This window comes from Schistocerca cancellata, chromosome 2 (genome assembly GCF_023864275.1).
Source record: "Schistocerca cancellata isolate TAMUIC-IGC-003103 chromosome 2, iqSchCanc2.1, whole genome shotgun sequence".
NCBI classification, from domain to species: domain Eukaryota; kingdom Metazoa; phylum Arthropoda; class Insecta; order Orthoptera; family Acrididae; genus Schistocerca; species Schistocerca cancellata.
This window is the reverse complement of record NC_064627.1, coordinates 500500092-500644270: the sequence shown is the minus strand read 5'-3', so window position 1 is coordinate 500644270 and position 144179 is coordinate 500500092. Positions and strand designations below refer to the sequence as shown.

Sequence of the window (144179 nt, the reverse complement as noted above, 5' to 3'; positions counted from 1 at the left end):
CCGATTTACACGCCCATTTTAAGCGAATTCAGTTCCCAATAAAGGTTTTGTTAGCAATAATAATAAACTTGGCCCAATGTCAGAGAGGGAGATGGAAGAGGAGATGGATAGAGAGAGAAGGGTGAATGGAGGTAGAGAGAGGGTAGCAGGATGTACAGAGAGGGGGAGGAGAAGATAGAGAGAGAAGAGGAGGGGGAGAGAGAGAGAGGGGGAGGAGGTGATGGGCTGAGAGGGACAGTGGGGGAGAGGAGGAGAGGGAGATGTGCAAAGAGAGGGGACAGGAGGAGACAGAGAGAAGGGGAAGAAGGAGATGAGGAGAGGAGGAGAGGGAGATGTGCAAAGAGAGGGGACAGGAGGAGACAGAGAGAGAGAAGGGGGAGAAGGAGATTAGAGGAGAGGAGGAGAGGGAGATGTGCAAAGAGAGGGGACAGGAGGAGACAGAGAGAGAGAAGGGGACGAAGGAGATTAGAGGAGAGGAGGAGGGGAGATGTGCAAAGAGAGGGGACAGAAGGACAGAGAGAGAGAGAAGGGGAAGAAGGAGATTAGGACACATATCTAGTTCCAACACCTATTTAGCAACTGTGAAGCCTATGGTGGCTTGCCATGAAGGGCAAAAAAACGGGGCGTAGAATATCGTAGCGGTAACGCTGTGCTGTAAGGTTGTCACGGATGGCAACCACAGGAGTCCTCCTATGAAAAGAGATGGCGACGGACGAGCTGGCATCCCACCGGTGTCTGGGGCGTCTGCAAGCACAACTTTGCTGATTATCGAGGCTCTCATTGTCCTGAAATTGTAATCATTTGTCTGCCAGTACATGTACATGAATCACATCTAAGGATGTCCGTTCCATTCAGATAGTTCCCTCGTGGCGCGGCGGAGAATCGCGAATCAAGTGTCCGAGTCGAGTTCAGAGATGACGTCACAGGACCCGCTGGAGAGTTTGATGCGGATACATGGACGTCAGGAGCAGTATGCACGCAATGTAACCAGAGTGGTAAGAATGGTTCGGCATTTTGATTTCCATTCATAAAAATATTATGCTGACTCCATTGCAACGTATCGCAGTCATTACTGAGGCTGACGAAGGTGTTACATACTATTAGAATGACGCAGTCGTCTCCAGTAACATCGATGGTGTCAGTTTTCATGATGACTGGAGTTATAATTTCATTATTTTTTCCTCCTCTTCATTTCTATATAACTTAGTAATAATAATAAAAAAAGCACTTCTTCTTCAGGCCACGAGCGCATACCGGAACCATTCGATCGCCGTGTCATCCTCCATGGAGGATGCGGATAGGAGGGGCGTGGGGTCAGCACACCGCTCTCCCGGTCGTTATGATGGTATTCTTGACTGAAGCCGCTACTATTGGGTCGAGTAGCTCCTCTATTGGCATAACGAGGCTGAGTGCACCCCGAAAAATGGCAACAGTGCATGGCGGCCTGGATGGTCACCCATCCAAGTGCCGACCAACTTCGGTGATCTCACGGGAACCGGTGTAACCACTGCGACAAGGCCGTTGCCAACTTAGTAATAATAACAGATCTTTTTGTGATGTCTTTTAGAATGTGAGTCGCACTATCTTTCGAGCTATAGCCCACTTATTGGCATTTTCCACCTTACCATGTGAGGAGGCGCAGTTGTTAGAACACTGTACTCGAAATCAGGACGACGGCGGTTCGAATTTCAGTACAGCCATCCAGAATAAGTTTTCCGAAGCTTTCCGCATGACTTACCGCAGATGCTGAGGTAGTTCCACGGAATAGCACATCGGCGGTTTTCTTTCAGATCCTTTCCCAACGCTAGCTTATGCTTCGTCTCTAACGATCTCGTCACCGGTGGAGCCTTAAACCCCAATCTTATTTCCTTCCAATTAAGAATACACTGCCACGCAGGGTAGTGGCGTGGTCTAGGGCGCATTGTCACGGTCCGTGTGGCTTCCGCCGTCGGAGGTTCGAGTCCTCCCTTGGGCATGGGTGTGTGTGCTGTCAATAGTGTAAGTTAGTTTAAGTTAGATTACGTAGTGTGTAGACTTAGGGACCGATGACCTCTGCAGTTTGGTCCCATAAGACCTTACCACGAATTCCGAAATGTTTCCTAAGGGTACACCTGTAGGTCTTTTGCAGTGTATTTCGTAACATGCTGAAGTCGTCAAAAAATAACACACGCATTAGCAGGAAATGAAACTTGGAACTTTTGAGGCGCCAGTTGTAAGCAATTCCAAAGAAACAGAAACTACCAGCAGAAACGAAAATGGCGAAGTGGAGGATACATTGTCGCACATAGATAGGGCTTTATATTGCTGGTCGTAAAAGTCGGCTCAGCGCAAGAAACCATTATTTACGAGCATTATACGCGAGTGCTGCGCTGAGCAGGCTGACTGCAGCGAATGGTGCGTCACGTTGGCGCCCCTCCTATCAGCGGCCGCTCTTCAGATAGTTGGAACAGTTTTGAACATGCGTGTTCACGTCGGCACATATCTGTGCTTATGCAGCATTCTGCTTCGCATAAGATTACGTTCACACTGAAAGAAAAAGGCTTATATTATTTTCCTTTGTCCATATTAGACGTCAAAACTCGAATCCCTACCCATCTATGCACGAAACGTCCAAACGCAGCTGGTTTACAATACCCGACTTGCAACAATTGCATGATGTCTAATATATTATGTCTGTAAATGGCAGAGATACACGTTGATCCACGTTTATCGCGTTATGAACAGCTATAGACTGAAACAAAGAGAAAGGTCTAAATTCGATCCTGCCACATAAGGCATACGGTTGGCCATCAAAATAATAAGACGTCGAAGGATAGCAAATAAGGGCTGTGAGCATCGAGTCTACTGAGTTTTGATGGTTCATCTTACCATACTGCTTCCTCCGGTAGCTGAGTGGACGCATTCTGCTTTCCGCAGCGCTACGGCAAGCGTGTCTTGTTTATGAACCGTCCGCGCGGTCGCGATTGCCCTTAGTTGTTTACTACTTCGTTGTTGCTAGTTTAGAGTCCATCACTACCGACGCAAACGGCACATTCATACAGACAAACCACCATCAAGATCAGTTTTCAACCCGATCATGCACGCCCGCGAGCTTTTGAAGTGGAACGTTTTATACGTGACGGCGTTAAAATTGAACCGCAGGACATAATTGGTATCCATCTCTCTATTACAAGCAGTGTTGTCTACGTCAAGTTAGTAAGTGACGAGGTGTGCAACAGAATCGTGCCCGCACATGCAAACGATGTTAAATTCAAACATTCTGATGGCCATATTGGGGCGGTCCCTATCGATCACGCGGGGCTTGGCCTCCGTACGATACGCGTCTTCGAACTCCGTTTCAAAGTACCACCGGACGTAGTCACCGCGGCTTTCCAGCCTTACGGCAGAATGGTCAGCCACATGGCCGAAAAATGGACCACCTTTACAACGTACCCAGTTCTTAACGGGGTACGACAGATCCAAATTTAACTGACCAAACATGTACCATCCTGAATGAGATTTTCACTCTGCAGCGGAGTCTGCGCTGATATGAAACTAAACTTCCTGGCAGATTAAAACTGTGTGCCCGACCGAGACTCGAACTCGGGACCTTTGCCTTGCAGAACTAGCACTCCTGAAAGAAAGGATACTGCGGAGACATGGCTTTGCCACAGCCTTGGGGATGTTTCCAGAATGAGATTTTCACTCTGCAGCGGAGTGTGCGCTGATATGAAGGAGGAGAGCTTCTGTAAAGTTTGGAAGGTAGGAGACGAGATACTGGCAGAAGTAAAGCTGTGAGTACCGGGCGTGAGTCGTGCTTCGGGAGCTCAGATGGTAGAGCACTTGCCCGCGAAAGGCAAAGGTCCCGAGTTCGAGTCTCGGTCGGGCACACAGTTTTAATCTGCCAGGAAGTTTCATGTACCATCCTATCTTGTCATCGGCGGATGTAGGGCAATCATTATGTATGACGGTCAGCCACGCACTTGCTTCGGCTGTGGCCAAGAAGGGCACGACAGGTCGGATTGTCTCCGACGACGGCTTACTCAAATCCCGATAGGTGAATCTGTGCCTTCTTCTACGGTGACGACCCTTCCTCTCAATTATGCCGAGGTTGCACGGGCGACAACCCTTTCCGATGCTGACCGCATTCGTCCGGTAACCGCCACCGATAGCGAGACCATGATGGATTCTGCAGTACCGGATCCGGCCTCTACAACGGCGCCCCCTCCTGAGTTATAATCACCGATCGACCTTGCAAGAAAGCACGGATGCCAGGATGGACATTGACCCACAGGTTGTGCCGATAGCTGCTTTTCTTCCTGACAACGGAGCAGCTGAAGAAATCGACCCACATTCGGATACTGAAACGCACGTCCGTAAACAGTGTTCCCCGCGGAAACACAAGAGACGGCGGCGTGCTTCATCGGACGAGTGTTTGCAGCGATTGTCTGACATGGACTGTGGACAAGCCGACAACGGTACCGGCGGTACAGAGGCCGCACTAACATCCCATCCAATAGCTCGCCACCTGACAGTTTCAGTCCCTCCGACCCCACAGAACAGCAGGATCACATGGAGACAGCCGCTGCCGATACCCTGCCAGTAGCGCCGAAGGAATCTGCGCCGCGTGCCGCAGCAGCCACAAACAGCCACCAACAGCCGATGGTATTTCATGGCGACTGAGTGGACGACGGCGAGGAAAGCTCCATGCCAATCGTGTCGGACGACACGTGGGAGAATTGACTCCACCATCGGATACAGAAACGGGACAGCCTTACAAGGGTGTTGATGGCCAACACGGGTGCTACGGATAGACCTCAAACTTATACTATAAACATCAACACTATACGGACGTGCGCTAAGTCATCCTTGCTTCAGGATGTGATGAACTCTGCTTCCATCGATATAGCCCTTCTCCAGGAAGTGTAAGTCGACGACTTCCAAGGCAAGTACGGTTACGATGCATGCGTCTCTCCCGCTTCCCCCACAGACAGCGGTGTCGCTGTACTTCTTCGGGAAGGGATAGTAGGGCACGATATCCTCTTTCTGTCTGGGACAAGAGGAATGGCACTCACAGTACTAGGTGTCCGCCTTATCAATATCTACGCATCTTCCGGGACGAACAAACGTCGCGAACGTTCACGATTCTTTGCGGAAGACGTCGCCCCGCTCTTCCTAGGCCGCCACGACCATCTGGTGTTTGGATATGACTACAAGTGCTTACTGGCGCCCAGGGACCAACTCCCACGACGTAATCCGTGCCCGGAACTCGAGACGCTAATCCGAGACCTGCAGATGCTGGACACTTGGGAACATCTTCAAGGTCACCGACCGGGATTCATACACTTCACGAGTCACTCTTCCAGTCGCATCGACCGAATTTGTATCTCACGCTCTCTTGCCGCTGGGACACAGGATGCGGAACTGTGCCCTGCAGCTTTCTCGGGCCACTCAGCTTACATTTGTGCCGTTACCATGCGGTGACAACAAGTGTGGAGAAGCCGCAGCCCGTGGAAATTCAACATAGCTCACTTGTCGTACCCGGATTGCCGCCAAGCCGTTGAGGATACGTGGCAATCGTGTGAAAATCGCCTGTGTGCATATCCCACAACGATGCGTCGATTTTTACTTCAGGGTACTGCGTGTCTGCGATGCTATGGCGCCGCCTTCGGAACGATAAACAGCGGTCCACCGTTCTAAGGCTCAGATCATTGCTAATATGCGACGCCCCCTAGACGGGGTGGTCATTCACTCCACAACGCAGGATCGGATACCGAGCGAACGCACGTCCATGTTCCACGTACTTCGTGAACGTAAACGACTCCAAAGAGCGCTGATACGCTTCATCGACACGGATGACGGTCGTCGCCTCATCACGCAACAAGAAGTAAACACAGCGTTCTACGATCATTATTCTAGCTCAATTCAGCTCAGACTCCTGATCCGACAGCACTGGAAGGCGTCTCTCAGACGATTTACGGCACCGTCACCCCGGCAATGGAAGCGGCCTTGATGGAAGAAATTACGGAAGAAGAAGTGATCGACGCCATTAGAAAAGGAGCTGTCAACATGTCCTGATGGCCTCCCCTTAATTTTAACATACTTTTCAATAATTATTAGCCATCTGATGGACGGACATCTGTCGCGGACCACTATCCCCAGAAGTGCCGCTCCCTGCGACTCTTGTGAAAGGGAAGATTATTCCTATTCATAAACCGTCCGGTGGCTCACGGCTGCAGAACTACCGCCCGTTGACCCTATTGAACTGCGACTTTAAGATCTTTTCTCAACTGCTGGCCACCCGGATACACCAGACCTTACGAAACCTCGTCTCGCCCGTTCAAACGTCATTAGGAGGCGACAATAATATTCAAACAGCACTCAGTGAATATCGTGACTTGATCTCACTGGCGAGGGCACGTCGTCTGAAGGGTACGCTGGCGGCAATCGATTTCAGGCAAGCTTTCGATCGCGTGAACCACGACTATTTGGAAGTGGTCCTCCAATACATGCGGTACCCACAGCCGTTCGTCACTGTCGTCATGCGACTACTCCGTGACGCAACGTCCAAGGCGATCGTCAACGGCCGACCTACCCAGCCCCCACACCATTTCTCGATCGATACGCCAAGGCTGCCCTCTGTCCACTTGACTTCACACTGTGGCCACGGAACCACTTCTATGCGGCCTGCGCCAACGACTAACTGGTATGACGCTACGAGGCCACACTTTCCGATGTAAAGCATACGCTGATAACCTGGTGATTGTCATCCGCAACGACGACGACACCGCCAGCGCACTGAATTGGATAGCAACGTATATCATGACCACTGGTAGTCGTATCAAAGTAGCAAAATCGGTGGCGATGAACATCGGAGTCGGACTGTCTGAGGGCAGCGTCACCCCCTTATAGCTCAGAGATACTTTGAAATTCCTCGGCATTGATTTCACAGACGATATACGACGAACCGCTGCTCACAACTTTCGACGGCTTTTACGAAATGTTCGAACTGGGCTAGCCAACAACCGCCTACGAGCCCTGGAGATCGTCCAACGGACGCAGTATGTCAACACCCATTTAGAGTCACGCATTCCGCACATCGCCCAGATATTACCTATACCGGTGATGTTAGCTCGCCGTATACTGGCGTCTTTTGGGTCCTTCGTGAGTTCAGGAATACTTTTCAAGATCAAGTATGAGACTCTCACCCTTCCCCCGGATCGGGGAGGGCTTGGCCTTTATCACGTTCATGACAGAGAGGTCGCCCTATTTGTAAGCACGTTAGTCAAACTATGGCACCGCCGTCAGGATTGTCTGACGAGTTTGTCAATAGAAGAACTAGCACCGCCCTCCCTGTTGCCGCCTGTGCCGATACACCACGTCCCCTCCTCGCTCTTCTACATCGGTGTCTTTTACCTCGAACTCAATTACGTTCGACTTGCCTTACCAGCGATTCACCTGGCGCGGCAAAGACGGTTTATCGGGTCCTGCAACGTGGACGACCCGATAACGTCGTGGAGAGGATGCACCAGAACGTCAACTGGCGAATAGTGTGGAGGACAATTCACCACGTAACACTGGAGACTTCCATCACGTCGATGTCGTATATCACTGTCTACGGTAAGCAGGTGACCACATCAAGGCTATATGCAATCCATATTGTAGACTCACCCACGTGCACGAGCTGTGGTGTACAAGACAACGAAGAGCACCGTCTTAGCTGTGGCGAGTCCACGGCAGTGTGGCACTTAGTGAAGCAAATGTCAGCATACTTCCTTCGAGTGACGCCAAATCATATGGACCCCAAGACTATCTTATTCCCGGGTGATACGTATTACCCACGCACGAAAACCAATGCCATGACGTGGCTTCGTGGACATGCAGTGCATTATTTGTTTCAAGACGACACTAAGGACACTTTAGACTTTTGGAACTATTTGCAGGAACGACATGTATCGACAACATTTTTCCACTTATTTGTGGAGTGCGTTCCACGACCCTCGACGTAGCTGGAACGTGACGGGTAAGAGAAGCTAAAATTACAAGACGATGATAGAACACTACACGGTACAAAGTGGGATCTACCTTGGTCACTGCGAGAAGTTTACCTGCATGATACAGCAGATGGAGAGTTTCGTCGTGACCCACCCCCCGCACTCTGTAGCAGTATTTGCCCCATTTCCTCCTTTCGTCCCTGGTGCGAAAAGCTCTTCGAAGTTTTTGTTTCCCATCCGATACAAGATGTAGTACCGGTTAATGATGGTACATATTCCACCCTTAGGTTTTGTTTCATGACTTCCTGAGCGTCACACTTTTCTCTCTTTCTTTATGCCCTTTGCTGCAACTATAAGCATGTTTTCAGTTACGTGCATTCCAAACTCGACGCAGTGAGTGTACTTACTCGTTTCAGTTACTTACTGTTAAAAAAGAAAAAAATACATAAATAAATAAAATAACAAAAAACATTCAAAACAATACACCCATTGCATCCTTTGTACCGCATCCTCAGGACGGGAGGGAGGAGGCATCGTGGCCAGGCCTCGTGTTGCGACCCCTGCCCACCTTGCCTCCGCCACCCCACGACCTGATCCATTCCCACAAAAAAAGTGGTTAAGGAGTTGAAAGAAAATGTGGTCAGCGCGACATACTGTCAATCCTAAGGGCCCAGATTCGATTCCCGGCTGGGTCGGAGATTTTCTCCGCTCAGCTACTGGGTGTTGTGTTGTCCTAATCATCATAATTTCATCCACATCGACGCGCAAATAGCCGAAGTGGCGTCAAAGCGAAAGACTTGCACCCGGCGAACGGTCTACTCGACGGGAGGACCTAGTCACGCGACATTTATTTATTTATCTTTCCATATTGCCTCATCTTTATGTCTGAGACTGTCAGTCATAGCAGCTGTGGAGTGGTGGCGTCCCACTCTATTGGCGAACTATAACCAGATATTTTCCAAGCTGAGACACAGTCACAAATAAAAACAGTGATTCAGAAAATATAGAACATGTTTCTTTAATTCTAGTCTGTAGTCAGAAAAATTGTGGTCAGGCTATCGACTGAGGTCTTTAGTCACCATCTTCTGGTCTATCTGAAACGTATCCTTAAAGTAATAAAGCCAGAAAACGAAAGCTTCACGACAATATTATGAACATAGAGTGGAATTAAAGAACAGGGACGCCGTCACCTGCTTGCGCCATCTGCAGATAACAACAGTTTAACCCTCGAGAGTAGAACGTCAGATGGTGCTGTAACCATCTTTGCCGAATAGCGTTGAACTGCCAGTCGCGGGCAAAATGAATGCGGCAACAATTTACAGTCGCTGGTATGAAATCGAGCGAGTGCAGCGAAGAACAGGTAATATGTACGACAAACTCCGACGATCGGTATTTGCTGTTATTCGCTCGTAAGAATATTACTATGACCTTGACCCAAATACGGTCTGTAAGTACTGTGGTAAGGGTGATATGTTGGTTACTGAGCGTTGCAGTTGTCATATGTATGCCACGATCAAAATTAGACTGGCGCAAGCGGAGAAAGCTGTCTTCTATGAAATAGCTATACTGACGATAGGTAAAGAGCTAGAAGAGAAGAAGGATGTCCAGTCAGCTCCCGTGTGGAGCACAGTATTTGTACGATAGTAAAACGTGGATCATCGGAATGAAGAAAAGCAGAAAAAAGGAAGCAACAATAACGTATTGCCATCAAATAAAATTAAAAATTAAATGAAGAAATTAATACAAAATTAGGAAATACTGACAAGAACAGATGAGGAAAGAATTCCCTGGAAACAATTAACCAGAGGAAATTACAGGTTAGTGGCACACATCCTGCGGCAACGAGGGATGGTAGCAGTAGAGGGCAAGATAGTAGAAGTCGAGCAACACTAGATTAGCTTACAGAGGATCTTGGTTGTAGAAGTGAATTATAGATGAAACCTTTATCAGAAGGCAGGGAAGATATGGCGCCACATTAAACCAGTCAAAAGGCTGATGACTTTAAAAAGTGAAGTTACCAGCAGTATGTCAATGCGTCATAATCCGTTACAGAAGGACATGTTTGCAGCCAATACGTCATCGTAAAAGCAGACTGTAGATGGAGTGTGTCTTCTCGGAAGAGTTCTGGTTCAGCTGCAGATTGTCAGTCGTGGTGTTTTGATTTGGCGAGTAGCCGGAACCTGTTATCGTCCTACAAACATCCGTGAAAGATATACCTTCCGGTAAAACTAACTCTCTCTCTCTCTCTCTCTCTTTCTCTCTCTCTCTCTCTCTCTCTCTCTCTCTCTCTCTCTCTCTCTCTCTCTCTCTGTGCGTGTGTGTGTGTGTGTGTGTGTGTGTGTGTGTGTGTGTGTGTGTGCGTGTGTGTGTGTGAATGGGTGGGTGAGTAGTGGGCACGGGACGACGGGGATGTGATGTCTTCAGATTGGCTCAGGGACTTCTTTGTGACTGAGCAGGTCTACAGAAATCACTCCATTATGCGTACGTACACTGACCAAAATGGGAAGCATTCCATCATTAACACCTTGACTGAACGCTATCAAACTGATATTCCAGTATTCGCATGCCTGTGGGGTACGCTGACTGAAACTTCAACCTTATGCAAGTTTGTTTTCAGTACAGTAAAGGATCATTCCTACAGCAGAGAAATGGTGTACTTAATGACTATGGAGCGTATCTAAAGTTACTGGAATTTTTAAGTGGAACCACAACGCAAAATACGCGAAAGACCTGCACTTGCAACTTATTACTAACGTCCGGAATTTGAGAAAAGCCGTTTGATTGGCATGAGAGACATAGGAGCTTCGTGCAGACAGATCTCACAGACAGCGACTGCAGAACGAATAATGATGAGATGGAGATAGAAAAACAGTGTGTCAAGAGGGGTACGTACGGGCTCATGGTGAGAGACTACACCACGAAACAATAGTAGGATTGTCCAAGATTCTATGAGGAATAGAGGAATGACAAAATCTGAAAACCAAGCACAAGTTACGGGAAGAGCGCCTCCACAAACAGCCGAGAATTACTGGAAGCTGGGTCAAGATCTCGGGAGGAGCACGAGGAGGAGAACAGGAGGAGGAGGAGGAAGGAGAGGAGGAGGAGATTAGTGTTTAACGTCCCGTCCACAAAGAGGTCATTAGAGGAGCACAAGCTCGGATTCGGGAAGGATGGGGAAGGAAATCGGCAGTGCCCTTTGAAATGAATCATCCCTGCATTTACCTGAAGCGATTTAGTGAAATCATGGGAAAGGTAAATCAGGATGGTCAGACGCGGGTTTAAACTCACGGCATCCAGAATGCGAGCCCAGGGTGCTAGCCACATGGTCACCTCACTCGGTGGTTAGGATCTCCAGCTGACACTCGTCGTTTATTGCTGAAACCACACCACAGAGGAAAGAGATTTGCATAGTGTAGGACCAGAGTCAAACTGAGACATTGAGTGGTATCTTGAAATGCTCAGCAATGGGTCTCTCCTCTGTTTCTGGCGGTTAGGTCGACGCCAAGGTCTCCGTAGACGAGCCAGTGAAAAGACACAAAAAGCAAAGAGTTTCAAGACTCGTACATCTCCAACTTCTGGGTACTGGTTATAACAGCGGGACTTGTTTGGTAACTGTTGAAAGGAAGCTGAATGCTCGGCAGTACGCGACAAGAATGTTGTCATATCGTTAACGTCGAGCGTATTTGTGAGATTTTCCAGGAGGATAACGCAAGACTCCACACTGTAGATGATACGACAAACACCTTGCGGAATGCACGGACCCTTCATTGGCCTGCGCATTCCCATTATCTGTCAATCAGAGAGAACGTCTTGGTAGCGATGGGAAGAAGTATACTTTTATACTAGGTGCCAGCTAGCAGTTTTCAGGAACTGACACAGAATTTGCTTCACTCCTTTTATTCCGTTTTACAAGCCTGCGAGTGAACAATCTGGTCATGGGCACCCCCTAAAACGATCGTCCCTTTCTACCATTGTCTATGATAATGCGCTGATCCCATACAATCGACTGGCACCTAAACACCGCTTAACCGTATATACGATGCCAGGATGGTTCCTCTGAAAGGGCGCGACAGACTTCCTTCCCCATCCTTCCCTAGTCCGATGGGACTGATGACCTCGATGGCCTCGCCGTTTGGTCCCCTCCCCTAAATCAACCAACCGTATTCATGTTACCTTTCCTTCTCTTTTTTGAGTTTATCACTTAGCCTAAGTTCAACCATATTCCAATTATGGCTATTTCCGCAAATTTTAGTTGATCCGTGTATTGTTTGTCGTGAGTATACAGCGTGAAAAGGAACACTCTGTAAAGTTTGTGATCGTTTTCCAGGGGAGATTGTGCTGAGAAATAATTGTTGAGTGAAAACTTAAATACGTTGCTGTTGATATACTTTCCGGGATGTGAGGTCGTGGTCCAAGAACTTTTCTGCTCCTTACGTTTCGTCCAGGACTGCGTTGGACTTCCTCAGAGGCGCTGCTACGCTGAGTCTTGCCGACTGACTGGTCGGGTGTCTGAGAGCGACTTATATACTGTGAGAAAGGGGGGTGTGGTTCAGGTGACACGTGATGAGCAGTGATAATCCATAGCAAAGATAAGGTTGACTATCGATTACCACCTTGTCAAAGATAAAAATTGTTAGCAATTTTGTAGAGCCACTCTCCATATATCGCTAAGTTTCATAGCCTCCTCTTTCCTATTAAAATTATCGTGATGTTTATAAATTTCGATAGCTTCTCTATAAAGCCGTGGATAGTAATTTAACGTTGTAGATAAAACCTCGGTATCCGAAAACTTCACTTGGTGGTTGCCTGGTTGAAGAGCATGTTCCGCTACAGCTGACTTTTCTATTTTTCCAAGTCGGCAAAGACTTTTATGCTCTTTCAGTCGCGTGTTTACGCTTCTTTTGATAGTACCAATGTAAACTTTACCACAGGTACATGGAATTTTATACACACCACATGTCGACAGGGGAGGGCGTTTATCCTTCACAGATCGTAATACTTGACTTACTTTCTTTGTTGGTTTAAAGATCGGTTTTATATCATGTTTTCGTAAAATCTTACCGATCCGATCTGTTACAGATCGGATCGGTAAGATTTTACGAAAACATGACATAAAACCGATCTTTGACATAAAACCCATCTGTTACAGATCGGATCGGTAAGATTTTACGAAAACATGACATGAAACCGATCTTTGACATAAAACCGATCTGTTACAGATCGGATCGGTAAGATTTTACGAAAACATGACATAAAATCGATCTTTAAACCAACAAAGAAAGTAAGTCAAGTATTACGATCTGTGAAGGATAAACGCCCTCCCCTGTCGACATGTGGTGTGTATAAAATTCCATGTACCTGTAGTAAAGTTTACATTGGTACTACCAAAAGAAGCGTAAACACGCGACTGAAAGAGCATAAAAGTCTTTGCCGACTTGGAAAAATAGAAAAGTCAGCTGTAGCGGAACATGCTCTTCAACCAGGCGACCACCAAGTGAAGTTTTCGGATACCGAGGTTTTATCTACAACGTTAAATTACTATCCACGGCTTTATAGAGAAGCTATCGAAATTCATAAACATCACGATAATTTTAATAGGAAAGAGGAGGCTATGAAACTTAGCGATATATGGAGAGTGGCTCTACAAAATTGCTAACAATTTTTATCTTTGACAAGGTGGTAATCGATAGTCAACCTTATCTTTGCTATGGATTATCACTGCTCATCACGTGTCACCTGAACCACACCCCCCTTTCTCACAGTATATAAGTCGCTCTCAGACACCCGACCAGTCAGTCGGCAAGACCCAGCGTAGCAGCGCCTCTGAGGAAGTCCAGCGCAGTCCTGGACGAAACGTAAGGAGTAGAAAAGTTCTTGGACCACGACCTCACATCCCGGAAAGTATATCAACAGCCATGTCACCCGGTCGTGAAAGCCGTCATTCTACAATTAAACACGTTGCGCCGTATCCGAGCTATTTAGCATTAAAGTTATCCAACTACCTCAAGGCGCGCAAATTCAGACATCCTGCCAGAGACGGTGTCGCGAAATGCGCTCTTCGTTTGGTTTCCTCAAACCGAAAAATGTAGCTTTTGTTCACCTAGCTTAAATTTATCGCTTCCGAAAACGGCGCATTTTAATTGGTAATAGCATTTCAATAAGTGATAAGTTATTCAGTATTGAAATCAGCCAATCAGATCGTTGTCCACGTAAATTCAAACACTTCCACCTACTAAAAATGGGCTAATGTACAGACATCTGTGGGTCCCACAGATGTCTGTACATTAGCCCATTTTAGTAGGTGGAAGTGTTTGAATTTACGTGGACAACGATCTGATTGGCTGATTTCAATACTGAATAACGCGGAAACGGCTCAATGTATCGAATTTTTTTAACAATTATTTCCCAGCCCAACATCTCGTGCAAAGCCGTTACAATCTTTTCGTACTGTTTCTGACTTACCTGTATATACTTTGAATTAAAAATGAAAGAAGCATTGCCTTTAAAAGTCCGCTCGAATTATATCGACTAAGAGGAGAGAACATAAGGACAATGCAGACACTGCGGATACAGCGACGGACCAGTTGTGCGCCGCCACCCTGCGACACTTGAGCCGGCGTGACTCACTTGACCAGTGTGGGGGGGGGGGGGGGGGGAGGCGGGGAGGGGTTTCACAGAGACTGCGTGCGGAAACGGGGACAAACCCTTCACAGATGAATAGGCTTGCATCAGAGAGGCTAGCATCGAGTGCTGCATCAAATCAGTCTACGGGCTGAATGCAACAACAACAACTGCAACAATAATAATCAACACAACGGAGAAACAGTCAAAGTCGCAAATTTCACTTTTATTTACTTGATGACTAGTTTCCGGTTTGCACCAATTTTCAAATCATCCAGAGAGTCGAAACAGTATTTTCCAAAATATAATAACCATGTCAAGACAACAAACATATACATATAACAAAGTGCAAATAATCAGTTACAGAGCTTATATGCTGGAAGTTCGTAAACAATAATAATAGTTCCTTCTTCGAGGTACATGTTGAATACAACACTTCTTTCTTGGTCTTGGCATTTCATCTTGTTTCTTGTACATATGTCTTACCAGCTTTATGAGAATTTCAAACATCTCACACGGTTTTCAAATGATAGCGCACAGCAATCAGTCGTCCTTTTCTTGCAGGTTTTATTCGGCAAATCTAGATGTCGAGTAGCGCCTAGCCACTATCAATGCACTATTTCAATGCATGTTCTAGTACGCCCGTCCCCTTTTGTTCAGGCTTCTGTCACAGTTCGTTCGTTGTTCGTTCCAAAAAGTGTGTAGTTAATTGAATAACACGTTAGATGATGAAGTATTCCATAATAACCAATAGCAAAATACTACCCTCTTTGTGTGCTATTACTTGCCAAAATCTCTTTTCGATATACCAAACTGTTTATGAAATATGAGGAATGTTGTGGATATTTCACTCTGGCTTTAACGCTGGCATGGCGCAACAACAAGTGAGTGTGCTATGTCACGTCAATTTACTCGAGATCGGTGAGAGACAGAGACCGCCACCCAATACTAAAGAAAAATTCAATATGTTGGCTAAATTTCATATGCAGCAACATATTACCTAATATGGACCAAACGGGAAATCATAGCGGCCGCTATTTTTCAGTGAAAATTTTTTCGAATTTCGAGCAGTGTCTTACTTCCACGTAACTACCACAATAATTATGACCGTCTAAGGAAATGATAGGCACACCATCACAAGCTTGACACATAAAGCTACAAGAAAAGCACAAATGAAACATTTTTACATAATAATTTCTGTAAAATCGTTTGAGAGGTTTGCAGGGCATGCATCTCGATTCTGCCATCGCCGACCAGACGAATGGTGGCAGACACTGTCAGCCTACCGCTCCAAACAAACGAATGAATTCGCCTGGCGCTTTGGGAGAAAACTGGTTACTGCGCATCAACCACCGTACCCTGCGCAGATTCAACTGACGAACTGGAACCGAGCGTTGCAGTGGATGGTTATGATCGCATGAAATCAGCGGAAGGAATCGTTCGTAAGTTCCATAGAGGTACCATCAGACCAGCTCTCACAATGTCTGCGAGCAAGGAGTTAAAAAGAATGGGGTGCTACGGCTGAGTAGCTCCTCATAAGCCACACATTTCTGTAGTCAGTCCTAAGCGATGCTTGAGGTGGCGTAAAGAAAGACGTGGGTGACTGGAAACGAGTGATTTCGAGTGATGAATCATGTTATAACCTCTATCAATCCTACGGAAAGATGTAGGTTTGGCGAATTCCCGAGAAACGTTATCTGACACTATTTGTAAAAAAAAAAAATTGTGCAATGAACTGTCAGTCGTACAGCACCTTTCGTCAGTAACCAGTTTCCATTGCCACTGGCTGCTGGTAGGTCGGCTGGAGTAGCGAGATGACTGCCGCATCTGGTCAATCGACGACCAATTAGTTTCCAAGTGGGCGCCGCGACACTGCTCTACATGATGTTGCAGCTCCGGTGTCTGCGTCCGATGATGACCTGCATTTTGGTGGCGTCTTCTGCACGTAGGGTGACTTAAACCGATCGAAGGACACTACTGTATCTATCCCTTTAATGTGGAGAATGAGCGCCCTATCGTTTGGTGTGTGTGTGGGGGAGGGAGGGGGGGGGGGGGCTCTTGGTAGTACGGCTCCAGTTATCTGTGCAGTGGGTCACTTAGGAGCGAAACGTGCTTTGTCCTTGCAACCTCTTTGAAAACATAAGTAGTCTCTCTTTAAAGTCCGTACCGCCATTAGACTGTTTTTTTTTATTTGCAGTGCTACATTTACACGATCACGATTTCGGCTTAAAATGCCATTATCAAGTGTTTTAATGTTATACAGTGCCTAAGATGACATACTGTCGTATTTAAAATACACTATTAGACACGTTGTCTAATACGATAGTATGCCATCTTAGACACTGTATAACACTAAAACACTTGATAATGGCATTTTAAGCCGAAATAGTGATCGTGTAAATGTAACACTGCAAATAAAAAAAAACAGTCTAATGGTGGTACTGAATTTAAATAAATATATTATGATTGTGGCCGGCCGGTGTGGCCGTGCGGTTCTAAGCGCTTCAGTCTGGAACCGCGTGACCGCTACGGTCGCAGGTTCGAATCCTGCCTCGGGCATGGATGTGTGTGATGTCCTTAGGTTAGTTAGGTTTAAGTAGTTCTAAGTTCTAGGGGATTGATGACCTCAGTAGTTAAGTCCCATAGTGCTCAGAGCCATTTGAATCATTTATTATGATTGTGGCCCCATATTATGAAAAAATTATTAAAAGTAGTCTGTTTTCGTGCTTTGTAGCTCCAGTCGGTCCCATATCCTCTACTTTTCCGCAGGCTTCGCAGTGTAAATCTAGAGTAGAGCGTAGGAGGAAGGAATGTCGCTTGAAAACCTCTCCCAATAGGCACAAGGATTCGCAGTACATGAGTTCCGCTGCTGGCCCTTTTTTAATGCACTGCACCATCCCAGCAACAGTACTGGGTGGGAGTCAACCAACAAATCCGTCATATGCCACATTATAATGGCCTTCAAATAACGACGTAGGCCCTGCAATACGCCTTTTGTAACTGCTTGATAAAGCGAAGTTGTTGTCATGCGTTTTCCATACTGCTGGGACATTACACGAAATATTTCTGCTTCCCACTGCTCACTGTGATTAGAAGCCACTTACTAGGCATAGTCAAAATGAGAATCCATCCGCAGTTGAACAGATAGAATCGCCCTTTCGGGCTGTCAAAATATCCGATTTTATTTTATTTAGCGTATGGCTCATAACATCACAGTAAAAATTACAGAAACAACACGATTAAAAAAAAATCACATATGTATAAACAGAGCAATAAATAACAGTTTGTATATAAGGACACCGCCAATTGTAAAGTTACACTCACAGAAGACCAGTCACAAGCAGACGTCCAGCTTAGATAGTAAATAGTCGATTGCCTCTTGGGTCGCCATTAGGAAATCTTGTGGGTCACCCTCGTATGCCCTTAGTGGGCATTCCTGCACGATGTGTTTGACCGTCTGTCTCTCAGCGCCACAGTCGCAAGCGGCCGAAGGAAGTTTACCCCATCTGTGTAAGGAGTCGGCACATCTCCCACAGTTGGTTCTGATGCGATTAAGAGTTGACCAAACTTTGCGAGGGCAATCAAATCCTTTTGGTTTACTAAAGATGCATGGCATACTGTGGCAGTTTACTACTGTTCTGCTCTCCCATTCCTCTTTCCATCGGTCATTTATTTTGAAGTTGGTTTGGTGCAGAGCCTGTGCGGTCTTTAGTGGAGGATGCCTAGACCGGAGTCGGTTTCCTTGGATGTCGTGAGTATCTTCATGGATTTGTAATTGAGGGTTGGTCATGATTTTTTGAAATTCTCTAACCAGAGCGTGTTCACGGCGCAGGTTAGGAGGGGCTATGTTACTGAGAACGGGCAGCCACACTGTAGGAGTTGGCCTGATTGTGCCTGATATAATACGCATTGTTGCATTAAGTTGGCTATCTACCATGTGTGTGTGTTTGCTGTTGAGCCACACTGGGGCACAGTATTCTGCCACTGGATACACCAAGCCAAGTGCGGATGTTCTTAAGGTAGATTCTGTGGAGCCCCAAGTGGTGCCACAGAGCTTCTGCAATATGTTGTTGCGTGTTTTAAGTTTCGCTGCAGTTTTCGTCAGGTGTTCTTTGAATGTTAGTGTCCTATCTAGGGTAACCCCAAGGTACTTTGGGTGTTTGTTGTGATTTAGTAATTTCCCGTCTAGATAGACTTGTAGTTCTCTGTTGGCCATTTTGTTGTTCAAATGGAAGGCAGATACTTCCGTCTTTGTAGCACTAGGTTGTAGCCTCCATTTTTTAAAGTACTCGCTGAGAATCCCTAGGTCACTCGTAAGGATATCTTCGGCAGTTTCTATATTTCTGTGGGCTGTTGCTAGAGCCCAGTCATCAGCATAACCAAATTTGCGCGATCTGGTTGCAGGCATGTCAGCGATGTAAAGGCTGGTACTCGCGTGCTAGATTGCACCGGCAGAGAATATGGATCTGAGTTTATGTGCAGCAGTCGATCTGCATACCAAACCAAGGCAAACGCTGCATTATTATGCTTTTATAGCACCCTCGTAGTGGAGATTTTCAAACGTCTGAGTCTGCGCAGAGTCAAAAACCAATTGTCATAGAAGGGCAGGTACATACGGCGACTGCCGGCCTGCTGACTCGTCGCAAAATACCAGCGCCTCAGTAGCTGCGTTGCCAGCGACACAAGCGGAGAGCCGTCTTGCCTAGCAGCTGGTGCTTAAAGTCTTCATCATCATTTTGCGCTGCCGCCAGATCGGTGAAATCCACATATGTGGAAGTGCTTTACGCTCTAGACAAAGGATCGGGGTTGACGTATTTCCAACCGCTTTGATGCCAAATGTCTGCCTTCAGCCAGATTTGTGAGAGTTTCATAGTGATCACACCTTCAAGAAACTATACGTAGCTGTCTTTCATGTTCTACAGAGGATGACTATGCCAGTGTATACAAAGCGATACCCAGTCCCCACAAACTTATACCAGTAAAGGGCTGAAAATCCTTTATTGCCTTGCACAGGCCATATGACATGTATAGGATTTCAAATAGTCCAAACGGCGTAGTTATTGCAGTTGTATAGGTGCCATCTGTTACCACAAGGTCCAACTTCGAGAAAATAATGAACCCCACCGACTGGTATACAGAATCTCCAGTGCTGCACTGAGGGTCACTGGGTGGCAATTATCGGAGTGTTGAGTCCTTTATAGTCACCGAAGGGGCGCTAGCTGTCCGATTTCATTAGTATTTCGTTGGTACCAGATGAAAGGGAGAAACCCAGTTGCTTTCTGCTTCCATCACTGTGTTGTATTCTGATTTTGCGATGCGGAGCTTGTTTCGTGCCAAGCCATTTGGGTCACAGAAAACTGGAGGACCTGGCAGTAAAAGGGCACCGTCTGTTCTGGACAGAAAATTGCTGACATCAACATCAGCGTTTTCTTGTTTGTGGTGTTGTATTGCAGCTGAGACAATTGAGCATGTCATACTTCGCAAACAGCAGCATCAGCACTGCCTTATCTCCAAGACCGTACTGGGAACCGCACGTGCCAAAGTAAAGTAAAAGAGGGAGGGGAGGAGGGGAGAGGAGAGGGGACGACCGCCCACGCCACAGCGAATTCTGAATGAAGCACCCTCTGTCCCAAGTGCACCTGCTCTGTTGCCAAATATGACAAAGTATCTGAACTGCCGAACAATTAATCAACTATATTTGCATTACTGACATCCAAAACTTCGTTTAAGGACTGGCTCAACAGTCATGTTGTTAAATTTCATTTGAAACTGTAAATAACTCATCATGGAATAATGGAGCACTAGATAGCATATTTTTCTACAAAAAATTAAAAACCAACATTTGCTTCTAAAATATAAATAGTTTACTATTGATATTTCGGTACAGCACTTTTCAGGAGAAGTCAGACAACATATTACTTGCCCCCACATACATCTCGTATACTGACCACAAGGAGAAAATACGAGAAATTATAGCCAGTTCAAAGGGTTACCGATAATCATTCTTCCAACGCACTATTTGCGAGTGGATCAGGGTTGGAGCGATCAGATACTGGTATCGAAAGTACCCTCCACTACACACCATTAGATGGCTTGCGGTGTATTATGTAGATGAATTAGGAATTCGTAAGAGTTTTATCATAAATATTATCATACTAACCCTGAAAACGAAACAAAAGCAAGTCCACTTTCACTCTTGCTCGCTCCTGTCACTATCGGATGGCTGCACTGTATAAAACGATTGCTTAATTACACTGGCAGACTGCTGCAATGTAAAATCAAAGAAGTTGGATACCACAGTTTCGTACTGCCACGAATAGATTGCTAAACAGTTAAAAAACGACCGAAAATTGATTATTTTGAATGTCTATCATGTTGAAAAAAGTCTAAAATATCTGAAAATTACATCAGCAGTGCAAAATTTGCTCCGGCCGGAGTGGCCGAGCGGTTCTAGGCGCTACAATCTGAAACCGCGAGACCGCTACGTCGCAGGTTCGAATCCTGCCTCGGGCATGGATGTGTGTGATGTCCTTAGGTTAGTTAGGTTTAAGTAGTTCTAAGTTCTAGGGGACTGATGACCTCAGAAGTTAAGTCCCATAGTGTTCAGAGCCATTTGAACCAGTTTTTGCAAAATGCGCGATGTTGATCTATTTGAGATTAATACATTAAAAACCTGAGATGTTAAGTCCCATAGTGCTCAGAGCCATTTGAACCATTTTTTTTTTATAATCCCTTGTCTTGACTATCCTTACGACAAACAATTCCCTTTCTCAGAACATAATCGTCAACCTGCTCTCTTTCTTCTAGGTGACATTCAATAAGTCGAATAACTGGGTCTTGGTCTTGCTTAAGTTTAAGATCAGTAAATAACTGCGGAACTACCGTGAGTACGGCTCCCGTACCCCCGACTTTATGAACAACATACCCTGGCTCATTATGGTCATGTTCTTCGAACATTCTGCCAAGGGCACGTCCCTAATAGTGAATTTAAATGCTTATATCCAGACAGTTCAACGGACGATTCTTTCCGTTTTTCTGGGTCGCCCCGGAAACCAGTTTAATGCCTGATTATCGGTTTCTAGCTCAATCTCCCTATACAAAATTTGAATTTCTCTAGAGCGAAGAGAACAGCGAGAGCTTCCGTTTCGTATAACGAATATTTGAATTCTGCAGGTAATAATCCTCTCGAGGTATAAGCTATAGGACATCTTTTCCACTCAAACTCCTGTAAAAGTACAGCGGCCGCACCGGAGTTCGAAGCGTCGGTTTGAACGATAAAGGGAAGTTCAAAATTAGGAATTCCTAAAAAGGGAGATTTAGCCAGAGCTTCCATAATGGCTTCAAAGGAGGCTTGTTGGCTTTGACCCCAAACAAAGACTTCTTCTTTCTTACGTAACTTACTGAGGGGAGCGGCTAGCTGAGCAAAATTTGGGACAAATTTCCGAAAAAGATTGGCCACACCAATAAAGCTGGCTACGCCCTATTTCTCATTAGGTGGTGGAAAGCTACGCAAACCACGCGTACGCCCTTGATCTATCCTGATTCCCTCAGCCGAAACTAAATCACTCAAAAAGGAAACCTGCGATCTAGATAAGTTGATCTTAGATGGTTTAACCGTAAGACCTGCCTCTCTAGAACGATGTAACACCAGCTGGAGATGTCCCAAAAGTTCATCTAAGCTCACACTCTAGACAACATCGTTCAGGTGGTTGTAAACGTACTTAAATTTAATATCTCCGAGCACATTATTTAACAAACGAGACAATATCGCGGCCCAGGTGGAAAGCCCGAATGGAAAACGATTAATCTTGTAAAGATTCTAATCGGGACAGACGGCGGTTACATGTTTGCAGTCGTTTGTTAAGGGTGCCTGATAATAAGCTTGGTTCAAATCTAAAAGAGTACAATAATGCGTCCTCGAAACCAAGTAAAGCAAGTGTGTACATCCGTAAAGGAACAGACTCTAAGATGAACTTTTCATCGAAAAGCCTATAACCGACAACACTATAATCGCCACCAGACTGTTAGAAACCAAAAAGACAGGCAAGACATAAGGGGAGGTGGACGCCCTAGTAACCTCTTAAGGAAACATACCATTAATTATTCCCCTAAGGGCTTTCACTTTGGGAGGAGATAGTCTATAAGGAGCTTGCCTAACAGGTACATCGTATTTCAAACGGATCTTACACTCAGTTCTACTAGTAATGCCAAGCCCGTCAGTTAGAATGTCGGGGAACCCTGAAGGACCTGCAACAACTTCCTACATCGATCGACGTCTAAATGAACAAGATCGAAACAATGACCTTTCTCGTTCCCCATATAACAAGGAAACGCTTCTGAATAGAGCAAAGAGCAATACGTACACTAGGACAATACTCGAAATAAAACATGTTTCCCCCGTAACCAAGAGCAAGTCCAGTACGACGTATAAAATCACACCCCAAAAGTAAATTAACAGTGAGACCATCATTTTATCCCCATGATCAAGAAGAAGTCCAGTACGGCGTATAAAATCACAACCCAAAAGTAAATTGTTGATGGTTTCACTAAACCATCAATTACTAACAGATTAAAGGGCCATGAAAGCTTCAGGATACCTAGTTTTCCCCGCACTTCACCTATCAGAGACAACATTTGCCCACTGACGCACTACATCCCTGATCGGAAGCACGCAAGAAGGGCAGCTTGCAAACGGCATGAAACTGGAGAAAGCATTGATAATCGAGCACGGAAAATGTACTACTAGAGTCAAGAGGAGCACAAACAGGCTCCTGATTGAACTGCAAACAAACATAAGGAAGTCTTCCACCCACTGCCGGTCTAATTTGGGCGTATTGTTCAGGTGTTTTAGGGGCGTTACCTACGCCCGTTTTCTTCTGGCGTCACTTGCTTGGACGTGGACCCTGCTTGGCCGTGCAGTCTCGCACCAAATGCCCTGAACTACCACATCGATAACAGTTCCTCACTTTAGGTTGGCCATACGGAACTCTTTTCGAACTCTCAAGATTCTTCCGGCTAACACTAGCACAGGCATTTCCGGTTTTGTCGCGGCATTCATCGTCCAACCGCGTTTCTTCAATAGAGAAAAGCAAATGATCAAGTTCACACAGGGAAGTGGGTTTAATGGAAAAGGTAACCCGCGAACGGTCCTCCGGTTTCATCCCCCAAGAACATTACGAAAAATGTCTAACTCTGTAACCAGAAGCTCTAAATCACGGCGGTGCGAACCCTTTCAATGTAATCAGCTAAGTTCTCGTCAACAGATTGCACACGGCAAAAATATTTATTCTCAAATTTTCTTTTAATTCGAGGGGATAATTCAAGCTGTATGATTCTTTTCCTGAGTGCACTTAGTGAAGCTTGATTTGCAACTACCTCGGAAAAATTCCTAGTGAACAACCCCCGAGTTAATGGATATAATTCCATAATATTTTCTTGTGAAACGCCTAATGCTTTCGCATGATGTTCAAATCGGACTGTTAACCACAAAAAACTCTCAATGTGAATAAGTTGCTCTACCGAAAGATCAATGACCCCTCTCAATAGCTGAGTCAGAGGATTCGGTAATTTAGTATACTCTTTACCAACAGACCCACTTGTTGGTAATTCCGCGACATGAAAGGTATTCCGCGAAACCTGTCTAGTAATTCCACCCTGTTCCTCAATAGTTCTTCCTTCCTCCTCTAATCCAAGAAGACTAACCTTATCTTGCAAATCTCTAATTTGGCTAAGCATTTGTTCCACCGAACTACAGTGTCCGCTGTTAGCTTTAATTGCTCCAAGTCAAGACACTCGGTTTCTCCAATGTGCCAGTTGTGTTTGCAGTCAACACCACTCTCTACAGGTAGGTTAACTGTCATTAAGAAAAGCAAAATTTTGAGACAATTCTAAAAGGGCTGAAGAGTAAAAAATAATAGCCTACCCATCTCACCGATTATGTACGGAGCGATGTTCACCGGGTGTTCAATAGCTAGGCGTAAGCGTGCTGCTAATTCATTTAAATACATTCCCATCGTTTACTGAGACACACATTTTTAAATCATATTTGAGTTGCTCGCTTAGATAACACTATCAAGAAACACGGTCAACTAGGTTTCGACAGGTAGAGCGATGTCACACGATGTTACTACTGTAGCTGTTACTTTCTTATACAGAGTGATTCGAAGGTTGCGAACAGATTGAAGAAGCCGATTTGAAATAGAAACTTAGGGTCTTGGAAGTAGCTGTTAGACAGTGAAAGCTTTAAAATTTAGTAACAAGAAGAACAATCAATGCACACGTGCCCAAAGACAGTGTACTGTTTACTTTGTTGTACGGTACAGTAAGTATTAAATACGGCGACCACCACACTGAGTACAGGCATTATATCTTCGCAGAAAATTCTGGTGCACTAGAAATTGCACGGACCTCATCAGACGCTGCGGGTATCACAGCGAGATATAAGTACTAGTCAGACGTTGTGTCACGTACACGAGGCTTTTGATACGACCCCACAAAGAAAAAGAAAACCAAGACGCATCAGATCAGGGGAGCGAGGTGGCTGTTCTATTGCACCTAACCTTCCGATACCACGTCTGTGATATGTGGTACTGAATAAGACACGAGCCGGCCGGAGTGGCCGAGCGGTTCTAGGCGCTTCAGTCTGGAACCGCGCGACCGCTACGGTCGCAGGTTCGAATCCTGCCTCGGGCATGGATGTGTGTGATGTCCTTAGCTTAGTTAGGTTTAAGTAGTTCTAAGTTCTAGCGGACTGATGACCTCAGATGTTAAGTCCCATAGTGCTCAGAGCCATTTGAACCATTTGAATAAGACACGAACATCTACAGCAAGATGTGTAGGTGCTCCGCCCAGATGCATTCACATCTGACAACGCATGTTAAGTGGTACACCCGCTAACAGTTCTGGAAGAACTTGTTCGATGAAGGCCATGTATCTCAGTTTCGCTAGCTCGATTTCTATGGCTCAGGATTACTGTTTCAAAACTGTGGTATTTCGACTCTTTTACCACCTCTTTCAGTTTGTCCGCAACCTTTTGAATCAACCTGGTATTTAGGATTCTGAAGCCTATTACAGTGCAAGTAGCAGGTGGGTTTGCTAAGCAGCGAATAACTGGGGTCCCAATGTTCTAGAGGTTGAGACTTCGATTTTTCTCATTTTTTGTGAATAGAGTTTTCGGATGAAACACATAAATGACAGTAGCAGTTGCTGGTTCATATGTCGGTTTTGGAAGTTTAGAAGCATTAGAAGACAGGAATGTTACACAGCATGGAAAATATTTGAAGAATACTGCTGTGATCTGTAAGTTACTCAGACTTAAACGCAGCTGAGCCTGTGTGGAACACCACAATCGACGTATTCACTGTATGAAGTTTCTGCTGCGCAGTCTTCAACATCTGTTAGAAGTACTCCAGATACAATGGCCCCAGCGAGTCGTGGAGGCCTCTTGATGCCTGACACAATCAGTTAGAGTCATACGTCATTCGTGTAGATCTTGTTTGCATTGTAATTGTGGCCACTGTGAGAAGAAAGAAATGACTACAGTATGTTTTCACTAAGCTGTTTACGTCTCCCTACGCTGTCCCTATCTGTTCCGGTGTTTATTCCCTGTCTCTCTGTAACTCTCCTTCTTTGCACGTCATCCGCCATTCTGTCTCTTCCTCTCATTCTCGCGTTTCCCTCTTACTCTATTTGCCACCTCTACCCCTAGCCTCTCTCTCTCTCTCTCCCTCTCCCTCCCTCCCTCCTCGCCCTCTCTCTCTCTCTCTCTCTCTCTCTCTCTCTCTCTCTCTCTCTGGACGAGCGAGTTAAGCCATCCTCACGCGTTACGAGGCAGCTGACGTAGATGTGGACAGAACGGGACATTCGACGTCACGAGAGACAGCGCCGTCAGCACACGGAACATGCCGGTTAACGTGATTTGCGCTCTCAGTGCCCTCCAGCGGCCGTTGTCGGCTTCATTTCGCTCGCAAAATGGACTGGCGTTAAACAACTGCGTTAACTGTGCTAGCGAATGTTGAAGAAGAGCAGAGAAAATCTCGGAGAAGATTCTGAACTCGTCGACTGCTTGAGCAGCGAACTGCTGATACAGGAGCACTGCGTAATGCTGTTTAACGATCTGAGATACACACTAATAAAAGTCATTCGCCAACTCAGATGAATTTTCATCCTATGTTCGGCTTTAAAATGAATATAGTTAAGGTATAGTGTCTAAAGTCAGTCTGCGCGTGCATAATATCTATATTCCCGAAGCTGGATTGAGTATCAAGACTCTGAAATAATGTACTTCATCACATAGGTTTCAAGATCAAGACTCTTTTCGTAATTTCATTCGCATGTAAGAGGAGAGTTTTTCGAACCTGCTCACCATCATTAAAAAACCGGCAAGATACAAATATGAGCCAGTCGCACCAGAGGTAGGTATATACGAGGTCTGTTCGGAAAGTAAGATCCGATCGGTAGCTAAATGAAAACCACAGTGAAATTCAAAAATTTTTTACTCACACTTCCAGCTACCTCTCTAAATAGTCGCCTCCCCGACTTAAGACACCTGTCGTGGCGTTGTACAAACTTTCCAGTACAGTACCCTCGTCACAGAAAGCAGTCGCCTGTGTTTTCCGCCTATTGTCTACGTTGGTCTGCCTTTCGTTGCCGCGCGGGGTTAGCCGATTGGTCTAGGAGCTGCAATCATGGACTCCGCCTGGTCCCGGCGGAGGTTCGAGTCCTCCCTCGGGCATGGGTGTGTGTGTTTGTCCTTAGGATAATTTAGGTTAAGTAGTGTGTAAGCTTAGGGACTGATGAACTTAGCAGTTAAGTCCCACAAGATTTCACACACATTTGAACATTTTCTGCCTTTCGTTGTTTGTGCTAAAATTTTGTCTTCATAGCCAGCGATTCATGTGAGCAGAGATAAACAGCGGAGGGAGCCAGTTAAGGTCTGGATCGTGAGTGATGAAACACCTCCCATCGAAAACACTGTGGGAGCGTCCTCATTGCCCCTGCAGAACGCGGCTGAAAATTGTCTTGAAGAAAGAAAAGCATCACATTCATGTTATGTGGGCTGAATAGCTTCAGGCGAAATCTCTCACCAGATCCACTCACGTGGCGGAAGACATTGTTGTTTTAGGCACTTCTACGTGATCACTTTCCGCTCTGAACTGAAAAGAGCGATAGGCACACTAAAGACACAGCGCTAAGTTCCATCGGATTTTGACAGTGGTTTCCATTCCGCGCCTAATCCGACCTTACTATCCGAATACGCCTCGTATATACTTTACAGAAAGGCTCATAACAGCAAAAACTTCCAGTGCGTAGCATGTGTTTACTTTCGGAAATGAGTGCCAGTCAAACTAAGATTTCTGTCTACTGGGAAAACATTTCAGTCGTTGGTCTTTGCACCAAGAAGTTCAGTGGATACATTGTTTATAACAAATAATATCGACTTTCGACATATCGTAAAACTTTTATTAAATGAATAAGAAAGACAGAATCTTTCAGAAATCAAAAGGTGAAAATGAAAAAGTAGTTGGAAGAAGGTTGACGCGAACGTACTACCACTCACCTTATAGCCCCTGAACTCACCACGCTACCAACTGCGCTACGGCTTCGACACTGTAACTACGACTCGGCAAATGGCGTACATACTACGTAAAGACTGTATCTGCAATTGTCATTAATTGATATTTAATATGTAGACTGTACCTAAGAAGACTCCTTTTTGATAGATCATCATTTTGCCACAGAATTGAACTGCTATCCTTTCGTAGCACACGAGGTATAACACTAAAAACAGCCGGCCGGAGTGGCCGAGTGGTTAAAGGCGCTACAGTCTGGAACCGCACGACCGCTACGGTCGCAGGTTCGAATCCTGCCTCGGGCATGGATGTGTGTGATGTCCTTAGGTTAGTTAGGTTTAAGTTGTTCTAAGTTCTAGGGGACTTATGACCACAGCAGTTGAGTCCCATAGTGCTCAGAGCCATTTGAACCAACCACTAAAAACACCAACTACAGGAAGCCTTTACCTTTCCAGTCGTGCTGATGCTTTGAAACAACTTATGTTCATACCACTCACTCTATGAGACAGAAAACACGCCGAATACTATGTTTAACGGCATACAATAAGGCGGCTCCCATGTCCTGCTTGTAACGTAAAACGATGACGCCTCTCACGGCCGCGTTCCTCCCCAATAGGCGGAAACCTAACATGCCAGATTCTTTATTTCAGTCTCCGCGATGAAGTAGAACGTGCAGTTCCACCGAGGCCCACGAGAAAGATTCGACGTGGCGCGAACGTCACAGCACGTGACACTGCAGGTGTTACGAGTGCCAGCAACCGTCTCAGGCGGGGAACGAGGAACCGTTTCAGACGAGTTTTATAACTGCTGACTGCTCGTTTAAAAGCGTGCAGGTTCTCGACAGCGCACGGTCAATTTAAGATTTTTAGTGGGTATCTTTTCAAACCTTCCAGGGTAGCCGAGAGCGCTAATGCGCTGCTTCCTGGACTCCGCTAGGCGCGCCGGCCCCGGATCGAATCCGCTCAGCGGATTAACGACGATGGCCGGTCTGCCGGCTAGCCTGCATGTGATTTTTAGGCTGTTTTACACATCCCGCTAGGTTAATACTGGGCTGTTCCCCACGTTCCACCTCAGTTACACGACTCACAGACCTTTGCAGAAGTTCGCACTATCTCATGGCTTCCACTGGACGCAAACAGCTGGGCTACACTACTTACATCCTGGGGGGTTCGGGGTGGCGGTAGGAAGGGCTTCCAGCCACCCTCTGTATCTAATACTGCCAAATCCGTAATAACAAGGCCGACCCCACGTGGCGCGGGTCAAGGCCCAAGGAAAGGGAGGGAAAGAAAGTGGGTACCTTTTAAGTTACATAGTGATTTCCCGTGGGCCCTGCATGGAGCCGAGCGTTCAGAAGAGTGGCGGACAAGCCCACTAGTACGACGTCGCAAGTTCGTTGCACGGCCCGTATATCTCGCTGCCCCCAGTTGCACGCTTTGACGTCACCAGCTCCTCGTCCAAGTGCAGTTTCACGTCCCGTGCGAGGACGACTTTAGATTTGTGATTAAGTCATAGAACACATACCAGGGGGAGTGGAGTTTATTTCCCCCTCACGATCTTTTTGTGTAGGTCTCTCCCGATCCCCGTAAACAGTATAGAGATTACTGGCAGGGTATCTTCTTCAAGGTACTCGTCACAATCCAATTGACAGGGCGTTTTATCTCTAAAGCCCCCTAAGCATCTTCCGTCTTCTTCCAGCTGACATCCAGCGGTATGACTCTACTTTAATTTGGAATATACAATGTCGAGACACTGCAGAAGAAGATAGGAAGCCTGATTTAACGTCCCGTCGACATCAATGTCACTAGAGACGGAGCACAAGCTCGGATTGTGTCAAGGATGGGGAAGGAAATAGGCGTGCATTTTCTGAGAAGCCACCCCGGCATTTGCCTTGAGCGATCCAGGGAAATAGCGGAAAATCTAAATCCGGATGGCCGGACGCGAGTTAGAACCGCCGCCCTTCCGACTGCGAGTCCAGATTGCTAACCACTGTGACATCTCGCTCGATGAGATACTGCAGACTAACCTTATTTTGCTTTCATCGTAGAGCTTCACTTTCTTTCGCAATAATAATAATTATCGTTATTGTTTAGGGCAAACTGATTTGAGATAAAGGTGACAAGTCCTGTTGGACAGGACAACGGAAACGTAATGCAGCGACAATGGCGGCGGAAGGCGAGCAGGGAGCGGGGGCGGGATGCGGGGGCGGGGAGTCCGGCGTCGGTGGCGCCGCTCGCGGTAATAACGTGAATGATGGCCGCGTGCGGGCAAGATAATGCGCTAATTGTATAAAACACGCTGCCGGCTGCGGCGACATTCATTTGTTGGCGCCCCTGGGCGCGCCGCGCCGGGCGGGCAGATAACAATTCCATAAGCCCGCCGCCACGGGCGCTCCAAAGCGGATTAGCCCTGCCCCCAGCAGGAGGGAAAAGGGCGGGGGCAGCCGCGCAGATTTAAACGCTCATGCTAATTGGATAGCGCGCCTGGCGCCGGGCCGCCCGCGCTCGCCCGGGCCTCCTCCGGAGACGGCGCTGCGTGCGGCCTTTCTTTGTACGCCTCTGGAACTACGTGGCGCAGATAGCGGGATTACAGCGCCGGTGGCCACCCGTAAACCTGGCCGCCTCCTCGTGAGGCGGGCGGCAGGAGTTGGCGCCTACTTCGACTGCAGGCTGTTAGTCGCCCAGGAGGTCCGCCGCGTCTTCACTCACAGTTAACGCTTCTGTAATCGCGCCGTCTCAACCTCACACAACTCTCGCTGCTTTCCTTTCCCTTAGCCGACTTCGAGAAAACGATGGTGAAACCTTACTTAAGCCTGAGCTGTGCATCAAGATAATAAGTTTCCACAACATCGAGCACGAGCTTCTCGTTGGCTTAGCAAAATCAACGGCCAACATAAACAAGCGCAAGTTGTGGTGGAGATGAAGCAGCTGGCTCGAATCCCAGTGGTCGAAGAGTTGTTATTACCGAAATGGCACGACATTTTAGCGAAGATTTTCCTTGGTAATATGTTCTCTGTTCTCTTCACGGATTACATTAAGATAAAATTGTTTCGCTCTACAGATATGTAGGCCTAGCTGCAACCGAATATAAATTTATAAATTTATTTACGGAGCTTCATTTTATTCAAGTAATAAGTAAAAGCTTGTGACTACTGCTCATGATGCTAGTAAAAAAATCCATATGTTCTCTTTTTGGCCAGCACATTACTGACAGCAATGCGATGTCTTGACGTCACATGAATAGCAGAAATTTGTATAAAATGGTTCAAATGGCTCTGAGCAGCGTGGAACATCTGAGGTCATCAGTCCCCTAGAACTTAGAACTACTTATGGTAAACGTAACTAACCCGAGGACATCACACACATCCATGCCCGAGGCAGGATTCGAACGCCGGCCGGTGTGGCAGTGCGGTTCTAGGCGCTTCAGTCTAGAACCGCGTGACCGCTACGGTCGCAGGTTCGAATCATGCCTCGGGCATGGATGTGTGTGTTGTCCTTAGGTTAGTTAGGTTTACCACAAGTAGTTCTAAGTTCTAGAGGACTGATGACAACAGATTCCATAGTGCTCAGAGCCATTTGAACCATTTAGCCAGGATTCGAACCTGCGACCGTAACGGTCGCGCGGTTCCAGACTGAAGCGCCTACAACCGCTCGGCCACACCAAATTTGTATATGATATGGTGATGAATCAGATCGCCTCGAAAAATCATAGTCCGAAGCCGGGGACTCTGGTACAGATAGCGGTGCCCATCACAGTTTCAGTTAGTGAGTTAAGTAAAGTGTACTTCGACGATTTGGCGAAGCGTTATTTTACGATTACCTTGTTAGTAATAAATCCTTGTATAGTTACTATCCGTTCTTCCGAGGAGTAGCAGTTCTTAACAAATACGAATGTGTCCTAAGCACCATGTCAGTTGAGATGAAAGCTGGAATGCTCCCGTTAACAACGCAGCAGCTGCTTGTTCTACAGTGTTTCTAGTGGTCTGCTCCACTGACCCCGACGTCGACGGGGCAGGGACGTTAAACTCTTATCGTCCTTCCCTCTCTTAGTGAGAGCATTTCTATACAGTCGATAGCGATCAGTAAGTAGGATGGATACTCCCTGGCTCTCTTCGGCACTGTGTTTAAACCTCGCTGTTCTCTCATGTGTTATTGATATTTGTTTTTAAGTTTTTAGGACACCCACAAGCGGCAGTCAATATTTTTTATTGTACGGTTTCGCTAAATCTAACAAGAATATTGTCAGAAACTGTGGAATGTACAGCTCAAAGTAGTTAGCTCATTATACTACCGACGTCAGAGAATAATCTCTGATGCCGGCAATATAGTCAGAATACTTTCAACTGTAATTTACATTTTATGATCATGCTCTTGTTAAATTGAACGAAACTGTTCAATAAAAAATATTTATTGCAACGTTTGGCCGTACTAAAAACTGAAATTCAATAGCCGTTGTTCCTACTGCAGGTAATGCCTGCTCTAACTAGATATTTATTATACTGGGTAGTTATAATTAAAACGCAACTACTCACAGAGTTCCAGTATAGGATTTAACTGCCATATGGCTGCGAAACTTGGTAGATATTATAAAGCGTTAATATGAAAGCAAATCGTGCTGGGAAAAAATAGTTCCAATTGTGGCCACCAGGTGGAAATCGGGAGCTGTGAATGTAAGAAAGACGTATAGAAATGTTTCCATGTAATGGATTAGGTACGGGACGAGGGCAGAAAAGACCAAAGAAGTGCGGAAGGCATAATATTGATTTTATTATTAACCGTCCCTTACACTTGTTCAGTACGAGGCCCGGAGATGTCGACCGGATGCTGCGCCTGTGAAACGAAGTGATAGACAGTTTTACGCAGCAGTTCCAGTGTAATCTGAGTAATCTCTGTACCGGCTTTCAGATCAGGTGGACACCGAACGTGTCTCTGGTAAAAGCGATCTTTTAGATATCCCCAGAGCCAAAAAGTCACATGGATTCAGATCAGGTGATCTCGCAGACCATATATTCTGAGAACCTCTGGATATAAAACGTTCGTGGAATATTGAATTAAGCAGGTCTTCCACTAAGACAATAACATGAGGTGTTGCCCCATCTTGCAGGGAAACAGCGGTTTCCACACAGTTGCAGTCTTCCAAAGCAGCAATCACATACTGCACAAGGGCATCTCGATAACATGCAGACATCACGGTACACCTGACAGGCCTCTGGGTGTATTCTATTTAAAGAAAAATCGAGCGTAAAGGTGTTCGTGAATCCACACCATACAGTCACATACAGTAAATGCAATGGCTCTTCGTGTACACGATGAGGTTTAACAGTACCCCAGATCCGGAAATTTTGTTTATTTACTGCACCATATGATGTAAAATATGCCTCGTCACTCCATCACGTAACCAACTTTTATCCGTGCCAGAAACCGAAGAGCGATTCAGAACTTTGTGGGGATTATGTGGTTTCAGTTGCTGCACTGCCTGGATCTTGTACGGGTGTCAGCGTCGCAAAATTTTCCGTACTGTTGACCATGAGATGGACAGTTCTCGTAACACTGAACGAACACTAGCACTACCTGGGGCACGTGCTGCATGGTCAGTTACAACAGCAGCAACCTCGTCAATAACTTCCACCGGGATAGGATGCCTTCCTCTTCCATGTGCCACACCAAGCTCAACCGTGTCTTGAATTCGTTGTTATCTTCTTTAAACCATTTAATAACTTCAGGCGTCTCCTCAGATCTTTCAGTCGCCTTTACTCTCTCAATGCAGCGCTGTAATTACTGCCTCTCACAAGAAAGAGTTTCAGTAACAGCACACGGCCTCTTTTCCCGATAGCCATACTGTTCACTCACATTTGGCTTGTCAAATGACAGTGTGGACGTCATAGCGTCATACAGACAGTGTACAACGTCAGATTTGCATCTAATGGTCAAAACCGGAACTATTTTTTTTTCAGCGTAAATCGATTCCGTATTAACGATTTAGCATATCTACAAAGTTTCTTTTCCACGATAATTACAGCTCACAGTGGACTTAAAGTGCGTAGCTGCACTTCAGTTACAAGCACCCAGTATTATTTATGTAACATTACATTTTCGAAGTAATAATTGGAGCTTTGTGACTATCGTCGTAATGTTGGTAAGAAAATCCAGATGTTCTCTTTTCGGTCGGCACACGAATGGCAACAATGCGACATCTTGACGTAACATCAATAGCGGAAATTTACATACGATGTGGGAATCAAGAGAATCCGACCCTGAACAATGTGCCATCTCTCATGCCAATTTCCTGATGCGTTCCTCCGCCATTTCTTTGAAACAAGAGTTTGTATCGAAAATCGTTAAGCCCGAAGACGCAGTTTCTGGTACAAATAACGATGCACAACACAATTTCAATGATGATGAGGCAAGCTTTATTGTACGATGTGTTCGTTAGTAACAAATTATTTAATCGTTACGATGTCTTCTTCGAGGAAAAGTTCTTAACATCTACTAATCTATCCGAAGCACCAGATCGGTTCAGGTTAACGCTGTTCTAGAAAGTTCTAGGGCTCACCTCGAATGAACTCGACCTCAATGGGAAATTAAACTTTCCTCCTGGCCTCCTCTAGTACGAGCGTTCTTACGGGATTGATAGTGATCTGTGCCGGTCGGTGTGGCCGAGCGGTTCTGGGTGCTTCAGTCTGGAACCGCACGACCGCTACGGCCGCAGGTTCGAAACCTGCCTCGGGCATGGATTTGTGTGATGTCCTTAGGTTAGTTAGGTTTAAGTAGTTCTAAGTTCTAGGGGAATGATGACCTCAGATGTTAAGTCCCATAGTGCTCAGAGCCATTTGATAGTGATCTGTAAGTACGATCGGGATCCCATGCCTGTACGGCGTTTAACACTTGCCCTTCTCCCAGGCGTTATTGACATTTGTTACTATAAGGAGCGATCAAAAATACCAAATTAGCGTGACTCGGATGCGGGTCCATAACCACCGACGTCTAGGAAAGGGACTGGTGTGACATTCCTGTATTTCCGACTGCGGAAACTGGAACTATGCCGACGTTATTACGAAATGCGTGCAGACAGGGGCAAAGCGCCCTTATTCTTTTCTTGGTTGCTCAAGGACAAACAACGGTAGACATCCATCGAAGAATGAAGCATGTATATGGGGCAGCATGTCTGCCGTTAACCACCGCTTTAGAATGGTGCACTAAGTTCTGTGCAGGACACAAGTCGCCGGTCGATCTGGGATGCCAGACTCAACTAGGAGACTCAAGTGGGAATTGGGAAACATTTGAGCACACCCCCACTCTCCACCTCTCCTATAGCCCTGACCTCTCCTTATATGAAAATCACGCCTTCGGTTCCTCAAAAATGCCTTAAATGTTCGACGAGTTTTGTTGGACGGGGCTGTGTGGCAGGCAGTTAAGGACTTCTTTACTCAGAAGGATGTTGTTTTTACTAGACGGGTATCATAGCTCCGGTGCGTCGGTTAGATGATTGCCTCAATGCTTATTGAGATTTTGCCTGCTTTGCCATACTGAATCTGGACTGTACGGCCTTCGAACGGAAACTTTCTGACCGCCCCTTATAAGGCTGTTGGGAAGCCATAGGTCGTACTCCATATTTCTTTTTCTTTTATTGACTGGTTTCTCTCAATTTAGGAGGTACATCGCCAGAAAGTGTTGATTTTACAGTTCAGAGTAGTTGGTTGATTCATCTTCTTGTTAAAGTGAGAGAAAGACGTGAATAAAAACTATTGATTGTGACTTATGACTATTCTATAAACCTAATTTCGACAGTCGCTGTTTCCCTTACAGGCCTTCTCTTGCTAAATATTGGTTGTACCGCAACTATCGAGTATGTGAAGTTGTGTCAGTCGCAGCTTCGAGGGCAGCGCACTGCTGTTGTGCCACGGAAACTATCAGGTGCTGCCTCAGCCGGCAGTCCAGCACGCTCCAAGCGAGTCAACGCGACCGCTCTTGTGGACGCATTATTGACGACGATTTGGCTTCTCTCTACGACTCTGGCGAGGGGAATTCATGGATTCACTGTGCATTGCGGCCGTCGGCTCTGGCTGCGATCTGGACGTGATCATTGACTTCTATTGCTAGTCCGGTCAGTAGTTGTTAAGTGACTGTCACAGTCGGCATTGTGTACGTAAGAATTTCTCCATAAAGTTGTAACTATTGAAATTCAAAAACACTAATTCATAACTACTTCTCTCTCTCTCTCTCTCTGCGACCCTCCTCCCGACCTCCCACCTCTCTCTGTCCTGCATATACTCTACACAACCGACACATTCACGATAGCATGAACAGTGATGGTGTACCTCGCTTACCAGGACTTCGACATAATAACGCAATGGACGACCTTAGGTCGGCCGGAGTGGCCGTGCGGTTCTAGGCGCTGCAGTCTGGAACCGAGCGATCGCTGCGGTCGCAGGTTCGAATCCTGCCTCGGGCATGGATGTGTGTGATGTCCTTACGTTAGTTAGGTTTAATTAGTTCTAAGTTCTAGGCGACTGATGACCTCAGAAGTTAAGTCGCATAGTGCTCAGAGCCATTTGAACCATTTGACGACCTTAGATTGACACTATATCCTAAATTTCCCATAAATAGGCTCAGTTCCTCCGCCAGTGAAATCCGGTAGTGGACAGACAGAACCTGCATGTCACTTCGTATCTTATTTTTCTCTTTTGTTCCGGTTATTCGCTACCTTCTTTAATATTAAATATTATTACGGAAAAAATATGTCAGATACTGTGCCGTGTGTAGGAACCAAAGACGTTACTCCTCTCCTAAGGATAACTAATATTATCATAGCATTATCTCTGATTTTTATTATCTCTGTTGTTGATTGTAATCTTAATGACTCCGATTTTTTTCTTTCGAAGGGAACTTATAATTGTGAATATTACGTATTTCAACTCGATACTAAGAGTGAAAGTTCTCTTCAAGGAAGAAATAAACGAGTACACTTCTCTGATAAATAATCAGGTGAGACTCGAATGTCAACATTACCCTTTCTAGTCATTCTTATTACCACAGTAAGTTTCAGCCACACTGCGTCGACATGGAGTTGGCTAGACGCTGGGGAGATTGGCGAACAAACCTGCAATAAAACGCGGCGACTTTCAAAGGACTCAAAAGCACACAACAAGAAATCTGCCATAACTCTTTACCAACGTATTACCACACGACAAAACACTCACAAGAGGAGTTCAGCTTCAACGGACATTTCAATACACCATTTGAAAACCAAGACTAATCTTATCTATAAAATCATAAAATGCAATAAAAATAACAATACACTTCGTTTCAACACAAACTTTTACGTTTGTGACTTGTCTCTGGCAGTTAGCAATTCCAGTAATTCTAATTTCACCTTTGGAAGAACTTGGCAGAATATTTTCGTCCCTCCTCCAACTGGTTATCGCAATGTATGCACATTTACTCATCCTTATGGAACGGATGTACTAACTGTACAGTTCATCTTCATATACAGGTACATTAAGTATAAGCCTTACGACGTAAATATAACCTGAAATTTATTCTTCTCAGGTGCACTCTAATGACTCTGTACGACTGCGACGACTTCGCAAATCCTATACAGAGTAGCACGAAAGTTGATCCAATTGTTATGGAATAGCTCAACAATAACTATAAACAATGACCCTCAAGGCCTCACGCATGGAAAATGTGGGACAAAATGGCTCTGAGCACTATGGGAGTGAACTTCTGAGGTCATCAGTCCCCCAGAACTTAGAACTACTTAAACCTAACTAACCTAACGACATCACACACATCCATGCCCGAGGCAGGATTCGAACCGGCGACTGTAGCGGTCACGCGGTTCCATACTGTAGCGCCTAGAACCGCTCGGCCACACGGGTGGCAAATGTGGAACAGGCTGGCCGTCATTCGTCCAATTGTGTCAGAGTTCTTCTTTTGTGATATTTTTTATTTTTCCCCTATAGAGTGCCTACCACAATATTAACGTGCGCTACTGGGCAAGATCGCTATTGCCGTATGGTCTCGTATTTCTAAACCTACTCTGAATCGGATACCTTAGAACTGGTTCCTTGGGAATGCAGACTTCTAAATTTTATGGTGCTCATGAGAAGTTCTCAGAGTACCAGCTGTTATGAGCACTGATGAGTCTCAGTGTTTCCATGAATGACCTACCGATCAGCATATGGGGTGATGCCGGTATCATAAGCGCACTATCTATAACGTGTACGTACACAGTGCACATGTTATCCCGACGCTATAACCAGATGGGTAAGAGCCAAAGTAGACCAATGCGATACTCACTTGCTCAATTTGTGGAGCTCTTTCTCTTGAAAAGTTTATCCAGTTTTTCATTTGCTTGTGTGGACATGTACATCACATTTACCGAACTTCGTTTCGTTCCATTCGGATAAATCCTTCAAGGCACATCCTTCTCCCTCTCCCCCCCCCCCCCCCTCTTTGAGTGTACGAAGAACACTTCAGACCAAAAGTCATAGGAGTTGTTTATCTTTTTCTGTTGGTATCTAAGAGGAGCAACGATACTGTTCGTTCCACCTCCGAATAACAAAATGAAAGAGACAAAAGTGGAAAGAATAACTCTTGGCAGATTTTTCTCTTTGTTCACTCACGTGACAGCGATGTAGCTCTCACTAAAATAAAGAAATTCTTCTGTTCTGCACTTCAGTGACGTCGTTGTGCAGATTTAGTCTACCATAAATTTTCTAAACTCAGCGTGCGGGTGCGACAGAATACAAAACTACCCTTACGCGCCAGAGAGTCTCAGTTTCCAAACAAGGACGCGAGCGCGATTACCGGGCACGGTCTGTGGGTTCAGAAAACGAAGAGGCGACACGCAGCACATGACCAAGGCGGCGTCCCCATTGTGAGGCTGGTCTTCCGGCGCGTAATCTGTGACGCGCGGAGGCGCCACATCACAGCGGCCGAGCGGCCGGGGCGCGTGGGAGGGGCGGGGGTGGCGAGCCTTTGTCACAATTAGCGCGGCCACGGTACGGACAATACCGAACAGCTTCCCCGCTAAGGATTACTGCTCCGTCCCGCTCCAGCCTGTTTACTCGCGCCGTTCCGCTAAGTCCACCCGGAAACCGCTGCATCAGACGAGGAGGAGCGCAGCACGAGAAAAAAGAAAACAATCTGGAAATATCCGTGCATTGCTCTTCGTATTTATATTCAGGACTGATACTGATCAGAAGCGCAAAGAAAAATGTCTGTACATTCGACATACACACTGCTTAACCGTACCTAGAAGACATGGTTGACTGTCAATACAACTTCGAGTACGTACAGACCAGCAGAGGGTTTGTGGATGATTAGAGTTGCAGTTCTCTGGGACTGATAGAACCAGGAGGCATTAGTGTTGTTCGTGTGCGATTCGGTTACCGGGCCTGGTACGGTGCATAAGTGGCGAGTACAGCGCTGGATTTTGAGTGATCGCAGTGAAAGACATGAAGCTGCAGTTGAAACGTCCCCTAAGAAAAATTAATGAATTACTGTGCTGATTAACCTCTTACTTTATTTGATTTCCAAACAGCTGAGCAGAACTGAAAGTACTCAGACATTTCGTTCTTTACCCATTGTGATCAACACTAAACTGACAGCCAATATTTTTAGCGCAACGCAATCTGACTTTCAGTAATCCCTACAAGAGAATGGCCCTGACTAACATTAACCTATACATTTCACAAATCACTTACCTCACAAAAATCTTCGTTACTCGAACTACTGCAATACTTCGAGCGCCACTACTGCCAGCTTAATAAAAGATTCAAACTACTGAAGGCACTAACTACTGATAGGCATAGTTAGCAAATGAAAGATTTTGATAGAGAACAAACAATGTATTTGCCTTAATAGTGTTCAAAGGTCATAATATATAGCAGTTCATGACATCCAGTCTTAGAAATTTATTGTCTCTGATGGACACACGTCCAGATCATCCGCTCTCAAAACTCCGCCATCTCTCTCCCCACATCCACCACTGCTGGCGGCTCACCTCCAACTGCGCAACGCTACGAGCTGTTAACAGCCAACAGCCCAACACTACAATAGCGAATATTACAACAATGCCACCCAGCCACAGACTGCACACAGCACAGCCAATGATTTTCATACAGAGCGCTACGTGGCGTTACCAATATAAAAACTTAAACAGCCTACTTACACAGTGTACTTGCATGAGATACCCTTACCATCACCTGACGGAGTTTAAAGGGGTCTCATTGTGGGTCTATATTTAGTCGGCTGTGCGAATCTTTCAGTATCCAGATTTGTGGGGAATTCGGGTGTGACAGCGTCCCGATTTTGGACTGCATGGGAACGTAAGGGCCGCCATACTTGTCATCAAGGTTGCGGTCGAGAATCTGAAAGCCACACGGGAGGACCGTCGTTCTGAGCACTGAGAACGTTGCAATCCCTTCACATCTGCGCCTACCATCCTAGAACAATTAATGGATTTCACAGAACATTTTTTGTCACCCCACACCATTGATTGGAGAGAACCAGTACATGGATTAGGGGATTACCGTCACATGCATAGGCTGCCGTTAACCTCACTACCTGGGGAAAGGTATCATTCTTTCAGTGTTCTGCAGAAGCACGGCGTTGTTTTTACAGCGGTTATGGTGGCCAAGAGCAATCAGTTCTGAGGAAACCAAAAACACAATCCTACGTCACGGACATCCTGCGTTCTTTTGTGTGACCTATCATGCAGCAGTATTGTGGTGTCACTTTTCACCAGGATAGTGCTCGCACGCGTGTGACGTCGAGGTAGCTCCGTGGCTAACAAGAAGCCCACATCTGCCCCCGATAAAACATGTATGAGGAACCAGCTCGGACGTCTTCTGCGTCCCAGAGACAATATCCAGGATATCGACGTCCAGTAACTACAGTTGTGGGCCAATTTGCCTCAGGAGAGGATCTGCTTTTGACACGCTTTCCAAGAATCAGTGCATCCATCCAGGGCAGAAGGCATACGTGTTGCTCATAAGTGGGCTCATATTGCCTTGTTCTTTGGAAGTTCGATTCGACTTTGTAATCGCTAACATCACATACCCCCTCAAGCCGTTAATCTTCATATTGTTTCCTCCTTCCCCTTCTGAGTGCTTCAGATTTTTTGGGGAGGGGGGCATGTATTTTCCGCTGGAATACAGAGAGCAATCAGCATGTTCTGAAAATATATTTGGTTCGTCCCAAGGCTTATTATGACTGTTTCTAAAAAATGGTTCAAATGGCTCTGAGCACTATGTGACTTAACTTCTGAGGTCATCAGTCGCCTAGAACTTAGAACTAATTAAACCTAACTAACCTAAGGAGGTCACACACATCCATGCCCGAGGCAGGATTCGATCCTGCGACCGTAGCGGTCATGACGGTTTCTGATAACGTTATACGTTAATGACTTAGCTTACACTGAGGTGACAAAAGTCATGGGATAGTGATGTGCACACATACAGATGGCGCTAGTATCGCTTATACAAGGTATGAAAGGCAGTACATTCGCGGAGCTGTCATTTGTGTTCAGTTAATCATGTGGAAAGGTTTCCGACCTGATTATGGCCGCACAAAGGGAATTAATAGACTGAACGTGGAATGGACGCTGGAGATCGACGCATGGGCCATTCCATTTCGAAATTCGTTAGGGAATTCAGAATTCCGAGATCCACAGTGTCAAGAGTGTGCCTATAATACCAAACTTTAGGCATTACCTCTCACTAAGGTCAATCTCCCACTAAGGTCAACGCAGTGGGCGGCGATCTTCAATTAACGATCGAGAGAAGTGGAGTTTGCGTATAGTTGTCAGTGCTAACAGACAAGCAACATTGCGTGAAATAAAAGCAGAAATCAATGTGGGACGTACCATGAACGTATCCGTTGGGACGAAGTGTGGCGTTAATCGGTAATGACAGCAGACGACCGACTCGAGTGCCTCTCCTAACAGCACGACAACGCCTGCAACGGCTCCCCTGGGCTCGTGGCCATATCGGTTGAACCTAGACGATTGGAAAACCATGGTCTAGTCAGATGAACAATTTCAGTTGATAAGAGCTGATAGGTTTCGAGTGTGGTGCAGACCCCTTAAAGTCATGGATGCAAGTTGTCAACAAGGCACTGTGCTAGCTGGTGGTGATTTCGTAATGTGGGCTGTGTTTTGTGGAACTGACTTGGTCCTCCGGTCCAACTGAACCGATTATTGACTGGAAATGGTTATGTTCGGCTACTTGAAGACCATCTGCAGCATTCATGGATGTCATGTTCCTAAACAACGATGAAATCTTTATGCACGGCAATGTGCCATGTTATCGGGCCACAGTTGTTCGTGACTGGCTTGAAGAACATTTTGGACAATACGAACAAATTATTTGGCCAAGCAGATCGTCCGACATGAATCCCATCGAACATTTATAGGCCATAATCGAGAGGTCAGTTCGTGCACAAAATCCTGTACCGGTAATCGTTTCGCAATTATGGACAGCTATACAGGCAACATGGCTCAATATTTCTGCAGAGGGCTTCCAACAACTTCTTGAGTGTCATGGTACGTCGAGTTGCTGCACTACGCATTGCAAAAAGATGTCCGACATGATATTAAGAGGTATCCGGTTACTTTTGTCACCTCAGGGCATAACATACTACACTGCTGGTGACTAAAATTGCACAACAGTGTAGACTGCACCCAACGAGCGACACATTGGCATGAAGTGCACTGCTTTCTTGGATATGTAAATGATTAATATTTCAGCGCAACAGCACAAAGTAGAAGTAACGCAGTTAAGGTTCGATATACGTTACAGGTCAAACATTTCGATCACTTATCACAGATTTCGATTTGTGGTTAAAACAAGAATTTCGTTTTGAGTATTTATCAAATCCCCGTTCTGATAATAAAATAAGTACAAACATGTAAAGCCTTAGGGCCTCTGTTGTGTATTCGAATGATTGTTCTCATAGAGGGGCGCTGATGAATATCCGCAACAACACTGAGTTGTCTTTACGCAAGACGAGTCTATACAAATAGGCCTCTCTGTGTAGCAACCAGTTCGCATTACCAGGATGAAATTTTCACTCTGCATCGGAAAGCTCGCTGATATATATTCGCATTAGTACATTGTGTGCATCTAGCAGTGCGTTTGTATACCTGATCTTCTTCAAACCATATTTCCTCATAATGGAATGGAAGAGCTGACTGGAATTGAAAAAGTTGCTGTAATTGTAGCCCTGCATAATGAAGGTCATTCTTGTACGACAGTAGTAACAAAAGTTGACCTGTCCCAATATACAGTGGTGTATACATTGCAACGGATCAAGTAGACTGCTGCCTATGCAAGCATTTCACGATCTGGAAGACCCGAGTGATATCATACGGGGAAGATCAGTTCATGTGTGTACTTGATATACATTAGACGAATCGTACTGCACGTTAAATTCCCAAGGAATTAAGTGGTGTGCGTGAATCTCTAATCTCTGACTCTACAGTGCACTGCACCGCCGTCTTCGTGAGCAATGTTTAAAAGGCCACATAGTGGCTAAGAAGCCTTTATTAGACAAACAAAATAAACTGAAAAGATCGCAATGCGTGAAATAACATAAAAACTGGAGCGAGCAGCAATCTTCCAAGGTGTTATTCAAGGATAAATATCAGTTTGAAATATTTTGAAAACATCACTGAACGTTTGTTCGTCGGTTTCGTAGAGAACACATGAAGAGTCAATGTGTGACGCCAACAGGGGGGAGGTCATGTTGTGGGGATGTTTATCGGGTGATAAAGTCGGTGATTTATTTAGAATTAATGGAGCATTAAAGACGTAAGGGTACTGATTAACAGTGCAGTTCCATCTGGCAAGAGACGTATTGGTCGTAGTTTTGTTCCGCAGCAGGAAAATGATCAAAAACTTGCTTCTAAATTATGCGGAGGGCATGTCAACAGAAAATATAAATGTAGGGAACAGAAGAATATTATTTGGCCATTAAGCTTTTGTCGGATGAACTTGACAGGGAAGTAAGAAAAGTGAGATCATATAATGTTGAAGATCTGTAGCGTAACTTACAGACGTGTGGACTGCAATATCTCCAAAAACCCCAGAAAATCTTATCTCCAGAATGTTACGAGTTTCTGCATCTCTTCTGAGGACAAAACGGGGATAAACTGGAGAGACTAAAATCTAAACCATATTGAATTGTACTTAATGATACTTGTACTTGTTGATATATTTCGTTTGTACGATGTTTCTGTGCATTGATATGATGTATACAGTTTCTATTATAGTAGATCTAAAAGTTTTGACCGATAGTGTATACAGGTATTGAATGATGTTTTGTTGTTAGAAGATGGTGTTATGCATCGTGTAAGAAGGAGAAACGTCCACCAGTGCGTGACAGAATTCCAAAGCAGCAGGATCGTGCCATATAAAGACTGTGGATTCCGTTCCACGACAGTGTTGGTGTCGTTGGTCAGTATACCACGACTGTCATGCGAATGTATGATCGACTAGTGCAGGAGGACCACAGTCGACATAACGCAGGACCTGCTCGGACCCACGCAACTAGCGATTGTGAGGAGACACTTTTCGCTCGTACGTGCAGGATCGTTCAACCACGTCACGTGCCTTGAGTCAGGAATTGTGTTTGTTTGCAGCAAGTCACGTATCCACGCAGACAGTGCGATGAAATATGGAGCACCACTGTTGCGGCTTCCATTGACGTAGCAGCATAGGGGGCTCAACAACATATATCGTAAGTGTGACACAATGTCGTTTTTTCGCCAGAGTCCCAGTCCTGCGTACAGCTTCACGCCGGCCGTATCCTTGTGTTCAGGAGGACAGATTACATTCGTTGTCGCCATACGGGCCTAGCACCTGATACGATGGTATGGTCCTCGGTTCGCATTAAGATCACCTCTGGTTCGTATAGTCGGCAGCTTGGACAGCAGCTGTCATGTTACTGACGATTTAAGGCTGGTGACCATGTTGGCTCATTGAGGTCTCTTTCAAGAAGACAACGCAAAACCGCATGTGTGCCTCTACTGTGACATGCCTCCATACACACAGTGTTCAGCTGTAACCCTCCCAGTGCTTTCTGCAGCTCTCTCACGCATACACAATATCTGGTTATGGGTTATTAGAAGACTCGCACACCCACGCTCTCCAGCCGCTACGATTCACAAGGAATTGAAGCAGCGCGGAGTGGCGTACCAATATCTGACGCCCAGTCTGTTGTTCGACTTCATAGTTATCTGGGTTGGAGTTGCTGTTGCTACCAGACAGCGTTGTAGATGTCGCCCCTTATACCGCAAAATTGCCTAAAATGTAATCATATATTCTTCCTACTAAGTGGGGCTGTAGATATATGGATAATCTAAAATCCGGATAATCCGGAGAGGCGGCACAAAATAGAATATTAGTTCTATGAACACACTCGTTATATTTATTTTCAAGTAAAAACACAAATTATACATTATTATACATAAATATTGACCTGATATTGACTAACAAAGATCTTTATAGTGCAATAACCAATATGTTGATTTCATGGATTTCGGGTGTACTGGCAGACCCAATCGTCGAAGGTCCACGATATTTCTGCCAACAACCGTTCCGTCATCATCAGGTGGTGTTGACGAAACGCAGTGTTTGCTGCGTGCTGCAGTATTTACACCTGCCGATGCAGAGTTCGGCCCGTGCCGCCGCCGCGCCGCGCCGTGCTCGATATTAGCCGGCGTCGTTTTGGTTCCCACACCTTGCTTAGTTGGAAGCCCATGACCCTGTTATGAGCCACACGGATTTCAATTGCTTTTTTGAAAATGTAGTCCTAAAATTTATCGAGAGTAGCCAGGTTTTTCGATTGCTGGAAATTAATTTTATGTCCATTTCCAGTGCAGTGATTCACTATTGCAGACTTGTTGGGCTACAGCAAGCGGGTGTGGCGCGCATGTTCTGTAATCGATCTTCAATTGAGCGGTTCGTTTCTCCTATATAAGTATTTCCGCATTCCACGAAACTTGGTACTCCCTCGCCATCTTGAGACCGAAGTCGTCTTTCACAGTCCATAATAAAGCTTGTAGTTTGGCTCGCGGGAGGAAAACTTACGTCATGTCGTGTTTTCCCAATAGTGTTCCAATATTTGACGATACATTGCCAGAAAACTGTATGAAAGCGGTCTTCTTGTCGTCTTCTTCAGCGTATTCGTCTTTTGTGTCGTTCTTGGGCCTCTTCCATCGCAGGACCGCCCGAATATGTCGGTTGCTGTAACCATTCTCCTGTAACACGGGCCACGATCCATGTGGCCTTCCAAATAAACTGTGATTTTGTCCAGCTGCGTTGTTGTCCTGTATGTGTCACAATCTCTTCAGATTTAGAGCCAAGGCCGGCCGGGGTGGCCGAGCGGTTCTAGGCGCTTCAGTCTGGAACCGCGAGACCGCTACGGTCGCAGGTTGGAATCCTGCCTCGGGCATGGATGTGTGTGATGTTCTTAGGTTAGTTAGGTTTAAGTAGTTCTAAGTTCTAGGGGACTGATGACCTCAGATGTTAAGTCCCATAGTGCTCAGAGCCGTTTGAACCATTCAGAGCCAAATTGTTCAGACAAAATCGAGGAAAAGCTAACAAAGACTTCAAAACTGCATTTTCTGTCAGGGAAAGAAATTGCGCAAAAAACTTTTCAAGACGGTGAAAAGCTTACTCCAACATGTCGGTTTAACAAGGCAACTAAAACGTGCTTCGTAAGTAATGCATAGCACGGGAATAAGAATTACTTAGATGACTCTGGGTAGTGGTTAAAAATGAAAGGGTGTAACTACAGCACCCTCTCATGTTACATGATCGCAATCCATATCTACACTCCTGGAAATTGAAATAAGAACACCGTGAATTCATTGTCCCAGGAAGGCGAAACTTTATTGACACATTCCTGGGGTCATATACATCACATGATCACACTGACAGAACCACAGGCACATAGACACAGGCAACAGAGCATGCACAATGTCGGCACTAGTACAGTCTATATCCACCTTTCGCAGCAATGCAGGCTGCTATTCTCCCATGGAGACGATCGTAGAGATGCTGGATGTAGTCCTGTGGAACGGCTTGCCATGCCATTTCCACCTGGCGCCTCAGTTGGACCAGCGTTCGTGCTGGACGTGCAGACCGCGTGAGACGACGCTTCATCCAGTCCCAAATATGCTCAATGGGGGACAGATCCGGAGATCTTGCTGGCCAGGGTAGTCGACTTTACACCTTCTAGAGCACGTTGGGTGGCACGGGATACATGCGGACGTGCATTGTCCTGTTGGAACAGCAAGTTCCCTTGCCGGTCTAGGAATGGTAGAACAATGGGTTCGATGACGGTTTGGATGTACCGTGCACTATTCAGTGTCCCCTCGACGATCACCAGTGGTGTACGGCCAGTGTAGGAGATCGCTCCCCACACCATGATGCCGGGTGTTGGCCCTGTGTGCCTCGGTCGTATGCAGTCCTGATTGTGGCGCTCACCTGCACGGCGCCAAACACGCATACGACCATCATTGGCACCAAGGCAGAAGCGACTCTCATCGCTGAAGACGACACGTCTCCATTCGTCCCTCCATTCACGCCTGTCGCGACACCACTGGAGGCGGGCTGCTCGATGTTGGGGCGTGAGCGGAAGACGGCCTAACGGTGTGCGGGACTGTAGCCCAGCTTCATGGAGACGGTTGCGAATGGTCCTCGCCGATACCCCAGGAGCAACAGTGTCCCTAATTTGCTGGGAAGTGGCGGTGCGGTCCCCTACGGCACTGCGTAGGATCCTACGGTCTTGGCGTGCATCCGTGCGTCGCTGCGGTCCGGTCCCAGGTCGACGGGCACGTGCACCTTCCGCCGACCACTGGCGACAACATCGATGTACTGTGGAGACCTCACGCCCCACGTGTTGAGCAATTCGGCGGTACGTCCACCCGGCCTCCCGCATGCCCACTATACGCCCTCGCTCAAAGTCCGTCAACTGCACATACGGTTCACGTCCACGCTGTCGCGGCATGCTACCAGTGTTAAAGACTGCGATGGAGCTCCGTATGCCACGGCAAACTGGCTGACACTGACGGTGTCGGTGCACAAATGCTGCGCAGCTAGCGCCATTCGACGGCCAACACCGCGGTTCCTGGTGTGTCCGCTGTGCCGTGCGTGTGATCATTGCTTGTACAGCCCTCTCGCAGTGTCCGGAGCAAGTATGGTGGGTCTGACACACCGGTGTCAATGTGTTCTTTTTTCCATTTCCAGGAGTGTATATATAGGGTGATTCAGTTGCCTCTACCTGTGACCTTTATACAACCCATAACGCCTTCAAATGCCACAAGCAAGATGTTCATATTCTCGTCTGCACTACGTGCAGACTATTAGTCCAACAGAAAAAACGAACAGGAGCTTTTTGTAGGATATTAAATATATTCATATTTTGTACTGGGAGACGTTTCTCACTTGAGGACATAATTTTCGGATTATTTATGGAAAACGAACAAAACTGACCTTGAAAAGCGTCGTATCTCAGTGCAAAATAATATTATATTAAATTTCCTACAAAAAGGTCCTGTAGATTTATTCTGCAGACCAACTGTCTGCGCATAGCGGAGAGAGAATATGAACATTTTGCACCTGGTTTTGAAGGCGTCTCGGGTTGTATAAAACCAATGGGTAGGGGCAGCTGAATCACACTGGCTTTCTCTTCTACGGGTCGTCAGGAGCATTTTCTCTGGTATTTCAGTAGATACTTGAAATTTCGTCCTTTCAGTGTGTAGCTGGAGTCAGCCCAAATAAATACCGCTCGTTATGTCCTTTATGTGACGCGTAGATCTATTTCCTGTTACAAAGAAAAGGATTCTTAAACGGCAGTTCACGCGCCCATTAGACAGACCGGGCCCAAATTAGTCTAGTGTGATATTCGCTTTACACAAATCTGTTAATAGACACAGTAAAACTCGAAGGATAAAAAAATGGTTCAAATGGCTCTGAGCACTATGAAACTTAACTTCTGAGGTCATCAGTCCCCTAGAACTTAGAACTACTTAAACATAACTAACCTAAGGACATCAAAAACATCTATGCCCGAGGCAGGATTCGAACCTGCGACCGTAGCGGTCACGCGGTTGCAGACTGTAGTGCCTAGGACCGCTCGGCCACCCCGGCCGGCCTCGAAGAATAACCTAGTGCTCCAGCAGTGACTGGATGGCGGTGGTAGTCTTTGTGGGCCAGGGCGGTGATGTCACGGCTGGAGTATTAGTTATTCTTCGTGTTTTACTGTTCCTAGACTAATTTGGGATCATTCTGTCGAATGATCACGTAATATTCAGAATTAAATATCCTCTTTTTCTTTCTAACGTAAAACAAACCGATAGTTTCAGTCGATACTGAGCGTCGTGTGTAAGACGTGACAAGCAGTATTTGTATGTACTGGCTCCAGCTACACTACACGTAAATATCTGCCGAAACACCAGAGAAAATGCGCCTGGCAACTCTTAGCGGAGACGCCCTGTACATTTAGACATTGACAGTAAAAAAATTGCTACGACAAAAATGAAAATTGGTAAGCGTATTCCCACATGTGAAAGACGATGTCTATTCAGATTTCGCGCCAGCTGCATGAGTGTGGCGCTAGGAGTACCGCTATGAGATTTCAAATCAAGTTTGTCTTAAATACTAGCTGTAAAGGTTGTGAGCGTTAGGTACCTCCGAGATTGGACGTGGTCAGTTGAGGTGTCAAGAATGGGTTACAGTCGAGAAAGACACCATTATCAACATCTCACTGAGTTTGATTGAGGTCGTGTCACAGGGCTACGAGAAGCTGTATGTTCTTTCTGCGACACTGCAGAACCAACGTAGCCACAGTACATGACTGCTGACAGCGGTGGTCACGAGAATGTAATTTCGTAAGAAGGGGTCCGGACGGCTGCTTGCACTACCGAGAGGGAAGACAGTCGTGTTCGACTTACGGCTCTGGCGAATCGTACTGCATTTGCAGCAGCAATCTGAGCAGTAGTTGATACCACGTGACACAAAGAACTGATATAAATCGGTTACTTTAGGGACAGTTCCGAGCCAGATGTCATGTAGTGTGCGTTCCAATGACCTCAAACCACCGCCGTTTGCGACTTCAGTAATGTTAAGCGAGAGTTCGTTGGAGGGCAGGATGGAGGTCTGTTTTGTTGTCTGATGAAAGCTGGTTCTGCCTCTGCTGGGAATGCAAGAGGACGGCGTAGGTCTTCTTCAATCAGAAAGATTCCCACAGTTAGTAATAAAATGATATTTGTTAAATATGAAGAAATAGTCAACTTAAATATTGCTTCTTCTTGTGAAATGTCCAGCACAATTATTACAAGTCCTCTAAAATACTTAAGACCTGTCACTGTGCCTCTGAGTGATACCCGCGTAGAGTCCAGAGCTGGACTACGATGCTTACGGAGCCTAAGTCTCAGAGGCATTGGACGAACACTGCAGCTTGTAGCCTCGGCGGTAACTGGAGACTGTACATGACTCGGCGCAACTAAGATAAGTGACTGCCGTAGCTCAGTGCTGCGGTATATAACGAGGCATCGAGCAATCGCACGTGTTGCCCATGGGTTGGTAGCTGTGACCCCGGGCGGACCTCGATATACACTCCTGGAAATGGAAAAAAGAACACATTGACACCGGTGTGTCAGACCCACCATACTTGCTCCGGACACTGCGAGAGGGCTGTACAAGCAATGATCACACGCACGGCACAGCGGACACACCAGGAACCGCGGTGTTGGCCGTCGAATGGCGCTAGCTGCGCAGCATTTGTGCACCGCCGCCGTCAGTGTCAGCCAGTTTGCCGTGGCATACGGAGCTCCATCGCAGTCTTTAACACTGGTAGCATGCCGCGACAGCGTGGACGTGAACCGTATGTGCAGTTGACGGACTTTGAGCGAGGGCGTATTGTGGGCATGCGGGAGGCCGGGTGGACGTACCGCCGAATTGCTCAACACGTGGGGCGTGAGGTCTCCACAGTACATCGATGTTGTCGCCAGTGGTCGGCGGAAGGTGCACGTGCCCGTCGACCTGGGACCGGACAGCAGCGACGCACGGATGCACGCCAAGACCGTAGGATACTACGCAGTGCCGTAGGGGACCGCACCGCCACTTCCCAGCAAATTAGGGACACTGTTGCTCCTGGGGTATCGGCGAGGACCATTCGCAACCGTCTCCATGAAGCTGGGCTACGGTCCCGCACACCGTTAGGCCGTCTTCCGCTCACGCCCCAACATCGTGCAGCCCGCCTCCAGTGGTGTCGCGACAGGCGTGAATGGAGGGACGAATGGAGACGTGTCGTCTTCAGCGATGAGAGTCGCTTCTGCCTTGGTGCCAATGATGGTCGTATGCGTGTTTGGCGCCGTGCAGGTGAGCGCCACAATCAGGACTGCATACGACCGAGGCACACAGGGCCAACATCCGGCATCATGGTGTGGGGAGCGATCTCCTACACTGGCCGTACACCACTGGTGATCGTCGAGGGGACACTGAATAGTGCACGGTACATCCAAACCGTCATCGAACCCATTGTTCTACCATTCCTAGACCGGCAAGGGAACTTGCTGTTCCAACAGGACAATGCACGTCCGCATGTATCCCGTGCCACCCAACGTGCTCTAGAAGGTGTAAGTCGACTACCCTGGGCAGAAAGATCTCCGGATCTGTCCCCCATTGAGCATGTTTGGGACTGGATGAAGCGTCGTCTCACGCGGTCTGCACGTCCAGCACGAACGCTGGTCCAACTGAGGCGCCAGGTGGAAATGGCATGGCAAGCCGTTCCACAGGACTACATCCAGCATCTCTACGATCGTCTCCGTGGGAGAATAGCAGCCTGCATTGCTGCAAAAGGTGGATATACACTGTACTAGTGCCGACATTGTGCATGCTCTGTTGCCTGTGTCTATGTGCCTGTGGTTCTGTCAGTGTGATCTTGTGATGTATCTGACCCCAGGAATGTGTCAATAAAGTTTCCCCTTCCTGGGACAATGAATTCACGGTGTTCTTATTTCAATTTCCAGGAGTGTATTTCGTGTGCCAGCTCATACAGCTGCTCCGCTACGAGTGGTTCGAGCGCGGCTTATTTATTGTGGTGCGGTACTTTCTGGAGTACCACAGTGACGGCCGTGTGATGGTCAGAAGGAGGCAAGCTGAGGGCCTGCAACCAACATGTTCAAATGGTTCAAATGTCTCTAGCCACTAAGGGACTTAACATCTGAGGTCATCAGTTCCCTAGACTTAGAACTACTTAAATTTTACTAACTTAAGGACATTACACACATTCGTGCCCGAGGCACGATTCGGCTCTGGCTCTGAGCTTTATGGGACTCAACTGCTGAGGTCATCAGTCCCCTAGAACTTACAACTACTTAAACCGAACTGACCTAAGGACATCACACACACCCATTCCCCCCGAGGCAGGATTCGAACCTGCGACCGTAGCAGCAGCGCGTCTCCGGACTGGAGCGCCTAGAACCGCACAGCAACCACGGTCGGCGGCACGATTCGAACCTGCGACCGAAGCAGCTGCGTGGATCCGGACTGAAGCGCCTAGAACCGTTCGGCCACATCGGCCGGTAACCAATCTGTCTGCGAGCTAGACACACTGGACCTACACCTGGAGTTACAGTCTGCAGTGCGATTTCATAAGACAGCAGGAGCACTCTCGTGGTTATCCCAAGCACCCTGACTGCAAAATCTGTACGTCACTCGCCGGCCACTGTGGCCGAGCGGTTCTAGGCGCTTCAGTCTGGAACCGCCCGACCACGACGGTCGCGGGTTCGAATCCTGCCTCGGGCATAGATGTTTGTGATGTCCTCAGGTTAGTTAGGTTAAGGAGTTCTAAGTTCTAGGGGACTGATGACCTCAGAAGTTAAGTCCCATAGTGCTCAGAGCCATTTTTGTACGTCAATCTGGTGATTCGACCTGTTGTGCTTCCATTTATGAACAGCATTATAAGGGGTGTTTTCCAACAGCGTAACGCTCGCCCAAATGCTGCTGTTGTATCCCAACATGCTCAACAGAGTGCCGACATGTTGCCTTGACCTTCTCCATCACAAGATATGTCTCAGCTGCGGCGTCTTCGACAACTAGCGTTAACCGTTCCTGTATTGACCGACCAAGTGCAACGGGCATGAAACTCCAGCCTAAAAACTGACATCAGTGACTCGTACAACACCATGCATGCTTGCATTCAACACAGTGGCGGTTACACTGGTTATTAATGGACCACCATTTCGCATTTGCAATAGTTTTAACTTGCGCTAACATTAACATGTGTCCTTGCAATGTTAATCGCTTAAATACCAGGTGTAGAAGTATGAAACCTGCATTTTCCAATACATAGTGCAAGCCGCCAGTGCAGGGCCCGTAGAACTGCGTCTGCAGCGCCATCTGCTTCCTGCAACAGCCGTCGACGAGTGTCAACTTACCATGTTCCATATATCGGTATCTGTTTCAAACCCGTAAACAAGTCGAGTTTTGTGCCTACGAACAACAGCATTGTTTTTCTGTTATCACTTCAAGAAAACTACTGCAGAATCGCATCAATGCTTGTCGATGTTTTCGTCGAACATGCTCTTTGAAACACACAGTGTTTCTAGTGGGCCGGCCGGAGTGGCCGAGTGGTTCTAGGCGCTACCTTTCGGAACCACGCGACCGCTACGGTCGCAGGTTCGAATCCTGCTTCGCGCATGGACGTGTGTGGTGTCCTTAGGTTAGTTAGGTTTAAGTAGTTCTAAGTTCTAGGGGACTGATGACCTCAGAGTTGTCCCATAGTGCTCAGAGCCATTTGAACCATTTGTTTCGAGTGACTGAAATTCAAAAGTGGTCATTTTGACGTGAAGAACGACGAGCGCGGGAAACCAGCGAAACGGGAAACCAGCGAAACGGGAAACCAGCGAAACAGTTTGAATACAACGAATTGCAGGCCTTATTGGATGAAGATGATATTTAAACTCAACAGGAACTCGCGGAACAATTGAATGTGACGCAGAAAGCCGTTTCTCTTCGGTTGAAAGCTGTGAGAAAGGTCAGAAAGTGGAAAAATCGGTTCCACGTGAACTGAATGAAAGACAACAAGCAAATCGAAAAACTACTTGAAAAATACTGCTTTGCGGATACAAAAGAAAGTCGTTTCTGCATCGAATAGTTGCAGGTGATAAAAAATAGATATATATTGTGAGAATTCTAAACGTCGTAAAACATGGGTGAACCCAGGCAAACCATCGACGTCCACTGCAAGACCAAACCGCTATGGAAAGAAGACAATGTTCTGTGTTTGGTGGGATCAGAAGCGTGTCATTTATTAGGAGCTGCTATCATCTGGTGATACTGTTAACAATGGTCGCTACCAACAGCAAATGATCGAATTAAATAGATTGTTACGTGAAAAACGACCGGAATATGGAAAAAGGCAACAGAAAGTCATATTGCTCCATGAGAACGATCCGGCACACACAGCAAAACGGGTCACGGAAACGATCGGGCATTCAGTTGGAAATACTTGGGCGTGTAGCTTATTCTCCAGACATGGCTCAGTTCGATTATCATGCATTTGCATGACTGGGACACAGTCTCACTGAACAACGCTTCAATTCGTATGAAAATGCACGAAAATATCTCACTGACTGGTTCGCTTCAAAAGAAGAACCGCTTTTTAGCTGGCATTCATAGCCTGCCGGAAAGGTGAGAGAAATGCATAAATAGCAGTGGAGATTATTTCGAATAAAATATTGTCTATCAGTTTCAAATAACAGACGTGTATTTATTGTTGTTGTGGTCTCCAGTCCTGAGGCTGGTTTGATGCAGCTCTCCATGCTACTCTATCCTGTGCAAGCTTCTTCATCTCCCAGTACTTACTGCAACCTACATCCTTCTGAATCTGCTTCGCGTATTCATTCATCTCTTGGTCTCCCTCTACGATTTTTACCCTCCACGCTGCCCTCCAATGCTAAATTTGTGATCCCTTGATGCCTCAGAACATGTCCTACCAACCGATCCCTTCTTCTTGTCAAGTTGTGCCACAAACTCCTCTTCTCTCCAATTCTATTCAATACCTCCTCATTATTTATGTGATCTACCCATCAAATCTTCAGCATTCTTCTGTAGCACCACATTTCGAAAGCTTCTATTCTCTTCTTGTCCAAACTAGTTATCGTCCATGTCTCACTTCCATACATGGCTACACTCCATACAAATACTTTCAGAAACGACTTCCTGACACTTAAATCTATACTCGATGTTAACAAATTTCTCTTCTTCAGAAACGCTTTCCTTGCCATTGCCAGTCTACATTTTATATCCTCTCTACTTCGACCATCATCAGTTATTTTGCTCCCCAGATAGGAAAACTCCTTTACTACTTTAAGCGTCTCATTTCCTAATCTAATTCCCTCAGCATCACCCGACTTAATTCGACTACATTCCATTATCCTCGTTTTGCAACCAAATTCCGGTTTCATACTTCCGCACGTGGTATGTTACCTAGAGAAATGCATTCCCAATATTTCATTACTCTGATTTAATTATTTTTTGGTGTTTGGATAGTTTTCCGTCAGTGTATATGCTTCCTGGTTACGTAATTTGAATGGCCATCGATGTATGTGAATGATGATTTCGCCGCTCTGTGAGACGAACCGGGTGCGGTGTTGCAGGGCGCTGCACATGAAGGAGCACCCGGACTACAAGTACCGGCCGCGGCGCAAGCCCAAGTCGCTGCTGAAGAAGGAGCCCAAGTTCGGCTTCTCGCTGCTGGCGGGGCCCCCGCTGGCGCCGCAGGCCGGGCAGCACGCGTCGCTGCCGCTGCCGCTGCCGCTGTCGCCCGGCTCCGCGGCCGCCGACCACCTGGCGCGCTCGCTGCTGCCCGCCTTCCCCTACCCGCTCTACCCGCTGCCCGCGCCCGCGCACAAGATCATCGACGACGGCAAGAGCGCCTTCGACCTCGCCATGCAGGTGACTGTTGCTGTCCGCCTATCTTGTACCATACACTGAAAGCCACGGGGTAGCCATATGCACGTACACAGATGACGGTAGTATCGCGAACACAAGGTATAAAAGGACACTGCATTGCTGGAGCAGTCATTTTTACTTTGGTGAGACATGTGAACACGTTTCCAAAGTGTTATGGCCGCACGACGGGAATTAATAGACTTCGAACATCGGAATTATAGTTGCAGCTAGACGCATGCCACATTCCATTTCGGAAATCATTATATTCAACATACCAGGATCTACATTACTGGCCATTCAAATTGCTACAACATGAAGATGACGTGCTACAGACGCGAAATTTAACCGACAGGAAGAAGATGCTGTGATATGCAAATGATTAGCTTTTCAGAGCATTCACACAAGGTTGGCGCCGGTCGCGACACCTACAATGTGCTGACATGAGGAAAGTTTCCAACCGATTTCTCATACACAAACAGCAGTTGACTGGCGTTGACTGGTGAAACGTTGTTGTGATGTCTCTTGTAAGGAGGAAATATGCGTACCATCACGTTTCAGACTTTGATAAAGGTCGGATTGTAGCCTATCGCGATTGCGGTTTATCGTATCGCGACATTGCTGCTCGCGTTGGTCGAGATCCAATGACTGTTAGCAGAATATGGAATAGGTGGGTTCAGGAGGGTAATACGGAACGCCGTGCTGGATCCCAACGGCCTCGTATCACTAGCAGTCGAGATGACAGGCATCTTATCCGCATGGCTGTAACGGATGGTGCAGCCAATTCTCGATCCCTGAGTCATCAGATAGGGACGTGTTCAAGACAACAACGATCTGCACGAGCAGCTCGACGACGTTTGCAGCAGCATGGACTATCAACTCGGAGACCATGGCTGCGGTTACCCTTGACGCTGAATCACGGACCGGAGCGCCTGCGATGGTGTACTCAACGACGAACCTGGGTGCACGACTGGAAAACGTCATTTTTCGGATGAACCCAGGTTCTGTTTACAGCATCGTGATGGTTGCATCCGTATTTGGCGACATCGCGGGGAACACACATTGGAAGCGTGTATTCGTCATCGCCATACTGGCGTATCACCCGGCGTGATGGTATGAGGTGCCATTGGTTACACGTCTCGGTCACCTCTTGTTCGCAGTGACGGCACTTTGAACAATGGAAGTTACATTTCAGATGTGTTACGACCCGTGACTCTACCCTTCATTCGATCCCTGCGAAACCCTACATTTCAGCAGGATAATGCACGACCGCATGTTTCAGGTCTTGTACGGGCCTTTCTGGATACAGAAAATGTTCGACTGCTGCCCTAGCTAGCACATTATTCAGATCCCTCACCAATTGAAAACGTCTGGTCAATGGTGGCCGAGCAACTGGCTCGTCACGATACGCCAGTCACTACTCTTGATGAACTGTGGTGTCCTGTTGAAGCCGGGTGGGTAGCTGTACCTGTACACGCCATCCAAGCTCTATTTGACTCAATGCCCAGGCGTATCAAGGTCGTTATTACGGCCAGTGGTGGTTGTTCTGGGTACTGATTTCTCAGGATCTATGCACCCAAATTGCGTGAAAATGTAATCATATGTCGGTTCTAGTATAATATATTCTTCCAATGAATACCTGTTTATCATCTGCATTTCTTCTTGGTGTAGGAAATTTAATGGCCAGTAGTGCACAATATCAGGAGTGTGCCGACAATACCACATGTCAGGCGTTACCTTCTACCACAAACAACGCAGTGGCCGAAGGTCTCCACTTAACGACCGAGAGCAATGGCGTTTACTTAGAGCTGTCAGTGCTAATAGAGAAGCAGCACTGGGTCAACTAACCGCAGAAATAAATGTGGGACGTACGACGAACATATCCGTTAGGACAGTGCTCGAAATTTGGCGTTAATGAGCTATGGCAGCAGACGACCGACGCGAGTGCCTTTGCTAGTAGCACGACATTGCCTTCAATGCCTCTCCTCTGCCGGTGTCCACATCGGTTGGACTCTGGGCAACTTAAAAACCGTGACCTGGTCATATGAGTCCAGATTTCAGTTGGTAAGAGCTGATAGTAGGGATCGAGGGTGGCTACTTGAAGACCATTTGTAGCCATTCATGCACTCTGTCTTCCCAAACAACGATGGAATTTCTGTAGTTGACAATAGGCCATGTCACCGTGTCACAACTGTTCGCGAAAGATTTGAAGAACATTCTGGACAATTCGAGCGCATGATTTGGCCACACAGATCGTCCGACCTGGGACAGAACCAAGAGATCAGTTCGTGCACAGAATTCTGCACTGGCAACACTCTCGCAATTATGGACGGCTATAGGGGCAGCATGGCTCAATATTTCTGCAGGGGACTTCACATCGGATTCCACCCTCGTCGTTTTCTCTTATCGTCACCAACAGCACGAGATTGACATTAGGCTTTATACGCTGTCACACACTAAACAGTTATGCAGTATGTAGGTAAATTTTTTTACAGACTTTGAGGACAGGTTCCTCACAGGAATATAAGAAGAAAATGTCTTGTAAACATGGGTTCTAAAATGCATACTTTAAGAGCTACGGGCGCGTCTCCATCTTCGCTTCCCTGAAACACATATTTTCTATTGAGTAACTGCTCATAAGCTCTTAAAGTATGCATTTTAGAAGCCACATTTGCAGGACATTTTTTCTATTTTTGTTCTGTACTACTTCTTCACAAAATATGGAAAGCAAAGAGCTTGCAGTAGAAGAGAGTTTCACAGTATCGAAGATGAGCAAGTACTCATAGCTCTTAAGGTATGCATTTTACAGCTCATGATTCTTATACTTTTTTTCTTATTTTTGTGTAAGGAACCTGCCCTCAGAGTCCGTAAAGGGAGTTTAGTTACAGCCTTCATAGAAGCCATGAGCTTCACGTATCGCGAAGAGAAAATGTCAACGTGTGTCAACAATGAAAACCGTTCCAATGGAGTTGTTAAGCAATTCCTCGACAAATTTTCAACCAACAATGGTATCTGACTTTGGTTTACTAGTAGTGTGCATATCACTCGTCCCCAAGGTAAATCCGTTGCTATTTCTACTTCCGTTGATGACTGTCTCACCATTTTAAAGTGCTTAGTTCTTGTTACCAAGAAGGTTTTAGTCCCAAAGAGTGTGTCGTTCCGTTTCAGATGCTTTCCTACTTGGTAATCGGATAGCTAGGTCGGAAGATCATTGCCAACATATTACAAAGACGGAGGTTAGAATCTCAGTCGCGCATAGTATCACCGACTCATGGAGGTTAGTTAAAGTTCACATTACTCTCCTCAATCAATGTTTTATTCTGAAATGTGTTGACTGTCCAGCCTTCCGCGACGGGCAATATTTCATCTGACGGTTGACGCATATCCGCTTCATCCATTTTTCATTCTGGAAGCTCAAAGTGTAGTTAGTTAACAACAGAAAAATGTCGATATAATCATTCCTTGGCAGGAAGAACCCTTTGCAAGCTTACATATTTCTTTTCTGTAGAACTCCCCAGATAATTGATTGCATGTGAGTCAGCATTTCCGTGCTGAATTCGTTTGCTCAATACAGAACGACTACTGAAACCTTAGACTTTTATGTCACAATAAGTAAATAACTGCCACTCGTGTACATCCGAGGTATAAGGCTGGTACTGAATGGTTCGTTTCCTACACACACGGTCCTCTCTAATGACATATAGATGACAATTGCAGCACTGAAACTGATTAAACGGCGTAGTAATAAAGCAACAAAACATTAATTGGCCGTTTGCAAGTTTTCCACTTCCACCATTATGTTCGTTAACTCATTTAGCCCAAGAATCGACGTTCTAAACGAGAGGTCTCAGGTCTCCAAGGTCCGACCATTGGACAGGAAACTAGACATTACCTATAGTCTCCACTTAGCACGTACTTACATTGGTCGAAATAACTTCGAATCTTTTAGGACAAAACTCCGTGAATAACGATTGTCTCTGAACTGTAGGCAGTTAACGCTCTATATAAACAACACACTGTGATCACTTTAATCAAATCCGCAAACATCCGTTCTTCACAGCCTGTAGCTCTTCAACTATCTACGAGAGTGTGCTGAAAAGTAATGCCTACGATATTTTTTATGTGAAAACTTTTAAAGCCTTTTAAATACAAAAACATTATTAACCTGGTTTGATTCATTAGAAATGATTTACGAAAGCCTGCTATTGTGCCTTTTTCTCTGTATACTATTCCATTTTTTTGTAATTTTTCCATGTGCCTTTTCAGAACCTCACACATAAAAAAATATTATGAGAGAAAAGGAACAGTACATAGAGAAAACCGCACTTTAAAATGGGGATCGTTTCCCGAAACGCGTCGTGTAAAATATAAATTAAAGTAATATTGTGATTGGTAGCAGAAAAGCTATTTGTAAATCAAATCAGATATTATTAAAAATCTACATCTTTATCCTTCATGAGTACATATTTGTTTCTTGCCATAGCCGCCGCCCGGGGTGGCCGAGCGGTTCTAGGCGCTACAGTCTGGAACCGCGCGACCAATACGCTCGCAGGTTCGAATCCTGCCTCGGGCATGGATGTATGTGATGTCCTTAGGTTAGTTAGATTTAAGTAGTTCTAAGTTCTAGGGGACTGATGACCTCAGAAGTTAAGTGCCATGGTGCTCAGAGCCATTTGAACCATCTTACCATAGTCACCCAGCCAACGAACAAATTTCTCCCACGAGAGACCAGTTTGTTGATGCCGTCGCTGTAGAATGTCTAACATTGTTGACGGAGCCACAACCTCACGTTTGCTTCCACCGCTTCATCACCATCAAAGTGAAGTTCTCGACGATGTACCTTAAGGTCGGGAAACAAATGAAAATCGAGTGGGGCCAAGTCGAGACTGTATGGAGGACCAACAATAGTGAACCCACGGCGTCGGGTTGTTGCAGATGACACAGCGCTCGTGTGTGGTCTGTTATTATCATGTTGAAGGAGGGGTGCTCCATGTGTGGACGAACTCGACTAAAGCACGGTGTTTCTCAAGCACAGACATACAGTAGTTACGGTACACTCCGCCATGTTGCACGCTGTAATTCGGAGCCCTCTAGCGGCAGAAGGCTGCAAATATGTAGACATGAAGAACAAAGATGTTAACAACCTTTTCTTTATTTAAAAAGCTACGAGAGTTTTTACATAAATAATTAGGAGGCGTTACTTTTCAGCACACCCTCGTATTATCTTAACAGCCTTTACCTTAACAACCTCACATAGGACTATCGGGTCGAAGTCTTGTGTACTTAAGTCAAAACACGACCAAGAGCACACCCCTCCTCTACAGTTCCTTTCCACATAAAGCATCAGGAAAAATAATCATACCCGCTGCTTCGCACTCAGTCTGTGCACTGCAGTCGCAGCTCTCGACGACATGATCATTAAATTATAAAATTGTAAAGAATGTAGCAACCAGTGGCGGGAACATAATTTATTTATGTTGTTGCAAATAGATTTCGGCTGATATCAGTCATCATCAGTGCATTTTTCTAACCGGTACATGCCATAAGTAGAAGTACCGTCCTTGGCAGATTTCTATCATTACAGACGGAGCAAATGATCGGATTGGGGAATAGTGGGGAAGGGAATTGGCCGCACCCGTTCGAAGGGACCATCCCACCATACACATAAACTGATTAAAAGAAATCACTGAAAATAAAAATGTGGTTGGTTCTATGGGGTTTTGGACCGCTTTCCTTATGAATATGAGTCCCACGTCCCACGACTACGCTGCCTCATTTGCTTTCATTTGGAAGTTAATAGACAGGGAATAAGACATTGTGATAACTGTGCAGAAAGTTTTTTGAAGTATTGAGAACTGAATAACAGCTCCAGTTTAAAAGAGGGTTAATGACAAGACTATTAAAGCAACAATAATGTCTCCCTCTGTTCCTGTACGCACTAGTCACCCCACTACAACTAAATATCTTTTTTCCATCCAGCTGTTTCTCATTTCCGCGTTTCACAAAGCTCTTTGATGACGTAGTATACCTAAATTTCTGTTCCCCAGAAACCGTTTTCTCAGGAAATATTACTTCTTTCCACCTATAAATTCATTTCGTAAGTAGCAGGGTAGGTAGCAGGTAGCAAGAGTAAAATACGGGGAGGGAATGGTTGTTTACAACTTCTACAGAAACCAGACGGCAGTTATATGAGTTAAGGGTATGAAAGACGAGCAGTGGTTGAGAAAAAACTGTGGGTATTGTAGCCTATAACCGACGTTTTCCAGTCTGTACTTCGGACACGCAGTAGAGGGAACAAAAAAAAATTGGGGAAGGAATTAAAGTTTAGGGAGAAGAACTAAAAACTTTGAGGTTTGCTGATGACATTGTGATTCTATCAGAGACAGAAAAGGATTTGGGAGGGCAGCTGAATGGACAGTTTCTTGAAAGGAGGACATAAACTTCAACAAAAGCAAAAGCAGGGTAATAGAATGTTGTCGAATTAAATTAAGCGATGCTGAGGGAACTGTAAGTTTCCGTTTGAGGTGGTTGCTGCAGCGACGATACTTGGACCCCACACATTCAAATAAGGAATTTCTAATTCTATTAATACTATTTTATTATTACTTATCATATTGGAAATCCTGCCATTACTTCAGTAGCTGTGACGTAAAAATATTACGTATGTGTGAAACGTAAGAGAAGGCCAGAATATACATAAATGAATACACCACTAACGACGGGTGTGTTGCGGGTCACGTGTGTGCAGGCGCTGTACTCGAGCCAGATGTATTCGCACGCGTCGGCCGTGGCGGCAGCGGCGGCCGCTTCCTGGGTGCCGTGCGGCTGCCCCCCTCCCCCGACGGCCGCTCCCAGCCCGCCGCCGCCGCCGCCTCCCGCCTCCTCGCTGGACGGAGTGAACGCCATCAAGCGGCCGGTGGCGTGTCTGCTGGTGAAGCCGCCGCCCGAGGACCTGTACGGGCCGCCGCAGCTCACCCCCGCTCCGCAGCACGTCATATGAAGACCGCTCCCGGTTCTCCCGGACCTGGCCCGGGGGAGCCTGGGAGCCTCGTGGTGCTGGGGCGCCGCCGCCGCCGCTGCCGCCGCCGCCGCGGCCTCTTCCGCCTCCGGGGGGCCGCCCGCGGCCGCCACTGCCTCCTCCGTCGCGGAAGAAGACCGCGACAGGCCGTCGTCTGCCGCCAGCAGCGGGCACTGAGCGGCTGCGACGACACCGAGAAGGGAATTTGCAGCGCGTGACGATGCTGGGTACACTTAGGCTCGGGAGCTCGAAGGTGTACCTTCGCTACAGACAGCCGTTACCGCCGCACGTAGCCTGCAGGTGTATTCTACCAGCTTTTCGGAGGTTACTGAGGGATAGTGCCCGAGTATTTCCACATATGCAGCCTATGGTTCACAGAAGACTGTTACAAAGTATTTTCATGTTCTTCTGATCTATAATCTATGGCCTCAGATCCTTAGTACAGGATATTCTGGTTCTGCATATACATGTACAATGTGAACCCGAGCTTCAACGATGAAATTTCGGAAGCTTTTCAGGGAAATTTTCTGAGTGTTTTGCTATAAAGAACCCTAGGTCTCGGGCGTCTCATTACAGAGTGATAACTTAATGATGATTTAATTAATTTCTTACCCCAATTGCCTTTGTTTCTGTCCAAATACTTACAGAACAGCGCAAAAAACTATAGTGTGTGCAACCAAAACGTACAGCACAAAACATAGAACAGCTCTCTAAAAATGCGCAAGTATTACGATGAGACTGAATTTTCTCATGAGGAGAAGTGAGAAGCAGCGATGTATTTTCCTTGGTTAAAAAGTTTATGTAGCCAAGATAACATAAATACTACTTTATTTTCGACAATCGGTTTCAACAGACTTTGCTGTTCTCTACAGGTCAACAAAAATTTTTGAAGACCTGAGGATTGCAGCAAAGGCTGTCGAACCTAGTTATCGAAAATAAAGAAGTATTTACATGGTCTTGCCTACAGAAAGTTTTTTTATGATATGGTTGCTGTTGCTGCGCGAACAGCTCAGCCAGTGGACTCGCACACGTGCTGCATATGAACCACTTCGTCATCCTATAGATTCATATTTCTGTTTATTGCTTTAACGTACATATAAAACTGGCGGAAAAACAAGTGAGAGACAGAACCGAAGATCAGGCGAGATGCAATTACCTTGAACGAACCGCCGGAGATGACGGGTCTCTGACAACAAAATACTCTGAAAATTTTCCTGAAGAACCTCCGAAATTGCCAGTGGAGTTCTGACTCACCCTGCGTAATCTATGGCTTCCAGAACCTTACTATAGAATATTTTTAGGTTCTACATCCGAATATACAATCTGCAGCCAACTACAAAGTGAACAGCAGTTCGTAGCTTTTACAGTTTCTGAACTTAAGTTTCCTCCCCGCTCCGTTCACAGAAAGAGTATACGGGTAGAATGGATGCACGTTTCCCTCTGTGCGAGTGTACGTGTTACAAACGTATTACATCTCTTGCACAGAATACTTTCACAGCTAACACGCAAAATAACCACCAGATCAGTGCCGACAGTCATACCGTAAAATAATAAATAAGCGTCAGTTTAGTGAACCGACACCCAGCATGTATACCAGCATCATCTGGATTATCACGAACTAAACTCCTTACGAACTGCTGCAACAAGTAATGCGCCGGTGCCATATCTGGCCATTGAGTAGGTCATGGAACAGGACCTCCAAGGCTACAGTCTTCCAGTACATCAAGCATCAATATCTTCCGCAGCACTGACTGAGCTCTGTATCGGACTCTTAGTTTGAAACTGCTAACCAAGTGTGGTTCAGTTCACAAAACTGAAGCATATCGAATGGAGGTTGAGATATAAATTTAATGTAGAAAGAAAGAACGACATGATGTATCAGTGGAAATAAATGGAAATGGTAAGCTGCTGTGAGTTCCTTAGACTGAAGGTGGTCTCCGTACCACACGCCCGAAAGTTTGCTGGTAGAGTACGCCTCGTCTTACATAGGATCAGGCGTTGCCTCCTCCGTGATGACAGTGCAGTTCGAGCACTGTTCCGTTAGCGAGGAGAGTGGTCGCGATGGAGGAGCATGATCAGCTGCGCTTTTCATTGCGAATCGAATTCTGGAAACAGACATTACGCTACAGATGTGTTTTGCGAATGATTAATTGAATTTAACATGTATCTGTTCAGCGTAGAGTCACAGATCATTGTCCACGTTGTCTCGTGGTCTCTGGACGCCAAACTTTGTTAGGAAAAGACGTGCTATGTTTTAGAATCTCAGACGTCATTACTCAAATGTGGACACTATGAAATCATGTATATTGTTGTCAGATTACAGCAGTAAATAATTTTCTTAAAGATTTTTAAGAACTACCGAAACACCGCCAGTCTTTGTGTTGAAGAAACAATTACTTTCCTTACAGTTACACAATCGACAGGGTTGTATATGAGGCAACCTGGCGCCCCTCCTTAAATTATTTCCACTGTCTCGCGTGTGCAGTACTGCAGACGAATACTTCCTATTTTGTATGTCTTTATGTTTTACATAGTCTTTTTCTTATGAATCTTTATTGTATTTTTCATAGTATATGTTGTTCTGTTTCGAAAAGTAAGTGTTGAAGATCTGTTTCTTTTGTAAATAAAGTTGTTGTCTTGCCATACACAAAACTGTCTCCTTTGCATTTAACGCGCTGTTCACTTACCTTTTTTCCACGTACATTTACTGACAATAATGTGGCTGTCATTTAAAATAACACAAACAGGTTTTATAGTCTCCTAAGACACTTTATTAACGCTAAAATCCTGTATTACGCTGTTTACACTAAATACGAGATTAAGATTTTGGAGTGGCACATATTGGAAGGGAAATTTAGTGTTAATACACATCGGAGAATAATGATCAACTGCGCTTTTCGCTCCGAAAATTGTATTGTCTACACACAGTAGAACAAAAGAGCAATACTTTTAGCACAATGTCGACACTATCAGTGTGTGAAAAATTACCTAAAGTAAATTCAAGGACATATTAAACGCAAAAGAATGGAATGGAGAATGAGAGTTAACATTATACTGGTTTTGCGATAAAATTTTATGCACTGTTACAATTCAAGAAATTGTATATGACAACTATATTCAGCTGCTACATAAGGGTAACTTCTATTGATCTGCCTTCAGATTTTTAACCAGAAAGCTCTCTATGATAAGAATATTTAACATACATAAAATATTCTACTCTTGACAAAAACATAATAATCTAAATGCGCGGACCGTAGACCAATACGTCGCATAAGAACATTCACAAACCCGCTGGATTCAGTATGTAACGTCCCTCTTCAGTGCTGCATAATCAATGACTTGTCCTCAGACTAGATGGCAGTCGTTATTCCGAAGTGAGTTGGATCGAAGGTCATTGCCACTGATGAAAATATTAAGGTTTACTTAGGTGAGTATCTTGACGTTGTCTTCGGTGTCTTCTTTGCAGGTATGATAACTGCCGCAGGTTTTCTTCTAGTACAGAGGAAACTAACTGAAAAAAGGATTTGGAAATCTGGTAATTCTCGGAATACTAAATGAAGTAATATATGTGAAATTTTAAACGTTTATATTCTGAAATATTTCACATATTACTATGGTACAATTTTTAAAAAAAATACATCTGCTCTCTACAGCCTCACAAAAATCACTCGACTTCCATTTACCACCACTTCCGCCAAGTTCCTACACAATGAAGAACACAGAACCCATGCAAAGAAAGAATTCGATTCCTGGTGCATATTTAGCGGAATTATTAGAAATGAATTTCCAGACTTTTATGTTGAAACTTCTACATTATGTTTAATACATGCAATTGATTTTTATGGACACTGACAGCTACTAAAACGTCAGGTACCGTGGGTGGACCTGGTGTGTGTGTGTGTGTTTTCACAAAACAAAGTTCCAGCGATGTGTCCCCCTCTTATTTGTGCACACATCGCAGCATCCGAAACTGCGACCAATACCCCTGCATTACATGCGCGATGACACAGGTCTGACGGTTGTGTAATGGTACAGACCGAGACATGCTACGCGTTGCACTGTTTGGAGAGAAATTTGGAACAGGGTGAACATTTGTCTGACGTTCAACCCCACTCTTCTACTCTTTGTCTTTATCTTTGAAAATATTGTCTAATTACAATGAACTGCATTCAATGACAATAACATACTAATCGTTTTGGTGAAACAAAAAGGAAACTATAATATGTAAAAACGCATATCCGATGTCGCTACATCAGTATAAATTGAGCTATTCCCCACACTGAATCTGCTTTATATATCCTCTTATATTAAACGTTCAAAATTTAAGAACTTCTTTTCCCCAAAAAAAGCATTTGTTTCTCCTGACTTGGAATTGAAACGATTCTAATGTAAGTCGCTGATGAGTTTGATGCAAGACTGTGGTGGAGTAATTGAATCTTCAATTCAGTATTTTAATATGATCCTGTATATATGATATAAACAGATCATTGCCCACTAAAACAATGATAAAGGAGTTCAACTGACTGCGAAATTAGACAAGGATCTCAGTTAATTCAGTTTGTTAAATGAACATTCAAAGGAAAAGGTTTAACAATCATTGAAAGTAATAAGCTAATGCCTTGTCAAACCTGGACAAGGGCTCTGGAAAGCGATTCAAATGAAGGCGTTTCTGGATAAAGCACTTACATTCGCGTAAGTCATACAATGATTGCCAAGGGTTAGTGCACAGAGATAGAAAATACTACTGAAGGATATACGTGTGCATGTTGTCAGAGTTGAAACTACGTTGAAAGAACTCTTCAGAATGAAGACTGAAATTTAATGAGCACCGTTTTAAAATGATTGGACTTTCCCTACAGTTCATCTAGCTGTTGGGGCTAGACCCCACCAAATCCATAAACTGCTGATGGTGGCTAAATTGGATGAAAAACTAGTTATTGATTCTGTTCCAACAACTCGAGCTTTTCATTGCAGACGACGGAGAAATCATCTAGAAGTTAAGATCTCATCCGTGGAGAATCCCGCCACTGAATTAACTTTCTGCAGTTCGCTTCCGACAATAAAGTTTTTCGCCGGTTTGTAATTTTAATTGCTGAATGACAAATATTGTGAGTGCCAACTTCTCTCTGTTCACATTCGTGCGATGGACAATAAAGGTAACTTCTGTAAGGACAGCCGTATTTCTTACTTCCACTTGCAAATTATATGCGTAAAAAATGGTAGATATTTTTACATTTCCTTACACATTCTGTCTTGGAAGGATCTGAGTGCAGAGTTAGTGTCTCTCGATCTTCAAAAGGAGTACTAAACTTTGTGCCCACTCCACTCTGTAAGATGCTACCTTAATAGCCCGTCTTTTATGGTGAATTTTGCTTGTTCGCATTTATTTCCACAATAGGAGTTCTTCCGGGACTCTGCCAAAAGGGGCACGTGTGTCCTGACAACATACGGCTCGCTAACAACAGTCTCTGTTGTCCCCGCACATCCTGGAGACAGAAGCTGCCTGGGGCGTATTTAGTCTTCCGGTGCCAAGGCGACTTTCTTGCAAAGCACGATCTAACCTGAATGATTACCGTGGTATGTCGCACGTTTGCCAACGGACCTTCTTCGAATACTGTCGGTAGCTGACTCCCTGCTGATTTGATTGCCCTACAGCGTATCCCTTCATCCAGGCCAAGTGTAGAGTGCTTTCACAGTGGCTTCTTATAGGGTGTACTCGTAATATAACACGGAAAGTTGTAATGTAAGTAATTAAGCATTAGCAGTCTGTGGTACTGATTCATAATTCATTAATTTCTTCCAGTTTCATTTGACTCTTCCTTTAAGATTTCACGTACGTTACGGGACAATTTTGAAAAAAACTGTTGCTTAACATAACCCCTTCCAGGTCCTTTTTGAATTCATGCAGATGCAGTCGCGCTCAAAACTTGTTACAGCGTAAGTATATCAAAGAAATTTATCTTAACGTGGCGTCAGGATTATGTGCTCATCTTTGGCACTGTTTGTCAGGAGAAGAATAGCATTTTTCCGAGGGAACATATCATCATTAATTATGTTCATTACCAACCTAATAAATCATCACTCGCTCACTCTTCTCCTGCTAGCATACAAGATTAACTTCATTTATTAAACACATCCAATTCGTCTAGTGTACCAGCTCACAATTCATTCATTATTGTTTTAAAATTAATATTACATTTCCTACTCTTGTTTTAACTTGCATTCACACACATTGGTTTCATAAAAACATTGTATTATTAATTTTTTTACTCATTCATCCACAGATGGCATAGTGTCATTCATACTTTTTCATTCTTTAAAAATCAGTTAATGACTGACTCCCACTTACAACAATTTTTCAATACTTAACTCATTCGTCGTTTCTAAAATGTATGTACCTTATGATATGGTAAACATAGTAAAACAAAGTTGAAAGTACATTGTCATACAGCAGCGTATGTAACACAAGATATACATGACACTCAAGACATATATATGCAACGACATACTTAGCACAAAAAAAAACAAGGCAAATACAACACCCAAATTCAGTTTTTCATACAGAATTCATACTTTGTTACTGTGCATCAAAACGGTGTAAACATTGTTAAACAGTGATAGAAGGGTGTGGTCTAACATTAAGAAGACAGTAACACAAAATGGTGAAGCCAAACATTACATCGTAAGTGTGTTCTGCATACAAAATCATAGTTACAACAAGTTAAAACAACAAAAAATTTATATTAATTACCATAGTACTCATATTTTTTATAATGAAGACCTACATGTCAGTCTCTGTCATACCTAAAATGTAATACACACAATAATACGTTGAATTGTCCATTTAAGAAAAAAGAAAAAACTTCCACGAAATATTATTGTCGGTTTGAGGTCTAAAACTAGTTCGTCACGCGGGATTGGCATAGACACTGATTTGGTAGTTTCCGTGTTCAAGGTTCACAGTAATGAGTATAGTTCCACCAACTGCGACATGGTCACGTATACAAACAGCGATCCAATACTGTCAAATGTTTTTTATTCCAGTCTTTGATCACAATATGAATTCTTTAGACGATAACCGGTTTCAGTCCGTAATGACCATCCTCAGATCTTTTTTACACAATGTCCTGAAGTGATAAGGCCATAATGGCATCGTCAAAACATACAAATATAATCAGCATAACATCGGCCTATTCTACACTTTATTTTAGATCTATATGACGATGCTATGTTGATTATATTTATGTGTTTTGACGGTAACATTATGGTCTTATCAGTTTAGGACATGGTGTAAAAAAGATCTTAGGATGGTCATTACGGATTGAAACCGGCCATAGTCTAAATAATTCATATTGTGATCAAAGACTGGAATAAAAAACATTTGACGAGTATAGTTCGACATGACACATCAACATTGGCTTGACAACAAGGTGAACTGTTTGAAATGCAAGACTGTTCTAAACATAAACTTCCTCCCTATTGTATCTGTTGCACTCACATACAAAGTCATGAATTCAGGTTTCCACAGTACTGGTGATGCCAATCCGTCTCAACATAATTCAAGTTCTTGATAAGATCACAGCTGTTCACATTTGGTTTAGGGTGTATACTGATTGTGTACGAAGATATATCAGAATTGCATGGTTTAGCGTCTTTTCACTCGTCCAAAATTCAGAATCGTGATTAGTGCTCATTTGAGAAGTGTTCGGCGATCGCCTCTCACTTGACATAACAATCCACTCGATCCACAATGTTCTACATTAAAGTCAATTGTGAGTATTTTTGTGACTGTCTCAATGTTCATTAGGTACAAAACAAGTATATTTATCATATCGGTAACACATGGTGGTTCTTTCGCAATCTAGACCCTATATGACTTCATAATTTTACATAGGTAAACAAAGCTGCTGGAGTACGCCTGTCTTGTGACGGTTAAACCCTGGAACGTCCAGCTGTGTGTTCACTCAAGGTGGTGACGACTCCCCTGAAATTCATTCGAGAGTGTAGTTTGTGCGACAGGCTTATTCAGCGTCTAGCTGGAAGGTGGTGAGTGTATTGTCATCACGAAAGCTTGTCTGGTTGGCAGACAGTGACTGTGCCACTGCAAATGCCTCAACCGGGTAACCTGCCATACTGGTTTCTTGTGCAACCGGGGCTATAACAGACCAACTAATAGGCCATAGCATCTCGGCTACTTACGCCAACTCTGTCATGCCTTCCTCCACTTGCAACTCTCTAATTCCTTCCTCCAACGTGTGACCGATGGGACCTCAAACAGTTTACATTACATACACTAATACTAAGGTCTTCGAAAAAATACAAACATATTTTTGCACCTAAGGCACTTCTTTCAACAACAAAATATTCTCAAATACTCTCCAGTTTAAAAACACTACAAATGAACTTTCTCAAATCTTTTACAAATTTTTATCACTCGTTGCGGTTTTTATTTCCTAAATAATTTCTATCCTTTGAAAGATTCACCCTTATACATTTAAATTACATCCTGACAGTTAAGTGTTAATCACATTTCCTTGTGTAGAATTTTATGACTCATTCTATTATAGATACAGTGACAGTTTTCTCAATGGATATTTCAATTGTGATCTCAGAGGAGGTCTAGGGTATTGGTTAATTGTTTTCATGTTGATATTTATGTTCACACGCACTAATGGTTAACTTAGAGAGGTCTACCAATATCTAGTAAATGATTCACAATTACCTGCATTGCATTGCATTTTTCTGCAGTTTATCTGTCACCCATATCTACTGTGGTCATCCTACATATTCTACTGTCTCACCATATTATCCATCTATTTCCTTCGCTACTTACCTTTCATTAGATAAGTTAAATTCTCCATACATCCATCACTTTCCATCTTATACTGTGGGTTCACTAAATTGTGGCGATCACTGATCTGAAACATAAACACAAACATAATATAGTTCTTAGCTTATATCAGAAAATTTGCAATACGAGGGTTATCTTATTTTTCACGTTTCTTACTTCAGTGCTTCCTTACCTTGTCTTTTATTTTACTTTTACGTAGGTTATCTTATTTCACATTCGCAGTGGCTCGAGGTCTGTATATATTTTATTGTAGATCCCTGATTGTCTTGCTCCTAAACTCAACGTGGGTTGTGTCAGTTTCACTCTTGCATCATCGCTCACTCCTTTCTTTCACCATGGCCTTCCTTCAAAAGTTCAGCTGTTTGTCCTGTGAACATTAAATGAAGATACACAACAATTATCACATTATATTCTCATCAAACTAACAAATACTCATGAAAATCGTCATATTGTTATACTCACCAACTATCCTCATATTGCAGCGAACCTTGAGGTCCATTAAACGCTAGCAACGCAGTGTTCCTTCACATCTGATATCCCCAAACTCTAGTCATCTCATTGTTAACTAACATCACTCACATAAACTCAAACCATCGAGATCCATGGATTCCTCTTAGTGCTCCATTGCATCTGGCGAACATAAAAAAGTAAAACTCAACCTTGAACAATGGGTAGCTGCAGCCAACGATCCGCTTATCGCTTCTCTTCTCAGTACGTCCTACATCATCTTCCTGACTTCTCCTGATGACACCTGCACTTGCTCCATGCAAAAACTCTTTTTCACCGCCAGTTTAACATTGCATCATTTCATGTTATTAATACATCTTCTTACAATAGAATGGAGACTGCATGTCGTGTATGTTCATTTCTACAAAACTTTTCATTCTCACAACATCTTTACATGTTATTTGTCGTGTTTTTCAATTGATTTGCAGCTTTGTAGATTTTCTAATTCTACGACGTTCTGATGAACAATTGTCTGCATGCAGTAAGCTCCACAAAATACATAAAAGAATTTTCTGCTTAGATATCGGCTCTTATTTGATCATTCACATGATCGCAACAAAACTTCGTCGCCCACAGTAATCTTCATCTCTCTTATCGGCCCTCTCTGATTTTCCTTCGTCAGCTCAGCCTTTCCGCTTATCCTGTACAGTGTTAATTTTATAGTTTCCTGGTGGCGTTTGCATATCACAGGTGGTTAGTCTATAGTTTCACTTATTCAATCTCTAGATGGTTTTTTTGTCAAAAATAATCTTGGTGCCATTCAAGGAGTTGTACTTGTCAATTACACTCTTTAAATTTGCCAGATACATGGTCCATAACTGATGTTGATTGTGACAGTAATGACATATTTTAGCAGTCTCTCTCTTATTCCTTTTGCAGGGCTAGAGGTCGAGTGGTATTATGAAATATAGACTGCTTTTATTTGCTTTTGGCTTCACAAAGTCCTTCCAATATTTTGATTTATTTTGTGGCCCATTGATCGACAGAGCCCTCCTCACTTTCCCAGCCATGCATAGAAAATGACTGTTAAAAGCTCTTGCTATTGATCTGCTAGTGGCATTCTTCAATGTGCACGTGAGATTGGTATTGGCCACTGATCTCTTAATTCTGAAAACCACATTGGGCTTCTGTGTTGGGAACACGGGAGACCAATGTGGTTTTGCCTTTTGACATTTACTTAGTACCGTCCATGTTATTAAACTGCACCGACTGTCTCAGCTTGCTGTAGCATTTGTAGCGTCAAAAATTAGCATGACTGAGGTGCTTATACCGAATCAACTTGTTGAAAAATGCTTCCAGGACACACAGTAATCAACTGATCCCAGTTGGGTTGGTACATCTAAACAAAATGCCATTCCTACTAAATATTGCCTAATGTTCCCTGCAGTCCTGTCTTGTCTTTTCTCCTTGGCTTCCTTTAATACTGAATTCCTGTCCTGCTCTCTTCCTGTATTAGGAAGCATTGTTCCAACAAAATTTTTAAATATTACTCACTTCAAGTATAGCACGTCAGAATTCGAATCCTTGGTCTTAATATCGCTCTTTCAGGTCAATCCTGTAGGTGCTCATGATAGTACATCTGCAATGACGTTTCCTTTTCCCAATATCCACCGTCATTACACGTCCTGCCAGGAAGTACCTACATTTGTTGAATCCAAATACAACAACTAACGCTTCTAATTATGTCACTAAATAATTTGTTTCTGTTTTACGTATACACGGCTACCAAAGGCGATGGTTTTCTTTACTGTTTCTCCATCCTATTCAACTTCTTCAAACATGTGAATCCCAGTGCTGTTCCTTGTTGAATTTGCTACTCAGATGTACTATTCCTTGCTTACGTCCAGATGAAACAAAAAACAGGAACAAAGAAGGTGACTGCGAATAAACCATGGATATCAGAAGATATACTACAGCTGATCGATGAAAGAGGGAAGTGCAAAAAAGGTCAGGAAAATTCAGCAACACAGAAATACAAGCCACTCAGGATTGAAATAAATAGGAAGCGCTGGGAAGCTAAGGCGAAATGGCTGCAGGAAAAATGTGAAGAAATCGAAAAAGAAATGATCGTCGAAAGAACTGACTCAGCGTATTGAAAAGTCAAAACGATCTTCGTGAAATTAAAAACAAGGGTGTTAAATAAAGACTGCAATGGGAATTCCACTGTTAAATGTAAAGGAGAGAGCAGATAAATGGAAAGCGTACATTGAAGGCCTCTACGAAGGGGGAAGATTTGATAGATCTGCTAGAAGAAGAAGCAAGGTCGATATAGAAGAGACAGAGGATCTGGTATTAGAATCAGAATCTAAAAGAGCTTTGTAAGACTTGAGATCAAATAAGGCAAAAGGGATAGATAAAATTCCATCAGAATTTCCAAAATCATTGGGGGAAGAGGCAACAAAACGACTATTTATTTTGGCATGTAGAGTGTATAGGTCTGGCGATATACCATCGGACTGGCGGAAAAACATCATCCACCCAATACCGAAGATTACAAGAGCAGACAAGTGCGAGAAAATATCGCACGATCAGCTTAACAGTTCATGCATACAAGTTACTGACAAGAGTAATATATAGGACAACGGAAAAGAAAATAGAAGATGTGTTAGATGATCAGTTGGGCTTTAGGAAAGGTAAAGGCACCAGAGCGGCAATTCTGACGTTGCGATGGATAAGGGGTGGTGGTTAGTGTTTAACGTCCCGTCGACAACGAGGTCATTAGAGACGGAGCGCAAGCTCGGGGTAGGGAAGGATTGGGAAGGAAATCGGCCGTGCCCTTTCAAAGGAACCATCCCGGCATTTGCCTGAAACGATTTAGGGAAATCACGGAAAACCTAAATCAGGATGGCCGGAGACGGGATTGAACCGTCGTCCTCCCGAATGCGAGTCCAGTGTGCTAACCACTGCGCCACCTCGCTCGGTACGATGGATAACGGTAGCAAGACTAAAGAAAAATCAAGACACGTTCATAGGCTTTGTCGGCCTGGAAAAAGCGTTCGGAAATGTGAAGTGGTGTAAGATGTTCTAAATGCTGAGAAAAATAAAGGTAGCCTACATGGATAGACGCGTAATATATAATATGTACAAGAGCCAAGAGGGAACAAGAGTAGAAGAACAAGAACGAAATGCTTGGATTAAAAATTATGTTATTTTCTACTGTTCAGTCTATTCATCGAAGAATCAATGAGTAAATTCAAGGCGAATTAATATCAATTATAAGTCTGGCTGACGTCGTTGCTATCCTCAATGAAAATGATGAAAAATTTCAATATTTGTTGAATTAAATGGAAAGTGTAATGAGTACAGGGTATCGACTGAGACCAAATCGAAGAAAGATGAAAGTAATGAGAAGCAGCAGAAAGGTGAACAGCGAGAAACTTAACATCAGGATTGGTGATCACGAAGTTTGATGAAGTTAAGAAATCCTGCTACCTAGGCAGCAAAATAACTCATGACGGATAGAGCAAGGAGGACATATAAAGCAGCATAACACTGGCAAAAAAGGCATTCCTATCAAGAGAAATCTATTTCCAACAAACATAGCTCTTGATTTGAGGAAACAATTTCTGGGAATGTACATTTGGAACATAGCATTGTATGGAAGAGCAACACGCAATGTGGGAAAAGCGGAATAGAAGAGAATCAAAGTATTTGAGATGTGGTGCTACGCAAGAATGTTGAAAATTTGGTTGTATAATATGGTAAGGAATGAGTCGGTTCTCCGGAGAATCGGCGAGCAAGAAATACATAGAAAACACTTACAAGAAGACGGATGACGATGGTATGACATCTGCTAAGACATCAGAGCATAATTACCATGGTACTAGAGGGACCTGTAGAGGGTTAAAACAGTAGAGGGAAACAGGGATTGGAATACATCCAGCAAATAATTGAGGACTTAGTTTGCAAGTCCTACACTGGATGAAGAGACTGGCGCAGGAGATGAATCCGCGGCGCTCCAAATGATTCAAAAAAAGAAAAAAAACGGAAGATTCAGTTTAGAAGGAAGTGGGATACTGAAGTACTGAGGAACGATACACACAATTCTGAAGTTCCCTAAAGATTTCGGTACTGTGACAAGGAATATCACACTGGGCGTTTCAGTCATAGAGTTGTGGACATCTCTAAAAAGGACAGTCGCAGATGTTGGACAGCCATACATAGAGGGTAAGCCCAAAGAAACCTTGGCTAGCGAAAGAAATACTTCAATTGGTCAACAAACTGAGGAAGTACAAAAATTTTAATGGGCAGACAGGAATAAAGGAATGTAAATCACTTGGAATTGAAATACATGGGAAGTGCTGGGCAGCCAAGGTGGAATGGTTGCAGAAAATATGGGAAAAAATCGAAAAAGATATGACCGTCGGGAGATCTGACACTACATATAGACTGACAGAAAAAAATCGCAACACCCAGAAAGAATTAATGTAGAGAAACGAAATTTTGGGAATACGTTGGTCTTTGTAATATTTAAGTGGTTAACATTGCCACATCACAGGTTAATGTAATAGCGAAATAAGCCAATTCAAATGCGAAATGCTGGTACATTAATAACCAGTGTAATCGCCAGACTGTTGAGTGCAAGTATGCAAACGTGCACGCATTGTGTTGTACAGGTGCCGGATGTCAGTTTGTGGGATGGATTTCCATGCCTTGGTCGGTCAATACAAGGACGGTTAGGGCTTTTAGTGGATGACGCTGTGGTTGTCGTCCGACGATGTCCCATATGTGCTTGATTGGAGACAGATTGGAGACAAGGCGACGTGTCGACACTCTATAGAGCTTGTTGGGTTTCAATAGAGGTATGTGGGCGATCGTTATCGTGTTGGAAAGCACACTTGTAATTCTGTTCATGAATGCAGCACAGCAGGTCGAATCACAAGATTAACTTACGAATTTGCAGTCAGGGTGCGTGGTGTAACCACGAGAGTGGTCCTGCTGTTATACGAAATCGCACCTGAGGCCACAACTCCAGGTGCAGTTCCAGTAGATCTTACACGCAGACAGGTTGGTTGCAGGGCCTCAGCTGGTCTCCTTTTAATCAACATACGACCATTACTGGCACCTCCGTAGAACTAGCTTTCGTCAGAAAAATCAATACCCTCCAGTTATCTCTCGCCTGGCACCAATGAAATAGCAAAAGGTGGTGGTTTAGGGTCGGTGGAATGCACGCCACAGTGCTTCTAGCTCTGAGCTGTCTTTGAAGAACAAATTTGTAACAGTTTGTTGTGCAATGTGCTGCCAAATGTTGCTCAAACTGCTGATGCAACAAAGCTACGATGCGCAAGAGCCACACACCGAAAACGATCGTCTTCCCTCTCGGTAGTGCCATGTGACCGTCCGGAGCCCGGTCTTCTTGCGAATGAACATTCTCGTGACCATCGCTTTTCGTAGCCCTATTACACGACCTCGTTCAATCTCTGTGAGGTGTTGACAATGGCGTCTTTGTCGCCTTAAAGAAGTTTCTGACTAACATCAACTAATCACGTTCAATCTCAAAGTTAACTAACGCTCGCGACGGTTACAGCTTGTGTTTCAAGCAAACATGATTTGCATACTCATGGTGGCGCCACTAGCGCCATTCTTATGCGACTGGTGCAAAACCTGAATAGACATCACCTTCCACATGTAGAAACACGTCTATCAACTTTCGTTTATGTGGCACTCCTGCTTCTTGGTGTTGCGATTCTTTTTCCGTCAGTGTAGAAAAAGCAAAACAACCTTTGGTGAAATTAAAAGCAAAGTTGGTCACTTTAAGTGTGCAACGGGGATTGCACTGTTGAACACAGAGAAAATAGCGGATAGGCGAAAAGAGGGGGAGAACTTAGCTGATGACTTGATAGAAGAAGAAGCTGGGAGTCGATAATTAACACATAGGTAATCTAGTATTAGTCAGAACTTGAAAGAGCTCTGCATGACTTGAGGTTAAATAAAGCCCAACGGATAGGTACCATTTTATCGGAATTTCTGAAATCATTGGGGTAAATGGCCTCAAAACGACTGTTCAAGTAAGTATGTAGAATCTATGAGACTGGTGACATACCATCATACTTTCGGAAAAATATTGTCCACGCGGACGGCTAGGTGCTTAGCCCTCATGGATCCAAGATCCAGACATGAATAACATATACACGAATGGAAAAGAAAATTGAGGATCTGTTAAATGACGATCAATTTTGCTTTAGGAAAGGTAAAGGCACAAGAGAGCAACTGCTGACTTTGCGCTTGATAATGGAAGGAAGACTGAAGAAAACTCATTGCATTTTAATACCATCCGTGGCTGCAGAAAAAGCGTTCGACAAATTGAAATTGTGTAATTGTTCAAAATTCTGAGAAAAATGGGAGTAAGCCGCTGGGAAAGGATGGAACAGGCACAAGAAGCAAGTAGTAACAATAAGACTGGAAGACAAAGAACGAAGTGCACGGATAGAAAACGGTATAAGACAGGTATGCAGTCTTTCGCCTCTAGTGTTCAATCTACACGTCGAAGAAGCAAGGACGGAAATAAAAGAATGTTCAAGAGTGGGATTAATAAAATTCAGGGTGAGATGAAACTGCTATCCTCAGAGAAAGTGAAGAAGAATTACAGGTTCTGCAGAACGGAAAGAACAGTCTGATGACTGCAGAGTATGGCTTGAGAGTAAATCAGAAAAAGAAAAAAGTAATGGACAGTAGCAGAAATGACAATAGTGAGAAACCTAACAGGAAAATTGGTGATAGCGGGGTAGACGAATTCTGTTACCTGGGAAGCGAAATAACCAATGTCGGACGAAACAAGGACATGAAAAGTAGATTACCCCAAGCTTAGACGGCTTTCATCGCCAAGAGTAGTCTAACGGTATCAAACATATGACTTAATTTGATTAATAAATTTCTGAGAATGTATGTTTGGAACCTACCATTATTTAGTAGTGAATCATCAACAATGGGAAGTTGAAAGGTTTCAGATGTGGTGCTACAGTAGAATGTTGAAAATCAGGTGGACTGATAAGGTAAGGAAGGGGGAGGTTCTCTGCAGAATAGGCAAAGAAAGGATCATATGGGGAACGCCGACAGAAGAAGGAACAGGATGATAGGACGTGCGTGAAGGCACCAGAAAATAACTACCATGGTACTGGAGGGTAAAAGCTGTAGAGGGAGACCCAGATTGGAATACATCCAGAGGACGTAGGGTGCAAGTGCTACTCTGAGATAAAGAGGTTAGCACAGGAGAGGAATTCGTGGCGGGCAGCATCAAACCAGTCAGAAGGTAGATTATATGAAAACATAATATATGAAAATGAAAAAAGCGAGGGTTTATCAACACAAGATATTCGTACGAGGCATTCGAGAATGAAACATTGAAGAGGGAAACTAGTAATAGTACCAGAACCACCCTCCAGCATATATCGTAAGACAGATTGCGGATTACAGATGTAGATATCGATATAGACACAGAGTTTTAATTCTCCTCACTAACGTTTATTTAAATTCAGATCCAACAGAATAATGAAAAATTTCAATGAAAAAATACAACATAAATGAAACTGACCATGTGTTACGATTAAGCCGTCTTACGTGACTGTCTGTTTCCTTGTATTTAGGACAACAAAGCACATGGTCAACATTTTTTCCTTCTTCATTTTTCCGTGAATCTCACATACCTGTCCGGAAGATGTGATTTGTGCAGCATCATTAACTATCCTGTTCCGACGTGACGATAAGCGCTGGCACGAAGATGAAGCATCCTTTAGGTACCCTATAAGAGACGACCACATATTCTGTAGTGGTGAAATCCTTATTGATAATTTGCTGTAAATAAACGTTAAGAACAGGGGAGAATACTGGAAGAATAAGATATTTAGCTACAGGAGTCGCCGTTTTCTACAGGCAACCATCAAACTGCAGTGAACCAGCGCATGTCTGCCCCTTGCGGAGCGGCTGCCAGCAACACTGGATGTGCGTCCCCAGTAAAACTTTCGACGGCTCATTTAGGTCAAAATAGCAGCCGGACTCACGTATTATCATCCCATGCGTTGCCAGCCCCGGTAGCTGCACAGTCAGCGAGGCGAATTGGTAACCGTAGGGGCCCGCATTCGATTCCCGATCGCATCGGAGGTTTTCTCCTCTCGTCGACTGCATATTGTGATGTCCTTACGTTCGTATCGTCATAACTGACATTCCACTGTTGAGATGACTGTATGGGCACGTCCCAAAAACCAATAGGATAAAAAAAGGTCCCCTGCGAAGGCTGCAGTAAACACAATACAAACAGCTGCGTTTAAAGTGACAAGGGAGCACGGAGTGCTGCTGAATTGCGTCGTATTGTGTTCAGCGATGAACCACGATTTTGCACCATCTGGATGACTATCGCCGGCACGCATGGCGACGATGAGGACTCGGGAGAGAGGGCCCATTGTTCTGATGCTTTGGAGTGGCACAGCCATGTTGCTCCAGGCGTCGTGGCGTGGGGAAGGCACGGCTGGTAGTGATTCAAGGAACTCTGATGGCACAAAGGTACGTCACGGACTTCCTGGATCCTCGTGGGTCACCTCTCTTGCGACACTGTTTCATACTGATAAGCAGGCTCGTACTGTCAATTTATTTGTAAATTTGACTCGTTTTTTTGTCACGGTGATAGTGTCACGTACCCTCTGACACCGTGAAGTTTTATTTCGTTTCCTCCTCCGCTTCTGGTTTACTTTCATTTTTACCTTCCATTAGTATTCAGCATACACGACTACCATCTTGCGTGACACTTTGTCTTGACTGACTGTGCATTATGAGGTACGTGCGCCAAACAGAAAAGTCGGTTCATGTGGCGAGCACAGAAATCGACGGTCTTGGACCAAGTCTGCAGCAGAGTACTCACCTAACAGCCATCTCATCACCTCTCACCCGTGTATAAGAGACGATCCCAACACTTTGAGGGGTTATCACGTGTAGAAGACTCTTTAAATGTTGACGCTGCCTGCATCTAGGTCTACATGTATTCTCCATGTGGCACTTTAAGGTGTGTAGCAGAGGGTACCACTCTCGCTTCCGGTCTTTCCTGTTCGGCGTGTGAAAACAGCGGCTGCCGGTCAGCCTATGTATGAACTCGAATTTCTCGGATTTTCGTGTAATGGACTTATCGAGATATATATGTGGGAGGAAATAATACGAGTATCTTATCTGTATTCTGGGGACATACGCTTCGTAATAGTTTTTGTGTCAAGCAGAATACTTATTTTAAAGACTGTACCACAGGAGCATCTCCGTATCCCTTAAGTACTTATTAAACGTAACCGTGACCCAAACGCACTGCACTTCTGTTTGTAGTACCGGGTGAGGGTCCCAACTGACGAGTAATACGCAAGACTCGCGATTTCTGTAATTTTATTTTATTTTATTAGAATTCTTACGATGGAACTCAGTCAGTCCTAGATCCATGCACTCATTCCACCTTAGATCGCTCCGGAAGTGTACTCATAAATATTTTACGGTTCTTACTCTAAGAAAATAGGTTAAGAAAAGGTAAAACAACCTTTATAGTGAGATGCTCTCTATCGATTCCAGAGAGCTTACTGCTGTCGAGCGTGTTCTGCCTTTCCGCTGCACGGCGGGAGGGGCTGCGCGAAGCCTTCAAGACAAGTAGAAGACACCGTCTCGTGGCAGTTGGCTTCTGGCTCGCATTTGTGAGGTTGTGGGGATTGCGTCACGGCCTTTGATTGTCAGCTCCTTTTGATCGAACAGCTGCCGATATAACCCACGATATACGAGTCATTCCGCTGAAATCGTATGGACTTATTGCGTGCTCTTCGCAGTAAAGCAGAGTTGTGCCTTGGCTCGAAGTGTGCATCAGAGCTTGAGTGGAGCGTGGAAGTAAACACTAGATTCCAGCTAAACACTATATCACAGTCGGCTGGGTGCGGCTTGGTAAAGTGCTGTTCTGTGCTGCGGCACGGAACGAGGTGCTGATCCTCTTGAAGTTTCCACCTGGCTTCGCCGTGGATGGAAATCTATGTGGAAACCAAAACCAAGGAGATCTTACATACTTTGATTTTATGGCGATCATCCGATCATGTAATCTCACGGAAAGGTGATGCCTGTTTACTAGTAACTTTCAGTGGCACCTGTAGTACCGGTTGATTAGACAGCGAAAACTGAGTTCTGTAATTTGAGTGCGTTACTTAAGGAAACGTTTGTCTTTGTTCTTGTAAATTGCCTTAAATCAAAAGCACTATAATGTTCAGCTATGAAATTTCAGATCTATTATTCTGTACTGAAAGTTTTAAGAGAAATTTTGCTGTGTGTTCATCTTTAACACTGCAGTTGTCCCTTTTGACCTTTGTTTCAGATAAGTACTTTTACTATTTTAATAAACACTGGCCAAGGTAGTTTATCCGTTTTTTAAATCTTTGGATTAGTTTATCAAAAAAATAAAAGTCATATAGTCCGCTCGAGCGTTAATCCCATTTAAGTAAATGATGTTCTGTAAAATTTTTGTATATGCAACAGCGTAAATGGTATCTTAGACTTCTTGCTGTTTTAAGGTTGTTCCAGTGTTACCTTACCGAAGGGCGGCCGCTGTCGGCATCTTGACCGAGTGAGGTGGCGCAGTGGCTAGCACACTGTATTCGCATTCGGGAGGACGACTGTTCAAATCCGCGTCCGGCCAACCTCATTTAGGTTTTCCGTGATTTCCCTAAATCACTTCAAGCAAATGCCGAGATGGTTCCTTTGAAAGGGGACCACTGATTTCCTTCTCCATCCTTCCCTAACCCTATGGGGCCGATGACCCCGCTGTTTGGTCCCTGCCACAAATCAATCAATCAATCAATTGGCATCATATTTATGGATCTTACGGTACCCACCTGTGATTAATGTGAACACTGGTTTGAATTGTAAAATATTTCGATTATTTGCTGAAATTCTTTAATTATAAAAAAATATCAGATTGTAAAACTTATAGCCTCCGGGGATTATTTAGCTTCTAAACTTTAACGTAAGTTTCCTTCCTACTCTCCTCCCATTAAACCCCCTTTTTTAAGTATACTTGTGATGTTTATATACTTGCTACCTGACAATTACTTATGAAGGTTTAGGTTCTAAAGTTTGTGCTAATAGAGTGGGACTATTCATATAGCATTTGCAGACCTAGAGAAAGCTTTTAACAACGTTGACTGGAAAAAACTCTTTTAAATTCTGAAGACAGCGAGGATAAAATAGAGGGAGCGAAAGGCTATTTACAACATGTGCAGAACCTAGATGGCAGTTATAAGAATCGAGATGTATGAAAGGCAAGCAATAGTTGAGAAGAGAGTGAGGCAGGTCTGTAGCCTATTTAATCTCTACACTGAGCAAGCAGTAAAAGAAACCAATGAAGAACTAAAGAACTAAAGTACAAGGAAGAGAAATAAAAGCCTCGAGGTTTGTCGACGACAGACAGCAAAGGATTTGGAAGAGCAATTGCACCGAATAAAAAGTGTTTTGAAAGGAGGATATAAGGGGAACATCAACAAAAGCAAAACAAGGATAACGGGATGTAATAGAATTAAATAAGGAGACGCTGAGGAAATAAGATTAGAAAGTGAGACGCTTAAAGTACTAGGTCAGTTTTGCGATTTCGGCAGCAAAATAACGTGATGGGGAAGGAGGGAGGACATAAAATGAAGACTGGCAATGGTAAGAAAAGCGCTCCTAAACAAGAGAAATTTGTTAACATCAAATATAGATGTAAGTACTAGGAAGCCTTTTCAGAAGATATTGTTCAAAAATGTTCAAATGTGTGCGAAATCTTATGGGACTTAACTGCTAAGGTTATCAGTCCCTAAGCTTACACACTACTTAACCTAAATTATCTTTAAAGACAAACACACACACCCATGCCCGAGGGAGGACTCGAACCTCCGCCGGGACCAGCCGCACAGTCCATGACTGCAGCGCCTAAGACCTCTCGGCTAATGCCGCGCGGCTCAGAAGGTATTGTATGGAGTGTAGCCACGTATGAAAGTGAACCATGGACAATGAACTGTTTAGACAAGAAGAGAATAGAAGCTTCCAAACGTGATGTTACAGAATATTGCTGAAGATTAGATGCATAGATTGCGTAACTAATAAGGAGGTATTGAATATCACTGGGGAGAAAAGAAAGTTGAGGCACAGCTTGACTAATAGGATAGATCTGTTGACAGGATGCATTCTCAGACCACGGAGCCCAAGAGATGAATATGGTTCAAATGGGTCAAATGGCTCTGAGCACTATGGGACTTAACTTCTGTGGTCGTCAGTCCCCTATAACTTAGAACTACTTAAACCTAACTAACCTAAGGACATCACACACATCCATGCCCGAGGCAGGATTCAAACCTGCGACCGTAGCGGTCACGCGGCTCCAGACTGAAGCGCCTAGAACCGCACGGCCACACCGAAGAGATGAATACAGTAAGCATATTCAGAAGCGCGTAACCTGCACCAGTTATTCGGAGATGAATTGGCTTCCACAGGTTACAGCAGCGTGGAGAGCTGCATCAAATCAATCTTCGGACAGAAGAGCACAACAACAATTTTACGACTGATGATCACCAATCTAGCAACCATTCACGTACTCACGCACAAGACATTTGATTAATGCGGATTGAGGATTATCTACTGTTCGATACTCTGTAAGTCTTCTTACATTTCCTTACATCACTCACGAACTGCTTCGGGAAGCTACCGACTTAATCTATCATTTATGTATATCGCGATCAGTGACGATCCTTTAGCTCTTCTTGGTGTAAGATCGCAGTTGCTTTTGCATCTGACGATTTCGCCCAATTAAGAGTGAAGTGTTTAGTTCAAGTTGCTAAGCAGTCCTGAATCCAGTTACAATGCTGGTCAGATATGTCGTACGTTGTATTTTGTTCTCCAGACAACAGAGAGCAAATGTGTTGAATGCCATATAGAAATCAAGGAACACAGGCATTGTTTCTTGGCTGGTAATCCAAGACCGTTTTAGTGACTGACATTTCCGTTCAGTAATTCTTGGGGTTATGACACTCTTATCATAATTCTAATGCTGTTCTTGATCTATCAGTATCTATCGAAACATCCACGTGGTGATAAAACAAAATCTTCCTTCCTTTTCCCCATATGTATCTTCGCTAATGTGAAACACATCTCTTTTACTGTACAAGTACTCATAGCTCTTAAGGTAGGTATTTTAAAACCCATGTTTACTGAATATTTTTTTGTTTTGTTTTGGTCCATATAACCTCCTCCTAAAATATGGAACAAAGAGCTTGTAGTAGAAGAGATGTGTTTCACATTATCGAAGATGAACAAGTGCTCATAGTTCTTAAGTGCATTTTAGAACCGACGTTTACTGGGCTCTTTTTCTTGTTTTGATGGTTACTACCACCTCTCAAAATATTCGACATCGTTTTTTAAACACACTGTATGCGAGCTGTGATTCTTCCTTGTGGAGAAGAGCCCAGTATCGTGTGCGAAAGTTTAAACAGGTGAAGTCAGTTCGAAAGATTTTTGGAACACGTGGTCGGTGCTATTTCTGTTTTTGTCAAGAGCGACGCCTTGCATCACCATGCCTCAGAATCAATTAACTCGGGAGCGTGAAGGGGAGTTCTCGAATTGGTCGCTGTCGTCAAATAATCATGCACGTATCTTTGTACTCAAACGTGTAAGCCCTTTGGGCAGCATGAGAAAGAACCCAGAAATGCGTGCAGGGCAAACACTCGTTGGTGAGATCACAGACTGGGTTTAGACAAGATCATACTTTCTACTTGGGATACTACGGCTTGTTAGAGGTAGGGTATGGCCGTAAAGAGCTGTGTACGATTGTTCATCTGCATAATTTCACGTTTTGTTTCACAATGTATCCTCTTTTAACATTGGACTGGTGACTAAGTTCGTAGCTTTTTTCCGTAAGTATAATAAACTCAAAAGATACACATAACAGTATATAATACACTCATGTTCGGAAAAAAACAGAACATCTTGAACGACTAGGGATAGGACGTTCATATTCACATGACATGTACATTAGCATGATCTGCAGAAAAGATTAGCGTTTGAATCATGTCGGCCCACGGTTTCATGGTCACACACATTCGCGGCGTGACACCACCCACCAGTGAAATGCGCCTCCGGTTCTCGTTGTCAATATAAACCGAATGTAATGGCCAGTGTGACTTGATCAGACGTACAAAGATAACTCGCATACGTATGTGCGTATCGTACCGTCAAATTAGTGACTTTGAAAGGGGGCGTATTATTGATATGAGAGAATGTGTTGCATCCATCCAGGAAACTGCTGTTCGTGTAAGACCAAGTGCTTCAGCAGTGCAACGGTTGTGTGAAGAATGGTTCATGGAAGGCCGTAGAACACGACGAGATGGGTCAGGTCGCACTACCCACATCACCCCCCCCCCCCTCCTTCGCCACCCACCTCACCTCCGACCACCCACCCCGAGAAGATTGACATCTCATCCTAATGGCATTGCAGAACAGATCCGCGTTGTCGTCGGCTTTGCCGCAACAGTGGAACACATCGTACACTGTCAGGGGTGACAGTCTGTTGCCGTTTATTATGGCTCGGGTTACGTGCGAGTCATCTACTTCTCCGCCTACCTATGACGAATGTGCGGAAACATGCTAGACGGCAATGGTGTACGGAACGACTTCACTGCGGACAGGAATGACATACATAGTGTTTTCGGACGAATCCAGGTTCTGTTTGTTTGAAAATGATAGTCGCATTTTGGTTCGCCGCAGACATGGGCAACAGCATCACAGTGAGTGCATTCGCACAAGACATACAGCGCTAATTCGAAGCCTCATAGTGTCGTGAGCTACTGAGTACAACCACAAATCACAGATGCTGTGTGTCCAGGCCACTGTAACGAGTGTGACCTACGTGAATGAAGTCCTGCGACCCGCAGTCGTACCGTTTCTGCACAACGCCCTAGAGGCCATTTCTCAGCCAGTCGATGCACGACCACATGTTGCTTCACGAATACGTGGTCACAGAATGTCAACATTCGGCCCTGAACAGCCAGATCACCAGAATTGTCACCAATCGAAAACGTGTGCAACGCTGTGACCCAGTGCCGACCACCACAGATGAACTTTGGAACCAGGTGAATGCAGCATGGATGGCTATATCACACACATTCGCGCCTTATCCGCGTCGATGCTATCACGCATGGAACAAGTTATCCGGACCCATGGCGGTAGGCAACAGGACACATGCTGAATCAAGGTGACTGAAATGCTAATCATTTCTGCATAATACACTAATATATATGTCCTGTGAATATGAATGTCCTATCTCTAGTCATTCAAGGTGTTCTGTTTTTACTGAATATGAGTGTATGTTCTTTTTCACTATTTATAACAGTATGACAACGCTAGGGTAACTTTTCGATTCCACGATTGTAGCAATCACTTGATTTTGAGGGGAATAAGTCGTCAAGCCATATTAGGAGCGCATTTTCACCTCGAAAGTAAGTTGCTTTAAGGTTGTTCTATAGAAAGTGGAAAAGCTGAAAACCTGAGGGCGAAAGTGGGTGCGGAATGACTTCCCAATCAACTCGTGTATAGTGTTTTTTGCCATTCTAGCAGAACACGGGCAGGTGTTATAGTGGAACAACATCACTTCATGCAGTCTTTCTGGTCGTTGTTCTTGGAGTGCGTCTGCAAGACAAGAGCATGCAGTAACCATACACCCGATTTTTCAACCTTCTCCATTGCATGTAAATTTTGTACAATGGCGGAATGATCACAGTTTATCACATCTGCCCATTTTCGAGTACGCTGACGTGTATCAATGTGGATTTATGCGTTCAAACGATCTTCATTTGACCCCAAATGTCTTCCTGAACTAATGTCAAAACGACCCTCCTTAAAAAAAAGAAAACCATTTTCTTGCCGTGCTCTGTCGAGTGGCATTATCCTCATACACGGCGCAAATGTTTCTGGCTGCCTCCGACGCTGTAACCCCTCTACGGAGCTCAAACCATTGTAACAATGGAAAATTGTACTGAAATGCAGCAGGATCTGCAACGAACTGACGCATGGTGCAGGGTATGGCAATTGACTCTCAATGTAGACAAGTGTAATGTGCTGCAAATACATAGAAAGAAAGATCCTTTATCATTTAGCTACAATATAGCAGGTCAGCAGCTGGAAACAGTTAATTCCGTGAATTATCTGGGAGTAGGCATTAGGAGTGATATAAAATGGAATGATCATATAAAGTTGATCGTCGGTAAAGCGGATGCCAGACTGAGATTCATTGGAAGAATCCTAAGGAAATGCAATCCGAAAACAAACGAAGTAGGTTACAGTACAATTGTTCGCCCACTGCTTGAATATTGCTCACCAGTGTGGGATCCGAACCAGATAGGGTTGATAGAAGAGATAGAGAAGATCCAACGGAGAGCAGCGCGCTTCGTTACAGGATCATTTAGTAATCGCGAAAGCGTTACGGAGATGATAGATAAACTCCAGTGGAAAACTCTGCAGGAAGACGCTCAGTAGCTCGGTACGGGCTTTGGTTGAAGTTTCGAAAACATACCTTCACCGAGGAGTCAAGCAGTATATTGCTCCCCCCTACGTATATCTAGCGAAGAGACCATCAGGTTAAAATCGGAGGGATTAGAGCCCACACAGAGGCATACCGACAATCTTTCCTTCCACGGACAATACGAGACTGGAATAGAAGGGAGAACCGATAGAGGTACTCAAAGTACCCTCCGTCACACACCGTCAGGTGGCTTGCGGAGTATGGCTGTAGAGTACGGCTGTAGATAATGGATGTAGATGTCGGAAAAGTTCCAAGTTCTCCATTTGGTACTCCATTTTCTAGCATCCACAGCTCCCCTCATTATCTTCAAATGACAAAAGGACAACTTGTAAACTCAAATAGCAACACTGAACTACAAATAAATATTGACAATCGATAAATAAACCCATAGCAACCGGAATGCCAACAGGCAAAACAAAAACGCTACGAACTTATGCACCAACTTAATATGCTTGCTTGTGTTGTACCACTTAGTCACACGTACTTATAACGTATTGCGTAGATTCTTAAATAAAGGTATTTCATATTTAAATGCCAGAGTTCCGGTCCCCTTTCTATTTTCCCTAGATTCTCGGCTGACCGTTTAGGTTATTTCCATGTTTTTGAGTAGGAACCAGTATTTTATAGGCATCGACGGCGACACAACAGTTAAGATAGGTGGTAAGTGCATTTAAGAAATAAACACTTCTGTGGAGTAGGGTTTCTGCACGAAAAGTAGGCACTTTCCTCTGTCCATGGCAAGAAGTGGAAAATTATTGCTCGTGTTTAGAGTTGTTACCAGACCTGATAGGGTATGCAAGAGTCGTGAACAACGTCAGGTGTTATGTGATGACTGCGAAGGACACTGAGCTGCCTCGTACTCTTGAGCATTATCATCTTCTAAGAGTTCGAAAGGGGCATTACTGTGGGCCCCCCTTTGGTTGGCTGCTCGAATCGTGTAATATCCTGATTTGTGGGGCATTGAGCTGATGTTAGAGTGCCTGGGAACATGAAGGCAGGCATGTCGTCAACAAAGTTCCAGTCGATCACATCCGATTATGAGTAGAGAGGATCTTCGTATTACGAACTGAGCACACTGTAATCCCTTCACATTTACGCCTGTCTTCCAAGAATAACTAATGGAAGTCCTGTAAAATTCTGTGTCATCACGCGCCATTGGTCGGAGACGGTCAGCAACTGGACTGGGGGACTACCGTCCCATGCGCAGACTGTCGTTAATATCACAATACAAACGCCTGCGTTGGGAGTGGTCTTGGTGACGGATGGTGTCACGTGTGTTCAGTGTCGATCGCGGATTTGCACTACCATGGGTGACCACCACTGGCGAGTATGGAGGCGGTCTGGGGATAAGTCTCATTTTTTCAGCGGTCTGGAGAGGCACAGTGTGTGTTGGTCTTGGCGTCATGGTGTGATGGGTTATCGAGTATGACTTCAGGCCACGACTGGTAGTGACGTCAGAACGGCACGTCAAGGACATTCTGTGTCCTCATGAGTTACCTGCGACAGTATCGAGCTGCCATATTTCAACACGACAGAACTCGTGCACACGTGCCACGTGACACGTGTCTCTACCACCTATCTGCGTGATGTTAATGTACTCCCGTGGTCAGCAAGATTCTCAGATCTGTCCCCGAACACTTGCGACTGTCTCTGACCTCAACTCTGTCCGATTTCTATTATCCAGGATGTCGAGGACCAGTATCAACAATCCTGAGCTGAGGCTACTATGACGCTTGGTGACACATGGACCTCATCAGCGTCTGGATCAATGACGGAGGTGGTACAATGTAGCTCTGATAAGTGGGCTCCTACTGTCATATTCTTTGTAAATTTAACTCGATTTTGTGATCGCGAAAATAACATTACTTACGCTCTGAATCAGTAAATTTTCATTTCGTTCCCTCGTCACCTGCTGGAAGCTTCATTTTCTTTTTTTTTTCGGGCAGGCTATATGACAGGACATGGTTTTCATATTTCGTTGTAAGTAAGCTGTTTAGATTCTTATATTGATAACGCCACCGCCACGTAGCGCTCTGTATGAAAATCACTGGCTATGCTGTGTGACGTCTGTGGCTGGTTGGCATTGTTGGAATTCGCTATTATAGTGTCAGGCAGTTGGATGTTAACAGCGCATAGCGTTGCGCAGTTGGAGGTGAGCCGCCAGCAGTGGTGGATGTGGGGAGAGAGATGGCGGAGTTTTGAGAGCGGATGATCTGGACGTGTGTCCATCAGAGAGAGTAAATTTGTAAGACTGGATGTCATGAACTAATATATATATTATGACTTTTGAACACTATTAAGGTAAATACATTGTTTGTTCTCTATCAAAACCTTTCATTTGCTAACTATGCCTATCAGTAGTTAGTGCCTTCAGTAGTTAGACTCTTTTATTTAGCTGGCAGTATTAGCGCTCGCTGTATTGCAGTAGTTTGAGTAACGAAGATTTTTGTGAGGTAAGTGATTCATGAAAGGTGTAGGTTATTGTTAGTCAGGGCAATTCTTTTGTAGGGATTATTGAAAGTCAGATTGCGTTGCGCTAAAAATATTGTGTCAGTTTAGTGATGATCAGAATAAGTAAAGAGAGAAATGTCTGAGTACGTTCAGTTTTGCTCAGCTGTTTGAAAATCAAATAATGTAAGAGGTTTATCAGCTCAGTAATTCATTAATTTTTCTAAGGGGACGTTACATATTGTGAAGCTCGCAATTTAACATTTTTGAACAACTATAGCCGAAAGCCGGCCGCGGTGGTCTAGCGGTTCTAGGCGCGCAGTCCGGAACCGCGCGACTGCTACGGTCTCAGGTTCGAATCCTGCCTCGGGCATGGGTGTGTGTGATGTCCTTAGGTTAGTTAGGTTTAAGTAGTTCTAAGTTGTAGGGGACTAATGACCACAGATGTTAAGTCCCATAGTGCTCAGAGCCATTTGAACCATATAGCCGACATTATCGTCTTTAGAAAATCAGCGACTGTATTTATATTTAAGATAATTCTCATTTATTGTTCTGTCTCAGTTGCACGTTTTTAAATGTATTACATGTTTCGATGACTCTGGATCATCTTCAGATCTAAATAATTGCGTTAGCAAACCGACTCATCTGCTCAGAACTACGTATCAGAGTACTCTGACATACCGTTCTGAGTAAGCAAGGCGGGCTGCTGACGCAACTGCGGATGATCCAGAATGATCGAAACATACAGTCTAATTACAAATGTGTCCGCCCCTGGTAGCTTAGTCTTCAGCGCGACGAAATGTCATACCTAACGGCCCGGGTTCGATTCCCGGCTGGGTCGGGGATTTTCTCCGCATCCCCATCGACACGCAAGCCGCCGAAGTGGCGTCAAATCGAAAGACTTGCACCAGGCGAACGGTCTATCCGACGGGAGGCCCCAGCCACACAGCATTTCAAAAAAATGGTTCAAATGGCTCTGAGCACTATGGGACTTAAGTGCTGAGGTTATCAGTCCCTTAGAACTTAGAACTACTTAAAGGTAACTAACCTAAGGACATCACACACATCCATGCCCGAGGCAGGATTCGAACCTGCGACAGTAGCGGTCGCGCGGTTCCAGACTGTATCGGTTAGAACCGCTCGGGCACACCGACCGGCCACGGCATTTCATTTCATTACAAATGTGCTACTGAGACGGAACATCTTAAATTTATGAACAACTAAAACGAGCTGTTGATCTTTGTACCACTTTGAAATTCTAGCAGTATGTGTCTGAACATTTCTGCATCTTTTCTTCAGATAGTACGTCGCATTTCGCTCAGCGGGTAGTGTGCTTATCGGGAAATTTGAGCGGTGAATTCGAGAGGGAGAGGTTCGTAACTGTCTTCGAGGGAAACCAGTGATGTTGGTCCACGGTGTGTAAGTGGGTGAGGGCCGTAGGTTTGGGGTGAGGTGGGGGTTCGGAACGAAGTGCCAATCCTGCGCCTCGGCTCGGACCGTCCGCCTTGAGTCGTCGCACTTGCGGAGCGGCAGTCCCTTCTGGTCTCCTTTCCGGGCGGCGGCCTTGTATAAATCTGGCGCGGCCCCATTTTATTATTCTTTATCGGAGTAGCCGTAAACTGGCCGCCACATTTCTTGGCAGATAGTGCGAACAGCGGCCGGCGTCCAGCCAATATGGAGAGGAGTGGCCGCCCTGAAATATGAGGCGATACGCATCGTTACATTTCCTGTCGCCGCCGCCCCGTGTCTCTGCCGGCGCACTAACTCAGCCCGCCGTCACCGCCTCGCTTTCGGACGCTGCTGATACAATAACGCGGGCCCATCCGCACGCTATGCGTGACAGCGAGAACTCCGTACCGAGCTGCACCTCAGGGAGACCACACAGTGGGTTTCGTGCAAGCGGTACGGTTATAATGAAAATTATACAGGAGTAGTTTAGCGCCCGCTGCTTCACCAGCATCCACTGTATGGTCCGCACATAATTTTTTTCTTTGCGTTTAGCAGAATTTTTAAGTTCGCAAAGTGCAACATCTTCTAAACTTTTCAAGCTAACGAAGGCCACAGAAGCCTGACTTTTTCCGAATGTACATCGGACCAAAAAGCGACTCTGGTAGTTGTAGTCAGAGGTCTTTGTTAAGCCTGCTTCCTGAGTTTTTGTGGTGTTATTTCCACAGACACTTTCGTCTCCTAACACACATTTTCTTAGAAGTCCAATACCACTTTTCATAGATTTAGCTGTTTTAATATACCGGTAACGGAAAATTCTTGTCCCTTATTTCACCTAATAAAGAAAACACCACTGGTACAAGTATCTTTTTACGTCAAACCGAGATTTCAAATACAAATTAACAGAGACTCAGTTTTAAAAGTGCTATCGTGATGAAATAAGTAATATTTGCTTAAAAACTTTCATCTTCTATTTTACCCCCTTAGGGGTTGAATTTACAAAAGCTTTGAAATACCTTTTTTTTTAGTTTCTGAAGAGCCAAATCCAAATTTACTTACTTTTAGCTTTAAAAATGCTTCCATATAAAAATTTTCCATAAATAACTTCATGCCCTATTTAATTTCCTTAACGGCGAAATTTCGAAAAATGCCTTCCTAACTGATACCTACAGTACAAGATTAGCTCCCCCTGTAAATGTCAAGTTTCCATCCTTTGCTGCTGGGGTTGGGCTACGATGTTTCAGTCAGTCAGTCAGTCAGACATTTCCTTTTGTATACAGAGATATAATAATTCTTATCATCTCCAAAAACCATCTTTATTTTCGTATGACAGTCGTTCAGTCAAACGATGTTTGGTTCCAAAAGCCCTATTGCTTCTTTTTGTTGTGATCTCCAATCCGAAGACTGGTTTCGAAGAGTTCTCTATGCTACTCTGTCCTGTGAGGCCTCTTCAACTCCGTATAACTAAGGCAGCCTAAAAGTACTTGAACCTTATTACTGCAATGAAGCCTTGCCTTCCTTTACACACCTGACTGTTACAGTTCCCTCCATTACCACGTCTATTCCTTCTTGCGTCACAATGTCTCCTGTGAACCCGTCCCTTAGTTTAGTCTCGTTGTTTGATTCCCCCCCCCCCTTTTTTCCACAGTTCAGTTCAGTACTTTTTCATCAATCCACCAGCAGCATGAACCGAGACCATAGTCAACTTCGTTTCATACGTTGCAAGCATGACTGGGATTAATGCATTCACTACTGTTGTTATGCGGTGGCGAGGTTCACCATTATTTACTGAAAGTGAACCAAGTACACAGAGTCTTTCACAAACACACGTAAAAAAAAGGAAAAAAATTGCTTTCTGGTGACGCTAGTCTACATCTACAACTGCATCTGTATTCCGCAAATGCCCTCGGGGTCTGTGGAGGAGAGTATGAGGGTTGCCAAGAAAATAATGCACAGCATTTTTTTTCTTCAACAATTCTTTATTGAACATAATGAGAATTAAACACACGAAAGAAAGGTGTTTTATCTTTTTTCCAGTAATCTCCATAGCGTTCCATGGCCTTCATCCAGCGCAAAACAAGAGCATGTGTGCCCTGTCGGTAACGATCCTCATCCTGGTGGCGGAGCCAGGGCTCCACTGTGTGAATCAAAAATGGTTGAAATGGCTCTGAGCACTATGGGACTTAACATCTGAGGTCATCAGTCCCCTACACTTAGAACTACGTAAACCTAACTAACCTAAGGACATCACACACATCCATGCCCGAGGCAGGATTCGAACCTGCGACCGTAGCAGTCCCGCCGTTCCGGACTGCAGCGCCTAGAACCGCAAGACCACCGCGGCCGGCACTGTGTGAATCACCTCATCGTCCTCAAAATGCTTTCCACGAATGGCGTTCTTTAACGGTACAAATAAGTGAAAGTCCGAGGGGAGAGGAGGGGCGGGGCTAGGTCAGGGCTGTAGGGTGTGTGGGGTAACACTGTCCAACAGTGTTTTCCGATGTGTTCAGCAGTCCTCAGGCTGGTATGGAGCCGTTATCGTGCTGCAGCAAAACATCTCCTGGTTTGCTGTGGTGCCGAAGTCGCCGTCTTGAGTTTTGTTAATGTGTTGACATATGCTTCTGAATTAATGGTAACGCCTCTTGGCATCACATCAATGAGGGTCACACCTTCACAGTCCCAGAGTACGGTGATCATGATCTTACCGGCGGAAGTAGTTGCTTTGAATTTTTTCTTCTGTTCGGAGTGGGAATGGAGCCGTTCCATCGACTGTCGTTTTGTTTCGGGCTCAAAATGGCGAATACAGGTTTCACCGAAATGGTTCAAATGGCTCTAAGCACTGTGGGAGTTAACATCTGAGGTCATCAGACCCCTAGACTAGAACTCCTTAAACCTAACGAACCTAAGGACATCACACATATCTATGCCCGAGGCAGGATTCGAACCTGCGACCGTAGGAGCAGCGCTGTTCCAGACTGAAGCGCCTAGAACCGCTCAGCTTAGCGGCCGGCGTTTCACCACTTGTCACAATCCGGGACAAAAAGGCCTCCCCTTCAGCTTCAAAACTTGCAACAAATCAAGACAAGTGTTTTTCTGTGTGATTTGTAATCCACCGTTAGACACCGCGGGACCCATCTTGCACACACTTTTGAATATCCAAGAGTGCGGATAACTGCATCCACACATCCTTTGCTGATTGACAGATGCAGCGCTGACTGCTGAATCGTAATGCGCCTGTCCTCACGAATGACATCATCTCGCTACAACATGTCAGGTGTGACAGCCGTGGATGGTCTCCCCGACCCCTGCATAACGTGGAGCTCCGCCGAACCGCCTTCTGATGACCTCGACCTCCGTACCCAGCAACTAACCGTACTTCTGTCGACAGCAGATGCTCTACAGACTTTGCACAAGCGTTTGTGAATATTCCCCACAGTTTCTTTCTCTGCAGTGAGAAATTCAATGACGGCACGTTGCTTGTAACGTACATCACCTAGAGACACCATTTTGAAACTGTTCTGCAGCTACGCTATCTGTAGGAAGTGACGGAAACTTGGCGAGCTCACTCAGGAGACTTCAACTAATACAAACGTAACGTTTCGCATTCGTATCATTGTTTTCGGCTGAGAAAAAAAATGCTGTGCATTACTTTCTGGACAACCCTCGTATTTTGTGTACCGCTGGCACTTCACACTTTCCAGTAGCGGATGGTTCGCTGGAAGAATAATTGCCGGTAAATCTTCCTGTGGGCTCTAATCTCTAATTTTATCTTCGCGGACTACCCGAGGATACTCCCAATAAACCTCAGTCTAATATCTGCCCTACCTGCTATTATTTTTATGTGGTCTTTTCACTTTAAAATTCTCCGTACTCATACTGCGAGATATTTTATGGAAGTATTTGCTTCCACTGATTGTTCTGGAATCGTGTAATCATGCAATAATGGCTCTTTCTGTCTATGTATACGCAACGCGTTTCATTTGTTTATGTTGAAGGTCAGTTGTCAGTCCCTGTACCAAACGTTTATCCTCTGCGTGTCTTCCTGCATTTCACTACAACTGTCTGTAGTTGCGAGTTCTCTGTACACAAATAGTATCAGCAGCGAAAAGTCTCATGGAAGTTACGATGTTGTCTGTTATGTCATTCATGAAACTTACGATGTCGTCTGTTATGTCATTTATGTATGTATATTGTGATAAGTAATAAATCTATTACACTTCCTTGGGTTACGGCTGATCTAACTTCTACGTATGAAGACTTCTCTCTATTGAGAAGGACGTGCTGTGTTCTGTTAGCTAGAAACTCTTCAGTCCAATTTCAGAATTGGTCTGATTTGCCGTGTTCTCCTATTTTCTTCATCAGGTGGCAGTGCGGGACTGTATCGATTGCCTTAGGGATGTCAAGGAACATGGCATCTACCTGGGCTCCGGTATTCATCGCCTACTTCGTGCAATACGAGATCTGTACGCCTCTAACTGCCGACCAATCGTTGAGGCACCTCATTGTGTAAGGTGTCTGCTCTTTGCAGAAATTGTTTTGCTACCACAAAGTAAACACAAGTTGCCCCGGTACGAACAAATCGTGCATTATAACAGTGCCAGAAATGGCCCATCTAATTCATTAACAAATACAATCTGATTGCAACGAGTAACTGAAAGCTAACTGAGCAGAATACACTTGCGAGTAATCGTGCAACGTAGAAATAGTAGGCACAGCGTCAGTAACTGATCCTGACTGAACCTGAAAAATCGTTTATATGATCCTAGCAACGTTGAACATCAATGGTTCATCAAGGTATGTTGATGATCAGATGTGAACCACTGAATGGATGTATTTCTGTAGAAACACGAACAGTGTTAAATACTATATCATTGACTGCAACATCCAAGCAAGTAACGGAAGTGTATAATATTTAGAACAGGATTTGCTACCTGCGAAACGAGTTGTTACATTAAAGTTAGCAAATGCATCAATTACTGGAGATACGACTGCGCTTTGCAAAACGCCATCATATAATAGTGACAGAATCAAACTTATGATCATACAGTAAATATCCAATCATTTGATAAGTAAGTTTAAATGAAGGACAGTACGTAATTTCCAAGTTGTACTATTGGATCAAAGTAAGTGGACAGAAATACACAGGCACTTAGCGACACGTAGAGACGTGGCGCCTAAACGAGAAATTCACACAGCATATGCACCAAAGTTCACACCGAATGGACACCACTTAATAAATTACATGGAATCGAACAATGATTATGATGACTGCACTACTTTTCGTACTGAATGAATTCGGATTCTGTACCATAGGGCACATTTAAAGTTACTGTCAGACAGTGAAATACTAAAGGCATGCCGGACATGCTTCGACTGGCAGCAAACGTAGAAATTTCGCAACTTAAATCCATGAAAATCTGATCTTATAATACAAATACTTGGCGTACCTAACGAAATCACTCTGCTAATAGACAATGCCTACAGCGAACCCCAATAATCTGAACCGAGTCACTGAAACCGCCATCCTGTGACGTCGCAACCAATATGATGCCGAGAAGATTGAACATATTTGCCGCGTAGAAACAGGAACAAGAATACTTAGATTCCGCGTGTTTGCGTAGCGCCTACAATGCCCAATGGGCAAAGTGGCCGGAAACCTGGCAATTCTTCCACCGTACCTCACAGGAAGGGCACTTCAAAGTTATGGACTATCTGTAGTCGATACTGGTAGAGAATCACCCTTGCATAACTTCTGCAATGACTAGTTCGCAAAAGAAAGTGATAATCTAATTTTAAATTGAAAGCTGCTGTTTAAAAGACAACTTTCAGTTGTTACGGAATTATCTTACAGGTAGGTGCCAATGCAATGGCGCTCTGTCCAGTTGAGAAACGAAATTCTGTGCGTGTTCTTGTAACTGTGAAAAAAAAGCCATATCTCCAACATATCTGTGTACAGCGGCAGACCACAGACACAACATATTATCATGCCTAATACGGTGTAGGGAAACGGTTCGCACTCAAAACAACTTCCAATCAGCTCAGAATAGATAAATACTAGTCCCATTTTCAAGGCTGTCTTACAGCACTGTTCCTACAAAATAGTGGCACGTGATGCAGGTGGATAGCGAACATGTACCCGTTTCTCCAAAGCGTACCATAAGGGCTCAATAACACTGAGATTTGCTGACTATCGTGACCAGGGCACATGGCGACAATTCACCCTCGTGCCCATAAAACCAGTCGTGGATGTTACGAGCTGTGTGGACAGGGGCTCTGTCTTCTTGAAACACAGCATCAGCACTGGGGAACAAACATTGTTCCATGGGTCGGATGTAATCTGCCAAACGGGTCACATAATTCTTGGCAGTAATGCTACCTCGCAAAATAACCGAGGTGTCCATGGAATACCACGATATGACTACCCAAATAATCACCGAATACTCGCCGTGTTTCAATCCAGTTCACCCTACAAACCCCTTCGAGTTGTTTGTTGCTGACAGGTTTCGTGAGGGCGACATTCGGTTCTTTAGCGGCTTTCGCAGCTGTCGTCTACTTACTTTTCGGCCCATTCCTCTTCAATTGTAAGTAGGCTGTTTTTGTGTTTGTATGTTGGCAGAGCTATGTAGCTCTCTACATTAATAACTCTGACACCACTATGCGCACTCTGTAAGAGACTCTGTGGCTGGTCGCACTAGCAGTTGGAGGTGAATCGCCAGCAGTGATGGAAGTTAGAGGTGAACAGCCAGCAGTGATGGAAATTAGATGTGAGTAGTTAGCATTGATGGAGGTTAGAGATTTGAAGTGTTGGCACGAGCGGACGATCTGGACGTATGTCCGTCGTGGAAATGTAATTTGTCGATGATTATATAATTTTTGCAACTGGATGTCATGCACTATTATATAATTTTTGAACTGGTTGCCACATTATTAAGGTAAATACAATGTTTGCTCTGCGACAAAATCTTTCCTTTGCTAACCACATGCCTATTAGTAGTTAGAACATTTAGTAGTTAGAATCACTTATTTAGCTGGCAGTATTCGTGCTTGCGGCATTGCAGTAGTTCATGTAATGAAGATTTTTGTGAGGTAAGTGACTTATGAAATGTATAGGTTATTGTCAGAATTTCTTCTAATTCAGGTTATCAATTAGTCAGGTTATCAATTTGAAGTCAGGCTATCAATTTGAAAGCAGTCAGACTGCGTTATCCTCAAATATCGTGAGTAATTAATGAATATGAAAAGTTTAAATTCCGTTTCTCAAGGCAAATTTTGTAGATGAGTGTTGAAACGATAAAGACACGCTAAGTGACAGTACGTTCAATTTCAAACTGAACCTAACCGAGCCTACTTTCTCTTTTTTTATTCTTATCATTTCAAAACTGACCTATAGAATTTGCCCTGACAAACAGAACTCAAATTTTTCCTATTCATTAAGTACGCTCAACATTCAAGGATAACGCGATCTGACTGCTTTCAAACTAACTCAAAAGAATGGCCCTGAATAAGAAGAAATCCTAACAACAGCCTATACATTTCGTAAGTCACTTACCTCACGAAAATCTTCATTACACAAACAACTGCAATGCCGCAAGCACCAATACTGCCAGCTAAATAAAAGATTCTAACTACTGAAGGCTGTTACTACTAATAGGCATGTGTTTAGCAAAGGAAAGACTTTGTCGCAGCGGAAACAATGTATTTACCTTAATAATGTGACAACCAGTTCAAAAATTATTCACCTCCAAGTTCAAAAAATGTTCAAATGTGTGTGAAATCTTATGGGACTTAACAACTACGGTCATCAGTCCTTAAGCTTACACACTACTTAACCTAAATTATCCTAAGGACAAACTCACACACCCATGCCCTAGGGAGGACTCGAACCTCCGCCGGAACCAGCCGCACAGTCCATGACTGTAGCGCCTGAGACCGCTCGGCTAATCCCGCGCGGCACCTCCAAGTTCCATCACTGCTGGCTGTTAACTTCCAACTTCCATCACTGCTGGCGATTCACCTCCAACTGCTAGTGCGACCAGCCACAGAGTCTCTTACAGAGTGCGCACAGCACTGTCAGAGTTATTAATGCAGAGCGCTACATAGCGCTGCCAACATACAAACACATAAACAGCCTACTAACACTGTGACCATTCGGAACAACGGCTCAACACACATTTCTGGGTGCGTTGAGAGTTAATGGATGATGTTTTTGCGCTTTCCCTGTATGTGGTATAAATATTACATTGTTTCCTCTTGAAACGACAAACACTCCGGCTACCTCTGTTACGGAAGCATCCACCAAACTAGCACCAACAATATGCCCACTTAGCGCTTCACTCAGCTCCGACGGAATGCTACCAGAACTACGCAGAACACTGAGCACCACTGACACTTCCAACGGTTGAGGACACGGTTTCACAACACCATCGTCAGGCTTGCTGAAACGCCGAAACCGGTCGCAAAAATAAAATAAAATCGCAATTATAAACGGCTGAAGGTGTTTTCGTTTTGGCGTTTTGTATTGAACAGCTGAAGTCCCTGAACCATCCTGTATAAAGAAGGACTTACAGAGATTTTCTTTCCCCTACTGTGTTCAGTGATGATTCTTCGTTCTATGTAAAAAGAAACGCGAACCGCCTCAAAGTAAGAATGTGGGGAACACAAGACTCACATACCAGTGCCGAGTTCGAGAGACGGTATCTAAATCTTAATGTATTTTGCGCCATTTCTTCAGAATAGATCTACGATTCATCTCTCTTTTATGCTGGAGGTGAACATAAACGAGTACAATGGGAGAAATGCATGCTTGAACATAAATGCAAATGCTACCCAAGCCTGCAGGTTGCGCTGTCGTATTTTAATACAATCGGCACATCAGGAATCGCCAACTTCTTTGCTGGCAATACGAGTAGACGATGGGCTGGAATCCTCTATGGTTTAAAACACAAACGTCACTGCAAAGCACATCGTACAGATACAAATCGGGAATGGCTGATACCCTTGCTGGCACTACGACTAGACTTCGTGAAAAATTCTGTTTGATGCGTTCTTCGTCTTTCCCTTACATAAACAACGGTGTGTTGTTACTGCTGGTACCGTCGTCAAATGATCTGAACTGGTAGCAGAACCAGTACCGTACTCTCGACGAAAATCACGTTGCAGAGTTGTAACACGATCCAGTTACAACTGTGCTGCTTGTTGGACCGGAGATGGCAAAACGCGTTTTGTTGCTGTCTTATCGCCGTCTCGAGTAGACGAGCACTGGGTAATGGACAAGCTAGTGAGCGAAAACGCTAGCGGCAGGAGGGAAACCCCTACGGCCAGCCATACAAACCAGCAACTTTCAGATTCGATGCCTACGTTAAACTGTACCTCTAGTTTCTAATACCACGGAAGTGCCCTCTGCACGGGAAGGCAGGAAACAGTTAAGTACTGCTCTTGTAACCGACGTCAATCAGCCACTGTGATGTTATCAGATAGCCTTCGTGATACGAACATGTCTCGTCATGAAATAATGGATTAGTTATTTTCCTGTCATTCAAAGTTAGATAATTGGCAGTCTTGTCTCGGAAAACGTTAATTTTATCTTAAAAGCCGCGGGCGTAAGGACAGTGAAACTTTGCTTAATATCCGTGGTGCTCGAGTTAGTGTGGCGCGACCTCGCGGTCATTTACTTCGTGACTGAGTGGTCAGCGTATTACGTCCACGGCGGAAGTGCTCCGAATCCTCCGGAGGAAACGAGGTAATTCGACCCCGGCCTGGATGGGATCGTCAGCGAACATCTCTGTCGGCTACCGCGAAAGCCCCTAGTCCTTTTCACCAGGATATTGAACTGTTGTCTTCAGAGTGGCCTTTTCCCTCCACACTGCAAACAGGCAAAGCTTATTGCGATCACAAAGCCTTCTAAAGACCCTGCGGTACCTACCAACAACAGGCCCATCAGACTTTTGAACACCATGGTGAAGGTCCTGGAGTCTCTCATACTCCACCGCATTTCACAGCCTCTGGCGGCAGCCGGGACGATCCGCCAGGAACAGTTTGGGTTTACCTCCCACCTGTCCGCTGAACTGCAAGTTCTCCGGATTACGGAGCGCATCAGCAAGGGTTTTAATTCCAACATGTCGATGGCAGCGGTCTTCTTGTACGTGCAGAATGCTTATAATAAGATTTGGCAAGACAACCTGGTGTATAAGATGCTGACGCAAACGCCCATCCCTGACATCTACGTTAAGATCGTGGATGATTTCCTTCACCAGAGGACCTTCCTCGTTGCTCAGCAAGGAAAGCGCTCCAATGTACGCCACATGTCAATGGGTACTCCTCAGGGCTCTGTGCTGTCCCCTCTTCTTTTTAATACCTATGTCAATGACATGCCGATCATCCGTCACTGCCATTTGACACAATACGCCAATGACACGGCGCTTTATACGACCGGTCGCAATCCTGATCAACTCATTGCTCGCCTCCAAAGGCAAGTGGACTCAACAGTCACCTGGTGTCACTCCAATAAAATGGCCCTCAATGCCGGCAAAACCACGGCTGTGTATTTCACTAAACGTCGCCCTATACTCCACAACAACATCTCAATCGGGGGCGTCCGGGTCCCGTGGGCCCAAGCTACCAAGTACCTCGGAGTCTGGTTGGATAAGAAACTTTTCTTCCACCGCCACGCAGAATGCGTCACCCATAAAGGGTTAAAGTTGACACAGGTCTTGTACCCGCTCTTCTCCAGCCGAGAGCTGAATTTAGACACCAAGCTCCGGCTGTATCACACCGTTGTCCTACCCTCACTAACGTATGGTTCCTCTGCGTGAGCCGCGATTAGTAAGTCCCGGGTGCTTACGCTCCATCGCCTACAGAATAAAGGTCTCCGTCTTCACGCCTCTCCGCTCACCAGGATTGTCACTCTGCATGAGGAGACAAATACGGCCCTTCTCAAGACGACCCTTCGCCGCAAGGCTCGCCAACTATAAAGTGGAAGCCCTCCGTGAGACGGTCGCGGGACTCCAAACCATGGCCACCACAGTTCCACGGCGCTGGCACCGACACCCCGTTCCTTTCACCTTCCTGGAGGACTCGGATTCGGGCTTTGACAGACGATAGGCTCAATACGACCACGTTTTTCTGTCCGTTTTTCGTACAGTCACTAGCAGTGGCCTTTTCTCGTCCAGCCACTTTATTCTTCGACGATAAAGTTGGCGCCGGCCAGAGTGGCCGAGCGGTTCTAGGCGCTACAGTCTGGAGCCGCGCGACCGCTACGGTCGGAGGTTCGAATCCTGCCTCAGGCATGGATGTGTGTGATGTCCTTAGGTTAGTTAGGTTTAAGTAGTTCTAAGTTCTAGGGGACTGATGACCTCAGAAGTTAAGTCCCATAGTGCTCAGAGCCATTTGAACCATTTGATAAAGTTGGCGCATTACTGCACCCCTCCTCTATACTTCGACCGAAACAGTTGGACCGGATCTGACACTAGGGTTCGATTCCCGGTGTTAGTAACGATTTTTTCTTGGTGGGAGGCCTGGTACGTGGTGCATTCTGCGTGATGATACCAGTGGAGGAGTTACCCGGATGAGAGGTAGCGGCTCCACTGTCCGGAAAGTCGGCAAAAAGGGCGGGAGAGCGGTGCACTGATCACGTGGCCCTCCATACTGCATCTGCATGACGACGCAAGGCAAAGGATGACACGGATGCCGGCCGACATCCCTTGGCCGTCAAGGTCCGGACGAGGAGCTCCTTCATTGTACTTGATTATGAATTTCGACTGGCTTATATTACCAGATATATGTTTCCTTATTTCACTTGAATATATAAAAGTTGGCATCCTTATTATAATAAAATATCACTTTCTAAATTCTGTAAACTTAGGCATTACAGCACTGTAATCAAATCTGAATGTCTTTATGGAGCATGAACTTTAATTTTAAATAGAAACAGGTATATTGATGAAATTAAAAAGAAAGAAAGAAAGATTATTAGGAAAATATTAGGTCCCAAAATTACTCATGGAGAAACTTATAAGCTGAGAAGTAATAAGGAAATAGACGAATACATAGACGTACATAGTGATAATAGAAAACGAAGACTTAAATTTTATGGGCACATTGAAAGATGGCACCCACTAGGTTGACAAAACAAATAGTAGAATTGTACGGAAACAGAAGTAAGGCCAAAACATAGCCAATTAAATGGATCACTGCGACTAAGGAGGATCTTAAAGTAACCGGTGTAGCTCAGGCATAATGTTACAGACAAAAAAACATTCAGGCAAAAGATATTTGTTTCGAAAGTTAGTCACAGGGAAATTAGAAAACGGACTGGAACACCGTGATCTGATGAAAGAAAATGATTTCATTGTGAAAGATGAAACAAATTTGGACACAAAGGAAGGCCAACCATCAAAAGTGACAATGGATTGTACCTCGCGTGGTCTTATTGGGCCCAGACGTGAATAATAATAATAATAATAATAATAATAAGGTGGCATCCTTTTCTTGAAGCAGATACTGTATACATTATTGTAGCGACAGTAGTAGCAAGCCCAACCGCTACACTGAATTTCACCGTTAAAAATAGTAACTGCAAACGACGTTGTATTCAGGGCAACCGCAGCTGCGATAGTTCATATTGTGGAATGAAAACCGCAAACATCTGTATCCAAGACCCTTCGTTTGGAACCACAACCGATTTCGTAGCTTGTCGCCACATCTTTCAGGTTGGCATCTGAATACAACAGGGGCCATGCCGACAAAAAGAAATAAATAGCAACACAAATTACATTACATGAGACCCAAACGTGGAGTGGGTAGAAGACCCAACATTCACTGTCGAAATGTAAGTAATTCATCAAACGAGCATATTGCCAAATTGTAAACAGGCTGAATGGTGCAATCAGCATCGACTTAAAACCTACAACATAACCAGACCAAATGTAAAAACCACAGAACGTACCCTCAAAAACTGCATCTTCTACGTTGACGAAACTTACAAAAATTCAGGAACAAGCTCTCATCGCACGCTGTGAGCACCAGCAACATGTTGGTACTTAGCCTGCAGGAACAGACGGCAATGTACCGTATCGAGGTGCATGTCACGCCACCGCAGTATAGGACAAGAAACTCGCGCGTTAGCCCATCTCCCTCGATTCCCCCCCCCCTCCTTCTACCCCACCAAAATAGTGTCGAGACAGAATAATTTGGATAACTTCTTTACAAAAACAGTTTCTTCATAACTGTAAACGAAAACAACCCAGCGTTATACAGTTGTCACTGGACACAACCCCGTCCGTTATTGACTTAAAACAAGGCACAAATGAATAAACACGTGAACCAATATAGCAAGTGTTACGCCATGTTGAAAATATAAAATAATTTACTGGTAACGATATAAAAGTAATGTTTGAAGCCGCGACCTTCCCAGAAGAATTCCAGCGGGCAGAACGAGGCAGCTTTAGGAGATAAGAGGTAAGAAAGCATCTTCTCGAATAATCAACGAAACACCGATTGGGAGGATGTGACCTTACCAAACTCAGACACCGCACACTAATTATGACCCAGCAGTTAGAATTTATTAGCAGAATACAGCTCTTAGGATACTATTGAAAGACCTGCAGCGATTTCCAATTAAGGCCAGCCGCGCGGGATTAGCCGAGCGGCCTGAGGCGCTGCAGTCATGGACTGTGTGGCTGGTCCTGGCGGAGGTTCGAGTCCTCCCTCGGGCATGGGTGTGTGTGTGTTTGTCCTTAGGATAATTTATGTTAAGTAGTGTGTAAGCTTAGGGACTGATGACCTTAGCAGTTAAGTCCCATAAGATTTCACACACATTTTTAATTAAGGCCAGCCCAGTGCCATGGGCACGCCCACTGGGATTAGCTCGGTGGGCACGGCCAAGAGATAGTAGGTTTGTATTCTGCTGGCACTCTTGTAACGCTGCAGTATGTAGATTAGTAGAGTAGATTAGAGTAGATAGTATAGTTGGTCAAATAGTAGGCTTGCTCATACAGTAGCTAACATTCCATCGTGTAGTTAATACTAATATTAATTAGATAAAAGAATAGTAAATGCTGCTTGGTAATCAGACTTTGTATGTAATTTCGACCCACTAATGTTTTAGGTGGGGGGTTACTATGTATAATATTGGTTTCGATGAATAAAGATTAAAAAAAAAACACTGATTTAGGGTTTTACAGCTTACACAATGCAGCCCTGCAAATACAGCTTCGCATAAGGGACAACCTGCGGCTAGATGAAGTAATGTGAAGCGGCGAGACGATTCCATACGGCTATCTTCTTCAATAGAAGTGGCTAGGGATGGAGAACCGCTATAGCTCGTCACATACAAGCGGTAGATCGTATGCCCTATTATGTTGTAGCAAAGTTTGTGGTTTCGCTGCTGTGACAGTACACTTCGTGTTCTGTAAACGTCGCTATTACGACTGTGTGAGAGTTGGAGGAGGTGTGCAGTTGAGCAACGGCAGTCGTCTGTCGCGCGGATGAAGAGACGGCATTCCCTGGCAGCGGAAAAACCGGGCCGGCAGCAAGGAGGCGCCCGCCCGCGGCGGCAGCGCGGTGGCCGCCGTGAAAAGAGCCAATCCGGCGGGCATTGAGCGCGCCATAACTGGCCCTCAATAGGCCGGCATTGTGGCAGGTGCTGAATGCGTGCCGATTATCAGCGCAAACAATTGCCGGCGGCCGCGCTCTGCCCGTGGCTTTTGACATGCGCCTCTGCCGGCTCCGCCCCTGCCAATGTGGGTCGCGTCGGCCAGGGCTGCCCGATCGCCGGCGTGCTGCAGCGCGAACAACACGCCTAAAGCAACCAGCTCTTCGTTCACACTTAAAGCTGCGGTTACAGAGGCCGCAAAAACTGCGTATTGACGACAGTATGGCCCGACAATGTTGTCCGGCGACATTACCGTACACACGTAGTCACAAGTTCGGCGACATTGGCGACTACGACAATATCTGCGGCGAGTAGACTTCCGGGCAAAAAGTGTTTACACAGGTCACTCTATGGCCGCGGAATGGACGAAAACGAGCTAGTGCAAGTGAGTGCGGCTCTCCTGCATTTACGTCGCACAAGGAAAGAAGTTGGACTGGGAAAGAGAGATCGGGATCTGTAGTGGTTGTTGTTTAAGTTACCGAACTGTGTGTGTGTGTGTGTGTGTGTGTGTGTGTGTGTGTGTGAAATCTTATGGGACTTAACTGCTAATGTTATCAGTCCCTAAGATTACACACTATTTAAACTAAATTACCCTAAGGACAAACACATACACCCATGCCCCAGGGAGGACTCGAACCTCCGCCAAGACCAGCCGCACAGTCCATGCATGACTGCAGCGCCCTTGACAGCTCGGCTAATACCGCGCGGCAGTTACCCAACTGCTTCCGAAACTACAACTCGTGCAATTACGCTGCATACGTACCATTCTCCGAATGCTGAAATACAGTTTGGAATACGTGTTGGCTGTCATTAAACTCCCGCTGCTTGAGCCAGTGTAGACAGAAAAGTATTTTCCTACACTACTCGCCATTAAAATTGCTACACCACGAAGATGACGTGCTACACACGCGAAATTTAACCGACAGGAAGCAGGTGCTGTGATATGCAAATGATTAGCTTTCCAGAGCATTTACACAAGGTTGGCGCCGGTGGCGACACCTAAAACGTGCTGACATAAGGACAGTTTCCAACCGATTTCTCATACACAAACAGCAGCTCACAGGCGTTCCCTGGTGAAACGTTGTTGTGATGCCTCTTGTAAGGAGGATAAATGCGTACCATCACGTTTCCGACTTTGATTAAGGTCGAATTGTAGCCTATCGCGATTGCAGTACATCGTATCGCCACATCGCTGCTCGCGTTGGTCGAGATCCAATGACTGTTAGCAGAATATGGAATCGGTGGGTTTAGGAGGGTAATACGGAACGCCGTGCTGGATCCCAACGGCCTCCTATCACTAGCAGTCGAGATGACAGACATCTTATCCGTATGGCTGTAACGGATCGTGCAGCCATGTCCCGATCCCTGAGTTTTCAAGACAACAATCATCTGCACGAACAGTTCGACGACGTTTGCAGCAGCATGGACCATCACCTCGGAGACAATGGCTGCGTTTACCCTTGGCGCTGCATCACAGACAGGAGCGCCTGCGATGGTGTACTCAATGACGAACCTGGGTGCACGAACGGCAAAACGTCATTTTTTCGGATGAATCCAGGTTCTGTTTACAGCATCATGATGGTCGCATCCGTGTTTGGAGACATCGCGGTGAACGCACATTGGAAGTGTGTATTCGTCATCGTCATACTGGCGTATCACCAGGCGTGATGGTATGGGGTGCCATTGGTTACACGTCTCGGTCATCTCTTGTTCGCATTCACGGCACTTTCAACAGTGGACGTTACATTTCAGATGTGTTACGACCCATGGCTCTACCTTCCATTCGATCCCTGCGAAACCATACATTTCAGAAGGATATTGCACGACCCCATGTTGCAGGTCCTGTTCGACTGCTGCCCTGGCCAGCACATTCTCCAGATCTCTCACCAATTGAAAACGTCTGGTCAATGGTGGCCGAGCAACTGGCTCGTCACAATACGCCAGTCACTACTCTTGGTGAACTGTGGTATCGTGTTAAAGCTGCATGGGCAGCTGTAGCTGTACACGCCATCCAAGCTCTGACTCAATGTCCAGGCGTATCAAAGCCGTTATTAAGGCCAGAGGTGGTTGTTCTGGGTACTGATTTCTCAGTATCTATGCACCCAAATTGCGTGAAAATGTAATCACATGTCAGGTCTAGTATATTTGTCCAATGAATACCCGTTTATCATCTGCAATTCTTCTTGGTGTTGCAATTTTAATTGCCAGTAATGTACATTTATAGGAGTTATGTTCAGACTGTGCGCTGCAGGATTTCCGTTGTAGTAGTGTTAGTGTAATGATTTACCGTTGGGCGCCAGCGTTGGCGTGGCGAAGTGAGGTTGAAACACAGTGTGCACTGCAGTTGCAGACAGTCAACACGGGTCTGGACAAGTTGGGCAGAGCAGTTCTAACAATACAGCAACAACATTGCTGCTCCTCTTCCTGAGTATCGATACGTTAAAGGAATACGGAGAGGTCCTTTTCCGCACCGCGATTGAAGAACGTGATTCGAAGTTCGAATTAACTGGCGATATGGGAACTGCTCCTGAGAAAGCCCGACAGCCTATTGCGCCACATGTTGTTGAAGTTACTGTTGCCACGACTGAAAATGCTAGATGCAATGTGCGATCTTCAGCCAGTGCATGAGTTGTGTCAAGGCAACTGGACTTTTCATAGACCACATCCCACCTCAAAGGTTTCGGGCAGCAAGTAGAGCAGTCTCTAATGCGTGCAGAAAATCGTCACAGTGAACAACGTTTGTAACTTAGAACGTCAACATGGTACGCAGTTAACAAATGTTACTATCTCGTGTGTATATTAAAACGTGTTTCTTTCAATGATTTATTCGTTATTTCTCTTCCGAATGTGTTTACAAATGCTTCCACGAAGTTTCATTGTGCTACGATTACTCGTATTTTATGGCAGCCCTCTCATGCAGCGAAAGTATCATTATAACCACCCAGTATATTGTTGAACAGAAATTAGTCAGAGAATTGGTTTAAGACTAATATACGAATACGAAAGAACGTATACCAGTTAAAACAAAATCAGCGATCACCCTTCCGTTTTGGTTACTGGAGATTCATACAGAAAGCTGAAATGCCTCTTTTATGTGTACACTTACATCTCATCGCTATGGCTATTGGTACCAGGCGTTTGAGACGCTTCGGTGGAAACCTGGAAGTCATTTAAGTTTTTTTTAAATAACGATGAAATGTTTATGTTAATATCTTATCCTGGTTCACCAGTACAGTGATGGAACTATGAATTTCATGAATGCGTTATATCAACGACGAGAGTTATGGGACGTGAGAGGCAACGTGTGCAAAGACCATAACAATAATTCTAAAAACCTATGAAGAATAAAATTGTGAATGTCTGCTGCAGATAGACTACAACAACCTTAGCTGCGATATGATTTTTTCCCTATTTCGAACTTTATATACAGGGTGAGTCACACAAGACGTAAAATCCCCTTTATTTCGTGAACGGTGTCACGTATCGGAACGCGGTTTCCGGCAAATGCTAGAGCGCCGACGGGCACTCATTTTTTTGTTGGGTTAATGCTAAAAAGAACTAATATCAACGGAGATATGGAAGCAAGTATTTTTAAAAATGTAACCATGCACATTTTACAAGTGCGTTCTACAGGTCATGAGAGGACATTTATGGTGATATAACGTTTGTTATTGTTGACGATAAAACCGGTCGGAAAAAAATCGAGAAATGTCCTAGAATTGGAGAGAACGATGGCCGGAATCGGCACTAGCAGTGGGAACACCTCCAAGCAGAGCTCTCGTGCTACGGTGTATCAGAATGTCAACACATTTCCCTGTTTACTTGTCTGCACTGTTTACTTATGCTTCGACATTCGTTGCGTGCAGACGTGTGCACCAATGAAGAGAAGTTAGATATACTACTTTTATATGGTGAACGTGAAAGAAATTCCGTAAAAACTATACAGCGTTATAAGGCTATCTGTCTGGATCCTCAGTGTCCGATGCGCCAGGCAATTACACGAATTATTAAGACGCTAGTGCGGAACAGGTTGCTTGAACGTCAAAAAGAGGACAAGAAAGAAGAATGCAGTTTTAAAACATGTACGATTACATTTTAAGAAAACGTATTTGCTTCCATATCTCCGTTGATACCAGTGCTTTTTAACATTAACAAAACAAAAAACTACGTGCCCCTCGACGCACTAGCATCTGCTGGAAACCGAGTTTCGATAAATGTAACCGTTACTTATGCTTCGACATTCGATGCGTGCAGACATGTGCACCAGTGAAGAGAAGTTGGATATACTACTTTTATATGGTGAACGTGAAAGAAATGCCGTAAAAACTGTACTGAGTTATAAGGCTATCTGTCTGGATCCACAGTGTCCGATGCGCCAGGCAATTGCACGAATTATTAGGACGCTAGTGTGGAAGACAGGTTGCTTGAACGTCAAAAAGAGGACAAGAAAGAAGATCGCAACTGACAGAGAACACGAAGAAGCTGCTCTGGTTACTACGCTAATGAATCCGCACAGTGGTACGAGACAGACTGACAAGGAATGTGCAATCAGCCAGACGAGTGTCATTCGAAACCTGCATCGACAGAATTTCCATTCCTATTATCTGTCACTACATCAGGCACTGGAAGACCGTCATTTCGAACGCCGTACAGAATTTTGTCGGTTTTCCCTTCAGCAACTGACAAACGACCCAATGTTTTTCCAACGTGTGCTCTTTAGCGATGAAGCAACGTTCTCTAACCATGCTAATGTAAACTTGCACAATATGCACTACCGGGTAGCATAAAATCCACACTGGCTTTGTCAGGTGCAACATCAACGGCCAAGGAGGGCAAAGGTATGGTGCGACATCATAGAAACTTACTCTGTGGAACCTTACTTCATCTCAGGCGTTCTAAATGGACATTCGTACGCACACTTTCTGACAAACTTTCTGCCGGTTCTTCTAGCAGATGTACTACTGGATATTCTACAGTGTCTGTGGCCGCAACACAATGCTTCTCCAGATCATTCGTCCCGTGTTGCAACGCAGATACTGAATGACAACTTTCCTGTACATTGTCCTGTTGTCAAATGGCCTGCGAGGTTGACTCTTCCTGATTTCTTTCTTTGGGGAGCACTCAAAGATGCAGTCTATGACGAAGCCCCAACTACGCCAGACGACATGTTTCATCGAATCCCTACTGCACGCTCCACCGTATCATCCACTGTAATTACATCTGTTCATAATTCTTTCGACAGGCGATTGCAAATGTGCCTTTCAGTCCACGGTAACAGTTTGATCACATGCTTAAATAAATTCCAATTTTTTTATATATTTTTTTTACAAAATCTACGTTATGTGATTTGGGTGGTTATCAAGTCATTTTTAGTGAACTGTTTATTTCATTTAGGTGTGTATTAAATTGCATCGCAATGTCAAATAAGCCGACGGCGTGAATCGCACGTAGGTGGTAGCACCGTCAATACGCACTTAACGTTCAGCATAAAACGATGTTTCGTTTTGAGGTGTACACCTGATCACCAATGTATTTTTGGTAAAATTTTAGTTCAACAAATGTTTCCCATATGATCTAATTTAGGGCACTGTAGGCAGAGACAGTTGTTCGACAGCAAGTATTTTACCTCTAAGAACCACACAGGCACATGCAGGAAAAGATAGGTCAAATCATCCTTCTAACATTTAAATATTTAATACAGTAGTTGCTTTTTGCAGCGTATAAGACCTATTTATTTTTGAAGAATGAAGAGTTGATTTCTCTGCTTCGGCTCACGTAAATCTGGGAGGATACACGAATGTGAAATTGTTTTCCTAAGCTCTTTGTGATCCTCTAGATCCTAGCCTATGTCGTATTCTAGCCTATGTCGTAACTCCATATGCAACATTCGTAGATCAATCTGTATCTAGGTTGTAAGTTGGTTCAAGGGCAAATAAAACTTTATTCTCGGAGAGAAGGCCCGCCTTGCGGTATACAACTAAGCAGCCTGTTCCGAGACGCCTGCTTGGCAGTTTTTGCACCGCAAATGACGTTCGTTCCCGGCGACCGCGCTCTCACAGTCTAGGAGATTTCTCTAAGCGGTTTAGGGAACTCACGGACGTCCTGAATCAGGCTGACTGCACGGGAGTTTGAGCTATTGTACTTCTGAATACGAGTCCACTGTACTAACCATCTGTGCTGCATTGTTCGGTAGTAAAATACTCACTCTGGAGAAAGAGTATAGCCATAGTCGTATACAGGACGTCGCAGGAAGAATGGTCAATATTTGGAGATACGACAAGAACGATCATTTGAAACAAAAATGTCTAGTAATCATGGCTCTAAAATGCAAAACTTAATAGCTATAAGCACTTCGTCATCTTCAATATTGTCAAACATATCTCTTCTACTGCAATCTCTTTGGTTTCCACATTTTGCGAGGAGGTATTACGGCTCAAAACAAGAAAAAAATTGGTTCTAAAATGTGTCCATCAAGAGCTTTGAGAACTTTTTCAGTGAATAAGAAGTGTTTCAGTGTTTCACAGTAGCGAAGATGAACTGCTCATAGCTCGTAGAATAAGCACTTGAGAGTCCATGTTTACTGAATATTATTTTCCTGTTTTGGTCTGCACTAACACCTCTCAAACTATGGAAAACAAAGAGCCTGCAGTAAAAGAGATTTGTTTCACCGTGTCGGAGTTGAAGAAATGCTCATAGCTCTTAAGGTATGCATTTTAAAGTCGATGTTTACTGGGCTTTTTGCTTCGAATGGCTGTTCCCGTTATATCCTTAAAAACTGACCATTCCTCCTGCGACATGCTGTATGCACATGAGGGACAATCAAACGAAAACCGAACACTAGCCATAACGGGACCACAGAATGGTTCCATTTTAAAAGTAATCAACATATGCGTTAAGACAACTATCCCGCTGAGAGAAGTCAAGATCAGTTTTTGTTTCGTAGAACTCGGTCAGCCGCTGAAGGATCCACAGCCGAATCCATTCTTGCACTTCCACGTACGACTGAAACCGACATCCGTGAATATCTTTCTTCCGGTCATTAAAGATGTTAAAGGCACACGGTGAAAGTCTCCGGCTGTGTGGAGAATGTTTCAGTGTTTACCCACCTAATCACTGAAGCGAAGCCTCCGTCCGATTGCCAGCTTGTGTGTGGTGTGTGCATGTATATGGGGGGAGGGGAGCGGCTTTATTATGCAACAGGGTGATTCCGTCCCACAGTATTATTGAAGTTTTGATTTTATGGCGCGTCGTAGTTTCTGCAGAGTGTCCACAAAGCGCTGTTCCTAGAGTGTCGTTCCACGGTCGAGGAACTGGACGAGCAGAGAACCATCCTGTTGCAGAATGACGGAAGGGTATGGGTTTGGCAAATTCCTCATTTGGGTGTGGTCCCCAAGGATTTGCGCTAAACAGAACGCTAAATGCGGAAGGATATGAACACATTTTACAGCATTATGTATTGTGTAACAGTTGAGAGATGATGATTGTATCAGTATAACAGTGCATCCTGTCATTCCTGAAATGGACTGGCCTGCGCTGAGTATCGACCTGCACTCAAAAGAACACCTCTGGGATAAGTTAGATTCACTCCAGATCCCAGCATCCGCCATGACTACCTTCTCCGGCTCTTGAGGACGAATTTTTCCTAATTCCTCTTTGGAAGTGTCCCCACCAGAGCTCAAGCGAATGTTTGATACATCCCATATTAATGACTACTAATAAGTGTCCGGATACTTGTGACCACTTAGCCGACCTCAGTTGACAATGGATATGATGTACCCACCATGGATTTTCTGTGACCCACTAATGCATATTATGGCTTTTCCCTTCACTATAATTTGTGAACACGCGCTCATCGAGAATAATGCAGAAGGAGCTCAGAATGAAGTTATTCACGACCCATGCTCAGAAAGTAACTCTCCAATTTAAATCGTACCCGTGTACCTGTGATAGATGGTAAGGGTACCTCTGCACTATTTGCCTCACAGATGTAAGAATGATACCAGTGAGTGTAGAAACTTTCGTGAGGTGCAATGAGGATCGTGGTGTGTGCAAACATTTCCATATTCCCACTTGTTGCTAGCAGTCGTCTACTACCGCCGTGTCTTTTCCAACAATTTGTTTTGCGAAATCGTAGTTCAAAACGTAAGAACATAATGGTTGATCGAGCTCTTGGATCAGGGTATCTGTGCCTACATTCGCAAGGCACTGTATGGTGCGTTGTGCAGTGTACCCTGTACCACCACTAGTCATTTCCTTTTCCACCAGCAAATATACCCATACGATCCATAATTTCTCTTATCCTCGTGGTCCTTATGCGAAATATACACTCCTGGAAATTGAAATAAGAACACCGTCAATTCATTGTCCCAGGAAGGGGAAACTTTATTGACACATTCCTGGGGTCAGATACATCACATGATCACACTGACAGAACCACAGGCACATAGACACAGGCAACAGAGCATGCACAATGTCGGCACTAGTACAGTGTATATCCACCTTCCGCAGCAATGCAGGCTGCTATTCTCCCATGGAGACGATCGTAGAGATGCTGGATGTAGTCCTGTGGAACGGCTTGCCATGCCATTTCCACCTGGCGCCTCAGTTGGACCAGCGTTCGTGCTGGACGTGCAGACCGCGTGAGACGACGCTTCATCCAGTCCCAAACATGCTCAATGGGGGACAGATCCGGAGATCTTGCTGGCCAGGGTAGTTGACTTACACCTTCTAGAGCACGTTGGGTGGCACGGGATACATGCGGACGTGCATTGTCCTGTTGGAACAGCAAGTTCCCTTGCCGGTCTAGGAATGGTAGAACGATGGGTTCGATGACGGTTTGGGTGTACCGTGCACTATTCAGTGTCCCCTCGACGATCACCAGTGGTGTACGGCCAGTGTAGGAGATCGCTCCCCACACCATGATGCCGGGTGTTGGCCCTGTGTGCCTCGGTCGTATGCAGTCCTGATTGTGGCGCTCACCTGCACGGCGCCAAACACGCATACGACCATCATTGGCACCAAGGCAGAAGCGACTCTCATCGCTGAAGACGACACGTCTCCATTCGTCCCTCCATTCACGCCTGTCGCGACACCACTGGAGGCGGGCTGCACGATGTTGGGGCGTGAGCGGAAGACGGCCTAACGGTGTGCGGGACCGTAGCCCAGCTTCATGGAGACGGTTGCGAATGGTCCTCGCCGATACCCCAGGAGCAACAGTGTCCCTAATTTGCTGGGAAGTGGCGGTGCGGTTCCCTACGGCACTGCGTAGGATCCTACGGTCTTGGCGTGCATCCGTGCGTCGCTGCGGTCCGGTCCCAGGTCGACGGGCACGTGCACCTTCCGCCGACCACTGGCGACAACATCGATGTACTGTGGAGACCTCACGCCCCACGAGTTGAGCAATTCGGCGGTACGTCCACCCGGCCTCCCGCATGCCCACTATACGACCTCGCTCAAAGTCCGTCAACTGCACATACGGTTCACGTCCACGCTGTCGCGGCATGCTACCAGTGTTAAAGACTGCGATGGAGCTCCGTATGCCACGGCAAACTGGCTGACGCTGACGGCGGCGGTGCACAAATGCTGCGCAGCTAGCGCCATTCGACGGCCAACACCGCGGTTCCTGGTGTGTCCGCTGTGCCGTGCGTGTGATCATTGCTTGTACAGCCCTCTCGCAGTGTCCGGAGCAAGTATGGTGGGTCTGACACACCAGTGTCAATGTGTTCTTTTTTCCATTTCCAGGAGTGTATGTTGGTGGCAGTAGAATAGTTCTGTAGTCAGCTTCAAATGCCGGACTCTAAATTTTCTCAGTAGTGTTCCTCAAAAAGAACGTCACCTTACCTCCACGGATTCCCATTTGAGTCCCCTAAGCAAACGCGTAATATTTGCAAGTTGTTCGAACTTACTGGTAACAAATCTAGCAGCCCACTTCTAAATTGCCGCAATGTCATCCTTGAATCCGACGTAGTGCATATTCCAAACTCTCGAACAGTATTCAAGAATGGATCTCACTAGTATTCCACATCTACTCTGCTTTGCAGATGAATCACAGTTTCCAAAAATTCTCTCAACAAACTTACGTCGACTATTGGACTTCCCTACTGAAATCCTCACATGTTTGCTCCGTTTTATACCGCTTTCCATCGTTACATCTAGATATGTAATTGACTTGATTGTGTCAAGCAGCATACTCCTAATACTGTATTCTAAAATTACGGGATTGTTTTCCCTACTCATCTGCATTAACTTACATTTTTCTGCATTGTTGCCATTCATCACAGCAAGCAGAGATGTTGTATAATTATCTTGTATCCTCCTACAGAAACTCAACGGCGCCACCATCTCGTACGCCACACTGTCATCAACAAACAGCCAGTAGCTGATGCCCACCCTGTCCTCCAGATCATTTACATACACGAAAAATTATAGCGGCCCAATCACACTTTCCTGACCATACCATTGTCTCTGATGAACACTCGCCGTCGAGGACAACGTACTCGGTTCTGTTGCTAAATAAATCAAATTTGGGAACCTATTCAGTATGCTCGTACTTTCGTTAACAGTTTGCAGTGGGGCACCGTGCCAAATGCTTTCCGGGAAATCAGAAATATGGACTATTCATCTTGCCCTGCACCTATAGTGCGCAGTATATCACGTGAGAAGAAGGTGAGCTGAGTTCCGCACGAGCAATGTTTTCTAATACCGTGTTGATTCGAGGGCAGAAGCTTTTCCTGCTATAGGAAATTTATTACATTTGAATTGGGAATATCTACTTCTGCATCTACATGGATACTCTACAAATCACACTTAAGTGCCTGACAGAGGACTCGTCTAACTATTTTCACGATAATTCCCGATCATTTCAGTCTAGAAATCGCATGCTGAGCCGTGCTGCGGCTCGCGTTGGTGCTGTTGGTAGGCTTCCGTCCTCTGTTGGAGGCCAGACCGTATCGTTTAGTAAACATGGTTGCAGTTGTTTGTCTTCTCGTGTTGACTGGAGCCACCTGGTTTCGCATGCGTTGCCTGTCCGCTAGTGGCAGCAGCAACGGTTATCGATATGTAGTAACTGTGGCCCTTTCTTTGGGGCGACGTCGTTTTTCTTCCGAGTCGTGTCACTGTGCAGTTCGGTTGGGGACTCAGAAGGAGCGAGGTCCACGCTGTGCGAGTACACAGTGGGACCGCTGGTGGCGTGCATGGACTGCCGGATCGAAGGCCTGTGGTGCATGACCTCGTCGTAAACCGGATCCTGCAAGCTTCGAGTGCATTTGGATTCAAGTAGAGAACCTCCACTATTGCGATGTCTTACGATTCTCCAGTGACTTGGGTTCGTGTTGCTGCTGGTAGTGTTGCCGAGGCGAAGAGCAGCGAGTGGAGTGCTTGGGGAGGGCGGATCTGATTAGCCTTCCTGGACTTGTAATTACTATTTATTGTGCTCAGTTTGTTACTATTTGTTGAGTTCAGCCAGCGGTATTTTTCCTGCCTCGTGGCCACTAACGCTCCAGTTACCTGCCCTGGGGGTTAGTGTATGTAACGGCAGTGTACGTTTCCTTGCCGTGCCGCTGCTGTCTGGTGAGGCGTGTAGTTTTGACAGCTTTCTTGATTGTAGGTTGGTTGGCGATTATTCTACTCTGGTGGTAGTGGTTCCCTTCTCGTTCCGGGTGCTCTAAGCAGAGTATTCTGCGGGCGGAGTCCAGATCACCAGTTTCGGCTCTGGCGTATTTTTACATCTTCGCATTTGGTTTACTGGACGTCAGCTAGCCTCAGAAATATTATCATTAGTCATTCGTTAGACTGCCACTAGTCTGAGTTACCATATTGTGAAGTGAATGCAACTCTTGGCTACCTATCTCATCTCTCGCGAAAGTGTTTTTTGCCGGACCTACTCAGAGGTCGATTCCTGGTGCACCATCTGTGTTAGGTCCTTGTGTTTTATTATTGTATTTGCTGTTTTATTGTATGTTTCTATATTTTTTATATAATTGTCATTCTTGGCTTTACAGCAGGTTTAAATGACTGTTTCACCTGTTTGGTGATCAGTTGCTTGTCTTTTCTCAATTAACCTTTGCTGTTGTATTTGCTGTTTTACTGTATGTTTTCAGAATTTTTCCTATAAATGCCATTCTTGGCGTTACAGCAGGTTTAAATGGTTGTGCTACGATGTTTATCATAATTTTGTCTCAGCCGTTTGATGATAAGTTATCTGTCTTTTTAAATGAACCTATGCTATTGCATTGCTGTTTTACATTATGTTTGTTAAATTTTTAATAATTGCCGTTCTTGGCGTTAAAGGCCTTCAGCCGTGATTGTGGTTACTTGCCTTGTTACTTGGCTTGTTTTTAAAACATTATTTGCTGTGTCTGTATTTTATGCTCATGCACTGAAAGCACTATTAATTACACAGTTGCTTATTTCTTCATTAATGACGTGTGATATCTTCATTTACTGCTGAGTCTGGAATTACCGTTAAAATAAATGTGTGTAACTGCAAAAGGGAACTAAGACCCCGTCCAGAATCGTAACCGAATCCTGCCTTCCTTGACTACCAGGTTTCACACGGGAATAACAAACTCTACAGGTATAACTTTCCATGCGAGCTCTGATTCCCCTTGTTTTATTACGATGTAGGTTGGTGTCAATATTTTCGCATTCGGAGGAGAAAGTTGATAACTGAAATTTCGCGAGAATATCCTGCTGCAACGAGAAACGCCTTTGTGTTAATATTATCCACCACAAATTCTGCATCAAGTTCGTGCCACAGTCTCCACTATTTCACTATAATAGAAAATGTGTTGCTCTTCTTTGAACTTCCTCGATGTACTCCGTTAATCCTGTCAGGTATGAATCCCATACCGCGCAGCAGCACTCAAAAAGAGGAGTGCAGGCAGTCTTCTTAGCAGATCTGTTGCATCTTCTGACTGTTGTGTAAATAAAACGCAGTTTTCGGTTTGCCTTGGACACAACATTTTCTGTGTGTTCTTTCGAGTTTAAGTTGCTCAAGTAATCCCTAGGCATTTAGCTGAATTAATGACCTTCAGATTTGATTGATTTATCGTGCAACCGAAGTTTAACGGATTCCTTCAGATAAACTGAAATGTCATTGTTCTGCTGTAGACGCTTAATAACAACTATCACTTTCTTTGGTATTCCTCTGTGTTCTGTTATTTTGGGGAGCATTTCCTTGCTCAGTATTTCGATTTATCTCGAACGTCGTGAACGAATTCTGAGGTGACGGGGAATACTGTGGAGTAGCCGGATTGTATTCGGGAAACTTGCCGATTTCACGCGCCATCGCACCGAGCAGCACGCAGAAACAACTGAAAACACACACGAGCGCAACTGTGTTTTGTCGCGCAAGGAAGGGGAAGAGGCGTGGACGCGGCGGGACGGTAAATCTCTGGCCACGCCACGGCGCGGAGGCGCGCAGGCGCGAGAACAAAAAGGCCAGATAAAGGCATTGTGCGGGGGCGGCGGGGGCGGAGGCGGAGGAGGGCGCCGGGCGCTGCCGGCGATACCGGCGGGCCGGGCGCGGCTCCTCCTCTCTCTTTACGATCCTATTGAAGCCCGCCGCCAAGGATGAATGAAGCTGAATGCTACTCAATTTTGTCCCCAACAATGCTAGAATCACATCGAACAGTTCAACAACTGATCCTATTAAGCAACTCTATAACACTCACGCCCGTCCTCCCCTCCTCGTGTGCTGCCGTCCCCCCCCCGTATGTGTGTGTGTGTGTGTGTGTGTGTGTGTGTACGGTGCGGCACCAGCGCAGCACACCCTCCCGCTATTTGTAGTCTTCAGTTCATTATGCGCCCACACAATGGGGGGCTTTTCTTCAAGTGTCCCCCATTCAGAGCGGCACGCCCCCGCTCTCGATGACGGCGTCCGCCGCTATTTTCTAGCGAAAAGTAATTCTGTAAGAGTCCTTTGTTTCGGCGTTAGTTCCGGGTGAGCGCGTCGCCGCCCCCGGGATAAGCAGCCGGCCCCCGGGCGCCGGCCAAATGAGGACTGCGTTCTCCGCTGCCTGCAAGAGCTGTAGGCCGGCAGCTCTGTACCAACAGAGACCAATACGCTGCAACTTGGCAGAATGGAGAAATGATTGCACATTCGAGGATTTGACATACACACACCTGTGACATAGCAAATGAATCTTCATTTCACCAAACCAGAGAGACTCTTCTAGTTTCTTAGAATGGTTCCTCCTCTTTTACGAATTTGATATACATTCATGCTCATAAATTAAGGATAATTGCAGAAAGTGGTGCCACACAACGTGGCACTACACAAAACTGGCGCTAATAGCATAGGCACATAGGGAACACACACAACACAGATCTGTAAGTCCACGGTATTGGTGATAAGTTGAGAAAACCGTCCCGAAACAATTGTACTACAAAACGACACTGTTTCCTGTACATGTACCCCGACATCAATATGGGATATGATCACCATGCACACGTACACAGGCCGTACAATGGGTTGGCCTACTCTGGATCAGGTGGCCGAGCAGCTGCTGGGGTATAGCCTCCCATTCTTGCACCAGTGCCTGTCGGAGCTCCTGAAGTGTCGCAGGGGTTTGAAGCCGTGCAGCGATACGTCGACCGAGAGCATCCCAGACGTGCTCGATGGGGTTTAGGTCTGGAGAACAGGCAGGCCACTTCATTCGCCTGGTATCTTCTGTTTCAAGGTACTCCTCGACGATGCAGCTCGGTGGGGCCGTGCGTTATCATCCATCAGGAGGAAGGTGGGATCTACTGCACCCCTGAAAAGGCGGACATACTGGTGCAAAATGATGTCCTGATACACCTGACCTGTTACAGTTTCTCTGTCAAAGACATGCAGGGTTTTATGTGCACCCCCACCATCAAATCACGGCCTCCATGCTGGTCCCTTTGAAGGACATTAAGGGGTTGGTATCTGGTTCCCGGTTCACGTCAGATGGAAACCCGGCGAGAATCACTGTCCAGACTATACCTGGACTCGTCCGTGAATATAACATGGAACCACTGTTGCAATAACCGCGTACTGTGTTCTTGACACCAGGCTTTACGGGATCTCCTGTGACCAGGGGTCAGTGGAATGCACCTTGCAGGTCTCCGGGCGAATAAACCATGTCTGTTCAGTCGTCTGTAGACTGTGTGTCTGGAGACAACTATTCCAATTGCTGCAGTAAGCTCCCGAGCAAGGCTACCTGCAGTACTCCGTGGCCGTCTGTGGGCACTGATGGTGAGATATCGGTCTTCTTGTGGTGTTGTACACTGTGGACGTCCCGTACTGTAGCGCCTGGACACGTTTCCTGTCTGCTGGAATCGTTGCCATAATCTTGAGATCACACCTTGTGGCACACAGAGAACCCGTGCTACGACCTGCTGTATTTGACCAGCCTCCAGTCGCCCTAGTATTCTACCCCTCATAATGTCATCAATATGTGCTCTTTGAACCATTTTCAACACACAGTCACCATTAGCACGTCTGAAAAGGCCTGCACACTTACTCGCTGCACCGTACCCTGACGAGCACCAACACACCTCTGCATATGTGGACTGCAGCCAGCGCCACCGTGCGACGACCGCAGGTCAAATGCACTGCGTGGTCATACCCCGAGGTGATTGAAGCCCTCAAACCACCCACCAGAGCGTTGTTTCACCATGTACCAGCATTATCCTTAATTTATGAGCAAGAGTGTATAAGATATGGTCAAATGAAAACCGAACACTCACCACAATGGAACCATGCAATGGTTCCATTCAAAAGTAATCTACATACGAGTATTTAGGTATTTTGGGAGACGTTCTATTTAGCGCAAATCCTTGGGGACCACACCCTAACGAGGAATTCGCTAAACCCAAACGCTTCCGTTGGATTGCCACAGGGTGTACAATGTGATTCATGACTCCAAATCACTCGTTTCCAGTAATCCACAGTCCAGGTGCGCCGCTCTTTACACCACGTGAAGTGTCGCTTAACATTAACCAGCTTGTGAGGAGATGCTCGACCGCTGTACTGCAATACTTTGAACCCCCTACGCACAGTCATTGTTAGCTGGACTGCTAGCAGCACTTTGGAGCACACGAGTGATTCCTTCCGCTGATTTCATGCGATTTTCACAGCCACCCTCCGCAGTCGTTCAAAAATGGCTCTGAGCACTATGGGACTTAACATCTGTGGTCATCAGTCCCCTAGAACTTAGAACTACTTGAACCTAACTAACCTAAGGACATCACACACATCCATGCCCGAGGCAGGATTCGAACCTGCGACCGTAGCGGTCGTGCGATTCCAGACTGAAGCGCCTAGAACCGCTCGGCCACAACGGCCGGCCTCCGCAGTCGTCGACGGTCCCTGCCCGTCAGTGCGTGAGCTCTGCCTGGTCTTGGTTTAGCTGTCGTCGTTCCTTCGCGTTTCAACTGTACACTCATTTCATCAACAATCAACTCGGGCAGCTTTATAAGAGTTGAAATCTCTCCGAGGGATTTGTTACTCCTGACTGACCCGCTCCGCTTGCTACTCCTTCTCTACTGACAGCATAACACGACTCACCTCTTTTTATACTTTTTATAAAACGGGGCCTCTCGTGACAGTGGTTAGCACACTGGACTCGCATTCGGGAGGACGACGGTTCAATCCCGCATCCGGCCATCCTGATTTAGGTTTTCCGTGATTTCCCTAAATCACTCCAGGAAAATGCCGGGATGGTTCGTCTGAAAGGGCACGGCCGATTTCCTTCCCCGTTCTTCCCTAATACGATGAGACTGATGATCAATTCCGGATACTTTTTTATCATATAGTGTATGTGGTATGGAATCCTTGGAAATGACATTATCGGTTCATATCTCATATAAACGACAATTCTGCCAACAGAACACTCACCTGAGCACATCCAGTATTATAAAATTGTTAAGGATTTCGTGGCCACTTGTTGCCAAATTGCCTGTTAACTTCTTTCTAGGTTTCTTCGACCGGCGTCTTTTTACGATTTATCACACAAATGTCAACCGAAACACCCGAGGTAGAAGCCAAGAGGCAATTCGTCATACCCAGTAATGTATAACAGCACGTCGTATGCACTACTGCAACTTCGAGCGTTTGTAGCTCCTTATCTAGAATGGATAGAAATTTGATTTAAATTGGTTTGTGCACAGATGGCCTAGAAAATCCGGGGAAGGACTAACAAATTTCTGGGCCCATCGTACGGAAATTCACTTCCCTTTCTTGTACTCTTTTCGTATATGTTCACTAAATCCCAACTTCAGAAAGTTAAACACTTTGTGACGGAGAGGCCACGAGATTTCTCCTCTGAACCCTGCGAAGGTGTTCGGCCTACTTCTTGATTTCACGAGCTAAAAACCACTCCACGAAATCAGCCAGTCAAGCTTGGTAACAGAAATCAAGCATTTCAATTGTAATTTTGATAAAAAGCAGCCCAGATTGCAGTAAACTTTTATTTTTTTTTAAATTCTGGTTATCGGTTTTGGTGTATAAGACTGTCCACGGACCAAGCTCACAGTTTCCTTGAGAAGGTTTGGTCTGAAGATGGTCTTACAGACCGAAACCGGAAACCACAATTAAAAATAAAAATTTATTGCGATTTTTACTGCTTTTTGTTAAAATACTTACGGTTATCGGCCACACGTTGCTGTTGCTCAGTCTCATGAATTGGACAAGAAAGAAAAGAGTAAGCACACGTTTCTGATACGTCTGGGAGTACGATATACGTCCTAATCTCATTCTCCCCTCCCCCCCCCCCTCCAAAGTAGCTCTGTCTATCCAATCCTCCTCCTCCCCCCCCCCCCACACACACACACTCTGTCCTTCTCCATCCCTCTCTCTCTTCCCACCTCTTTCTGACACTGTCTCTTACCGTCTTTCTCTGTCCATCAGCTCCTCCTACCTATCCATATTCTCCTCGTCCGTCTCTCCCCATTTTCCCCTGTCACCTCTTTCTGTCCATCTCCTCCTTCCTGCTTTCAACGTCCACTGCATCCCAGCCCTGTCCACATCCTCTTGCCGCCTCTCTCTGACCTTGAGCCTTGTTTGCTGTTATTGCAAATTCAGATTTTGCAGTAGTATTCTAATAATAAGCCGATAAGCCATAAATACAACTCTTCTGTTTCCTAACAATATTTCACTATTCCATATATAGCCTATGTGTATCCATATGTTTATTACATTAACCTCTAAAAATCTGAACTATATCGATCGATTACTTTTTGAGATTTTCGTTAACAATGTTCCCTCTCTCATTATATATATATATATATATATATATATATATATATATATATATATATATATATATATATTAAAAATTATAGCCTATGTCTGTCGGAATGTTCATTAGGGCATTGTGTAAAAATTTAAAGTGAGTCGATCACGAATTTTTCGAAATTTTTGGTAATAACATTTCCCCTATATATATTTCATATTTACTTACATATTATATAAATTTTAAGAATATGTATATAAAAACGCGCGGGTATTCGAATGCAACATTGTGTCAAAATTTTGAAGCAATCGGTGAAGAACTTCATCAGATTTAATATTTTGAACAAATGAACACTTACGTTTTTGCTTCTATAGATCTAAAATGTTTTTTTTTTCTTTTTTAAAAATTCCATGTCTCCATAAGTTCTTCATTGATTGCTTTGAAATTTGCATACACCGTTACATTGGAATACGTACATCTTTTATATACCTACTGGAGCGGCATATGGTATATAAATTACACTGTAACAAGGAACCCCTTCAGTGTGAGGTCGCAAGTAAGACTCATTTGAAAGTGTTGTGTTAACAGTTATGATGGAAAACATATTAGCTGCTGAAAAAGAGAGAAAATGAGTGTCCGGGAGATGCAGAAATCAACCTCCTATGGGATGCACGTATTGCACTTCACAAAATGGACATCGTTGACATTCAAGAAATGTCCAAAACAAACCATTGACGTGCACCATGAACACCAAGTAAAAATAGTGCGCGACATTGATCACAAATGTTGCACTATCAAGATCGAAGGCGAACTCCTTGGGAGTTACAAACCGTGTGGGAGGTTCAGCTAGGTATCCTCTCTTAAAGAATGCATATAGAATCATTCTGATGTTACAGGGTGATGAGAACTGATGGAATGTGATGGCATATCCTGGAGCTTGTCGTGAAACTGGATATCATTTAAGGCGATGCTGCAGATAGTGGAATAATATGTTTTAGAACCACGGGAAAAGCAAACATCCAGAGGCCGCATTCGTCCAATGGTTCCAGTCGGTATAAATTGCAATGTCACACAGTTTTCAGGAGGGATAGTTTGCTCCAAAATGATATGATTTTTATACGCAGACCAGGAATCAAGTAAAAGCAAGTTGTAGGCAAAAGCAATGCTGATACCATAGTTCTCTTACGCCCATTTCCCTACTCTTGCTTGCTGTGGCGTAAATATTCCCTATTGCCGTTGCAAGATCACGCACACGAGAAAGAAACGTAGGGTGCAGAGAACCTCCAACGCTTGGCTGTACAATAAATAACTTTACAGCCAATTTACCATCAAGATTAACAGTCGTCATAATTGTATACGAATTCGTTAAGGCATTGATGTTAGTTGAGCTTTATGCAACTTACTTGGTATCTTACTTGGTATTTCTAATTTTCAGATTTTCTTTCATATGCATGTCCTCTTCAAATATCGTTTGATCGGGGTTGAAAACAAATTCCTTACTGAACGAAAGGATAAGTTTGTTTATCTCATCTACAAATTTTTGGGCCGACTCCAAAAGTTTGCTGTGCTTCGTCAAGTTGACACTTTATTCGAAATGTCTTTTTTACCTTACGTCCTCCAATTCTAGAACACTGTTTGAAGTTATGCAACCATCCACTGCTTGCCTTGTAATCACCGTAATCTATGTCGCACAATAACCCTGAGTTCGGAGTGGACTGCCGTTGCCTGTTATGGGGTTGTGTACCGCTGCGGGCTACGGCGGGTACGAAGCCTCTCCGTCGTTTCTAGCACCCCAGTTCCATGTAATACAATACAATAAAAAGCTACAATAGGCAAATGTTGTTGGCAAAAATCTCGAAACATTCTTGATCAGTTTACTTCAAATATTTTCCCCACACTCTATAAACATTGATAATTACCACTCCTGAACGTGTTCCGTTCTCTGAATAACTCTCATCGGTATAAACCTCTGTTGGATATTCCTTGAGTTTGTAATTTTCTTCCTAAGTTAATGTACTTATTGAATTCGTCAACTGTTTGTAATTTAAAGGAGTTTCTACATAATGGGCAGCGTGTTCAATTGTTACACTCTTCAGTTATTGCCTGGAGTTTAGTAATTATTGGTGTAGGCCTGTTAGAATGCTCCGCTCTTTAGTAGACGTCGTTGTGTAAGCTCTAGCAGTCTTTACGTAGATCAAGCACTACATTCTTCGAATCTTCACACAGTTATATACTGAAGTGCCAAAGAAAGTGGTACAGGCATGCGTATTCAAATGCGGACATATGTAACAGGCAGAATACGGCGCTTAGGTCTGCAACACCTATATAAGGCAACAAGTGTCTGACGCAGTTGTTAGATCGGTTATGGCTGCTACAATGGCAGTTTATCAAGATTTAACTGAGTCTGAACGTGGTGTTATAGTCGGCGCATGAGCGATGGGACACAACATCTCCGAGGTAGCGATGACGTGGGGATTTTTCCATAAGACCGTTTCATGAGTGTAACGTGAATATCAGGAATCCGGTAAAACATCAAATCTCCGACATCACTGCGGCTGGGAAAAGATCCTACAAGAACAGGACCAACGACGACTGAAGAGAATCGTTCAGCGTGACAGAAGTGCAGCCCTTGCGCTAATTGTTGCAGATTTCAATGCTGGGCCACAAACAAGTGTCAGCGTACGAACCATTCAACGAAACATAATCGATATGGGCTTAATGCCCCCCATGAAACACGGACCTTTTCCGTTGGTGGGGAGGCTTACGTGCCTCAGCGATACAGATGGCCGTACCGTAGGTGCAACCACAACGGAGGGGTATCTGTTGAGAGGCCAGACAAACGTGTGGTTCCTGAAGAGGGGCACCAGCCTTTTCAGTAGTTGCAAGGGCAACAGTCTGGATGATTGACTGATCTGGCCTTGTAACACTAACCAAAACGGCCTTGCTGTGCTGGTACTGCGAACGGCTGAAAGCAAGGGGAAACTACAGCCGTAATTTTTCCCGAGGGCATGCAGCTTTACTGCATGGTTAAATGATGATGGCGTCCTCTTGGGTAAAATATTCCGGAGGTAAAATAGTCCCCCATTCAGATCTCCAGGCGGGGACTATTCAGGAGGACGTTGTTGTCAGGAGAAAGAAAACTGGCGCTCTACGGATCGGGGCGTGGAATGTCAGATCCCTTAATCGGGCAGGTAGGTTAGAAAATTTAAAAAGGGAAATGGAGAGATTAAAGTTAGATATAGTGGGAATATGTGAAGTTCGGTGGCAGGAGGAACAAGACTTTTGGTCAGGTGAATACAGAGTTACAAATACAAAATCAAATAGGGGTAATGCAGGAGTAGGTTTAATAAAGAATAAAAAAATAGGAGTGCGGTTAAGCTACTACAAACAGCATGGTGAACGTATTATTGTGGCCAAGATAGACACGAAGCCCACGCCTACTACAGTAGTACATGTTTATATGCCAACTAGCTCTGGAGATGAAGAATTTGATGAAATGTATGATGAGATGAAAAAATTTATTCAGGTAGTGAAGGGAGACGAAAATTTAATAGTCATGGGTGACTGGAATTCGAGAGTAGGAAAAGGAAAAGAAGGAAACATAGTAGGTGAATATGAATTGGGGGTAAGAAATGAGAGAGGAAGCCGTCTGGTAGAATTTTGCACAGAGCATAAATTAATCATAGCTAACACTTGGTTCAAGAGTCATGAAAGAAGGATGTATACATGGAAGAACCCTGGAGATACTAAAAGGTATCAGATAGATAATATAATGGTAAGACAGAGATTTAGGAACCAGATTTTAAATTGTAAGACATTTCCAGGGTCAGATGTGGACTCTGACCACAATCTATTGGTTATGAACTGTAGATTAAAACTGAAGAAACTGCAAAAAGGTGGGAATTTAAGGAGATGGGACCTGGATAAATTGAAAGAACCAGAGGTTGTACAGAGTTTCAGGGAGAGCATAAGAGAACGATTGACAAGAATTGGGGAAAGAAATACAGTAGAAGAAGAATGGGTAGCTTTGAGGGATGAAGTAGTGAAGGCAGCAGAGGATCAAGTAGGTAAAAAGACGAGAGCTAATAGAAATCGTTGGGTAACAAAAGAAATATTGAATTCAATTGATGAACGGAGAAAATATAAAAATTCAGTAAATGAAGCAGGCAAAAAGGAATACAAACGTCTCAAAAACGAGATCGACAGGAAGTGCAAAACTTCTAAGCAGGGATGACTAGAGGACAAATGTAAGGATGTAGAGGCTTATCTCACTAGGGGTATGATAGATACAGCCTACAGGAAAATTAAAGAGCCCTTCAGAGAAAAGAGAACCACTTGTATGAATATCAAGAGCTCAGATGGAAACCCAGTTCTAAGCAAAGAAGGGAAAGCAGAAAGGTGGAAGGAGTATATAGAGGGTCTAAACAAGGGCGATGTACTTGAGGACAATATTATGGAAATGGAAGAGGATGTAGATGAAGATGAAATAGGAGATATGATATTGCGTGAAGAGTTTGACAGAGCGCTGAAAGACCTGACACAAGGACCCGGGAGCAGACAACGTTCCATTCGAACTACTGACGGCCTTGAGAGAGCCAGTCCTGACAAAACTCTACCATCTGGTAAGCAAGATGTATGAGACAGGCGAAATACCCTCAGACTTCAAGAAGAATATAATAATTCCACTCCCAAAGAAAGCAGGTGTTGACAGATGTGAAAATTACCGAACTATCAGTTTAATAAGTCACGGCTGCAAAATACTAACGCGAATTCTTTATAGACGAATGGAAAAACTGGTAGAAGTTGACCTCGGGGAAGATCAGTTTGGATTCCGTAGAAACGTTGGAACACGTGAGGTAATACTGACCTTATGCCTTATCTTAGAAGAAAGATTAAGGAAAGGCAAACCTACGTTTCTAGCGTTTGTAGACTTAGAGAAAGCCTATGACAATGTTGACTGGAATACTTTCAAATTCTAAAGGTGGCAGGAGTAAAATACAGGGAGCGAAAGGCTATTTACAATTTGTACAGAAACCAGATGGCAGCTATAAGAGTCGAGGGGCACAAAAGGGAAGCAGTGGTTGGGAAGGGAGTGAGACAGGGTTGTAGCCTCTCCCCGATGTTATTCAATCTGTACATTGAGCAAGCAGTAAAGGAAATAAAAGAAAAATTCGGAGTAGGTATTAAAAGCCATGGAGAAAAAATAAAAACTTTGAGGTTCGCCGATGACATTGTAATCCTGTCAGAGACAGCAAAGGACTTGGAAGAGCAGTTGAATGGAATTGACAGTGTCTTGAAAGGAGGATATAAGATGAACATCAACAAAAGCAAAACGAGGATCATGGAGTGCAGTCGAATTAAGTCGGGTGATGCTGAGGACATTAGATGAGGAAATGAGACGTTTAAAGTAGTAAATGAGTTTTGCTATTTGGGGAGCAAAATAACTGATGATGGTCGAAGTAGAGAGGATATAAAATGTAGACTGGCAATGGCAAGGAAACCGTTTCTGAAGAAGAGAAATTTGTTAACATCGAGTATAGATTCAAGTGTCAGGAAGTAGTTGCTGAAAGTATTTGTATGGATTGTAGCAATGAATGGAAGTGAAATATGGACGATAAATAATTTGGAGAGGAAGAGAATAGAAGCTTTCGAAATGTGGGGCTACAGAAGAATACTGAAGATTAGAAGGGTAGATCACGTAACTAATGAGGAGGTATGGAATAGGGGAGAAGAGGAGTTTGTGGCACAACTTGAAAAGAAGAAGGGACCGGTTGGTAGGGCATGTTCTGAAACATCAAGGGATCACAAATTTAGTATTGGAGGGCAGCGTGGAGGGTGAAAATCGTAGAGGGAGACCAATAGATGAATACATTAAGCAGATTCAGAATGATGTAGGTTGCAGTAAGAACTGGGAGATGAAGAAGCTTGCACAGTATAGAGTAGCATGGAGAGCTGCATCAAACTAGTCTCAGGACTGAAGACCACAACAACAACATGGGCTTGATGACTGCACGACACAAAGGTTTACACCTCGCCTGGGCCCGTCAACACCGACATTGGACTGTTGATTAGCGGAAACAAGTGGCCTGTTCGGACGAGTCTCGTTTTAAAGTGTCTCGAGCGGATGGACGTGTACGGGTATGGAGACAACCTCATGAATCCACCGACCCTACATGTCAGCAGGGGACTGTTGAAGTTGGTGGTGGCTCTGTGATGGTGTTGGGCGTGAGCAGTTGGAGTGACATGGGACCCCTAACACTTCTAGATATGTCTCTGACATGTGACACGTACGTAAGCTTCCTGTGTGATCACCTGCATCCATACATGTCCATTGTGACTTCCGACTGACTTGGGCAATTCCATCAGGACAATGCGACACTCCACACGTCCAGAATTGCTACAGAGTGGCTCCAGGAACACTCTTCTGAGTTTAAACACTTCCACTGGCTACCAAATTCCCCAGACGTGAACAATATTGGGCATATCTGGGATGCCTTGCAGCGTGTTGTTCGGAAGAGATCTCCACTCCCCCGTACTCTTACGGATTCATGGAAAGGCACTGGTACAACTGCCTTTTATTGTATAGGGCCCCAGAGAGCACGCAGAAGTGTCACAAGACGACGTGGCACGGACTCCACTGATGTCTGAAGTAGCGCTGGAGGAATTGACACCATGAATCCTGCAGGGTTGTCCATAAATCTGTAAGAGTACGAGGGAGTGGAGATCTCTTATAAACAGCATTCTGCTCGGCATCCCACGTACACTCGATAATGTTAATTTCTGGGGAGGTCGGTGGACAGTGGAGGTGTTTAAACCCAGACGAGCGTTCCTGGAGCCACTCTGTAGCATTTCTGGACGTGTGGGGTGTCGCATTGTCCTGCTGAGATGCCCAAATCCGTCGGAATGCACAACGGACATGAATGGATGTAGGTGATCAGACAGGGTGGTTACTTTTTTTTACGTACCACCTGTTAGAGTCGTATCTAGACGTATTAGGTGTCCCGTATCACTCCAACTGCAACTCGTCCTACACCATTACAGAGGCTGCGTCAGCTTTAACAGTCCCCTGCTGACATATACGGTCCTTGGATTCATGAGATTGTCTCCATACCTGTATATGTTCATCCACTCGATATAATCTGAAACGAGGCTCGCCCGACCAGGCAACATGTTTAAAAGTCATCAACAGTGCAATTTCGGTGATAATGGACCCAGGCGAGGCGTAAGAATTGGTGTCGTGTGGCCATCAAGGGTACGCGAGTGGGCCTTCCGCTCTCAAAGCCCATATCAATGATGTTTCGTTAAATGGTTCGCACGCTGACATTTGTTGATGTGTGTGTGTGTGTGAATTCCAAAGGGACCAAACTGCTGAGGTCATCGGTCTCTAGTCTTACACACTGCTTAAACTAACTTATGCTAAGAACATTGTACACATCCATGCCTGAGGGAGGACTTGAACCTCCTGCGGGAGGGGCCGCACAGTCCGTGACATGACCACGCGGCCACTCCACGCGGCCCACACTTGTTGATGTCCTAGAAATTTGCGGGTGGGTTGCATTTCTGTCACGTTGAAAGATTCTCTTCAGTCGTCGTTGGTCCCGTTATTAAAGAATCTTTTTCCGGCCGCAGTGATGTCGAAGATTTGATGTTTTACCGGATTCCTTATATTCACGGTACACTCGTGAAATGGTCGTACGGAAAAATATACCTCCGGAATATTTTACCCAAGAGGACGCCATCATCATTTAACCATGCAGTAAAGCTGCATGCCCTCGGGAAAAATTACGGCTGTAGTTTCCCCATGCTTTCAGCCGTTCGCAGTACCAGCACAGCAAGGCCGTTTTGGTCAGTGTTACAAGGCCAGATCAGTCAATCATCCAGACTGTTGCCCTTGCAACTACTGAAAAGGCTGGTGCCACACTTCAGGAACCACACGTTTGTCTGGCCTCTCAACAGATACCCCTCCGTTGTGGTTGCACCTACGGTACGGCCATCTTTATCGCTGAGGCACGTAAGCCTCCCCACCAACGGAAAAGGTCCGTGTTTCATGGGGGGCATCAAGCCCATATCGATTATGTTTCGTTGAATGGTTCGTACGCTGACACTTGTTTGTGGCCCAGCATTGAAATCTGCAACAATTAGCGCAAGGGCTACACTTCTGTCTCGCTGAACGATTCTCTTCAGTCGTCGTTGGCCCCGTTCTTGTAGGATCTTTTCCCAGCCGCAGTGATGTCGGAGATTTGATGTTTTACCGGATTCCTGATATTCACGTTACACTCATGAAACGGTCTTATGGGAAAATCCCCACGTCATCGCTACCGCGGAGATGCTGTGTCCCGTCGTTCTTGCGCCGACTATAACACCACGTTCAGACTCCCCAAAATCTTGTTAAACTGCCATTGCAGCAGCAGTAACCGATCTAACTGCGCCAGGCGCTTGTTGTCTTACATAGGCGTTGGCGACCGCAGCGCCGTATTCTGCCTGTTTACATATTTCTGAATTTGAATATGCATGGCTATACCAGTTTATTCGACTCTTCAGTGGTAATATTAGTGGATGTTCACTTCAGATGGTGCAATCACTCATGTTGTGCGAAATATTTCTTACCTAATGAAAGGACTGATTACCGCCGATGCAGAGCTTATTGCTGTAAAAGATGCTTTGAAAGATATCATCTGGCTGAGTTGCTTATTAGGAGTAATGAGGAAACCGAACTAAGAACCAGTTTTCTACTTTTAATAAGTTCTTGGCAGCGTCGTGGTAAAGAATTAAAATACTTATAACACCAACGTTCCGACTGTCTGATGAAGATCGTCTGAAGACAGCTGAAACGTCGATATTATAGATGTTTTAAAGGTTTATGATAACGTGGCCTTATATCCAAAACGGCTTTGTACAAATTGACTGTGGCTGTAGCATAGTTTGGCTTAAGTGATTTTTTTAATCTGTGACACACATAAAGGCTTGATGTTCTGTTCAATAGTTTTTCTACATCTACAACGATTGGGACTTTAATAGTGGCAACTATTTATTTACAGGTCGTACGAAATAGATACGTCTTTCAAAGTTTTACTGACCTTTAAAATAGTCATCAGCATTGTGTATAACCCGTTGCCAGCGATGTGGAAGTCGTAGGATACTCTTAGCAGTGCCAGTTGTGTTCACAGTTCGAGCGGCGCGGTCTATTGCCCGACGAATTTGTAGCAGTTCTGAAGCGAATTCCGTGAAGTGTTTCTTCAGTTTTATCTCACGAGGGCTTAAGTCAGGGGAGTGCAGAAGACGGTACAGCACTTAGCAGCCTCATCAGTCAAATAAATCAATACCAGCTTGTACTGTAATTGCTTGAGCATTGTTCTGCAAAATGATGGTCAGTTCCTGCAAAAAGTGTCATCACTCCTGTCTCTAAGCTCGTCGAAGGTTGTGTTCCAGAAATGAATAGCACAGAGACGTGGTAATGAAGTCATTCTGAAAGGAGTAGTGGATCGGCACAAGTATGCATCTATCCTTAGGGACATGCCCACCCACCCCTAAATGGTGCTGGTTTTTCATCGGCACTATGGCGTCTACCGGAAGGACAATGCAACTTGTCACACAGACCACACTGTACGTGCGTGATGCGAAAGGTACCAGGATGACATTATAGTACTCCCCTTTGCACGATACCCGCCGGGTTAAAATCCAATCGGGACTCTGCGTGACTAGCTCGATCGGGCTGTTCACGCCATAGATCCTAAGTCAAGAAACCTAGGGCAGCCGTTCACGGCACTCCAGTCTCCATGGCTCCACATACACTGAAGCACCAAAGAAACTGATATAGGCAAGCGTGCTCAAATAGAGATATATGTAAACAGGCAGATTACGACGCCGCAGTCCGCAATGCCTATATAACACAACAAGTGTCTGGCACACTTGTTAGATCGTTTACTGCTGCTACAATGGCAGTTTATCAAGATTTAAGTGAGTTTGAACTTGGTGTTATAGTCATCGCATGGGTGGGACACAACATTTTTGAGGAAGTGGAAATTTTCCGGTACGGCCATTTCACGAGTGTACCGCGATTATCAAGAATCTGGGAAAACATCAGATCTCCAACATTACTGTGGCTGGAAAAAGATCTTGCAAGAAAGGGACTAATAATGACTGAAGAGAATCGTTCAGCATGATAGAAGTGCAACCCTTCCACAAATTGCTGCAGATTTCAGTCCTGGGCCATCAATAAGTGTCAGCATGTGGACCATTCAACAAAACACAATCGAAATTAGCTTTCGGAGCCAAAGGCCCACTCGTGTACCATTGATGACTGCACGACACAAAGCCTTATGCCACGCATGGGTCCGTCAACGCCGACATTGGACTGTTGATGACTGGAAACATGAGGCCTGGTCGGACGAGTCTCGTTTCAAATTGTATCGAGTGGACGGACATGTACAGGTACGGAGACAACTTCATGCATCCACGGACCCAGCATGTCAGCAGGGGACTGTTCAAGCTGATGAAGGTTCTGTAATGATGTGGGCGTGTGCAGTTGGAGTGATACGGGACCCCTGATACGTCTAGATACGACTCTGAGAGGTGACACGTACGTAAGCTTCCTGCCTGATCACCTGCATCCATTCATGTCCATTGTGCCTTCCGCCGGACTTGGGCAATCCCAGCAGGACAATGCGACACCCCACACGTCCAGAATAGCTACAGAGTGGCTTCAGGAACGCTCTTCTAAGTTTAAACACTTCCGCTGTCCGCTAAACTCCCTAGATATGATCATTATTGAGCATATCTGGGATGCCTTGCAGCGTGTTGTTCAGAAGAGATCTCCACTCCCCCGTACTCTTATGGATTTGTAGATAGCCTTGCAGGATTCGTGGTGTCAGTTCCTTCCAAGCACTACTTCAGAAATTAGTCGAGTCCATGCCACGTCGTGTTGCGGCACTTCTGCGTGCTCGCTGGGGCGCTACACGGTATTAGGCGGGTGTAATAGTTTCTTTGGCTCTTCAGTGTACTGGTCGGTATCTTCCAGAACCTCACTGACTCTCTACCTGCACGTCTTGAATCAGTCTTTACTGAAAGAGGCGGTTATCCAGGGCTTTGATAGGTGGACGCATTGATGTGACTGGACCGTGTATATGTATTTTGATATTCCCATGGCTTTGCTAAAAGGTTAACTCAGCAGCACCAACAAAAATCTAAAAGGGAAGCTCAGATTGTGTCCTAAATCATTTATATAAACTGAGAAGAGCAGAGGGCCTACAACGCTTCCCTGGAGACCTCAGACATTTCGTGTCAGCAGATGATTCCCGTCAGTTACAACTTGCTGGCAGTAAATCGTGAATCCAGTTGCACAGGTGAGACGACACTCGATAGAAATGCAATGTTGATAGTCCGGTGCAGTTAATGAAAGTGAAGCGCTGAGAAAACTGCGCAGTATTGACACCAGGTATTGGACATACGATGGCTGCTGCGCAATGTCTCTGTCAGATTTGCGTGATGAGAGCGCGAACGAGCACTTGGGAAATCGGCAGCTGTGTAAGGCCCCCGTTTTGTTTCGGCACAGCAGGTGCCCACGATGTACGGTTGCGGAGGGGTGGCTGGGGTTACGTGGAAAAGGGGGGGGGGAGCATAGAGGGAGCGGTGAGCGGCGCGAGCGAGCGAGGGTGCAAATTGGCGCGGCGTCCTCCGATTTGCGATTGTTGGCCGTGGGACGTGTTTGAAATATCGGCGGCTCCCCTGCGCCGCTGGGGCGGGGGGACCCGCTGAAACCTCGCGGCCGGGGCCGGAGCCTCTTCTTCCTCAGCAAAGCGATGCTGCGGCTGCCTCTCCTCGAGCGCTGGCGCATTTCGGCTTAAGGCGCCAAACGCACGGATGAATATTGTCTACTCAGAGATCGGGACTTCCAGTTGCCTTTACCCCTTTATTTACAGTTGGGACTTCAGAGTCCCTGCAGATTCTTTGGGTATTTATGCAACGCAAAAGCCCGTTAGTCCCGTAGGGACAGAAAGGTCCCGTTACACACTGGTTTTGCTTCCTACTCTGTACGCCAGCACAGCCTGTACGCCATTCCGAGACCTACACAACAAACTTGAATGTGAACAGGTGTATTACAAATCGCTGCTTGGTGTGCGAAACAAAGCCGCAAGGTTACGTACATAAATAAAAGTAGGATTTATATGTGAATTGAAATGAGTTGTACAATGTAAATAAATATTTTTGGTCAATATTTGTTTCAGTATTGATTGATATCGCGTGCACCGAATGATGTGAAAGTATATTTTGAAAACAGGTGCATACATATGTATAATTTCTGCTTTTAAAATCATTAAAAAGTCACCTAAGGGCATAACATAGAAAAGTCTCTGTATGTCCATCTTTTAAAAGATGGTTGCGGGACTCAGCTGTTCGATACAGGATGTCGAATTAATTACCTTTCAGCCGTCCAGTTTCCAAACTTGTTTTATTTGGCTACCAGTTTCAGCGCTTTACTACGCCGTCGGCAAATGATGGTTGAAGCTGTAAGTAGGTTGTGTAGGTTTTTATGTTGGTAACGCCACGTAGCGCTCTGTATTAAAATCACTGACTGTGCTGTGTGCAGTCTGTGGCTGATTGGACTCATTGTTGGAATATTCGCTAGTGTAGTGTTGGGCAGTAGGATGTGAACAGTGCGTAGCGATGTGCAGTTGGTTGGTTGGTTGGTTGTTTTGGAGAAGGAGACCAGACAGTGAGGTCATCGGTCTCACCGGATTAGGGAAAGACGGGGAAGGAAGTCGGCCGTGTCCTTTGAAAGGAACCATCCCGGCATTTGCCTGGAGCGATTTAGGGAAATCACGGAAAACCTAAATCAGGATGGCCGGACGCGGGATTCAACCGTCGTCCTCCCGAATGCGAGCCCAGTGTCTAACCACTGCGCCACCTCACTCGGTGTGCAGTTGAAAGTGTGCCGCCAGCAGTGGTGGATGTGGGGACAGAGATGCCGGAGTTTTGAGAGCGGACGATATGGACGTGTGTCCGTCAGAGAGAGTAAATTTATAAGACTGGATGTCATGAACTAATATATATATTATGACTTTTGAACATTATTAAGGTAAATACATTGTTCGTTCTCCATCAAAATCTTTTATTTGCAAACTATGCCTATCAGTAGTTAGTGCCTTCAGTAGTTAGAATCTTTTATTTAGCTGGCAGTATTGGCGCTCGCTGTATTGCAGTAGTTCGAGCAACGAAGATTTTTGTGAGGTAAGTGATTCAATGAAGGTATAGGCTATTGTTAGTCAGGGCCACTCTTTTGTAGGGATTTTTGAAAGTCAGATTGCGTTGGGCTAAAAATATGGTGTGTCAGTTTAGTGATGATCAAAGTAAGTAGAGAGAAAACTGTTTGAGTAGGTTGAGTTTTGCTTAGCTGTTTGAAAATCAAATAACGTAGAAGTTTACCAGCACAGTCATTTTTAAATTTTTCTAAGGGGACGTTTCAAAGTGACCGCTTTGGCAAAAATGTACTAATACCAATATTGTTGACCCCTGTTTTGATCAGAACCGAGGTAGAATCTTCCTACACATCGGGCAGGTACCTGAAGGTGGCGAAGTAAAACGCTGACACTAGTAGCCAAATAAAATAGGTCTGGAAACTAGACGGCTGAAAGGTGTTTAATTTGACATAAGAAAAAAGATTTTCATTCCGCCAGAAAAATTCAGATCTGAAAGGGTTTAAAGCTTCCAATACTTGTTTTCGTTTCCAGTCTGATTTGAAGCAGCTGCCCTCACTTATCCATCCTATGCAAATCTCTCCGTTTCTTTATAACTACTATGATATATCATTTCCTGGGCGCGCCCGTGAGCTCGTCCTGTTCGCTGTTGTGAACGCTGCAACCAGTTTCCGGTGTCTAGGGGATGAGGGCTTTTGTTCGTCCTGCAGATGACGGGCCAGTGTTTTCATAAATCTTCTAAATGTGTGGTGGTCGAGGCCTAAGCGGCTAGGTTAAGGGCTTGTGAATTTCCTGGGACATCAGGTGCTTCCCAGCGCCTCTTGGAAAGGAATTTGAGAGAGCCCCGGTAGAAAGCAGCACTCTGTAGAACAGCACGACTAGTGGGAGCTAGTAATTACCAGTTGAAATAACCTGTGACGTCATTATGAATCACGCGCCCTCTCCATAGTTGAGGCCCCTAAGGCACGCTTGTGTGGTGGCGCTAGATTCGGCGGTTCTATTATAACCGCTTGGTAGTGGATTCTTCTGCACACTGACCAGGTCGTGCGGGGAGCCGCCCTCTCCGGAGGACGTGGGTAAGCGGCTTTCATCAACCCCGAGATATTTCCTGACATGGCCTGATTTATTTACCACGGAGCAACACTTCGCCTCCACAGTGTGGGGGTGTCAATTTCGCCGACAGGTCGCGTGCCCGTTGCAGCAAAGATATCCATCTGGCCCCAAATATTTAGGCCACCGCCGGGCCATGCGAAGTCAGTTACGCTCCCACACCTCATGTCGGCAGTAGCAGCAGTTCTGTCCTGCCATATCAGCACATCAATTCCACCGCCGCCAGCTGGCAGTACCAGCAGTTTCGTCCACGCTGACAGACCCGGCCCAGCTTAACCTGGTCTACACCGGCAGCACGTCAGGCGTCATATGCCGGCAGCGCCGGCGCTGCAACGCCCCAGCTCTTTACACTGTCGCCTACAATCAAGAGATGGGCAAACTGAAAATTAGTAGCACATGTGACTGAAGACGGAAGGCGCCAAGAAGGGGTACTTGCCCCCCCCCCTCCCCCTGGAGTACAGAGTTTTTATTCATAACAGAATTCTCACACACTTGTAATTTTCGTGATTCTGCAAAACCCCTCGTTTAGGAAACTGTAGCGTGAAATAATACGTATAAGGTGGCGCACGAAAACCGGCCCCGAGTACAGATTGCTCGCCAATTACACACGATTTGTTGACCGCTACGAGCAGAATAAATAAACATGTAATAATTAGGCAGTGAAGAAGTAGCAAATAATCTAATGCAAACAACAACTTCGAAACAATAGATGACGATTGATGGGCGACATTGAGCAGTCTAGTACGCGGGGCCGATTTTTCGTGCGCCGCCCTGTACCACTGAAATAATATTGTAGAAGTTATTGTATTCTCTTTACAAAATGTGATACCAGAGAGTCGATTATGGAGCGCGGGCTTCATTCGGTTGTAAGTTGGTCTCCTTTCCATAACAACGAACATGCCCTTTCACCTTGGATCAAAAAAAGACGCATGGTGCAGAGAATGGCAATTGAATCTCAATGTAGACAAGTGTAATGTGCTGTGAATACATAGAAAGAAAGATCCGTTATCATTTAGGTCCAATATAGCAGGTCAGCAACTGGAAGCAATTAACTCCATAAATTATCTGGGAGTAGGCATTAGGAGTGATTTAAAATGGAATGATCATATAAAGTTGATCGTCGGTAAAGCTGATGCCAGACTGAGATTCATTGGAAGAATCCTAAAAATGTTCAAATGTGTGTGAAGTATTATGGGACTTAACTGCTAAGGTCATCAGTCGCTAAGCTTACACACTACTTAACCTAAATTACCCTAAGGACAAACACACACACCCATGCCCGAGGGAGGACTCGAACCACCGCCGGAACCAGCCGCACAGTCCATGACTGCAGCGCCTCAGACCGCTCGGCTAATCCCGCGCGGCTGAAGAATTCTAAGGAAATGCAATCCGAAAACAAAGAAAGTAGGTTACAAAATGGTTCAAATGGCTCTGAGCACTATGGGACTTAACATCTGTGGTCATCAGTCCCCTAGAACTTAGAACTACTTAAACCTAACTAACCTAAGGACATCACACACATCCATGCCCGAGGCAGGATTCGAACCTGCGACCGTAGCAGTCGCGCGGTTCCGGACTGCGCGCCTAGAACCGCTAGACCACCGCGGCCGACGAAGTAGGTTACAGTACACTTGTTCGCCCACTGCTTGAATACTGCTCAGCAGTGTGAGATCCGTACCAGATAGGGTTGATAGAAGAGATAGAGAAGATCCAACGGAGAGCAGCACGCTTCGTTACAGGATCAGTTAGTAGTCGCGAAAGCGTTGCGGATATGTTAGATAAACTCCAGTGGAAGACTCTGCAGGAGAGACGCTCAGTAGCTCGGTACGGGCTTTTGTTGAAGTTTCGAGAACATACCTTCACCGAGGAGTCAAGCAGTATATTGCTCCCTCCTACGTATATCTCGCGAAGAGACTATGAGGATAAAATCAGAGAGATCAGAGCCCACACAGAGGCAATCTTTCTTTCCACGAACAATACGAGACTGGAATAGAAGGGAGAACCGATAGAGGTACTCAAAGTACCCTCCGCCGCACACTGTCAGGTGGCTTAAGGAGTGTGGATGTAGATGTAGATGTAGATGGCCACTCGTGTGTGCCGTGCCGACTTCCTTTGCATGTGTAATTAAAAAAAAAATCTTCCCTTTTTAAAAAAAATGTTCAAATGTGTGTGAAATCTTATGGGACCTAACTGTTAAGGTCATCAGTCCCTAAGCTTACACACTACCTAACCTAAATTATCCTAAGGACAAACACACATATCCATGCCCGAGGGAGGACGCGACCCTCCGCCGGGACCAGCCGCACAGTCCACGACTGCAGCGCTTGAGACCGCTCGGCCAATCCCGCGCTGCAATCTTGCCTTTTAACAAGTATTTCTTCTGCTGTTTATCGAAATAGTCAAGTAAGCTGATGTAACTTTTTGTTACCTGAAAAGATGTATTTATTACTTACCACGTAATTTTTATGTACTTTACGTAATTATAAAATTCATTTTAATTACCAGTCATGGACTCTGAATAGAATACAAAAAGAACCAGAAGTTCAGAGTTCCAAAAAGGTTTGAAACAGATCCAGAATGGGCGCGCGCAACGAACGAAACGAACAACAACTCGATACTGAACTATGAGCAGTCGGCAGTGGTACTGCGACGAGTGGCCACGCGAAGAAGGACGAGTCCGGCAGGCCGAGACTGAGACAGACGGGAACGCGACCGAGGCTGGAACGAGACCGAGCGGTTCCCGTTCCCGGGAACTATAAGTAGAAAGCCGCGACCGAAGTGAACTATGAACGACCGTTCCTTAGAATTCGTTCCTCGCTCCTTCCGTTCATCTTGGTGAACCGTTCCTTTGGACCCGGTAGTTCGAGAACGACCCATCTCAACTACAATCACTCTGGGGTTTGTTGCACATCTACAACTACATCTACGTCATTACTCTGCTATTCACAATAAAGTGCCTGGCAGAGGGTTCAATGAACCACCTTCACGCTGTCTCTCTACCGTTCCACTCTCGAACGGCACGCGGGAAAAACGAGCACTTAAATTTTTCTGTGCGAGCCCTGATTTCCCTTATTTTATCGTGATGATCATTTCTCCCTATGTAGGTGGGTGCCAACAGAATGTTTTTGCAATCGGAAGAGAAAACTGGTGATTGAAATTTCATGAGAAGGTCCCGTCGCAACGAAAAATCCCTTTGTTTTAATGATTGGCACTCCAATTCACGTATCATATTTGTGACACTGTCTCCCCTATTTCGCGATATTATAAAACGAGCTGTCCTTCTTTGTACTTTTTCGATGTCACCCGTCAGTCCCACCTGATGCGGATGCCACACCGCACAGCAATACTCCAGAATAGGGCGGACAAGCGTAGTGTAAGCAGTCTCTTTGGTAGACCTGTTGCACCTTCTAAGTGTTCTGGCAATGAATCGCAGTCTTTGGTTTGCTCTACCCAAAATATTATTTATGTGATCTTTCCAATTTAGGTTATTTCTAAACTAAGTATTTAGTTGAATTTACAGCTCTCAGATCTGTGTCGCTTATCGCGTAATCGAAATTTAGCTGATTTCTTTTAGTACTCATGTGAATAACTTCACACTTTTCTTTATTCAGGTTCAATTGCCACTTTTCGCACCATACAGATATCTTATCTAAATCATTTTGCAAGTCGTTCTGATCATATGATGACTTAACAGGACGGTAAATGACAGCATCATCGGCAAACAATCTAAGACGGCTACTCAGATTGTCTCCTACGTCGTTAATATAGATCAGGAACAATAGAGGGCCTATAACACTTCCTTTGGGAACGTCACAAACAACTCCATAGGAGAGACATTTCTATCGCATGTACTGGTTGGGATATTCGTCCAACAACATAAAAAAATCGGTTTGTTAATGAAGTTGTCCTTTTAAAAGTGTCTTCGATCACTACTGAGTACAAGAATATTTCAACGGTTCGAATCCAGGTTGTGAAAAGTTTCGCTGTCAGTATTTGGTGCCAAGGGCAGGAGAATTGGTGGCGTTAAGTTCCTTATCACCAGCCTTTCCACTAATGTGGACGCAAACCTTTCCGCAGT

General features: G+C 45.0%; 1 protein-coding gene across 1 annotated transcript; it reads left to right on the top strand.

Moving 5' to 3' along the window:
- Nucleotides 1–30324: 30324 nt before the first annotated feature.
- Nucleotides 30325–121728, top strand: LOC126155723 (uncharacterized). The gene is made up of 6 exons (XM_049916247.1): nucleotides 30325–30400; nucleotides 30641–30833; nucleotides 55841–56138; nucleotides 62881–62951; nucleotides 63103–63377; nucleotides 121535–121728. The coding sequence occupies exons 1-6, from the start codon at nucleotides 30325–30327 to the stop codon at nucleotides 121726–121728; spliced, it is 1107 nt and encodes a 368-aa protein (XP_049772204.1).
- Nucleotides 121729–144179: the final 22451 nt, after the last annotated feature.

Excerpts from the sequence above, each read along its gene's own strand:
- LOC126155723 (XM_049916247.1), top strand. The coding sequence starts at position 30,325 with ATGGCGGCGGAAGGCGAGCAGGGAGCGGGGGCGGGATGCGGGGGCGGG. Across the intron at positions 30,834-55,840 it reads GCCTACTTCGACTGCAGGCT|GGCGCTGCACATGAAGGAGC; the intron begins GTTAGTCGCCCA and ends GCGGTGTTGCAG. Across the intron at positions 63,378-121,534 it reads GCAGCGCGTGACGATGCTGG|TTCCGGGTGAGCGCGTCGCC; the intron begins GTACACTTAGGC and ends TTTCGGCGTTAG.